At 41.6% G+C, this 144,179-nt stretch overlaps 1 protein-coding gene across 2 annotated transcripts; it reads right to left on the reverse strand.

Moving 5' to 3' along the window:
- Positions 1-13,008: 13,008 nt before the first annotated feature.
- On the reverse strand, positions 13,009-111,806 carry SPRED2 (sprouty related EVH1 domain containing 2). 2 transcript variants are annotated; one of them, XM_081333313.1, is made up of 7 exons: positions 111,200-111,806; positions 59,358-59,472; positions 43,854-44,031; positions 40,221-40,389; positions 39,365-39,429; positions 15,907-16,056; positions 13,009-14,289 (listed from the first exon to the last, which is right to left on the reverse strand). In XM_081333313.1, exons 3-7 carry the CDS (start codon positions 43,995-43,997, stop codon positions 13,636-13,638), a joined length of 1,182 nt encoding a protein of 393 aa, XP_081189439.1. In that variant the 5' UTR covers positions 43,998-44,031; positions 59,358-59,472; positions 111,200-111,806; the 3' UTR covers positions 13,009-13,635. The 2 variants fall into 2 exon arrangements, with proteins under 2 accessions (XP_081189439.1, XP_081189438.1); XM_081333312.1 differs by lacking the exon at positions 59,358-59,472.
- Positions 111,807-144,179: the final 32,373 nt, after the last annotated feature.

Raw genomic sequence — 144,179 nt, forward strand, 5'->3', positions numbered from 1 at the left:
TGTTTCCCTGCCTGCAGCTAGGATAACCTTTGATTGAACATAGCATATTGTTTCTCCAGTGATAGGTGTAAACATGGACAGACTGGTGTTCAGTTCATCGTTCATAGGAGTACAGGTAATCCTCGACTTACAACAGTTTGCTTAGTGACTGTTCAAAGTTACAACGGCACTGAAAAAGTGACTTATAGACCATATTTCACACTTATGACCATTGCAGCGTCCCCAGGGTCACGTGATTTACAATTGGATGCTTGACAACTGATAACGTTTGCAGCATCCCGGGGTCACACGATCACTTTTTGCAACCTTCTAACAAGCAAAGCCAATGGGGAAGCCAGATTCACTTAACAACTAACTTAACAACTGCAGTGATTCACTTAACAAATGTGGGAAGAAAATTCATAAAATGGGGCAAAGCTCACTTAACAAATTTCTCACTTAACAACACAATTTTTGTGCTAAGTTGTGGTCATAAGTGGACTGCCTGTATAATAATTTTGTTTACATTAGCCAGGTAGTATTCATAGAAAGATAAAATAGAATATGATATCCTGAATTACAGGTAGTTATAAACTCTTATAAATACATTCCAGTTGCCAAGTGCCCAAATGTTGATCGTGTGACGGTCATGTGAAAAATGGTGATAAGTAATTTTTTTCAGCAACATTGTAATTTTGAATGTTCACTAAACAAATAATTGTAAGATGAGGACTACCTACAGGTGAAACTCGAAAAATTAGAATATCGTGCAAAGGTTCATTTATTTCAGTAATGCAACTTAAAAGGGGAAACTAATATATGAGATAGACTCATTACATGCAAAGCAAGATAGTTCAAGCCGTGATTTGTCATAATTGTGATGATTATGGCGTACAGCTCATGAAAACCCCAAATCCACAATCTCAGAAAATTAGAATATTACATGCAATCAATAAAACAAGAAGTGTACATAAAACAATATCGGACCTCTGAAAAGTATAAGCATGCATATGTACTCAGTACTTGGTTTGGGCCCCTTTTGCAGCAATTACTGCCTCAATGCGGCGTGGCATGGAAGCTATCAGCCTGTGGCACTGCTGAGGTGTTATGGAAGACCAGGATGCTTCAATAGCGGCCTTCAGCTCTTCTGTATTGTTCGGTCTCATGTCTCTCATCTTTCTCTTGGCAATGCCCCATAGATTCTCTATGGGGTTCAGGTCAGGCGAGTTTGCTGGCCAATCAAGCACAGTAATCCCACGGTCATTGAACCAGGTTTTGGTGCTTTTGGCAGTGTGGGCAGGTGCCAGGTCCTGCTCGTCTGCGGAAGGAAGCATGAAGTGCTCCAAAATCTCCTGGTAGACGGCTGCGTTGACCCTGGACTTAATGAAGCACAGTGGACCAACACCAGCAGATGACATGGCTCCCCAAATCAACACAGACTGTGGAAACTTCACACTGGACTTCAAGCATCTTGCAGTGTGTGCCTCTCCATTCTTCCTCCAGACTCTGGGTCCTTGGTTTCCAAATGAGATGCAAAAGTTGCTCTCATCAGAAAAGAGGACTTTGGACCACTGAGCAACAGACCAGGTCTGTTTTTCTTTAGCCCAGGTAAGACGCTTCTGACGTTTGTTGTTCAGGAGCGGCTTGACAAGAGGAATACGACCTTTGAAGCCCATGTCCAGGATCCGTCTGTGTGTGGTGGCTCTTGATGCACTGACTCCAGCCTCAGTCCACTCCTTGTGAAAGTCCCCAACACTTTTGAATGGCCTTTTCCTGACAATCCTCTCCAGGCTGCGGTCATCCCTGCTGCTTGTGCACCTTTTTCTTCCACACTTTTCCCTTCCACATAACTTTCTATTAATGTGCTTTGATACGGCACTTTGGGAACATCCAACTTCTTTTGCAATTACCTTTTGAGGCTTTCCCTCCTTATGGAGGGTGTCAATGATGGTTTTCTGCACAACTGTCAGGTCAGCAGTCTTCCCCATGACTGTGATTCCTACTGAACCAGACAGAGACCATTTAAAGGCTCAGGAACCCTTTGCAGGTGTTATGGCTTAATTAGCTGATTAGAGTGGGACACTTTGAGCCTAGAATATTGCACCTTTTCACAATATTCTAATTTTCTGAGATTGTGGATTTGAGGTTTTCATGAGCTGTACGCCATAATCATCACAATTATGACAAATCATGGCTTGAACTATCTTGCTTTGCATGTAATGAGTCTATCTCATATATTAGTTTCCCCTTTTAAGTTGCATTACTGAAATAAATGAACTTTTGCACGATATTCTAATTTTTCGAGTTTCACCTGTATACTTAGATCTAAGTAATAGCTTGGAATACAACTTTTGCTCAGTTGGAAGCAGTGATAAAAACCTAGTGTTGTGATTCAGGGTCAGCCTGTGGGTTCGGCAGTTGGGTCGGACGATTCAGAGGAGGAGGAGGAGGGGGGTGTTGAAGAGCTTGCTGAGAATAATATTGAGGCTCCACAGAGCCCTCAGCCAGGCCCCTCCCATCTGGTCACGACGCAGACCCAGCTGTGTGAGCCTGACAGCGTGGATGAAGATGACCCACAGCTGGCCCTGTTCAAGGACGCTCGACGCAGGAGGCAGTCAATCAGGAGTAAACAGAGGAAGGCAATGGGACACCTCAGAAGGAGGCAGAGAGAAGCCACGCCCTGAACTGTTTAAAAGGGGAATGTGTGGGAGGGCTGGTTTGCTGAAGGCAACAATTTGAATAGCTCCTGTTTCATGGTTCGTGTTTGCTCTCTTTGCTCTGTTTGCTCTGTTTATGTTTTTATGTTAATAAATTTGGCAGGCTTAGTTCCAGCCTCTTGCCTTCTTGTAAAAGGGGTTGTCCCTGCCTTTTCTGCAGGGCCGGTAGCAGGCTGGTACAGAACACCTAGATGGCTTAGACTAGTACTCTGATTTCAAGATAGAATTTCATGACAAGTAACTAAATAAAAGACATTCACGTGCCAGCTTTTTTCTTCTTCAAAATTGTCAATAAAAACTAAACGTTTATTGGTTACTCCGAATGTAGCAGAGCCAAATGGATTCCACCTTATAGGAAGGAGACAAAGCATGAGGCTATGTCTGCAGAACAGTTCTGCTGCAAGGTGAGCTACATGCAGCCAAGGGCAGAAGACAGGACAGTTTTGACTTATTTTGACAAGTGGCTCTTTTGTGGGCAGAAGATGCAACCAGACACCCAAAGCAAGATGCACGCTGCAACACTGGATGAAAGAAGAACACAGCTCATGGGGCCCTTTCAAAGGCCTAATTCTTCAGAGATATATTTGCTGGTTTCTGATTTGGCACTAGTACGAAGGGGTACAGTAAGTAAGTAAGGCATACAATGATAGTCTTTCAAGGCAGTCTTGCTATTCTTTTCTCTCAAGTTTGCACTTAAATGAAATCAGGAAGAAAGGGCGGGCAAGCTCTAGCAATCTATTAATCTTTATGGTGAAAAGCTATTCTGGGTATGAGTCACAGCATATTGAGGATCCATTCAAATTATATTTTGCCATTTGCACCGAATGCATTCTACTGTGGGTGGCTAAAGTGTTTAGTTTCCTATATGAGATTAATAGGAAGGAATTGGATAAAATATTTCCTTCAATTGGAGTGGAACAGGGAGTTGATTTGCAGTTTCCCTTACTTTTATTTATTTTACGTATTTACTTACTTATTATTTATAACTCAAGGTGGCGAACATACAATATCTAATACTCCTTCCTCCTCCTATTTTCCTTAGTGGCTTTCATGGCTAAGCCAGGATTTGAAGTCATGGTCTTCCAGTTTCTAGTTTGCTGCCTTAACTACTAGACCAAACATGACTGGCCTCTGCATCTTAAAGCTGAATTCCAAAGATAGCAGGCTGAAAGATCTGGTTTTGCTCATCTCTATTTATTATAGATCAGAAATAGCAGCATTCAGAAAATCTTCCCTCTTTCTTTATGGTAAAATTTGGTAGACTTCAGATTCATGGGATCCACCAACCAGAGATCTACCAACCACAGACTCATTAAAAAAAATGCTCAGATTGTAATGTTACGCATTGCATAAAGTCATAAATTATGAATCGGAAAGGACAGTTCCTGGGTCCACACATTATGTTAAGCCCGAAGCAAACAACCCACCTGATGGATTAATCTGTGTGAAACCAAGCCATGAGAGATTCCCAAAAACTGAAGGCTTCCACATTCTCACTAGAAGAAGTGAAGAGCAGAGAAAGTTTTGCGAATTCTTTCTTCCCCAGATGCTTTGTGTCACTTCTCTATACACTTTGTAAATATGTATTGTTCAAACATTTTTTTTATCTTTCTGGATCAGTTGTCTATTTACTATGTAATTTACAAATAGTAATTTACAAATTACATCAGTTTTATTTAACAATATGTCTGATTCCTTACCAACAGAAGGAAATAATGATGCCACAGAGATAAACAATTTTTTCATACGTAGATAAGAAATGCTTGGGAGGTGCCCAGAGTTTGCTGAAAGAGGGATGGCTATATAAATGCTATATATTTATGCCAAACAAACAAACAAACAAATAAGGAAACACCAGAGGTTCAATTGGTTAGGAAGTTCTTTAGATCTTAGTAATACTTCAATTTTATATTTTCTTGTAATAGTAATAGTTCATTAAGTTTTCACCTATTTACTTCAGAATTCTTCTATTTAGTCTTACAATTATTGGATTATAAACCATGTAAGAGCTGCTGCCTCATTTGTTAGGGTGGATTTTAAAATTTGATAAATAAATAAAAAATAAATAAGAGACTGGTTAACAATGAATTAGAAACTGAACATGTCTAGACTTGAATATGTTTTATAAACTAAGGAATAGAATGTATATTTTCTTTCTGCAGGATGCACCCAAGAGAGATAGCAGTGACATATAAACTGAATTTTTAGGGAGTTTCTCAGGATTTCTTTTACAGAAAATCATTCTGAAAGCCAGTTTGGTCCAGCAGTTAAGACACCAAGCTAGAAACCAGGAGACTGTGAGTTCTAATCCTACTTTAGGCATTGAAACTGCCTGGGTGACTTTGGAGTCACTATCAGTCAGTTCTAGGAACAAGGCAATGGCAAGCTACTTCTAAAAATCTTGCCAAGAAAATTGCAGGCACTAATCCAGGCAATTGCTAAGAATCAAGGCTGACCTGAAGGAAAAAGAAAACCATTTTATCCACACACATGGGAAAAAAGTTTTATATCTCTTGGGAAATCAGAATGTCTTCCTCTGCAATTTCCAGAAATACTTCAAAAAATAATAGAACTTTACTTTTTTTTTCATTCAGAGCAAAAACAAGCAATTGTTATTTTTCCAGATGGAATCTGAAAATATAATATCTTCCTTCTTCCTCTTGGAATTGTATCTCTTGAGGTTACATGACTTGCCCATGGTGTTTAACAACCTACAACTTATCTGGGTTTTAGAATCAGCATCAGCAAAAGCAGCCAAGCTTGTCATATTGCTCAAACTTCATAGCAACCAAGATTGACAAAATTTGATGAGCGTTGGTGCCTTCATGTCCAGAAATGCAGGCCATGGGAAGACTAAAAATTCTGAGGCAAAGCTGCTGCACCAAAAATACATACAGTTTCCATCCTTTGAACTATCCTTCTTTGGTTAAAAGCCAAGTAGTTTATTTTCACTAGTGCCGTTAGAACTGTGAAGAAAAAAAATGCATCCCTGCACTTGCTGCATAATACAGGAATGGGCAACTCAGTGATTTCCAGATGTCTTGGACTACATTCTCAGAATACTATGCAAATATCATTATTAAACTTATTTATATGTCACTGTGTAATTCAAAACAACTGGTGGCTTACGTAGCAAAACATAAAACAAACCCCAAGCAAAAATAAAAATGCAACAGTACAATAGAAAACAAAAGATGTACGCCACAACTCAAATCAGGGGAAAGCTTGTGGAAAACCGCACTGAGGGCATCAGTCTGATCTCCATAGGGAGGCATTCCAATAAAAAAGCAGCATTAGCTTTCCTTAGTTCCTTGAACCTCCCAGAAAGGTTAGGCCAAAACCTGCTGGAGAAGTCAGGTCTGAAAGCATCCATTCAGGCTGTGAGGACAAAGAAAGACTGACGTTGGAGGCTACTGGAACAGTACCAGGCATATAGACTAGTAGTTAGTACATGAAGTACTGTATTATCCTTTCATCTTTTATTTATTTATTTATTTATTTATTTATTTATTTATTTATTTATTTATTTATTTATTTATTTATTCAATTTATATACCGCCCTTCTCCCGTAGGACTCAGGGCGGTTCACATGGTTTTTTTTAAAAAAACAATACAACAATTACAAAACTTAAAATCAATTAAAAAGATTATATAGACCTTGCAATAAAACCCCAGTTAAAAAACAGTTAAAATCCCAATTAATATGCTCAGACCAGGCCAGAGAGCTCAAAGAGCCAGGTCTTCAGGTCCCGGCGGAATGAACGAAGGTCAGGGGCAGTCCTAAGCTCTACAGGCAGCCGATTCCAAAGGGCAGGCGCACCCACAGAGAAGGCCCTCTCCCTGGATATTGTCCGCCGGCAATCTTTTACCGGCGGTATCCTGAGAAGACCCTCCCTGTGGGAGCGCACAGGACAAAGGGAGCTTGATGCCGGCAGCAGGTGTTCCCTCAGATATCCCGGACCCAAGCCATTTAGGGCTTTATAGGTCATCACCAGCACCTTGAAACATTTTGTCTATGTTAGAATGCTTTCAAACTGAGTATGGTTATCCGCAACTGAATTCTTCTACCAGAAAAGCTCAAACTGTCAGTAAGAAACATGTGAAATGGTATCTAAATAAATTCAGATACTGCAGCTATGGTCTAGCTATCATTTATCTACCTATCATCCATGTCTCTCCCTCCCTCCCTCCCTCCCTCTCATCTAATCTATCATCTACATCAAATTTATATGATACCCATTTCACTGTCCCAATCTATTTATCATTCATCCTCACTGGAAAGGCATCTTACATAGGGATCCCTCTAATGGCATCGCTGCTTTTTCCTCAAATGCATATTATTCACTTTGTTTACCCATTGCCATCTTCATGAAAAATGGACTCCTATAACCAAGTAGAAAAATACAGGATGTTTAATTTTCCAAACTGACTTGTTTATCATGTGTCCAGTTTCCATTCTTCCGTCTCTGGAAGAAACCCAGATTTGAGGGGAAATGATACTTGTCACTCCACTGGAAACCCTGGAAATAGAGTTTCCAACAGGTTAGCAAGCAGTTCCACACCTCTTGATTGTCTAATAATTTATATTTTGATACCATCAAACACAGTATAAACCACTCTGCTAGAGTGGTTTCAGCAGTCCTATTTTAATGGACGAATAGTGAAAGATTACTGTACTATCCCCAAATAGAGAAATTTTTTTTAAAAAACAATGCACAACCTATTCTGGACATGAAGACAGACGACGTAGGTAAGATGATTATGGAGGCTGAAATTCTAGGCATACATATTTGGAGAAAAGTCTTATGAAATTTAGTGAGTTTTACTTCTGAGGACCAAGAAATCTGACAGAATAAAACATATTCTTGAATATGTATTTTTTTCAAATCTGTTTAAAATTGTGAGGCTCTTTGTAGCTGCGAAAGCTTCCTGTTATCTGGGCAGCCTGATTAAAAAGCATTTGTAACACTAATTCCAAGTGAGATTATGAAGTCCGTGCCTCTAACCCCTTTGAATGTTACACTTTTTTATAAGCCCTGTTACTACATTTTGACACTGCTAATTAATTACTCCTGGGGAAATTGCACCCATTATCAAAATATTTTAGATGACAGAAATCAGTCCTCCAACTAAACGTGTTGATAGTTTGGTACGTTTTGGAATTTCAGAAGTTTCAAGGACATGCTTTCACCAAAAAGAAAACAGGAAACCATTACGACTTATGTACAAATAGCAGACATAGTGGCTCCTGGGCCACACATCCAGATCATCCATTAGACTGCACTTGCAAGCTCTTCCTAACAAGAACATATTTACTACTATTGAACTTCTCATAATTGCAATCTCACTCTTGATTTGGTTAACTTGGGAAACTGAATACTTATTTGTGGGAAGGGAGCCCGGTAAGAACGGAAGGAATTCTCAGAACCCCAAATGCAAGAATAGAATAGGAAATTGATTTTTATCTGCCTAAGTGGAGATTGAGAATTCTGATATTACTTCAAGGAATAACTTGTAACCATAACCCACTCTCAAAATGGTTTTTAACACTTAATGAAGTTTCAGAAAACATCGTAAAATCATTCAAGTTTGACAGCATCTCTTCCCAGCAACAATGCCAAGCATTGAGAAACGCTAAGTGTTAAAATAATCACAGGCAGTACAATGAGGCTTATTCGCAGATATAAATACCTACAATCCTTATAGTTGAATAGCCTATCCTAAATAAGTTTATTCAGTGGGCTGTCCAAAATAACTGCACAAAATTACAACACAAAACATCCATCACATGCCTGTGAGGTATTATGTAGACACTACCATGTCACCCAGCACTGAAGCCAGAAATTAGCATCTTCTCAGAGGCATATTGTCTGAATGCCAGGAAAGCCTGTCATACCCTCACCTACAGTCAGGCTTTTAATTAAAGACCGGCTTGTTTATCTGAATTTTGCCATAAAAAGCCTGGAATACAAGTCTAGACATTTACTGCAATGATAAGGACTGACCTGGAATATATCATGCATCAATTTTACACTAAAATTTATTGTGTATTAACAAACTGTTTTGTGAAAACAAATAAATAAAAACAAAAGTAAAAAAAAGGAATGCTGGTGTATATATTTTAGAAATAAGAAACACACCAGAGGTTTGTCTTGAATCTCATCAATTACCCAAAGTGTCCAGTTTGTCAAAACATGAAAAACACTTACTTGTTTTTATATGATGTATTTATATTTACATGGTACATTTTTAAAGCAATAGCTACAATGATCATACTTATTAGAAACAATAAAAAAGAAGTTAAGAACTAAAATGTACATCATACACTTGTATATATATTTTTTACACAGAGGTAAAAAGGCTTATAAAAATCAATACAACTGAGTTTTTAACTTTTAGTATACAGATACATAATGGAAGGTTGCTTCAGGCACTTAAATCTGTTAACGTGAGCAATAGCTTAAAAAAAAAATCACAACTGAGGGAGAAAAACCCACCTTTTCGTTAATGGATTGTTACCACAGATACAAAAATAAAATCTGAATCATTTCTCAGATGATTAATGTCAGTACTGAAAAGCTGAGAGGAGGAGAAAACCACACACTGATCAGCTGCAGTGTGGAAATCAATGGGAAATATTTACACACCCCCAGTTCCCCCCCTCGTTCTGCTCATGCCCCTCTGAAGCCTCCTTCCCAAAGCAAACCTCTTGTTCCAACGCACAGAGAGAAAGAAGGAATGTGAAACAAAGTGCCAAAGATTCAAAGAAAGCCAAGGTAGAGATGAGGAGAAGGAATTTACAGGAGGCAGATAGGAAGGTGGAAAATTTTAGCTGCTTTAACGAAATAAATAGGGGCGTCTGAATGGGGAACCTTGACAATCCTTAAGTTATTGTCTGTAGTGTTGTGCTTCATAGAGGAGAAAGACCTTACAGAAATTCAGGAAATTGGGACAACTTTCAACAATCGCTAGGATAATAAAGTTGTTCCATTATTTTATTTTTGAGGCTGGCTTGATGTTTGTTAGTCACCCTTTAGAGGGATGTCATTTGCTGTCAGGCACATAAATATGCATTTATCCCATGAATTTCTCCTCAATTAAAAAATAATAATACTAAAGTGAAGAGCTTCTTTTACCATTTAGCACTTTTCCAAAAAAGGATATTTAACAGCAGTATTTTCATTTTTGCTATGTATGTTGCCTCTATATGTTACAGACAAATCTCAAATTTGGAATTTGAAACACAAACAATGGAGATTTTAGAGCTAACTGACTCACAAGTGAATTGAAGGTTGCAATTGAGGAACTGTTTTAAATAGTTGATGTAAACTAGCCTGTTAAGGAGGTTATACGAATTCTTACTGATCTGCTAAACAAAGAAAAAATATTACTTGGTTCTCTATGTACGTGAAAGATGAAGTTATCCAGTTCAGATTTTTTACTTTCTATTAAGGATGAAAGAACTGTTGAATTTCAATTCCTCATTTTTCCAAGCTTTTAACCCTGGCTTATCCCATTTTTGTATTTATCTTTTTGAATACAAACTTTAGGCAACAATTGTACTATTTTTGTGCTGAATGGCAAGCATATTTCCCAGCAGAAGGCAATTCTACACTCTAATTATTTTTGCTCACCTTTCTCCTGACACCTGATACTGTTTTTTTTATTTTTTGGTTCGGAGAACTGCAAGCCAACATTCTCACATAAGTGCACATTCCAAAAGGTAATTTAATTTCAATTCGGGTGTGGGTCCAAAAATGAAAAATTAGGTAGATTCGCAATAAAATACAGAAAACTAATTGACCCAATCCCAATGATGTCAAAGATCTGAGTTTACACGGTCCTTACTTTAATCTTCATGATAGGAGAGTTTACAGCCAAGTACTCACAGTTCAGCTACCAGAAGAAACCCCAGGGGCTCTGGAAGGGGAAAAAGCAGATTCCTCCCCTCCAAAAGAGGGCGACATTGACAGGGGGAGGAGCTTTAGCATCAAATCACCTCAATACAGCTAGGAGGAAATGCAGGCCCAGCCAGCATGGGAGCAGGATATGTTTCATCAGCTCCTGCCTGTAAAGGCAATGCAAGGAGGAGCAGACTCCAGATCTTCTTCGGCTGGTTTCCACACTGACACCTGCAAGCCAGTGTGGCCTCTCCTTAGAGACTTCTCCTGAGGTGCCCTGAGTTTAAGAGTAGATTGTTATGGCAAAAGGTTGGGGCGGAGGTTGTGTTCAGGAGGGCTGCTCATTGTGAGGGTGCTGGATCCCAGCCCATGTCTTTCTGGATTGGTTCAATACGAAGTGCCCAAAGCAGAGAGCAGCAAAAAACGGGGGGGGGGGGGGAAAGTCCTCTGATCGTGAAATCAATGCCTGATTATAACCAGGGGTGCTCTGGCTGCAGGATTTGGCCACAACATCACAGATTGTTGCATATGCAATGAAACGAGATCAGAGCAACAACATTCCTGGAAGGAGCTGCTGGCCTGTTTTCGCATGGAACAATGCAAGCGTGTTCACTCTTGGTTGTTGCTATTTGGCAAAAAACGAAAAGCCATTTCCTTTTCTTTTAATTAAGACTTCTTTCAATGTGCAACAGAAGAGGTGGGAGAGGGGCAAGGTCACGCATGCCCCGACAGTCAGTTGCCCAAAGCAGGAACAACAGTGCCTGTTCTCACAAGCCAGCGCCTAGCTGCCTCAGAATATTCAGATTGTACTATGCTATATTATAGCTAAACTGTTCTACACTTTATTCCTTTGAATAAAACCTTTGCTATTTCCACATCATATATTAGAAAAATATCATTTCCCCAGTTAATTACAAGCCTTGTACACAAGACATGACTTTAAAAAGAAAATAAGAACCTCACAAAATTAAGGTTATCGCTTCACCCTGCTGTATACTCCGAAATCAAAGAAGTGGGTTTGATACAGGTTTTGCAATGCATGCACGCTTTATACACTACCAAGTTATATTGAAATTCACTGCTTGCCAGTGTCAGGATGCCTAGTGATTCCAGCAGGGCCCACCTTAAGGGCTACTAAATATTTGAAGGGTCCTAGTATCTTTCATGGCAAGATGATAAGAAGGGCCTGGGATTTGTTTTGAACTATTCACCCTGGTTCTCTGCAGATGCCAAATATGCTGGTTCAGTACATTTGAGAGTGAAGAACAGGGTGGCCTTATGCCAACTGCAGGTCGATCCTTTTGTCTGCATAGCAGATAGCTGAGGGTGGGGGTGGGATGTTGGTTTAGGCCAATAACAGAGAAGCTGAAAACACCCTGATGCAACTTTGCCTCGTTACTTTTTCTTCCTATCTGTGCATTATGTCACTGAACGGGAACAGAGAAAATAGTTAACATTGACCTGACGTCACTAGGAATTATTTATATTCACAGTATAGTTACTGTGCAGATACAGGAACTTGAAAAATAGAAGGTGCATGCTGCCTGAATGGGGAAACTGTTCTCAAGTCAATTTCACATAAGAACAAAGGCATGCAGGTTAGTAAAGAAAAGGGGGAGAGACAAGCTACAGCACACATTGGTACTAAAAGCATGAGTAAATGCTTCTTTTCATTCTCCCCTCCCCATTTCCCCAATATCTCTGGATTCATGATTGGGACAGTATGTGTCAATTCCTCTTAGGCTTTTCTATAAAGAAAGAAAAAAGAAAGAAATGCACTTCCATTGAAAGAAACTGAATGATTAAAACAAACCCATGTTCCTGCCTATATCTAAGTGATTGTCAAGTGCTATAGCGGCGGTGCCCTCTGGCTCTATTAAATCCATATCTAACAAGTAAAGGTGCAGGAAGTCCTATGTCCTACTCTATGATAGAAAATCTTCAAAGCACCCTCATTTTGTCAAAGGCCTTCAAGGCAAAGACACTGGCCAATGATATGCCTTGCAATTGAGGTTTCCCTATATTTCTGGATTAGTCTGGAAAGCATAAGACCTCAGATTAATTCCAGATGCACTCCCACCCTGGATTCCAAAAAGGGGGGATGGAGGATTTTTCCCCTTATCTTTAGCATACTGACAAAGTTTAAAAGCAACATTCCCTCTTTTTGTTTTCAAGGTACACAAGTTCATGAGTGTACAAGTCAATTTTAAACATGCAAACTCCCTGTTTGCCTCAGATAGGAACACCACAGCGTAAAGACTGTTTTTATCAGGAAGAACATTAATGCAAAGCTAATTTTTCCACTGCTATTTGGAAGAGAAAGGCGATGGTGGCTGGGGAAAGAGGAAGAGGAGAAACCTATTTATAAAGATTTCATTTTGTGTATAAAAATTGGTCTGAAATCACAGGACTTCTCAGATTCTCACATATAATATAGGTAATACTAAGGCTCATTTCCCACATTTTAGCTGAACCCACAAAAATCAGAAAATCCCAGAAGACCACCAAAAAAAACATGATGGAACTTTTCAGGAAATGTAGGTTGTGCGATTGTTGGCCCTACATTATCGTGGTGTACAATTATTACCCATAAACATCTTCTGTATACACAAAAATCCATACCCTCAAACTGGCTGCAAGGTGCTCACAATCCAAAGTGGAATTTCACTCCATTGTTATATACTCTCACGGGTGCGACGAGCTTGCTAAATATAGGTTACTCCCGTGAGATGTTCCAAATCCCATCCCATTCAACCATTCCCATCTCAAGCGCTTTCCTTGCAGGAGGGAAGGAATAATCACACAGAAGATCTTCTGCTGGATGACAGATCAATAATACAAACGTCTATGTGGTACATTAGTCTGTTAGATCTCCCAAGAGCAATCAATGCATAGCAGCCAAGTGGGAGGGAAAGAGAAGGAGCCATCTGGTTCCTAGATTCCAACAGGCTCCCAAGGCCGGCTCAGTTGGGCACAAACCGAGAATGCTCCAGACCAAGAATGGGAAGAAAACAGGCCTTCACCAGCTTGGAGCGCTGTCATCCAGCTGCTTTGTGTTTCCCACCACAGCACCTGCACATCACCCCACAGTGGTAGCAAGCCCGGAGGGGCAAGTAACAGCACATACAAGGGGCCAGAAAGGACAAGGCAATTAGGGCCAACCACCGGAGGCAAAACTTCTCATCGCTGGTATCACAGGAGCAAGGGTCTGTATAGTCTCCTTCTGGATCAGACATGCAGTGATAGAGCATACTGTCTGCACACCACATGCAGCTGACTCGGCGGATACAGCTTTGGACTCGGTCTGGAGCATCCTGGCACTGACCCCGCCTGTTTTCCTCGTGGTTGAAGATGTCCCTACAATAGACACATCGTGACCTTTCCCCATCTTCTTTTCGCCGCCGCTGTTTACATCTGGCCGGCTGAGTTTTTATCACGGCACCCTTAATATCATCCCCTCGATCAAAATCAGCGTTACTAACATAAGGGTAATTGTAGTCATGTTTTGAGGCCTCCGTTTTGGCAAACCGCACATAGGAGTCCCCATCATCGGGATCAATGTACTTCCCCCGCACAGGGGTATGACGGTAGTCCTCGTAACCCGTCACCCAGTTCTTTTCCCTTGGATTAATCCGTACAATCTCCTCATCATCATCGGGGAAGCTGACATGCCGGCATGATCGCAAGATTGACTGTAAGTGAGAGAGAAAGAAATTTGAGAAAGTGCAATTTTTTTAAGCAAGCAGGTGGATATGACATTTAGCAGTAGATTTATCAGAGATACAAGCACAGATAATGACACAAGTAAACGCAAAGGCTAAAAATATTCTATGTACCATAAAAGCCAACAACAGAAATTATTGTGGAACACGAAACTGTAATTCCCACAGAAAGGTACCCTTCCTCAACTGTTACTCTCTAGAGTAGGGAAAGATACTGAAAAGGATGCCTTTAAGCTTCCTCTCCACAGGAGGATACAAGCTGGGATTTTGGAGTTTAACTCCCACAGTCACTTACCATGGCCTTAACTGAAGCCCCAAGCACCCCAAGATTGCCTATTCCTTCTGAACCTAGAAAGCTAAGCTAGCTATATGACTAATCATTCTCATGACTGTAGCATTTGGAGAGAATACCAATGCATCATCATCATCATCATCATCATCATCATCATCATCATCATCATCATAAATTGGAAGGAACCTTGGAGGCCATCTAGTCCAACCCCCTTGCTCAGGCAGGAAACCCTATACCATTTTGGACAAATGGCTGTCCAGTCTCTTCTTAAAAACTTCCAGTGTTGGAGCATTCACAGCTTCTGGAGGCTGGTTGTTCCACTGGTTAATTGTTCTAACTGTCAGGAAGTTTCTCCTTAGTTCTAGGTTGCTTCTCTCCTTGATTAGTTTCCATCCATTGCTTCTTGTCCTGCCTTTGGGCGCTTTCAAGAATTGCTTGAGTCCCCCCTCTTTGTGGCAGCCCCTGAGATATTGGAAGACTGCTATCATGTCCCCCCTTGTCCTTCTCTTCATTAAACTAGTACATACCCAATTCCAGCAGCCGTTCCTTATATGTTTTAGCCTCCAGTCTCCTAATCATCTTTGTTGCTCTTCTCTGTACTCTTTCCAGAGACTCAACATCTTTTTTACATCGTGGTGACCAAAACTGGATGCAGTATTCCAAGTGTGGCCTCACCAAGGCATTGTAAAGTGGTATTAATATTTCACGTGATCTTGATTATATCCCTCTGTTAATGCAGCCTAGCACTGTTTTGGCTTTTTTGGCAGCTGCAGCACACTGCTGGCTCATATTGAAGTGATTGTCCACTAGGACTCCGAGATCCCTCTCGCAGTTACTACTATTGAGCAAGGTACCCCCTATACTATACCTGTATATTTGGTTTTTCTTGCCTAAATGTAGAACCTTACTTTTTTCACCATTGAATTTCATTTTGTTAGATTACTGATATAGTCAAAATTGCAATGCTGTTTTTTTTAAATACATATTGGGCAGGGTAGGGTACAAACGGTTTCAAAGATAGCCTCTTTTTAAATAGGCTAAATTTTAATTAAATTTATTTTTTTTTAAAAAAAAAATTAATAGGAAATTTTAAACAGGCAATACACCAGGCCTAATAAATGTTCTGCTATTTCCCAAAAATACAGCTAACCACGACTTGGAAGACAATAGAGCAGAGCTCCTATCACAGAGCTCTATCCATACATGCAGTCACCCAACTTTCTGGCCAACCTAGTATGAAAAAAAATCACCATTCTGGAACAGCAAGGAAAAAAAAAATCTAAAGATCAGCTCACTTGTTCTAGATGGTAATGCTCAGGGCTAAACTGGTCATGAAAGTGGCCACGGGTGCAAATTCGATGATGCTCAAAGGATGGAGAAGATGCTAGTGTTCGTAAAGGCTGCTCTCTTTTCTGAGAAGAATTCGAAGAACTGTCGGTGGCATTCTGTAAAAAACAAACGGGACAATATTAGCTAAGTTATAAACGCAATCTTTCTGCATGTTTGGGTCACAATAGACACCTCCCTCTCCAAATAAAAGCTGCTAGATTTTAAACTGACCCAACTTTTCCAAAATTAGAGGTGGTTATGTCAAACCCTAAAACCTGGGAAAACAACTCACAGATTTTGCATTCATATACAATGTTATAGCTAAAACAGACTGAACCACAGCTTCTTCATTATTTTTAATCTAGTATTGATGTATGAACCCGGGAGGTTTACAAACCAATGTATACAATTTGGTGTTAAAAAGCTAGTTGAACAATCAGTCTAATCTACGTAGACATCACATTGTTTTAACCTCTTATTTCATGAAAAGTAAGGGGACATTGGGAACACACTGTTGTATTGATAACAGCATCCCTGGGTCAGGTCTCACTTTCTTTAGTGTACTGTTTAAGATCATGGCTCTATGTCAAAATACTACAAAAATTTGCCCCTTGCTACTGGCTATTACTGGCAGAGGCCAGAAGAGTCACTATATAGTGATTGCATAGTTCAAAGTATGTGGGTCTTAAAATGTTAATGTTAAAAAGCAGAAATGTACCTAATCTATTTAAGTTGCTGCTATACAAATTATAGCCATAACATCACGTTTCTACCCACACACCTGCCTCCCATTTGACAAATTCAAAGGAATCTCTGTATACTACAATTCAGAGAAAAATAACAAGAACACTTATTTATCTTCATTTATTCATCACATTTCTATATCACCCATCTCACCTAAGTACTCTTGCATTTGCATTTCAAGTCACTCTAAGTCAGGGCTTTTCAACCTTTTCACCCATTGTACCACTTTTAGGATATGGCAACATCCGAGTACCACTAGTAACCTAGCAAGGTGTCAAAAACGTGATGACGAACAAAAAAAAAAAAGAGAAAAAAGTGATGAAGTACAGGTAGTCCTCGACTTACAACAGTTTGCTTAGTGACTGTTTGAAGTTACAATGGCACTGAAAAAATGAATCAGTTGCCAAGCATCTGAATGTAAATCACAAGACCCTGGAGATGCTGCAACATTCCAGCTGATCGGCGCTTCTTCTGGGCTCAGAAGCGCCAGGATCAGCACCGAGCTCCAGCTGGAGCCTGGCGCTGATCCTGGCGCTTCCGCTGAGCCCTGACAGCCCTGCAGCTCCAGCCATCTCTCGCTCAGGCTTGTGCGGTGCCACCACCGGTTCAGCTCATTCCCCTCCCCCGCTACCACTTTTCTAGGATGGTCGCGTACCACCTGCCAGGTGCCAATGTACCACAGGTGGTACTCATACCACTGGTTGAAAAGCCTTGTTCTAAGTTGCTCAGGCTACTTTTTCTGCTTTTCCATAACCAGGAAATATTTGGACACATTTCTGATTTTTCTAGAGCAAATTTGTATTTCACAGCTAAGAAACAGGAATTATTTAATTTCAACCAATGTGCAATTAGAAAAAAAATGTACAGTGAGAATTCTCAGGTCACAAAAGTGGTGTGATACACTGAAATACCCAGAGCTAGGAACCACATGCCAATATTCTGAGTTGGGACTATGCAAAGGATTCCTTTGGAGGTGCTAGAAACATATGAACACAACACACACACACAACACTGATAAAAGAAAATGGGATTTTAGCCCTTTTATAAATAATGTGTACATCTGATATGAGAAGGAGAGTTAAAAACAATTTCTGAGGCACAGTATACACTTTCACTACTCATATGCAGTTTTGGCCCTCCAGACAGGCTTTTAACAAATTCACTAGGATCACCATCCTAACTTGCAAAACTGGGCTGATATCTGCTGCACAAATGTTAGATCTTCATGCTAGTTACCTTCCAGGTAAACCAACATTCTGGCCTGTCTCAGAGCAGAAAATGAACTGTGTAAGCTAACTTCACCTAGGATTATCTACTACATCACAACCTCTTGATCCTGTACATCAGACATGTCAAACTCGCGACATCATGTGACATCGCACGATGTCGGGGTGGGCGCGGTTTCTTCATGACACCCCTGCTGTACATTGTTAAGTCAACCCAATTCTTACGAAACGATCTAAAGCGTTTCACAGATACATTAAATGGCTGCTTAACTTCTGTTTCTTCCCAAAGAGAAACTTTAGAGCAATAAAAGTAACTATGCTTTTATACAAAGCTTCGCATATTTTGAATGAATATTTTCAAAGTTTTAGCTGCATCAGCTGTTGAATTCTATTTTGGCAATGGATTCCAGCTCAAATAATTGTGGATGAACATCATAACTGCAAATAAGTGACCCCATCTGACTTCTTAAAATATCATTCTGTCTGCTCTGAGAAATATCTGCTTGTAATAACTGTCTTTTTAATATATCAGCATAAGCTCACAAATGCGCAGCTGAAGTTCAGAAGGAATTTTTAAAAGCTGTAAATAGCAAAATATGAAGGCAGAGCATGTGAGCAAAATTTAACACAATTTTTTAATTCAAATGCTTCTATTACAGACAAACATGGTATTTCATCTGTCATGCTATTCTTATATTAAATCCTAGATAGAGGCAGGAATGGAAAAAGGTACACATGCTCTAGAGAGCCACATTTAACACAACAGTCCAACCAGGGTACCACTGGTCAGAGAATGTCGACTGGTGACCCCCAGGGGGAGGGCGTTCTCGGTGGGTGCACCAGTCCTTTGGAACCGCTTACCGGCTGAACTCCGGATGGCCCCCAACCTTCGCTCCTTCCGGCGTGATCTAAAAACTTATCTATTCGAACAAGCCGGCCTGGTCTGATGGGTTTGGGGTTTTAACACCGTTTTTAACTAATTTACTGCATCGGGCACAATCACTTAATTTTAAATCTTCTATTCTGTATTCTTATTTTTATTGCCCTGTACACCACCCTGAGTCCTTCGGGAGAAGGGCGGTATATAAATCAAATAAATAAATAAATAAATAAATATGACTCTTCCCCTTTAAAGAAGCAACAGAGGCACTCAAGTTTTGATTCCCATAATTTATTTATTTATTTTATTATATTTATATACCGCCCTTTCCCGAAGGACTCAGGGCGGTTTACAGGGTGATTAAAACAAAAAATACAAAAGTTAAAAACAGTTAAAAAAATTATATCCGTCCCTGAACAAATAAAACCCCAGTTAAAATTAAAATTAAAATTCTCAGCCTGGGCCAGAGAGCTCGAAGAGCCACTATACTGTCTTAGCACAGCATCCATTTAAAGGCCCACAATGTTCATTTAAGATGTCCACAGTTAGCCTTACTTTTCTTGTTGCTTGTTAAGAGCATGTCTGCATAACCTCAATCCAGAGACAGCACACTGGTCCCAACTGACATTTTGTACACCCAAGACTACCCCAAGAACATGCATTTGAACTGCTAGGTTTCAGAATAAAAGAAGTTGTACAAAAATAAAACCCACATTTTAATAAATTGACCAATAAAAAAATAAGCCAGAAATGTTTGTCCTTCTTCCTTCTGGCAATATCATCATCATCATCATCATCATCATCATCATCATCATGTCATGCTCCCCATGGTCCCTAGAGGCCAAAAAAATATATCACTTGGCTAATTAGTGTTGCCTGCTCCATCTTTAAAGCCACAGTTTCCAAGTTCTTCTCTACAGCTGGTCATGGGAAAAAGACAACCCAATGTGTAACAGTGCCTCTGGACAATGAAACAAGCAACCTAGGTACTTCAAGCAGTCTGTGTCTGGGTGGCAGTGGGTGTACACCAAAAAGAAAAACAAGAGATCCATCCAGCATTCAAAACTATCCTTCATATTTACAAGAGGCTATCCTTCCATTTTGCAACCATATTAGTTTGGCTAGCATGCTTTGAGGAGACCGACTCAAGGAAGCAATACCTGTTTTTGAAACACAGTGCCTGTTTCCTACCAGTTGCAATAGAACAGCCTTCTAAAGCAGATCAGAATATCCCAAGATTGCTTAATGACGTTACGGAGCAATAATCTTGCTTTTTTTTCTTTTCTTTTTAACCTTCATTGGTTTGCTTTCTGTTTCCACTAAAATGAATGATACTCATAACACAGGGAAGGCAGAAATCACTTCAGAAACTGGTTGCAGATCCCTTCTTTTAAATATCCTTAACTGCTTTGATAGTCATTTGTTATAGTGTAGCCTAAAAGACCATAGTATTGGAATACTATGAGCTACATCCAGGGAAACAAATGGCATTAATATTTTTAGACGCTCAAAAGGCATTTATTTTATTTATTTATTTTAATCCCATTTATATCCCGCCCTTCTCCGAAGACTCAGGGCGGCTTACACTCTAAGCACAAACCAATGTGCTTAGCAATAGCCTTCATTCTATGTATATGCCTGCTTATTAGGGCTTTCGCCCCCCCCCAAGCGGCATTATTACAAAGTCAGCTTATTGCCCCCAACAATCTGGGTCCTCATTTTACCTACCTCGGAAGGATGGAAGGCTGAGTCAACCTTGAGCCTGGTGGGACTCGAACCTGCACTAATTGCAGGCAGCTGGTGTTACTTAAGGAGGCATTAGCCCACTGCTCCACCAAGGTTAATCTTTCATGGCAATTTATGATTCATCAATTACAAACAATGGACTTTGGACAGAATTTTATAAATATGGTAAAAACAATATATAATAAACAAACAGCCAAAGTGATTGTGAATGGAGATTGTACTGAGAGCTTTGAAATAAGGAAAGGCACAAGGCAAGGATGCCTTCTATCCCCTCTGTTATTCATTTTCAATTTGGAAGTTTTAAATCAAAATGTAAGACAAGATACAGAAATTAGAGGGTTGGGGATAAAGGGTGAAACATATAAGCTACAAGCATTTGCTGATGATTTAGTATTTATTTTGGAAGAACCCTTGGAGATGATCCCAAAATTGTGGGGGAAAATAGAACAATATGGAGAAATAGCGGGACTAAAAATAAATAAAGAAAAAACTAAGATAATAGTTAAGAATCTTACGCATAAGCAAAAAAGCCAATTGTCAGAAGTAACAAGAGGTAAAGGTAAAGGTTCCCCCGCACATGCGTGCTAGTCGTTTCCGACTCTAGGGGCCGGTGCTCATCTCTGTTTCAAAGCCGAAGAGCCAGCGCTTGTCCGAGGACATCTCCGTGGTCATGTGGCCGGCATGACTAGACACCAAAGGCGCACAGATAGTGAAAAAGGTAAAATATTTGGGTCTATATTTATCAGCTAAGTGCTCAACAATAAAAGAAGATAATTATACAAGGTTATTGAAACAAATAAAGCTAGACTTGGAAAAGTGGAAGAATTTAAAACTGTCATTATTAGGAAGAATTGCTACAGTTAAAATGAATATATTACCTAAAATTTTATTTTTATTTCAAACAATTCCGATAAAACTTGGGAATTTTTTTTTGAAGAGTTGAATTCATTAATTTTGAAGTTTGTATGGCAAGGAAAGAAAGCTAGAATAAAGATGAAAACCTTGCAAGATACTAAGGAAAATGGAGGCTTTGGCCTACCTGAGTGGGCTTTGTATTATCAAGCATCTGTATTAACATGGGTGAAAGAATGGATAATGCTTAGGAATAAAAGGCTGTTATATTTGGAGGGACATGACTTACAATTGGGGTGGCATGCTTTTTTGTGGTATGGGAAAAACAAAATCCATAAGTATTTTCAAAATCACTGTATTAGAAATGCTTTGATAACAGTATGGGAAAAAATTAAAACGAAAATATATGTAAAAATTCCAGGGTGGTTATCAACGACTGAAGCTTTCTCACACACAAATTTGTTAGATTTTTGAAAAAACTTGGACATATAGAGGTATTTTGAATACTGATGGGACATTAAAATCGAAACAAGAGCTGGAAAATCAGGGCATCAACATGTCATGGTGGGTACGCTTACAAATACAAAATAGATATGAAAAAGATAGGAACTATGGATTTTATAAAGAACAAACTGATAAGATATTATTAACTTCTGACGAGAAATTAATTAAGAAAATGCATAATTTTTTGTTAATTTTAGAGATGGAAAGTGAACAAACTAAAGAGACAATGATACGGTAGGTCTGTCTCCCAAAAGCCACACAGGCTTTCTTACACAGAATTTACTATTACAGTTTTACCATTCCCCATTCATTTATCTGCCTTGAGAAAATGACAGATCCAGACAAGCTACTTCTTGGCTTAGCAATCAATCCTGACACATGGATGCATACATAGAAGTCAACTGGTTGCATTTGAGATGCCGGTGGCTCTTGAGGAATGTCTGCAGGTCTTGAGGTCAGTTTTGCTACGGATGGAGATTCTCAGTTATACAGGTCATGATTGTCTAAGGTGCTTCTACTAAAAGGCAACTGGACGTCCTTGGTTTTTTTGTTTGAAAATGTTTCACTTCTCATCCAAGAAGCTTCTTCAGTTCTAACTATTTCTCAATTTTGCTATTCAAAATGTCCAGCCATTTCTATGGCTCACACCAGTGCTTTTTTTGTAAAAGAAAAAGGTGCCAGAACTCACACATGTCATACAACCCGCCTTGCCTACCCTACAAGGTTCCATCCAAAAAAGGTGCCGGAACTCCGTTCTGAGAGTTCTATGACAAAAAAAGCCCTGGCTCACACCCTCTACCTTTGCTATTCTACCTTTAAAATCTCAGCAACTAAACAATAGCTTGGAAATGCCATTGTGAATAATTAGTACCAACATATTTAGCAGCCTTTTAATTACAATGTCCATTAAAAGATACTGAGCTTCTCTATAGGTAAGTTCATCTTGCCTGCATTGCTCTTCTCCATAGACACAGGTTGCAATGGATTACCTAGGGTCTAATGTTGCAAAAGCAGTTTATAAAAAGTCACCACTAAATGCCCAGTTTATTTATTTAAAATGTTTATATAGCTCCCCATTAATCAAAAGGAGCATATACCTGACTTTGGGCAGCTTACAGACCCACTTCATTAGTAAGATTAAAACACTATACAAAAATATAACAACAAAAAAAATCAACCCTCAAACCCCAAACAGCTTTGTGTTCAGAAGAATTGGATGGTAGGGGGAATGCGCGTCCAAAGAAGGGAGGCAGCAATACAGGTATTTTGACTCTGGCATGACAGGAGATGGCATTCCTCAAGGAATGGGATCCAGAGAGCTCAATCTTCCAGCTAGAAGTAGATGATCCTGAATATATTCATGAAGGGCTTTAAAAGTAGATGATCCTGATTCATGAAGGGCCTTCAAAGTGATAGACAGCACCTTGAATTGCATGCAGAAGGAGATTGGTAGCAAGTGCAGCTCTCAAGAGTGCTATATAGTCAACTCACAATACATTCATATCTACTCAAGCTACTGCATTCTGGACCAGCTGGAATTTCTGAGTGAACTTCAAGGGCAACAATTAATTTTAATTTAATTTAATTTAATAATATTTATATACCGCCCTTCTCCCTGAGGACTCAGGGCGGTTCACAGGGCAGAATAAAATACTAAATACAAACATTAAAAAGAGATTAAATGATTGCCCAAGTTAAAACAATTGGAATACAATTCTAAAAACCCCAAGATAAAATTAAGACACCAAAGAATAAAACAACCCCACCAATCCCCATCAGGCTAGGCCGGCTTGTACAAACAGAAACGTCTTGAGATCGCGACGAAAGGAGCGAAGATCGGGCGCCATCCGGAGCTCTACCGGTAGCTGATTCCACAGCTCCGGAGCGCCCACAGAGAAGGATCTCCCCCTGGGGGCCACCAATCGACATTCTCTGATCGGTGGCACCCTGAGGAGGCCCTCTCTGTGGGAACGCACAGGGCGCAGGGAGCTTGATGCCGGCAGCAGATGTTCCCTAAGGTACTCCGGCCCCATGCCATGAAGGGCTTTGAACACCGTTACCAGTACCTTGAATCTCACCCGGAAGACAACTGGCAACCAATGCAGCTCACGGAGCAGAGGTGTAACGTGGGAGTATCGGGAGACTCCCAACACAACTCTCGCGGCTGCATTCTGTACCAGTTGGAGCTTCCGGGTGGTCCCCAAGGGCAGCCCCATGTAGAGAGCGTTGCAGTAGTCCAGACGAGAGGACACGAGCGCATGAGTGACCGTGCACAAATCATCCCGGCTAAGATAGGGCCGCAACTGGCGCACCAGGCGAACCTGGGCGAAGGCCCCCCTAGTCACAGCTCCTATATGGTCTTCCAAGGTGAGCCGTGAATCTAGGAGGACTCCCAAGTTGCGAGCCCTATCTACGGGGGGTAATAGTTCACCCCCCATAGCCAGAGGTGGAATGTCCAAATAAACCCGGGATGAAGGTATGCAAAGCCACTTGTCGGGGTTGAGTTGAAGTCTGTTCCTCCCCATCCAGACCCGAACCGCCTCCAGGCAACGGGACATCACGTTGAGGGCATCACTGGGGTGGTTTGGGGTCGAAAGGAAAAGTTGGGTATCATCAGCGTACTGATGATACCCAACTCCAAAGCCACGAATGATCTCACCCAGCGGTTTCATGTAGATGTTGAACAGGAGAGGCGAGAGGACCGACCCCTGAGGAACTCCACAAATGAGAGACCTCGCGGTCGACCTCTGCCCTCCTGCCAACACCGACTGCGAACGTCCCTGGAGATAGGAGGAGAACCACTGTAAAACTGTGCCTCCCACTCCCAGTCCCCTGAGACGCCGCAGCAAGATACCATGGTCGATGGTATCGAAAGCCGCCGAGAGGTCTAATAGGACTAGAACAGAGGAATATCCCCTGTCCCGAGCCCTCCAGAGATCATTCACCAGCGCGACCAATGCCGTCTCCGTGCTGTGCCCGGGCCTGAAACCCGATTGGTACGGGTCTAGATAATCCGCTTCATCCAGGACCAGAGGGAGCTGATGCGCCACCACACTCTCAACAACCTTCGCAAGAAAGCGAAGGTTGGAGACAGGACGAAAGTTGTTCAATACAGCTGGGTCCAAGGCAGGCTTCTTGAGGAGAGGCCTCACCACCGCCTCCTTCAAGACGGCGGGGAAGCTACCCTCACTCAGAGAAGCCGATATAACTGCCTGGAACCAGCTGCGTGTCCTCTCACGGGCTGCATAGACCAGCCAGGAAGGGCACGGGTCCAATAAACATGTGGTGGTGCTCAGCCTCCCCATGATCCTGTCCACTTCCTCCGGAGTCACAGAATCAAACTCCTCCCAGGTGATATCGACAAGACCGCCCGCGTCCTGAACGTCAGACTCTGCCCAGTCAGAGTCCAGACCGGTCCGAATCCGAGCGATTTTGTCCGACAGATGTTGGTTAAACTCCTCGGCACGACCCTGCAAGGGATCCTCCCTCACCTCCTGATTTAGGAGGGAGCGAGTCACCCTAAACAGGGCGGCCGGGCGATTATCTGCGGACGCGATAAGGGTGGCGAAGTGGTTAGACCTCGCCTCCCTTATCGCAGCGAGATAAGACCTAATGTAGGCTCTTAGTCGCAATCGGTCGGATTCGGATCGGCTGGACCTCCAACCGCTCTCTAGGCCCCGTCTCCGACGCTTCATCTCCCGGAGCTCCACAGAGAACCATGGAGCTCGACGGGATCTGCACCGGGTCAGGGGCCGCAGGGGTACAACTCGGTCAAGAGCCTCAGTGGCCGTCCTTTCCCAGGCTTCCACTAAGGCATCTGCCGAGCTGTGAGCAAGGGAGGCAGGTGGGGACCCCAGCGCCGCCTGGAACCTCTGGGGATCCATTAAGCGTCTGGGGCGGTACCATTTAATTGGTTCCAAACACCCACGGCGGGGGGTGGCAAAACGGAAGACCAGCCGCAGGAGATGATGATCGGTCCATGACAGGGGCATAATAATTGGAGAGCCCCCACCAAGATCATCTAACCACCGTCCAGATAAGAAAACTAGGTCAAGGGTGTGGCCTCCCTCATGAGTCGGTCCCGAAATTACTTGCGTCAGGTCCATGGCCGTCATGGAAGCCATGAACTCCCGAGCCAACTCAGATGATCCTCCCAGCGATGGTAGGTTGAAGTCCCCCAAAACTATAAGTTTCGGGAACTCAACCACCAACCCAGAGAGGACATCGAGAAGCTCAGGCAGGGCTGCTGCTGCGTGACTAGGCGAAAGGTACACCAGCAGCAAGCCCAACTGCGCACCAGGACCGCATCTCAAAAAGAGAGACTCACACCCGACTATCTGGGGAACGGTGGCCTCCCGTGGACACAAGGTCTCCCTCATAACAACAGCCACTCCCCCACCCCTACCCTGAGCCCGAGGCCGGTGCAGCACCCGGAAACCTGGTGGGCAAAGATCAACCAGAGGAACGCCGCCCTCTGGGCCCAACCAAGTTTCCGTAATGCAAGCCAGGTCCGCCTGCTCACCCTCGACCAAGTCACGGACGAGAGGAGCTTTGTTGGCGACCGACCTGGCATTCAAGTACACCAGCCGGAGCTCAGGAGGCTGCACATCCTCACTCCCAGGACCTCGGGGCGGAACCAGAGGGTCGGAGTGCCTCACCGCTTGTAAGCAGCGGAGAGGCCTTCCCTGAGATCGATACGGCCCTCTGTTCCTACACCTGCTGCCATTCCCTAACGTCGTGGGAATGGGTAGTCCCACGACTGGCCCTGGAGCCCCGGAAGCAACCGACCCCCGCTCCTCCCCCCCGCGATCCGCCTCGGCACTGGCCTGAACAGAGGTTGTTGGACTGCCCCCCTCGTCCAAACAACCAAAAGAAAAGCCCTCCCTCCTCCCTAACCCCCGAAAAAATTTTGACAAAAAGCAAACCAAGGGCCTCTTGTTAGGTTTACGTCGGAGGCCCGTACCCGTGCCCAGCCATCTCTCAGGGTCCCAATAAATGGGCCCTTCCTCGAGATTGTACTCGGCTGGAAAGGCGGGTCGCCCCCAGGAAGGGGGAGCACCCCTGAGGGCGAGTAAGTCCGTAGAGGAGTACCTAAAACAAGGCATAAGTGCAGTCCAGATACAGGCAGTCCATAGTCAATTAATTAAGGAGGGTCCAAACAGAGAACAAATAGGTGTCACGAGCTTCCACCCAGCCACTGCCACTCAGCTGGGTGCCACCCCAGGACAGGCCAGCCACCGTCCTCTCACGACAGTCGCAAAGCCTATTCCTGGGGGAATGGTCCGTAACACCCATCCTGGGTATAGCCTGTCCCCTAGAGCTCTCACCTCTAGGGGCGGCAGATGTAAGTTCAAGCCACCCTCACACGGTGGCTAGTACCCAGGGAACTCTGCATCCTTTGGGGGCGGTATATGGATGGCAATAAGCAACAGTCCAGAGGCAGAGATATAATAGTATCATTACACCATCAAAGTCTGCACTACTAAATAGCCGAGTCCTCCGCTGCTCTGCCCTTCCAGAAGATTGATCATGGCCACAGCACCCTAGGCCCTCAGTTCTGCAGTCATTGGGGCCTTCCAGATTATAGTCAGCTAAGTCTAACTCTTTTAGGTCCAAAAATCCAATGGCACCGACCAAAGTCACAACAGGTGCCACGGAAAGCATAGATCTTTCGAGGGACCGCTGAGCTCCACTGGGATCCACCGGAATTAACCGGCTAGCCCAGGGACCTTCGAGGCCACCAACAGCAGTGAGGGTACCAGGCCGTCTGGAAAAAGCAAAGCAAACAGAGGAAAAGACAAGTTGAGTGCAGCATCGCCGTTGAGCCGCCAGGTCCGCTGCCACCACCGGAGCGCTGCTACAGACGTCGCCGCCATTGCTGCCGCCGCCAGGACACCGCTGAAACCAAGAATGATCCAGCCCTTCCTGCCACCGATGAAAAACGGGCCGAAAAGGCTCAGGCGGGAGCGGGCGAACGGCAGGGCAAACGACCAAGCAAGCAGTTGATGATAAAGAAGGCCCAGAGCAGCCCGGGAGCAACGCCGCCGCCGCCGTCGCCATCGGAGCAAGCCGAGAACGCCGCCGAGAACGCCGCCGCCGCCACAGCCGAAGGCAGACCAAGCCGACCACAAAAGCGGCCCGAAACGGCCCGAAACGCCTCCACCAAGACCGCCAGCAGCCAGGGGCCATCCGAGGACGCCGGCTCCGCCACCGCCGAAAACGCCGCCGTCGGCCGCCGAAACCGCCAGGTATCGTAAAAACGGCCCGGGAAACGCCCGAAGCAGCTGGGAGGCGCCGCAAACATCCAGTCCGGGAGAGCAGCAGAAGAGCAGCAGAACCGGCAGCAGACCAGCAGTCCAATACCATCCAGCTGCCAAATCATTGCCCTTACTATCCCCCCAACCCAGAGGGTATAACACCCCTGGGGGGCTCCTAGGACGCCTGTTTTCTGAAACCTGCAGAGCTCACCCTAACAGATCCGCCCGCACGTCCGCCATCTTGGAAGTTTGGAACATGATGCAGAGCAGATGCAGTAATACAAAAGGGAAGTGATCAACACATGCGACAATGGTGCCTTCTCAGAAATGTGCCCACCTGGGATTTGATTCTACCAGCAACTTCTTATTCCCGCCCTGCCCCCCACATTGATCTGAACCACTCATTCAGAAAGAACCTTCTTGTTGACAATTAGTTTAGTTTAGTTTAGTTTAGTTTTATTAAATTTTTATACCGCCCTTCTCCCGAAGGACTCAGGGCGGTGAACAGGGCATATCTTAAAACTACAAAAGTACAGAAGTTAAAAAAGAATTAAATTATTGCCCACAATAAAAACAATAAAATATATATATAAATATTAAAACCCTAAGTGATTCCCCATCAGGCCAGGCCAGCTTGTTCAAATAAATGGGTCTTTAACCCGCGCCGGAAGGAGCGGAGATCCGGTGCCATCCGGAGCTCAACCGGCAGCTGGTTCCACAAAGCCGGAGCGCCCACAGAGAAGGCCCTCCCCCTGGGGGCCACCAGCCGACATTCTCTGACTGGAGGCACCCTGAGGAGGCCCTCTCTGTGGGAACGCACGGGGCGGAGGGGAGTCGACGCCGGCAGCAGGTGGTCCCCGAGGTATTCCGGACCCATGCCATGTAAGGACCCATGCCATGTAAGGACCCATGCCATGTAATTAAGGTGGATACTGTAGTAAAGGCCATTAAGGGACAAGCAGGACCAGGACTTACACTTCCCCTATTCTGGCCCCTCTACAAAAGTGACTGATGTGGATTTCCTCTAGAGCACTCTGCAAATGCAGTCATACAACCTCTCAACAACTCTTCTCAGAAAGGGAATGTCACTGATACATGTAACAGGCTGAAAGTTTCCTAACTCTGCTTGGCCAAGCAATGGATTCTTGAAGAAGGATTGCACTATTGCCTCTTTCAGGCAGGTGGCACCATCTTCTCCTTCAAGGAGGCATTCAGTATTGTTTGCACATGGCCGGATTCCCTCTTGAAGGCTTTCACCAACCAAGAAAAGCAGGGATCTAAAGATACAGTATTAACAGAAAATGGAAGTTGGGTTCAAGCATCATGTTAAACCCTACCTGTTTTGTCCATGGCTTACAGAATAAGGCATGGTGATCTAGTTCATATAAAGACCCTGGTTTACGAGTCAGCAGACTCTCATACTACTTGAACAAAATGATACAGCTTTTAATATCAAGAAAATCAAAGTGTTGTACATTCAGTCTTACTAAGCTTCAGTTGGTTCTCCTATCCTTTCTAAACTTCTGACATATTGCAATCAAAAGTTCTTTTAGAAACGAAACTACAAATTTTTAGTTGGGTGGGTGTAGAGAACTGAACTGGCTGTAATTTGTGAAATCAAACTTAGCTTCTCTTGTTCCCTCTCACGCACATTTTAGCAATGTGGTTGTAGCATATTTCACACTCCTCTGGGAGACAAATGTAGGCCAAAGGCTTCAGGAAGGAATCTCTAGAAAGAAACATAGTGCCTTGGTTCTGACTGCGAGAGGGACAAAGAAAATATATTTTTTAAAAAACTTGTAGAAATGGTTTTGCACTTTTTATTATTTATGCTGACAATGCAGACAACGGACCCTTGGTTTAGTAAGCAGGAGCCAGATGTGAAGAACTTACTCACATACTGTATATGATGGGACCTTGCAATTATCTGTACATAAAGCAGCTGGAAAAATCATCATTCTAGCTAGGCCTATGGTCAAACTAAATATACATATGCTAAACAAATCCTGCGTATTGTAAGCAAAAGTAATTTCATATTAGCAAGTTTTGCAATATCTCACATGGATATTTCAGGTCCAGTTTCCTTGCCCCTGGCAACTACTTCATGTTTCTCCATCTCTAAAGTTTTTTGTTTCCTCCATTTCTTGGATCTGTGTATTTATATTGTCTCTTTATGCACAATGTTTCCACACTCGTTTCCAAGGGTTTTTTTTCCTTTTCATTTTTCAGACTGCCTGTAAATGTCCCATAAATAATATGCTTGTTTTCTGAGCAGAATAAGTGAGAATCATAAAGTAATGGGCTCAAAATCCGATACAATCATTGAAGGATTGAGATTAATATAACTGGTCAAACAAACCTGATATATACTACTGAGAATATTTTTAAACCCAGTAGTTTGGTGTTGGCCCAACTTGCCAGAAAGAACACGGCATTTCTGAATGTGTCAACAGAGAAACAGAGGCAAAAAGAGATCAGTCTCTGGTGTGATGTCATAGAAACCCTCACATTCATTGCTCTGTGGTAAAGAGAGAACTTGGTTGTATGGCTTTACCCTTCTAGCCACATTTATTTATTTTATTTATTTTTTATTTATTTTAATTCCATTTATATCCCGCCCTTCTCCGAAGACTCAGGGCGGCTTACAAGCTTAGCAGTAGCCTTCATTCAATGTATATGCCTGCTTATTAGGGCTTTCATACACCACCACCCCAAGCGGCATTATTACAAAGTCAGCTTAATTGCCCCCAACAATCTGGGTCCTCATTTTACCTACCTCGGAAGGATGGAAGGCTGAGTCAACCTTGAGCCTGGTGGGACTCGAACCTGCACTAATTGCAGGCAGCTGGTGTTACTGAAGGAGGCATCAGCCCACTGCTCCACCAAGGCTCTTTGATGGCCACCTTTGCCTTCCTCACTGCTAGTAAAATACAAAACACACACAAACACAAGCAAGCAGTCTCTGGTGTGATGTCATAGAAACCCTCACATTCATTGCTCTGTGGCAAAGAGAGAACTTGGTTGTATGGCTTTACCCTTCTAGCCACATTTGATGGCCACCTTTGCCTTCCTCACTGCTAGTAAAATACAAAACACACACAAACACAAGCAAGCAGTCTCTGGTGTGATGTCATAGAAACCCTCACATTCATTGCTCTGTGGCAAAGAGGGAGAACTTGGTTGTATGGCTTTACCCTTCTAGCCACATTTGATGGCCACCTTTGCCTTCCTCACTGCTAGTAAAATACAAAACACACACAAACACACACACACACACACACCAAAACCCAGCATATTCACTGGCATCTTTTACTACTATACAAAACCCAGGTTGATATGCTGTTACAAATAAAATATATTCAGTAGAGATCTCAAAAGGTACCAAAATACTTATTTTTTGGCTTGAGGCTATAGACTATCCTAACCTTTTCCACAATCTACCCCAAGTAGAAGTATTCTTAGAAATTTTTTGAAGATTTGTATAGTGAAAACTATTGAAGTGCTCTAAAACAAGACTAGGAAAGCAGCAAGCAGCAGGGCTTTGACAATTTTCCACTAACACAACTAAGATTCAAAAAACATTAAACTGCATCCCTGCTGTCAAACAGAAATTCAAGATTATTTTAGCTGTGTATAAAACACTGTCTTACAACCTTCTCAAGTCTAAAACTGGGAGTGCGCCAGTTAAATATATTTGAAGAGGTCCAGTACAATTACTTTTGTTGCTGTGTTTTGACGATCGACTTCTTTAAAAAAACACACCCAAAAACAAATGCATAAACCAAACTAAAGAATAACCAACTTGTCTTCTAGAATTACAATTTGCTGCAGAGTACAAATCAGCTTGAGTTCTTGGAGAAGAGTACAATCTGATTGCCAGAAAAGAAAACTAAGTTAAGTGTTTTAAATTTAAGGTGCAATCCACTTTGGCCAACCACTATCACCTTTCTATCACACCAACTTTCAGAAACCTGTCATCATTCCTAATAGGCATTCTCATCATTTGTTTAAGTATAGCATGTAAACATGTAATTCAAGAAGCATCATCATAATAACCTGAGAACAATTGTGTTGTATCAGCAAATGCAAAACTATGCTAATGCTGCATTCCATTTTTTTGGCTGGCCAGTTGCATGGCTAATATGCCTTAAAAAAACAACCTACAACAAAATATATTTTATTTTAAAAAGTGCAAACGGTATTTATTTATTTATTTTATTTATTTATTACATTTTTATACCGCCCTTCTCCCGAAGGACTCAGGGCGGTGTACAGGGCAATAAATACAAACAGAATATAAAAGTTAAAAACGAATTAAACAAGTGCCCCAAGTTAAAACAGTAAAACAGTAATTAAAATATATTAAAGCCCCAACCCTAACCCATCAGACCAGGTCAGACTGCTCAAATAGATATGTTTTTAGATCGCGCCGGAAGAAGCGAAGGTCGGGGGCCGTCCGGAGCTCAACCGGCAAGCGGTTCCATAGGTCTGGCGCGCCCACAGAGAACGCCCTCCCCCTGGGGGCCACCAATCGACATTCTTTGATCGGAGGCACCCTGAGAAGGCCCTCTCTGTGGGAGCGCACTGGACGGAGGGAAGATGACGCCGGCCGCAGGTGTTGCCGCAGGTAATCCGGACCCATGCCATGTGGGGCTTTGTAAGTCATTACTAACACCTTGTATAAAGGTCAAAGTACATTAAACTACACACATCTAAACAATTCATGAAACAAACAGCAGGGGCAATGTAAATATGATACCACAGTTTTGCAAGTCGTATTCCCTCAGTTCCCAGATTTAGGTAGTGTTCCTCTACCACGTACGCACAGATATCTTCACTCCCCCAACCCACTCCCATCCAGAACAAAGCAGGTTATTTTCAAGCAAGCAACTTAATAATGATACATTTCATTACTTAATTAAACTTCTTTACTCAAACGTAATGCACTCCTAGTATTTTGTCCCTCACTTTTTTTTTTTACCCAATCCCTGAAACTTTAGGAGGGATTCCTATTGATATGTACTGTCCGGGTAGCATACTCACTGTCTTTCTACCTCAGAATTGGACTTCCTATCCTTCATTTTCTCTCTCCTCAAACATAGCAGTCCAAATAATACCTGTGACAGGGGTCCCCAACCCCTGGTCCGTGGTCCTGTACTGGGCCGCAGAATGCCAGCAACCAGTCTGCACAAACAAGCAAAGTCCCACCTGCGGGATGCAGGCAGCACACAAAACTATGCCTCCTCCGGTCCACGGAAAAACCTCTCTCCACTTAACCGGTCCCTGGTGCCCAAAAGGTTGGGGACCTCTGATCTAGTGTCAACAGGAGGAAGACAGAACTACAACCTGGTCTCCTCCATGACAAAACTGTTATTGCAACAGGTGGCCAACTCTCATTCTCCCCTCTTTTCTTAGTAAGTGAATGCCTTCATTCAGTGCTTCTGGGGAGTTTTAGGCTGCATCTGTGCAGGTTTCCAACCCAAAAGGATTGACAAATCCTAAACTAAACCTAAGTGTAGTTCTGTGGTATGACCATTAGCAGCTCAAGAGCATGCCAGAGAAAGAGAGCAGGGTTGGCATGGGAAACAGTAATTCAAGGCATTGATATCCCCAGGTTCTCTCTGTCTCGGTGCTGTGTGGGCTGAGAGCAAGTGACTGGTCCAAGGTCTCCAGCTAGCTTCATGCCCAAAGTGGGACTAGAACTCACAGTCTTCTGATTTCAAGCCTGACACTAGAAGATAGATGCTAGACAGTTAGAAAGTAACTATCTGTTACTTTCTGCACATCTTGATGTTTATCTTCCTTTTAAAATTTGTATTTTTACTCTGTGAGCCTATATGCAGTATATGCAGATTCTGCTGATTTTCTATCCAGATGACAGACAGAAGTACCACCCTAATTTTCATTTAACAAAATGAACAAGCCCCTGCATCTTTTAAATCAGGGGTTGTGAAGGAAGCAGTGATTGCAATCATAAAAGCTCTGAGAACAGGAGGCCACACTCATTGAATGAAGTCTTCCTTCTCCCCAGTCCATATAGCCTGTGTATATGCTTGCATGTGTGTCTAGGTTGAGCTAATGTACATGATTAGCCTTATATTCAGGAAGTGCCAAAGAAAACATTTCAGCATACAGTAAATAATTCATGGAATTTACTGAAGGCCACTGTCTAAAAAAAGCTTTAAAGGGAAATTAAATACATTGATGGAGTATGGTCATGTAGGAATTCTTCGCTCAGAAGCAACAAGCATCTCAGTACAACAGGTAGAAAAAATGTTATTGGCTTCATGGTGGGGCTTCTTGGATCCTTGCAAAGCAGAATGTAGGGCAAAATGTAACATAGTCTAATCAGCATTCTTACTAGAACACTTAAATTCAGGAAGATATCTGAAATTATATACAATCTGGCATGTGTTTACACTACTCCCTTCTACCCCCATTGACTCCCAACATGATGCTTCTTCCAAGTGACCATTCATGCTCTGAGCAGAAGTGGCCTGACTACCAATGCAAACAAATTCCCTGGAAAAAGCCTGTCAAAACCAATGGGGAGTACATAGCTTTAGCCATAGATTCCAAGACAGGCAGTAATAGAAACCGCTTTGTGTTTTCCTTGGTCTGGCTTCTCTTCTGTATTAAAGGAGAAACAGTCAATGTATATGCTATGCTACTATATAAAAAGGCTGAATGGTTCTTCGTTCAGATAAAGCTAGTCCATTCTGTGGCTCATTAGTAACAGTATAGCCAGTGCTTTTTTTGTAAAAGAAAAAGGTGCCCGAACTCACACGTCCTACAACCCACCTTGCCTACCCTACAAGGTTCCATCCAAAAAAGGTGCCGGAACTCCGTTCTGAGCGTTCTATGACAAAAAAAGCCCTGAGTATAGCCATCAAGCAATCAGATTGGCATATAACTATTCACAATTAACTAGACCTAACTCAAAAGTGTTAACAAATCAAGAAGACCTACCTTAGTGAGTAAATATTGCAAATAAAAGAATTCTTGAATGCCACAAAAGATGGGGGTGTTCTTTCAGTCAAGAGAGAAACTATGGGCAACCTCTGATTGCATTCCTAAGCCCTTTATAAGTATTCAGCTCAAATCTCTGTTCTTGAGAGAGAAGAAAAAAACAAACAAACCAAGGTGCCAGAAGGAGAGAATATGTGGAGAAGAGGCACCCATTTTGGTTCTACTCTTATCTGGAATTTGCTTCAGCCCTGCTTTAACACAAGATACACTTCAACAAAAGGGGGAAAAATGTAACTGCCAAATTCTGCCTTAGGAACTGGGCTCTAATATTGTTGGTAATTTCTTAAGAGTATTGCTGGTCTATGACCATACTAAATTGATGATGATTTCTTAGACTAATTTTTAAATGCACACTCTGGAACCTATGTGCAGGTCTGTGGCTTGGCCATCATTTTGTTAGCCGTTACTTCCAGTACGGCTGCAGCATAAACAAATGGGTTGCTAAGTGAAATGGCAGCATGTCTGTAGAAAGAAAAGATTATGGAACAAGAGCTTTTTAGAACCAAAGAACCCTATCTTCAAGTAACAATTATTATATTCGGATAGTAAAATGTCCCAACTTTAGTGATGCTCCAAAATTCGATGTAACAATCCCAGAAGTTTATTTTAAAGCCCTTTCATTTTATCATGGAGTCTCTATTCAAATGGGTTTTTAAAGAAGAAATAGTTCATCCTTTGTGCTAATTTTATGATCTAACATTTTATCCATTCAACATAGTTTCAGCCTTCCAGAGTGCCACTCTCAACCTGCCAAAATCAACATCTCTACATTATGTACAGTATGACTTGACAAACCTTTTAACTTTTCCAGATGGTTATCTTGGCAGGAATCGTTTTGACAAAATGTGCTATCCAGTGCTATGCTGCAATAACTATTAGTTACGTACAACATTAAGTGGTTAATTCCTGAAATACTCTGTTCTTCACCAGAATCTTGCATTCCCCCCCCCCACCAAGGATAAGCTGAACCAAGCCATTCAGAATGGCTCAACCCATTTCAGAAATAAATGCAGATGGGGGGGGGGAGATATCATCCAGTTCATCTAAAGTACCCAGCTGCCTTATTATGGGGAAAGCCATAATGCTGAGAAAGATTGAAGGAAAAGGAGGGCAAGAAGCAGCAAGTTGGATGGACTCAAAATGCACTGGCAATAGGTGCCCCATCAGAAAATTTGAAGGAGAGCCAGATCATTCTGGAGAGATCTACCTATGTAGTTGCTAAAAGGTGACACTACCTTGAAGGCACACCATCAATAAGTGTGTTAGCAATTATGGCAGTTCCTTGGATTGTCTAGTGCTTTGCACTAAAAGATAAAAAGATGCAATGCTTTCCACATGACACTGTTTGCAATTCCTTGAAAGAAAATCTGCCCCCCCACCCAATCTTGCACAGGAGAAAAGGTGCAGCCACTCTGAGAAGTTGTAACCTGGGGTTAATAAGTATCTTTAAATCTGAAGCATTGAAGAGTCTGAATATTTATCACCTCACATCAGATGCTTCTCTATCAGTTGCACAGAAAGAGGCTGTGTACTACAAGAAAGCAAAACATCAAGGCTCAGTAGTGCTTCTCTGCATGTGAATGTTTTCTAAAAGGTGGGTTGCTTAAATGGACTCAAAGCAGAAAATTCGTTGTTGGCAATCCAGTATTGTTTCACAAAAGACAAACTGAAGAAGTGACTTTACTCAGGTTGCCTCTAGAGAAGAGCAAGGGTTGAGGATGAGGAGGATGGAGAAATTTATTTTCAAGTATATGGGAAAAAAGCCTAGAGGCTTAAGAGTTAAGAAAACATTACCCAGAAGAAGAGTCCCCTAAAGAGATGCGTCATCTTAGGAAACAAGCACATATTTCAGCCACGTTTGTTCATTTTTTGCTCCTTTCATTGCAAGCTGGGGGAGAAGACAAAATTTAAGCTCTTGGAATCCAAAAGTTATTGAAGGTTATCTTCCAAAGGAGCAATAGAGATCTTTTTAGGGGGAAGAGATGGAGTGGAGTTTCAAAGTCTGATGGGCTAAAGAAGAGAACACATACCTGCTTCTTTCAAGGGATATATAAGGAACAATATATACCGGTATTTTGAAGCAATGTAGGTATGAGTAAGCATTTGCGGGACGTGTATCTATCTATTGGGATGCTCTCTCCCTTTGTGCTCCTGTCTAATTGTGTAGAAGAGGAAACCATTCCAGCTTTGCTGCGCTCTCCCTTCCTGCCTTTCTTCCCTCCCTTATCCACCATGGAATCTATAAATCACTTCTGGCAGGTAGCTGGGAAGCAGCGGATAATGATACTTTTGCTCTAGAGGAAAGGAAGTCACCTTTTAACCCTGCCTGCTGTTGTTTCTCTTACAATAAGACTAGAGAACAGATAAAAACAACATGCCAACTGTCACAGATCTGGTGACAACTGCAGCAGGAAACCTTACGCCAGACCCACAACATGTTCAGACTGAGGACGTCTGTCCCTCAGTCGAGTGTTTTGATGGGATGCCTTTTACCCTTCACTCATTCAAATGCTCCCTAAGTTCAATCAGTGAAGAATCACAACAACCAATTTTCTGAATGGAAAAAATCAAAAATATTGCATGCCTGTTTCAGCCCACGAGAGATGCTCCCATCAACACTTTTGACTTATGAAAAATCAAGGGGGGGGGGGGAGAGGGAAATAAAGAAGCATCGTGCAGTTTAAGTCATGAGAGCTAAGGCTTAATAGCCCAAATTCCAGAGAAAAACCGGTGCCAAAAGTACAACACGAAGTATGAATTAGCTTTAACCGGAAATGGTGAGATGCTGATAGCCTGAATAGCTTTGACAGTAGGCCTAGGCCAATATACTGTATGAATGGAACCCTTTTGTTCCTTCAGTGATAAATAGGTTATAAACATAATAGAAGGTAAGTGCGTCTAAATTTCTTAAAAGCTACTTTTCAAATAATTTCCGAGGGTCTATCTAGCCAGTTTACTTTTCAGTTTGTGAAACTTGAGAAGATGGACAAAATCCTCGGAATGACAAGGTCTACCATGCCTGTCTTGACTTATTAAATTTTCTAGGGCAGAGCTGAGTGATTGGGTCAAGGAGATGATAAATGTTTTCCTGAAAGACAGCAAGGTCCTGATTTATCTTGAAGCTGTAGACCTTTTAAAGACATCAGTCTTTCTTTTGCTACAGCATACTTTAGAAAAACAAAAACAAAAAACAGATGTGGGGAATAAGCTCTGAGCATATGGTTCAGAGTGTCATGGTTTGACTGAAATAGATTGTTTAGATCTGCTCCAGCAGAACTTCTGGAAGCGATCATTTGGAGATTACAGTTGGAATGCCATTAATATGCCCTTTTCTTCCTTTCTTTCCTAATCTTAGGGAAAAAGTGGATTTTCTAAACTAGTGCCACAAAACTTTCTGAAATAGGTAAAAGAACCTAAGCATTAAACAAGATACTAGATTTTTCTATTTACTTATTAAGGTTGGAGAGACTGTTGATCTTGGAAGTTTGACTAAGCTATGGGGGAAGGGAGTGAATCAATAGAGCCATTCCCACTTAGGGATATCCCTGTGGTAGAGCAGCATTTATCAATCCCCATCCAATTTGTTAACTGTTCCCTTTTCCTATGGAAATTGTGAAAATTCAACTTTAGAATGGCTGCTCAGGATAAATTTATCAACTGGATGGCATTTTTAAAGCCAGAGACTGATACCTTTCATTTTGTTATCTTTACTTTTTTTTACTGATAGGATTATGCCATAACATTTATTTTTGTAATTTGCCTTATATTTTTGTTGCAGAAAAGCAAAAAAGATGTTCAGAGTAAACAAATCAATAATATTTCCACATGTACATTTGCATTTAACTGGAAGCGCTTAGCCAAAGTTGGCTGATCTCAAAATATGGTTGGACCTGATAAGTGCTTGGATGGGATGCCACCAGGATATCTATACATGGGAAATCAAAGCAGTATTCTACAAGAATACTAACCTAATCATTTGAATATTCTTGCCAAGAAAGCAACGTGGAGGTGGTCTTCGTGTTGTCACCAAAAGCTCAGTTTGGCTTAAGGGAGATTTTATTATCACTTTTACGAACACGTTCTCTTTGAGCGAACGGCAATCAGTACCCTCATAGGCTCTACTTCTCATGAAAGACAAAAACCATTCAGAGGCCACAAAAACGAATTTGATATGAAAGATACGTACAGTGAAGACGTCGTCATCTCCAACTTCAGTTTCATTATGGATCGTGGAAGATGATGTCGTAGAACCTGCAAAGACATTTTAAAATGTGTGTTGTTCCTTTAGATAAAACATTATATTCCAGCCACCCTATTAAGAAAAATGTACCGGAGGACAAATATTTCTTTTGGGCACAGTCATCTCTCTCATAAACCACCTATTAAGCCCACATTTCCAAAGTCAAACAAGCCAGAGTGTGGTGCTGGAATGAAGAAGAGCACCTGGACTCGTGATTAAAAGCCAGGTCAATATTCTTTAGGACAAAACCATTTTTTCCCGTTTTCACAAAAGCAAAATTCTGTCTGGAATTTTGTTTTTGTGAATTCCTGATCAAGTCTTTTAGAATGGTACAAAAAATTAGGTGAATTAGGACTTGGGCTTTCCTCTTGCCACTCTCCAACTATGTAAAGAATTTAAAAACCTAAGATACAAATTAGTTGGCAAAATAATAAATAATTTACAATTTAACATCAATCTTAAAAAGTCTACTCAAGAGAACAGCAAATATGGAAAACAAAAAGAAAGATCCACAGTGTGAGAAATACATGACACTTGCTCACTCTGGATTAACCTTGCAGTTCCTTCTAACATTAACAGTTCCTAGATAGTAAAGAGGACTGGCTGAATGATGGGATTACATTCTCTGAAAGTCAATATAGAAGGTTAAGACTCTGATTTAAGTAATTAGCAGGGCTTCAGTGAAAGACATACAACCTTCTGTCTTCAAAGTTGGCACCAAAAACAAAGAAATGGGGGGGGGGAAATAGAGAAGACAGCCATTTTGCTACACACATTAAAGTGGTAGGATATTGTATAGTACCTTCTGTGAGATCTTCAATGGCTTTTCTCACCCCTCTGTCAAATGCTCGTGCATCAGCAGGGCTTAGAAAAGTGAGTCCAAATTTTCGGTTGTCAACTTTCCAGTGGTGAAATATAGGATTTGCCTTAGTGTAGATCAAGTCTTTTTTCACATAGCATTCCAGCACCACCTGGGGTGAAAATGCAAAGAGGTGCAATGATGATATTTACAGGCAAAGGACACAAGTTTGTTAGCGTAATTTACTACTTCCTCTTGCATGCATAAAAAACATTAAGTCTGCTTATTTTGCAGTTGTTTGGTATGAGTCTCCTTTCAACACAAGAAATCAGGAAAATTAAATGAGAGAGGACAACATGCTTGAAACATTTCCTGCTTGGCTGATAGAGGAACACAAACCTTTATATTACACACCGTATTTCATATCTCTGTAAAGCCAAGTTTAACTTCCTTAGGAACTTATTTTCAATATGTGTTTGTGTATAAATATTATATCATTTCAGCATTCATGACTTTACTCTTTTTCATGCAAAATGAAATCCAATCCATATAGATATATAGTTAGTACCATGGAGTCATTGCTGCTCCATTTTATAATGAAAACTCCTTAATCTCACAATACATGGACAGACTCAGTTTCAACTGGAAAATTATCTTAAACCAAGCCAAATCCAAAAATGCTAGGGAATTCCTGGAAGCCTAGCATTTAGACAAATAAGCCATCAATAGATAAGGTAAAGGTAAAGGTTCCCCCGCACATGCGTGCTAGTCGTTTCCGACTCTAGGGGCCGGTGCTCATCTCCGTTTCAAAGCCGAAGAGCCAGCGCTTGTCCGAGGACATCTCCGTGGTCATGTGGCCGGCATGACTAGACGCCAAAGGCGCACGGAACGCTGTTACCTTCCCACCGGAGTGGTCCCTATTTTTCTACTTGCATTTTTACGTGCTTTCAAACTGCTAGGTTGGCAGAAGCTGGGACGAGTAACAGGCGCTCACTCTGCTACACGGCACTCGGGATTCGACCCACCAAACTGCCGACCTTCTGATCGACAAGCTCAGCGTCCTAACCCACTGAGCCACCGTGTCCCTTTTCATCAATAGATACATAGAGACAAATCACATTTACATATGGTTCAAAAGAGACAATAAAAAACCTAAAAAGAAAACAAAAAAACTAGAACACATCCTGGCCAGTAGCTTACACCCAGATAAGCAGGGATTAACACATACCAAACAATCAAGCAAAAAACAATACCCTAATCAAGGATCTACCAAGGAGAAAACCATACTCCCACCAACACTGCCAGTGCAAGCTACTGTAGATAAACAGGAAGCAAACCCCACATTCACTAGGACTGATGATGTTGTGTCTACAAGCAAACAACTAAGCTCAGAGAATATCAAGGATTCCACAGTTCAACCCTGAGGTACAAATATTCTTTTCTTTTGGGCAATTAGTACCACACTGATCACTCACATCTCAGAGCCAACCATGTAATCATTATTCTTTTTTTCTTCCTCTGCTACAGTTTTGTCTAATTTAATATTGGACTACAGCTATCATAAAACACTGGTAGAAGCCCAACAGTCATGCTAATTAGAAGATACTAGAGTTTAATTTATTATAGTGTTTTCAAATTGCTTTGACTATAAGCACATCTCCAAACCACTATCTTATCACTGAATCAGTGAAGCCCAGCTCATTCAAAAACATCTGTATGACCAAACCATAATAACTGATTCATCATCTCGTTCCGTATTTATTTTAACAATACCTTCATTTATCAGTGGTTTAACCACTCACGGTAGAACAACCGCATTTTTAACAGCTTCCAAGATTTGTGGGGTTGTGGGAACTACCCACTAACAATTTTGCTATTTTCCCTATTGAACCGGAAACAGCTAAAATCTATATATTGCGTTATTGGTTAAGACTTGGATAGTGAGACCTGCATTATAAATGGTACCGAACATACCAACCTTGTAAGTTAGGTTAAGTTATTCATTTATGATTGAGTTGTAAATTAAGTTATTCATTATAAAGGTTTAAAGGTTTTCTCTGTCCAGCTGAGGGATCATGCATTGCCTGAGAGACGTTTTCATCATCCTGTGGCTAGCATAAAAATACAGAAGACAGTGACCTTTCCCACCAAGGTGGTACCTATTTATCAACTGGGATTTCCATGCTTCTGAACTGTTAGGTTGGCAGAAGCTGGAATAAGTAACAGGCGCTCATCCTATCATGCAACGCTTGGGTCTTGAACCTGGGCTGTCAGCTTTCCTGGTGACAAGCTCAGGGTCTTAACGGTTGAGCCATTGTGCCACCCTTATTCATTATGCTCGCCACCAAATCATCATGAAGTCATGATGGGCAAATGCAATTCAGAACTCTGGAGAAAGGGTAAGCAACTTGGTTGATATGCACCCTTCTTTCTGTAGACAGGATGTGCATATATATATATATACTCACACAAGCTGCAAAAAGCCCTGGCCATACTTTCAGTGACAAACCTGAAGAATCTGGGGTGCAGAGTAAAGGCAAAAGCATACTTAGGTCACCTAGAACCTCAACCAGACCCCACATCTGATGGGACCACTTCATTTTTGAGGGGCCATTACAGAAAGATAGTTTGATTTGAGGAAACAAACTTATTTAAAGAAGGGGAAGAGGCAGATTGATTTCATGAGGAACCCAATTAGGAGTGAAAATGTTCAGTAGCCACAGAGCATCTACAGTGGGGAAAACGAAGGGATGGAATGATTTTCTTTATAAATGAGACTGTCTGCTAAACAGCATTAACTTACTTTATTTAAAGTATCTAAAATATATAAACTGCTTCTAGTTCATAGTAATTCAACAGTAATTCAACCCACAACTAACTTGTTTTATTCTTTACCAATTCTTCTTGCCTTAGAAATACTGTCTCCCCTTTCTTTTATTTTCTGACTAGGATCACATTTCACTTCCAATGGAGTAGAATATTGCTGAGAAAGGCACAGTTGGCTGGGACTCTGAAGACTTCATGCTGCAACATTTTATTGCAGGCCTCATTTGTTATGTCCAAGACATAAAGGTGCACCAAAACGTGTATCTGTTATCTCTTTAGTTTCTTACTCCATTTTTGGATTAGACTAGAATTTGTGGACAGGGACACCTTCTGATTAAAAGTGGGCAAGAACTCCTAAAATCTGAGAGTTATTTGTCCCCCAAAAGCAGGAAGCTGTGGTCACAGCAAAGTCACAGCAAAGAGCTACATTTAAATCATCCTGGCATTTTTGCTCTACTGGACTCTTATCTCAAATGAAATGGTATGAATAATTCAGTTCCATTTCAAAAGCTGGAATTACCTCATACAAAGTGGCTGGCTTTGTTAGTGTTTTTTTTTAATATTTCTAATCTGTTTAGCAAATTTTGGAAAAAAATGGTTGTTTTCCATTCTCATTCTCTTTAAACCTTTAAGGAGTTTAAACATTAATAGGCACCTTGCTCTTTGTGAAAACAATACATAACGTCCTTTTGCACTAAAAGAAGTTTTGTAGATGTATCACACATGAGCTTAGGAAATGTTAAGAAAGATGGGAGGGGGGCATTTTGGAAGAAAAGGGACCAAAGTCCATACCAGATCAATTTAATTTACCAGTTTGTCTTTTTGCCTTTCTCCATGGATGAGAAATCCATTTCTTCCATTAGCCTCTGTGCACTGGATCTTGCAGACACCAACCCTACTAAGGCCACCTCCTTCTTGGGGCAGCCATCCTCCACTGGAGTCATCTCGGGTCATAACCACAGCTTTGACTCGCACAATATAGCTGTCACTGCAACAGACAAAAACAGGAGACAATTAAATCACAGAGTCCATTTTACAGTTTTCAGCATCTGATTATCTAAAGCTACAGAAAAACCAGTAGTCTTCTGGGGATGTAAGACCTCAACTAAAAAATATGATCTGCCATCATAGCTAAAAAGTGATACAACAAAAAGATTCCAGGCGTCATTCATGCTCAGTCCAGCTGAGTGCCTCAAGGAAAATCTTCATATTGAGAAGGTAGATCAGGGGTGTCAAACTCAATTTCATTGAGGGCCACATCAGCATTGTGGTTGCCCTCAGGGGGCCGGGTGGGCGCAGCTGGAGTGCGTAAGGCCTACTGGGTGGGCATGGCTAGCTCCACATCATTGGCATCAAGGGTGCCTATGGGGGCCTGGGCAGGAGTGGGACAGATCTGGGGGTCTCTGGCAGAAGGAGGGTCTCTGGGCCAGGGCCAAGGCAGCGGGGACCGTTCCCTCACTGTTTCCAGGATGGCTTCGGGGCCACATGAAACCACTTCGCGGGCTGGATCTGGCCCCCGGGCCTTGTGTTTGACATGTCTGAGGTAGATCTTTCTTTGCACATGAGCAACCTACATTCGGCACCAAGAAAACTCAAGTAATCCCACATGCTAAGGGATGCAGATGACTTTTTAATGGGGATGGGGGAGGATGAATAGTTAAGCATCTATGGAGTGAGATCAATGTTTATGGTTCATTTTGAAACAAAAAGATTCAATCTGGCCTTATGGGCTCTTGCCTATAAAAGCTGACCTCAGAACAAATGCATTAGACAATGCTGCTGTGTGACTCTTGCTGCATGGAGCTACTGGTACTTGACACAGGAAGGTCAGAACTGTAAATATATAGTTTTTGGAGATGAGGGAGAGGAACAGTAGGACTGAAGGGCGAGTCGAAAGAGTAAAGTGTCCAAGTACAATAGAACAGCATTACTGTAGAAACCCTAGGACTGAGAAAAGAGAAGGATCCTTTAATTTTGCTTTTATTTCCTCCTGTTTCATCATTTTCCGAATCCTACACAACTTATCGCAAGCTTACCCAGAGGAATCTTCATTTCTATTTGTTACGCTACAAACACTCCAGCAGGAATGAAGTGCTGGCCATTCTCGATTCTTTTCTTAAAAGATCAAATCATGTAGGCTTGTCTAAAGAAGTGCCATCTCTTTCTCTCTTTCCAATTATTTTATGTAATATAATATAAAGCATTTTCCTTACAGAAAGAAAACATTGAACAAGATACTCACATACAACTCATGATCAAATCCTTAATGAAGGACTGCATTAGAATAAATGCAACTGAAATTCACAGATGCAGCTTTCAATCTGGACTTTAGTAACAGAAACACTTTGTACTTTGTGGAGATTTGTATGATACAATGTGATTTCAACTACAGCCAATTCTCGACTTACAACAAATCGTTTATTGATCATTCATTCAGAGTTACAATGACACTGAAAAAAGTGACCTACAGTATGACCAGTTTTCACACCTATGATCATGTGACATCTCCATAGTCACATGATCAAAGACACTTGGCTACTGACTTATATTTATGACTGGTTGTAGTGTCCTAGGGTCACGTGATCTCCTTTTGCAAACTTCTGACAAGCAAAGTCGGCAGGGAAGCCAGATTCACTTAACAAGTTTGGCAAGAAAAGTCATAAAATGGGGCAAACTCACTTAATAAATCTTTCACTTAGCAACAGAAATTTCAGGTTCAATTGTAAATTGAGGACTATCTTAAAGCTCTCTCTTCAAGGAAATTTTGAAATTCAATATATCGTGAGAAATTAAGCAATCTCTAGGGAGGGAGGGAGGGAGGGAGGGAGGGAGGGAGAGAGAGAGAGAGAGAGAGAGAGAGAGAGAGAGAGAGCTGATAAGATATGACTCATTTATTGTTTCTCTACCAGAAGCTTGGTGAACAAAAGCAAATGGAAATAAACCAATAGTTCTTATTACTCTGTCCGTCCATCCACTCCTTCAGGGTAGGTCTGCCCAGTAATAAGGATGCCAGCCCAGTACTCTATTGAAAAAGCAGACCCTACCAACCTTTTAAGATATTTACTTCCCACATAGACATTTATATGTCCAAGACTATAAATAACTCCAATAACAACTTCCCTAGCCCAGACGTTCTAAACTCATGCTATTCTGAGGGCAGTGTTATATCTGTACATCTTCTATTAATTGGCTAATATAATTCAACTGATGCCTGTGATGGTGGAAGCTTTAGGAAAATGCATATCTCCAAACTACTAAGCTAATTGGTAAACACCTAGTCCCTTCTACCGCTCCTTTCATAGTCTGTTTATATATTAAATGGAAGCATTTTTTTTAACACTTGGGGTGTAGCTGGATACTGTATTATATGCTATATATTCATGCTGCTGATAGCATGGACTTCCACGCCAACATCCTTCAAGTCTTCAGTATAGTATTTATGAAAAGAATCTGGTTCAAAGACAACTTTAATAAATACTAGATAACTGCTTATCAAGTAAACAGAAAATACTGTAAATGGCTCTAATATTTGGTTTTCAACATCAAACATAATATCTGCATTAGAGGTTATCTGACGAAATAGGACTGGTGTCAATGCCATTTGTATTTCTATTCATGTATACCTGTAATTAATGGGGAAAAAAGATTCATAATATATTTGGATGATGGAAGAATGTTTACGAAGAATAGGACAAAGTGGAAAAAATAAGACAGAAATGCTGGTCATAAAATTGTGGGTAGTATGTAAGGAAAGAATGTTTGCCAAATGGAACAAAACAGATGCATAGAAAGAGTACTTCTGCTTGTTTGGTCACATGGAAATATATGGATACTGGGTATGTCAGGAAAAACAAAAACAATGTGAATGCCGTGGGAATGTACTTATACAGTACATATACTTATACGTGTGATAAGAAAAGCATGATAGGATCAAGAAAAAATAGGTGTCACGTGAATGTGGATTGAATACAAAGTCAGTGACTAGTATGAAAACAATATGGAGTAGTCATATAGAGAGAATGTATGAGGATTAAGGTGGCAAAAGAAATATATGAAAGAGGAATGAACAGATCAAGAAAAGGGGAAAGTTGGGGAAATCCATGGCAATTTATGAGATCCTAAAAGAGCGTAAGAATTTAAAGATCAAAAGACAGACGGACAGTAAAGTATGGCAAGTACATACTAATTGATTAGATTTCTTTTAATGTTTTCTTACCTCCTATTTTTATTTTGCTTTGCTGGCTACTTTCTACTTTTCTACTGAGTCTATACCACGGGTCGGCAACCCGCGGTTCCGGAGCCGCATGCAGCTCTTTGAGCCGTCTCCTGCGACTCCCAGCCGCCCGGTGCGCGCACACCTCTTCGAACAGTCGTTCGGAGGTGCGCACGCACCTCTCGGAATGGGTAGCGGCGCCGTTTCTTGGGAAAGCTGCCGCGGTCCGTCTGCAAAGCTGCCGCTTTTGGAAGCTTTGCAGACGGGCCGCGGCAGCTTTCCCAAGAAGCGGCGCCGCTGCCCGTTCGCGCGCGCACCTCTCCAAAGGTTTGGGGAGGTGCACGCGCACCTACGGTCGTTCGGAGAGGTGCGCGCGCACCTCTCGGAATGGGCAGCGGCGCCGCTCTTTGAGAAAGCTGCCGCGGCCCGTCTGCAAAGCTGCCGCTTTCGGAAGCTTTGCAGACGGGCCGCGGCAGCTTTCCCAAGAAGTGGCGCCGCTGCCCGTTTACGCGCGCACCTCTCCAAAGGTTTGGGGAGGTGCACGCGCACCTACGGTCGTTCGGAGAGGTGCGCGCGCACCTCTCGGAATGGGCAGCGGCGCCGCTCTTTGAGAAAGCTGCCGCGGCACGTTTGCAGGCTGCCGAAAGCGGCAGCTTTGCAGACAGGCCATCGCCGTTGCGCAACCGGGAACCAGTTCCATCACACATAAAAAAAATGGCAACCGCGCGCGTCCGCGCAAGAAAAAACCATTTTGCGCATGCGCAAAACTTTTTTTGCGCATGCACGTGCATGGACGCACGCACGTGGCTCCCACTTTTTTTTATGTGTGATGGAACCGGTTCCCAGTGGCTCTTTTCCTTTTTCAGGTTGCCGACCCCTGGTCTATACAAACATGTTGCTAACTCCAAAAAACAACAACCCCCCCCCCCCGGTGAATCCCTATGTTTGTATCTTCATTAAGAATGGTGTATTACTCTATATAGGCTATATACCCTATAACAAATATATGGAAAGAAATCCATTTGTCTTCAGCTTGGATTAGTTTTCTAACAGATAAATTTCTTTCTGCATGCAAAACAATATATCCATTTTATAATAAAAGCACTGATTTATACTACACTCAATGTTTCTAGAAGGCATTTAGCATTTTCAGCTTGGTGCTCTGTCTAGTCCTGTTTTGATACCTCCCTCCCTCAAGCATGGCCATAATAAGCTGAAATCTAGCCCAACTTGAAGAAAATGGGAGGTATTTTCAAGATTTGAATTGTATTTTCCCTTAATGATGGTTATTGGTAGCATTTTTAGTACTTCAAAATAAGGCTTAGTTTCCAACTGATATCCTTTCATGAAACAAAGAAGCATGTCTGTATTATTCATATTGATTCAAAATAAAACTACATTTCTCTTAATGCAGGATATTTGGAGTATATGAACTTTAAGTCTCTTTTTATATGCTACTTGGTAAATACAGCCTTTACCAAGAAGCACAAATGCTACTATATAAAACATCCTTTTCTAAATTTCTGAAGGTAAAATACTCTAGGCACACAGTTATTGACTGGGAACCTATTCTGCTTACAAAGATTGAAAATGACAATATAGATTGAATATGATTATGCTTCCTTGCTGACATGAAGGAACTATGTATTCATGAGGTTTAACATTATTAATGGTACATATATAGCATTGTTCAGATGCTTAAAGCATTTCTCATACATTATCCTTATGATAAAAGGTAAAGGTAAAGGTTCCCCCGCACATGCATGCTAGTCGTTTCCAACTCTAGGGGCCGGTGCTCATCTCCGTTTCAAAGCTGAAGAGCCAGCGCTTGTCCGAGGACGTCTCCGTGGTCATGTGGCCGGCATGACTAGACGCCAAAGGCGCACGGAACGCTGTTACCTTCCCACCATAGTGGTCCCTATTTTTCTAGTTGCATTTTTACGTGCTTTCGAACTGCTAGGTTGGCAGAAGCTGGGACGAGTAACAGGCGCTCACTCTGTTACGCGGCACTTGGGATTCGACCCGCCAAACTGCCGACCTTCTGACTGACAAGCTCAGCATCCTAACCTACTGAGCCACCGCGTCCCTTTTATCCTTATGATAGCCATGTACAATAATCAGCAGTGTTCACAGCATATTGCAGCTGTGGGGCTTTGAGAATGCGCTAGCCTAAAGTTTTAGACATAGGTACATTGTTCAGTTTATGATAGGTCGGAGTCCTCTTGCAGAGATTCCCACGCACTTTAACTTTAAAATAAGCCCCACCTAGTTCATTGGAATTTCTCTTTATTATATTCTTTTCTTTCTTCCTTTTTCCATGCACTTTTTCCTCCTCTTGTTTCTTTTCTTTAAGTTTAGCTTGTATTATTAGTATGGCTGTCAGACTTATTTATTTCAAAGGGAGATGAAAAATTATTAATTTCAAGCAGTTTTATGTTATTTCAATCTTTCCAAGTGGCTGACAGGAAAAAACAACACAATGAATGCAATAATAGTCAACACCATCTTCAAAACCATAGCTTGAACTTCTCTGTGTATTATAGATCCATCAATCTTCAAAAGATGTCTTAAAGAGCAAAGAATAGGAAAAAAAACTGCCGAGCTGCAACTTGCTGGAAGTTGATATCATGGGGTAGTACAGGGATGTCAAACTGCCGGCCCACGGGCTGGATGTGTCATGCCGAAAACACGCCCACCCCATTGCTGGCAATGGAAAAGAAGTCATGATATGCCGCAACATGTCACGTGACGTTGCGAGTTTGACACCCCTGGGGTAGTAAGATAAGGAGGATCATATCTTCCCCACCTCCGCTGAAGAGACCGATTTATAGTAATGGCAGTATACTGACCTGATCTATAGACTGAAATGAAGACAAAGGAAGAAAGTTGCATGATCAGATGTACCATGGTTTAAACCATTATGGCTAAAGAATTGCAGTTACTTATAACTTAATATCTTCTAGGGGTGATTTTTCCCGCCATTTTTCACAATCTTAGCTGGTATGAATGATGCCAAATTACTTGGAAATTTACAGGAGGCAGAGCAGGTGCAGTTTTTATAATTATGACTTGTGTATTCCTAAGTATAATTATAATATTCTCTAGGAGACAATTAAAGGTTCGTAATTTCTTCAGAAAATCACAATTAGCTTGATATACCATTAGAATGAAATAGCACTGAGGATATTTAAAGCAATCAATTTATTGAGCTGTGCATTTTGAAAACTTCAAAGAATATCCCTATTCAAGACTCTAGGGCAGGGATGTCAAACTCGTCACGTGATGTGATGTATCGCAACTTTTTTCCCATTGCTGGCAATGGGGTGGGCGCAGTTTTGGCATGATGCATCTGGCCCGCGGGCTGGCAGTTTGACACCCCTGCTCTAGGCCATCATTCTATGCGCATCCTGTGTATTTGTAAAAAAATATAATTCGTTATCTTACATTATCCTTTTTTAAAAAGAACTTCATAATAGGGACCCTAGACATAATAATTAAATGATACTGGAAAAGTTGCATTGCTTGAAAATCTGAGAAATAGCTGCTCTTCCCTTCGTAAATCAGACCCTGTGACTGGATTATCAAACCTATGTCAGAATAAGGGCAACAACCCATTCAGCAGAGTTGAAATCTTGACAAGTGAAGTCACTTTCCGATTTTCTCAGCTTAGATACCCCAAATGCAATTGTCTAAAAAAGCACAGTCCAATTATAAATATAAAAAGTCCTAATATTCTAATTAAAGAAATATTAATATACATAAGGATGTGACAAGAGAAAATTGGCAATGAAGCCAAAGGCAGATCTATCACCTTTAACAGATGAGAGGTGAGAGCAGTATAACGGGTTGTGAGAACAACCTTTAGATAGGAGATGAAAGAGTCGCAGCCCGAGACAATGATCTGATAAGAGGAAACTGAGTCCATCACCAGGAATGGGGTGGGAAAAGCATCTAAGAGATAACTGATTCTCTCTTGTCCTCTGGTCAGAGAGCAGGGAAGTGCTTTCAGACGGGCAATATTCTGTTAGTCTAACCTTAGAATAAAGGTAGCATTAGTATTCTTGATTTTGTATTCCGAAGTATCTTGAAGGATTCACAAGCTGGAACTCTCGGATCTCCAAAAACTGGGAAAACTATGAGCAATTGAAATGATCTGGCAGAAAGATGGACGAGTCCTCCCCTGATAATATAATATTGTAATTCAGTCATATGGGCCGTTTAGAAATAAGGGAAAGTGCACTGGTTATGGGATCTGCAATCAGCAAATGTAATGATGCTTGATGATGCTTGAAAGGGGAGACTAAATGGATCTTCAGACTACCTGTAGTTTCTGTGAAAGAACACAACCAATTTCAATGAAGTGATTATTTAAGGGACTTTCTGATCTATCTGGGGAAGTTTCCTGCACTTCTAACTGCTAAGTTTGTAAAGCCGCCCTGAGTCTTCGGAGAAGGGCGAGATATAAATGGAATTTAAATAAATAAATAAATAAATAAATAAATAAATAAATAAATAAATAAATTTTTGAGGCCTTAGGCCACTGCACTCAGGAGGGGGGAATAGATGGGTAACCTAGACATCAGGGTGTTGACTCTCTGTCAGAATCCATTTATATTTCATTTCTAACTATCTCCGAGCTGGAACCAAATCTCACCTTCTCCTGGATTCTGTCATATTCCCAAGGGAGAGAGGGAATAGGCATGCGGTCTTTATTGCTTTCACTTCCTCCATTAAATGTAACCTTTTGTTTATTCGCCTGTCTGCTATCCATTACAGTGTAATAAATTGGTTTCTATACTATGCATCCCTCTGAACTCTTCCTCCCTTACAACTAGGCAACTAGGAAAAGGGGTGGGGAAAGAGACACAAACCTCCGGGATCTGGTTTATTTCTCCAAAGGAGGTGTAAAGAGCTGTGGAATGATTGTACTGCAAATGGTATCGGATTGATGTTATCTTTCCTTTCCCATGATGGGCTTACCACCGGTTTGGAACTGCCCTGATGAACTGTGGGGTGGGGTTATGCTTGGGGACACTTTAAAAATATTGATCTGTAAGGGAATCCCTCAGATCCTGTCTATTATGCCTGCTATCTCCTAATTCTGAGTAAAAGTTCCTGCTTGGAAGAAACTATCTCCAAGAGTTCTGCTTTCTTAAGATGTGGGTTTGAGGTGGGCCCTGACATTCTCCTTCCAATGTGTTTGACCAAAATTACAGTACCAAGTCAGCTCCTTAGAATTCTAAGCTGAACATTAAGAAAAGGTCCAACAGGAAGAGCAGAAATAGTGAACTGCCAATGCGCTTATGAATAAGCATAAGTTAAAACTCATTAGCAGGCATATTTTATCACCATTCTGACTTTGAAATGGCCTATTAATAAGTTGATGGGTATGGGAGATATCTTTTGGAATTATTTCCAGAAAAATATATCACTAGATTTACCTCACCACCTTCCTGAAAGGGAGCTAAAATATAAATATATGAATAGGAAAGACTAATAATAATTTACTAATTGTGATGGATTTAGACTCAGGAGCAATATGTGTCTCAGCTGCAATGCTAGAGGAATCAAGCAAGAGACTGCTATTCATTTCCTATTTTTGGGCTTTTGATAGGCATCTGGTTGACTACTGTGGGATGCTGGATGATATAGGTCTTTAGTCTGAGTCACCTTGACTTTTTTTAGGTCTTCTACTTGACTCAAAGTTTGGTAGCCAAAGCAAGAAACTTGGAATTACCCAGGCTGGTTCTCTTTAGACAGGTGTTTCTTTTCTTTTTTATATTTTATTTTTTAAAGAGATAGTATCAATAAATGAAGGCGATCAAACCGGTCAGTCCTAGAGGAGATCAACCCTGACTGCTCTTTAGAAGGCCAGATCCTGAAGCTAAAACTCAAATACTTTGGCCATCTAATGAGAAGGAAGGACTCACTGGAGAAGAGCCTAATGCTGGGAAAGATTGAGGGCAATAGAAGAAGGGGATGACAGAGAATGAGGTGGCTGGATGGAGTCACTGAAGCAGTAGGCGTGAGCTTAAATGGACTCCAGAAGATGGTAGAGGACAGGAAGGCCTGGAGGAACATTGTCCATAGGGTCGCGATGGGTCGGACACGACTTCGCAACTAACAACAACAAAAATCAATAAATGGATTAGAATTACTGAAGCTACACAATTCAGACACAACCCAACATTAATAAAAGATAATCCATAGCAAAGAATGTTCTTATGATATTAAAATGTTAATATTTTTAGCTTAATGCCAAAATCTATAGTAGCAATCTATAAATGTTAAAAAAGAAAGAAAAAACTCACCCTAAAATATTACAGATTTTAATTTTTAATTTCTGATGTCTCCCTCCTTTCAATCAATTTATAGTACCTATTGGCATAAACATAAGAAACCATACTCGAAGTGTTTCTATCTTGTTCCATAATAAATGATATATATGGATACCATTCTTAATTAAAATTGGTTGAGACAGGAGTCCTGTCTTTAAACAAGTTGCTGTCTCTCCTGCATTCTGAAAAAAAGGATGCTTGTGCTTTGCAAGCTCAGATTGGTCACAATGCATGATATAAGATTATGTGGATTCACAATATAAAGAGATGAAATCTCTCTTCAGTGACAAAACAGTGTTAAGATTCACAAATTGGATCGTTACTTTTTCATTTAAACAGCTTAGGTTGTGACCTTATATGCATTTTTCATGTGAAAAAAATAGAATATAACATTTCTAAATTTCCTTTGAATTTTGAAGCCAAATTTCTACCATTCTGATACATGATATTGTCCAAATGTGCTTGCATATGGATCTATGAATTTGTGAATTCACATAATCTTATATCATGCCTTGTGACCAATGTGAACTTGTAAAGCCCAAGCATCTTTATTCCCCTACAAAAGCACCAAATCTCTTTGACACAGCAATGCACTTTAAGAATAGAGTGCTCTTAATGACTTCACAATTTACAATGAAATAATCATCTGGCTCTGAAGCACCCATTCAGCAAAAGAACATTATAGTGTCAGAGGTCAAAGGCAGGCATTGTTAAATCGAAGCAGACAAAGGGGAAGGGTGGAATTCAATAATGAAGCAAATTAATGGCTGAAACTCCATTCAGAATCTGCACTAATTCCATTCAGCTTCACATTCTGGGTCTCCATTCACATGAGGTGTTCATCAAAAGGAGCAAAACAGATTGATCCAATTATGTCTAAAGAAGACATTTAATTGGATAACTGGAAGGTGTATATATTTTTTAAAGCTTTAGACTTTTTGGAGTGGGGAGAAAGACTGATACTGTCTTGAAATACTGTCAAGCATTTCTTAACAATTCTATTTTCACTTAAGGGCATCACTTTATTTCAGAAATTAATATAACACATTACACAGATTAAGGAGGTAATATTGTGGAGTGAATGGCCTCAGGCTACTGGTATTATATTTTTGGATATATTAATATTTATGGTATTCCCAGAATTACAGTAACTTTGCAAACTAGATAACATTTTAGAATACTTTGTTGTTTTACTACTTCCAAGCTATCATTTCAATTTTTTTGTTTGTCAAATTCTGTCAGAAATTTAGAAATGCTAGTGGTCGCCTAGGCTTTTACTTTAAACCCCAGCTGAATTTGCATTGACTCTTAATAACCGCCAGGCATATTTGAAAAAAGAAACCCAAACAATTCTACAAAAATTGTGGGAAAAGATCACCTTCACTGCTCCTAGCAGAAAACTAATATTTTGTGGGAAAGTCCTGCAGGTGTGACTCTGAAACACACCAACATGGGCAACTGAAAGATTAGATTCTTGCTCACTGTGAATAAACTTTACACAATAAAACAAATGCTCTCTTATCCATGTTATCCATTAATTAGAACCATCAATTAACTATCTTTAAGGTTTTATACCAGGAGAAACATTTGCTGATGAGGACATATTTGGAATATTCAGTATCTTAAGATGGGCACAGATGTGAAATGACTGCCATGCAAGATTTGCTTCTCTGCAAAATGGACACCACAGCAGGTATGGTAGTTTCAAAACCATCATTTACAGAAGGCAAACTAGTTGTCAAGGATACTCTCATCCCAGTAGAAATCTGAAGGGCCAAAGGCATTTCTGCCAATAAATAAGTTAGGGACAATGTTTTGCTTTACAGCATATCTATCACTTGTTTAGTTTCATTTTTAATTAAAGGAATATTTTTAAAATGAAAATTGGGACAAGGAGTCTGGTGAGCACAATGGGAGGTATCTACTGGTATTCTGCTGTTATGTTTAATATATGTTGCCAACCCATGGATAACTGCAATTATTGATCATAGCAGGGGAGAGAAGTGGTTAATTTGCTTTTATAAGCAAACAGGATTCAAATTTACTCAGTACGGTGGTGATCTGGAGACTAACATTCTTCAGATGCACTGGACTTTGACTCCCATCGCCCTAAGCCAACAGAGGAAGGTTTTTCATATTCTACAGAGTTGATCTGGAAAATTGCAGCTAATAACCCAGGTGTTGCCACAAAGCAAACTGCTAAAGTTGGTTCTTGCTCTGACTTCATCATAACTGAAGAATTCCCTTCTTAAATGAAAGCAATATATTACTGAACATCAGTTAAGCCAAGAGAGACAGCCTGGAAAACTTCCTGGCGATGTACTTTTTAAGACCATTCTCTGATGGTTGCTTAAAGCCATTAGTCAGGCTTTCTAGGAAATGAGTTCATAATTAGCCTCATGTCAGATAACACAAAAGCACTTCAGTCACAGCAGGTAACATGTCAGTTCTTTTTAAACATGTTCTCATGTTAAAGCATGGCCAGTCCTCATTTATGAGAAAGCAAACTAGTCTTCCCACATCAGCCCTAAAGCATACACCCTCGACCTTGCCAATATATTATTTCACATCGTTTGTCTATTGATGTTTCTAGGAAATAGCTAGAAATATATATTTTATGTTTCTATTTTCTGTTGTTGGGAACATGAACATAGTTAGAGGCAGACTAGTTGCAATTTTGAAAGAATCTACTTCTTATCTCAGATCCTGAAGTTGAAACTCAAATACTTTGGCCACCTAATGAGAAGGAAGGACTCACTGGAGAAGAGCCTAATGCTGGGAAAGATTGAGGGCAATAGAAGAAGGGGATAGAGAATGAGGTGGCTGGATGGAGTCACTGAAGCAGTAGGCGTGAGCTTAAATGGACTCCAGAAGATGGTAGAGGACAGGAAGGCCTGGAGGAACGTTGTCCATAGGGTTGTGATGGGTCGGACACGACTTTGCAGCTAACAACAAGAACAACTTCTTATCTGTTCTTAAATTCAGGACAAGAAACAATGGTTGGAAACTGATCAAAGAGAGAAGCAATCTGGAATTAAGGAGAAACTTCCTGACAGTGAGGACAATTAACCAGTGGAACAGCTTGCCTCCAGAAATCGTGGCCACTCACTCCATCACTGGAGTTTTTTAGGAGGAGGCTAGAGCAGAAGTGTCAAACTCACAACGTCATGTGACATGTCGTGATGTATCGTGACTTTTTTGCCATTGCCGGCAATGGGGTGGGCGCAGTTTTGCTATGATTCATTTGGCCTGCGGACCGGCAGTTTGACACCCCTGGGCTAGAGAGTCACTTGTCTGAGATGGTATAGGTTCTCCTGCTTGAGCAGGGGGCTGGACTAGAAGACCTCCAAAGTCCCCTTCCAGCTCTATTCTATTCAATTCTAAATTTATCTATAGGTAATAGAGCTTATTAGAAATCAGAATGTTCTGTTGTGTGAGTTTCTACAACTCTACATTCCTGGCAAACAAAAGGATATAAGGTAACTGCTGTCCAATACAGTGGAGCCTCCATGGGACGATACTCTAGGTCTCTTACACTTGTCATTTTTATTTCAGCTATTTGAACCTGTAACAGTAAAGATGAAGATTCTCCCAAAACTGTTCTGAAATTCCCAGGTAGTCTCTCTGAACCCGACTCTTTTTCAAAGATCAGCCAAATTCTACAAGGAAATGGTTTTAACCTATGCATATCTGAAAATGCCTGAATTTGCAGAGAATTTCTTTGCAGTCCTACATAACTTAAAGTTGGCATCTGTAAATCTACAGACTATGGGGGACAAAATGGAAAAGAGGCAAGGATTCACAAGTCTTCATAGCGCCCCCCCCCCCAGATATACCACAACAGTCAGTCTGGATTGTTCAGCCTTATTTAGTTGGCTTTTGTTGGCAATGACTTGATCTATCAGTCCAACTTTAGTAGGCATTATTTTTAGATATACGTTATAACCAAGCTTGGGCCCCACCCAAGGGTGGGGACAAGCTAGAAATGAAATGTTTGACAGTCAAAATACAGGGTAGCTTCAAGTAATTAAGTGGAGAAAGCTGAAGTCAGTTTGTCTTAATTATGAGGATTCAAGTTGGTTTGAATAAACTTGCCGAACACACACCTTCTTCCTTACAGTAATTCTCCCTGATAACAGTGTTTTTCTCCTTATAGATATAAAGTATGGGCATATCAAATATTTCACATTTTCTTTCATTGGCATTTATTTGCTCATAGCTCAACTGTTCCTGCAGGAGATAGAAAAAGTAGAGTCTCAGATTTGGAAGGTACCTTAGACGTCATCTGGTCAACTCTCCTCAATGCAGAATCCACTAGAATATCTCCTACGGATGACTATACAGCCTCTGTTTGAAGACCTCCAACAAATTAGAAGTCATTAGTTTATGTGGCAACCTGCTCTATTGACTGACAGCTATATAGTCAAGAAGTTCCTGCAGATATCCAGCCTGACCCTCCTTCCTTGTAGTTTTAACCTATTGGTTTTGGTTCGGTCCTCCTTATGGACTATTGTAACATGCTCTACAAGGAACTACCCTTGAAGAATATCCAGAAGCTGCAACTGGTGCAGAATCTGGTGGCTCAGGCAATCTTGGATGTCCCCAAGGATTGCGCAAATAACACCTCTGCTATAAGGAAGGAAAGAAAACAACAATATGGTAACTGTACAGCCTTGTGCATGAAATTTCTGAATTATGAAACTAGATGCTCAACTGTTGCCAAAGTCAACAATAAATTAACATCTGCTCATGTCTTACTTTTTTTCCCTTTGCGCATTAACTCATAACTTAAATGCTTATTTAAAAAAATAGGCATAAGTTAGGAAAGTGTGAAGACAAAGGAATAAAAACCAGAACATTTTATGCTTGTATTTAGTTTTTTTTAAATATACAATCAGAAATAAAAGCAAAAGGCAGGTTTCTATTAGATCACGCGTGTCAAACTCGCCGTATTGCGACTTTTCCCCCATTGCCGGCAATGGGCATGGTTTTGGTGTGACGCATCCGGCCCATGGGCCGGTAGTTTGACATGCTTGTATTAGATGAGTGGAAAAGTACTGTTCCTATTGAATTGTTCTCTGTATAACACCCAATACGGAAAACTGGGGACTTGGATAAAAGAGACAATGTCATTTTCAGTCAGATCGGAAGCCTCCCTGCTTCGTCCACCACAGGCAGGCAGACCAACAGGGCCCATTTTGTGTGGGTGACATCCATGCATGCACGGGTATGTGTAAGAGAACTACTATTCTTTTCTTTGAATATTAGGTGTAACCTGATACTAAAAGCACCTGCCTTCAGTCTACAACATACTTGAGACTTTGAACTACAGATCTCAGAGCTGAAACACCTGGGTTAATTTAAAACAAAAACAAAGAAACTTTCTTGCCTTTTCCTCACTCCCTGATATTTTTAATACCTACTGAAGAGCGTTGGAGAGCTTTTTGCACATTTTATCACTATTTTGACTGATCCCAAGAAAAGGATTTGTCTTACTGTTAATAATAGGTTTGGATAAGAAAGTAGCTAAGATTTGCAAAGCCTCTAGCTCAGCTTTTGCCAGGATGGTACCATTCAGATGTCTTCTGCCCAAGTCCTATCAACTCAAGCAATTCACCATGGTGGTTTAGGCTAGAGTTATATTCTAGGTAGCCTCATTTTTTTTCTTAAGGTGTCCTCAGGCAAGGAAACTCGTTTGTTCATCTTTATTTTAAAAATCCTCACATAAAACAATTTACACAAGTAAATTATTCATTTCTGTACCTAGCTTCGTCTTCCTGGGACCTTGCCCTTGAACAAGAGCACTGGAAAATTAGTTGATAGCTGCCTTTTTTTCTTTTATTTTCTTGCTGATCAATTCAACAGGAAGGAACAAAACCTGTATAGTTGCACAAATATGGTACCAAGAAATTAGGTGATTCAGTAACATTTACAGGAAAATTGTTTTTTCACCTGTTAGCAAGATTCCAATCAGGTGAAGAACAGAAATTTATTAAAATAAAAGTGGATGTAAACCGTGCAACAGTAGAAGAGTAATTTCAAGTGAGCTTTTGCTATTTTGATCTGTGTGAAGCCAATGTTTCTGGCATGGAACTATGCTTTATCCCCTTTAGATGGCATTATTATTAATATAATTTGCTCATTGACTCAACAACTCAAATGCTGGGCCATTAGCCAAATGCAAATCTGTTACACAATAAATGTATAAATGTACTTTCACCTGTACTTCAGTCTGTCTGCTCCATTCTTTTACTTTAATGCTTCATTTACATATTCTCCATGTAAATGAATATAACATAAAGAAATGAAGTGTGAAACTGGAGCCATTTGCATTTGACCATATGCAGTTTATTTTTTTTAAAAGAAATAATTTTCCCTCGCTAAAGAGAATCTGTCATTACAGCGAACAATTAATTCTACTTCAATCTGGCTCACAATTAAATAACTGAAGGAAAACTCTTAATTTAAAGACTGTTAATCACCTGCAAGATCAAATGGATTAAAAACTTCATTTCCAAAATGGCACGTGTGCACTGCTAAGCCCCAAATTCTCCTCTTTCTCCTTTACTCTGTTCTGGAACTGAGAACATCCATTGCTCTCCACCCACAACACAAGTCAGTGAGAACGGTTCATGCAAACACAAGTTAATTCTTTTTTAACGAAACATTTTCACCTAAAATTAAAATGCACATTCTCTTCCACCATAGACCCCTGCAGCATTCATAGATTCTTTTAAACGGAAAAGAATGAGGCAGAGGAACAAACCCAAGGTATATGAGTACACACAAGTACACACAAGTCTCTAAAAGGGGAAGGCACATACCTGCCACCAGATGCCATTTCCTCTACATTTTATACCCCAGTGTGCACCGTTTTCCCATGATTGCTACAATAAACCATATGCTAAAATGAATTGCCTCGCTGACTTAAGTAGCAGCTGGTTAGCAGAAAAGTGGCTTCTCCAGGCATGATTCAGTCTCCTGACAAATATACTGCGCCATACTAGATGAGTCATCAGAGGACTATTCTGCATTTCATACAGCAGTGGCATAGTTCTTCATATTTCACTGTCCTGATTCTCACAGGGAATTATAATAAAAACTGTCCAAAGGTTCTTCTTCGCTCTTTGGCACCTCAGATTTTGGTAGAATAATGCTGCTCACACCCTGCATTTGTTGTGGAAGAAACTACAAATGTAAACCAAAACACACAGGCCTCTCTAACAGGAAGAAAATGAAACAACAGCTGCAGCATTGGCATTTTATTAGCAGTTGCACAATACAGATTTGCAAGATGTTTGGTTGTGCTTTTGCCTTCAGATAAGTCTTCAATGCGGAACTAAAACTGTATAACTTCTGACCCATGAAGTCAGGCCTGGCCACATTTTGCCAACCACAACATTGCTCCTTGGCTAAGCCAATTAAATTTGATTTTCCAATGAATATCACATGTGTTCAATACGCACTGTGATATTTTTATTACACAATGAGAGGTTCTGTGTGGACTACAGCAGGGGAAGTCCCAACAGTCATTCCCCATCTGAAATTTTGGGTCTGCCAAAATCCTTTCAGCTGTGAGGTCCTTAAAGGATGCGACTGAAGTCTTTGGTCCCTTTTTAGCTTCTGTTGGGTGGGCTTAAGGGTAGGCATGGGTGCAGGAGGCCTCTGGCAGACAAGCTACCATCATACCCATCCATTATCCCTCCAAGCCCAAAAGGCAAACCTCAAACTGTTTTACTGAAGTGTGCTGCTTTTGCTGACAAATTCTGATGTGATCTCAAAGTGCTGGAGTCCTCATGTGGCCCATGGGCTCTCTATCTCAATCTGATTTGTCTCAACCAATTAAGCACACTAGCAAATGCCAAAATCCATATGTGCCATGAAAATTAAAGGAGTAGAAAGCATCTGCACTGGAAAATAGCCTGTGAAAGAGTGCATGCAACTCTTTGGGTATTTGCCAACATGCCTTGCCAATATTACATCCACCCCAAACACATATTTCACTCTTAAATCAGGCTTACTTCTAGTTTATAAGCCAATCTGGAAATAAAAGTTTAACAACAGCTGAGTAAGGCCAACCATGGGGGAAAATGGAACATATAGCTCTTTAATAACTTCTGTAGAAGCATCTTCCTGCGCTTGCCTTATAAAAAAAGACACTTGTGAAGTCTCATGTAATTTCTCCAAACTACAATGTCCAAAAGGAAGAGAACATTTTTTGCTTGCTGGTTCCCCAGAAGTCAGAAACAATGGCTTTCTGTGATGTGTGACAGCTCAACCACTGTCTGCTATAACTATCAAAGGACAAGAGTAGCAGAACTAAGTTCAAGTTGTCTCATAACAAGTCAAAACTGGATATTTGCAATCAGTTTTTTAAAATGGGAATCATGGTTCTGAGTGGAGCAGACAGGTGCGATAAGCAAAAGATTTGACCACATGGGATTTTCTAAGAAAGAGCATGAGAATTCAACACCTGGATTCTGCACCGTCTAGATCTGGGGTAGCAGCATACATAGAGAAAATCTGAACAGACAGGCATCTGAAACAAAACACTTAGTGCTGCGTGCTTATGTAAATAGAGCCCTGTGTGCAGTCTAACTCTGATTAATCCAGCATTAACTGCACAGCTGCCAGAGCATAAAGCTAGGCTGCTGGTGAAAGATGGAAGGTGTCGAAGAAACAGAACAAATGACTCAGACCAAAGGATGAGAGAGCACCGTGATATGGGAGAGAAAGAGAACAGTGTTTATTTATATAATGTGAATATTTTAAAAGCTTTAGTCACAAGTAAGTTATCAAAATAACACGGAGGATGATGTATGGAAGAGATCCAAACTGTCATTTGCAAATGTATAGGATGCTAATGAAAAGGATGCATCAAACGGGTACTATTTTTAAATATAGCTGGCTGTGAGGCTCTAATTGCTTTTAATTCACTTGGAGTTCTCAAAGATGAAAAGTAGGAATTCTGAGGTACTTTTGAAGCAGATTCAAACAGCACCGATTGACAAAAATGAGCAAGGCAAGGTGTTTCAAGGATTTCGTTTTCATCTACCTTACCATAAATGGAAAGATCTCCAATGTTTATTAAAAACATCCTTACATGCTTTCCTAAAAGCTTAAAAATGCTAAACAGGGATGTTTATCTTCCCAAGATGGGGAGGACATATAGTTGAAATCAAAACTAAACAAGGGTAAAATTATTAAGCAAGTATTTAGGCTAATTGCCGCCCCCAACCTTGAAAGAAACAGGGTAATTCAGAATTTGCAGTTAGCTTATGCCATAGTGCTGAGATATTAATCATTCTGTAAACCATGGTTTATGTGAATCACACCACTATAGCTTGCTCCAACAAAGTTCTGCTAAAACTAGCAAATACTTACTGTGTTATCAGTATTAGCCCGAGAGTGGTTTTTTTCAAGTCACAATGCAGCCAAAATGTACAGTAATCCCGCAACAGTTTATGGCATCCATCTGCACATGTACAACTGCAGGTACAATATTGTCATTTTATTCTTTCAACCATCATTTTTTTAATAGCTGATTCTGTCAAAAAAAATCACCCTGAGATTCAAACAAGCTACAAATATGCTAGCCAAAGGTCAAGGAGCCAATTCTTCGTTCTTAATCGTTTAACTAAAAGGAATTTTCTCCCACTGAATGATTTCAACAATTAAGACTTGAAATCAGCTTAATTTCCCATTTCCTCCCCTGAAGTGTACAATTTTGCTAATTCGGAATGTGATCTGGCTTTGGCTCTGTGTCAAGTGTACCCAATTCTTTCCGGATCCTACCGCTACACTTGAAGGGTGACATGGTGGTATTCACCACTGCTGGTTTGGTCAAGTCCTTCCCAGAATGGCTCAAGCTGTAAGTGCTGAGAGAAAAATGAACTGGAAGAAGCTAATCACCTGGCTAACATTTTATGTCTGCTTATAATTTACTTAATCTATATACCACAATGGTTGAATTCATGTAGAAAACTAAGCCAAAAGTTCAACAAATCAACGCATGTACAACTTGACTTTCCTTTTTAAATGCCTACTGTGGTTTTTAGGCCTATTATAATAGAGCTTGTTATGGTTAGTTTGAAAAATGCCAGCCTTCATTGGATAAAAGAACCTGACTTTGCTCTAGACTTCCAGATGGCAGAAGTCGGTAAATGTTGGACAGGGGAGATGCTTGGTATGGTGAGAACGATAAGATTTTTATTCATAATATTTACTTATACGACCTAGTCAGGTCAACTCAAGCAGCCACCTAGTTACATAGTGTTGCATGTGGAAATCTACTATACCCAGTGCAAAAATGAAAACTGAGAGAAATCAAATCCAAAACTTATAACTCCTCTTCCCCCCCAATACCATTTTCCTAAGACTCTGCTTATATCTGCTCATTCCAACCAAGCAAGAGCTAAATGTTGAAAAGGAGACAAACCAAACCAAGCCAAGCTAATACACCAATTATTATAAAGGATCTTATAAAGGAGAGATATATGAAGAGCTCTACGTCCAGCTCCTCAATTTCAGGGTCAGCAGGATGTGAACAATACATTTCCTTAATATTCATCAGATTTGTTGAAAGCTGTTTTAGGGCATCTCAACCTCAAGTTTGTTCCTGCCAGAAGCTTGATTTTTATAGAGCACTTTGGTCAAGTACCTGCATCCTTATTCTTGCTATTTAGTTGGGAAGAGCACCTGCTGTCCCAGTGAACAATTGAACTCCTTTGTCGAGTACACAACTGGATTGACCAATCATACACACCCAACAGTATCAAATGGATTGATAGGTATTCTGAATGAACCTTTATTGTCAAAGTACAACCATACATACATTGACATTGGCTGAGCCTCCCTTCATGCCCCCCCACAACTCACAGTGGCAACAAATCCACCATCTTATTATACCATGTGAGCTAATTGCATACAACACACCGGCCTCACAAGTAAATCATACATAAAGTTATTTCCCGTTCAAGAGCCTGACAGCCCATGGATAAAAGCTGTTCTTCAGCCTGTTGTTACGGCTGGCTATACTCCTGTATCTCCTACCCGATGGTAGGAGAGTAAAGAGGTACCGACCAGGGTGTGAATTGTCCCTGAGAATTTTCCTCACTCTTCCAAGGCAGCGAGCCCTGGCAATGTCATTCAGTGGTGTCAGGGGACAGCCCATGATGTTTTGTGCTGTGCTTACCACCCTCTGTAATATCTTCCTATACACGGCTGTCAGGCCAGCATACCAAACCGCAATACAGTGTGAGAGGATGCTCTCTATAGTAGACTGGTAAAAGAAGGTCATTAGCCGTTGTTCTACCCTGTTCTTCCGCAAGACCCTGAGCAAGTGGAGTCTCTGTTGGGCCTTTCTGGCCACCTAGGTTGTATTGACTTTCCAGGTAAGATCTTCACAGAGGTAGACTCCCAGGAATTTAAAGGAGGAAACTTTCTCCACACAGCTCCCCCCAATGTAAAGTGGGGCAGGTTCCTCTTTTCCTCCAGAAGCCTAGCACCATCTCCTTCGTCTTGCCGATGTTCAGGTGCAAGTTGTTCTCTAAACACCATAGGGATAGTTTTTGTACCTCCCCCCGTACCCTGTTTCATCTCCACCTGTAATAAGACCCACTATGGTGGTATCATCTGCGAAATTAATGATCACAGTGGATGGGTCAGACGATACACAATCATATGTGTACAGTGAGTACAGATAGGGGCTAAGCACCCAGCCCTGTGGTGAGCCCGTGCAAAGCTTCAGGGGGGTGGATGAAACAGACCCGACCCTCATTGTTTGTAGCCGGTCCCTTAGAAAGTCTTTAACCCAATCGCAGATGGAGGGGGGAAAAATTCAAGTCAGTCAGTTTTTCAATAAGGATGCTTGGCAAAATAGTGTTGAATGCCGACCTATAATCAATGAAAAGCATCCTGACAGAGCTTCCAGGTTTCTCCAGATGGCTTGCTACAGAATGTAGAGCAGTAACTATGGCATCGTCTGTCGACCTGTTCCCCCTGTAGGCAAACTGACGTTTGTCAAAGTCCGGTGGGAGGCATGTCCTAAGATGTTGGAGAACCAGTCTTTCGAAGCATTTCATCACTACAGACGTTAATGCAACAGGTCTGTAGTCATTCAGGCACTCAATTGCTGTTTTATTCGGGACTGGGACAATAGTAGCTGCTTTCAAGCATGATGGCCGACTGCAAGGAGATGTTAAAAATCCTTGTCAGGACCCCTGCTAATTGATCGGCACAATTCTTAACCACTATCCCCAGCACCCCATCTAGGCCTGCAGCTTTGCTGGGATTCACAGCCTTCAATTCCTGAACCCATTCTATTCAAAATGATTCTCTTTTTAAAATCAGCATTGCAACCATTTCATTTAATCAATTCTGCCTTCACTGTACATCATGTGATGTGTCAATTCTGCCTTCACTGCCGCGTAATGTGATTTGTCGCGATGTATCATGACTTTTTCCCCCCTTGTCAGAGCTGGGGTGGGCGCAGCTTTCCACGTCACGCATCCGACCCGTGGGCCAGCAGTTTGATACTGCTGTACATGTTTTCATGGTACCAGAAAAATTTATATAGGACCTCAGTGAGAAGCTAATGCCTTAACCAAGCCCCCATGATAAATGGAGCGTTACAACCCTGCAGACATGGTCTACTGATTATAGATCTGCTGATATTCATTAGCTTTTCTTTTATCCACAAGCAAGATCATGGAATAAAAAAGCTTCCTAACAAAGAGCATGTCCCTTTCCACTGGACCTGGACTTCCTACCAATAGCACTACACTCTGACCCCCTTCAATTGAAGGAGATTGTTGGGCTCCAAAGTTGCATGAATTTGCAGCAAGAGGTAGCTCAGTAGACTCTTCAAAGTAGCACACAATAATGTCTTCAGGGGCATAGTTATGCTGAGTTCAGAGCCCTTCATTCCCTCATGCTGCATTATTTTTTATTCAAAACATTCACGTATCACCTCCCATGTTATTTTTAAAATCAAAGTTGGATGCCATAAATCACCATGCAGCAAATGTTTAAGCTGAAATGTATCTGAAGCTGGTCTCAGTGCTGCATCACAGTACAGTTCTGAGAAAGTTTCAGCTCCATAAATCATACTCGTTTCAAGAGTTAATTCCTATTTGCCTAGTGTCTTTTGAAGCAATAGATCTAAATGTCCAGAAACAGTGGCATTTTTTTCTGAGGATCATTAATTCTGAAATGATCACAACCCGCTCCAAAATAAAAAGCTCTATTTAATCTAGGGCAGGGCTTTTCAACCTTTTCACCCATTGTACCACTTTTAGGATAAGGCAATGTCTGAGTACCACCAGTCGCCCAATAAGGTGTCAAAAACTTGACCAAAAAAAAAAGAAAAAGAAAAAAATGATAAAGTACAGGTAGTGATTCTGAGGAGTGCTGTTTGTGCCGTGGAGACCTCCCCCTCTTTCGGAGTTGTAAGATAGTATGGGGATATGGCGGCTAGAAACCAACTCTGCTGCCTCAGAACAGCTGACCGGCGCCCCTCTCTGTCTTGGCTACGGAATGTTAGCTGCAATTTTAAGAACATTGTTGGCCAAGGATGGACCTGATAGACCTGGGACTTGACTGCAGTGAGAGGGCAGAACAATTAACTATCAATCCACCCCCTGATGTGAGAATCAGCTGAGGTGGATTTATCCTGGTTGTCTTTAGCCAAGTTTTGCCCAGATTAATTTGCCATTCGTTGTGAGAGAACTATTATGGCTCTTATATCTGCAGCCAGCTCGGGTGAGAGTAGAGCTGGCTTGGCTTGACTTGGCTTGGATGGGCTTGGCTTAACGGTTTTTGTTTTGCCACCCTGACTTGATAACATCAACAATGTTCCTTAACATCTTTATTTTAACCATCTAGCTGCCTACAAATAGCCCAATGTGGACATTCTGACATATGGCCCGCTTACACTACTCTTTTGCGGACCTATATGCCCTCAGGAGAGTTGCTGTCGCCTGGGCACGACCTGCCGCCTTGTGCTCTATCTCCCTTGAGGACGGGCATAGATAGGGGCTGCTGGTTGAAGCGGATTAAAAAGCCCCTACTATGTTTTTAGCCGGTTGTTTTAGGGGGTTAGGGATGGGGGTGAATGATAGGGGTGGGAGGGATAAGGGTATTTTATCAACCGGCTGTCAGTCCAGGCTGGAGACGGTTCCTGGCGAGACGAGCTTGGGGTTAGGGATTTCTGGTTCCTCCGGTTGTGGGGTGGGGTTTCAAATCCCCACGATTGGGAATGGTAGCAGGTGGTTGCACGGAGGGCCATATCAACATCCGGGATCACGCCCCCGCTGTCTTCAAGCGGTGGCGTGCTCCGACCCTCCGGTTGATACTCGTTTACCCGGGGGTGAGGGAGATCGGGCCCCTGAGCTTAGGCTGGTGTATTTTAATGCCAGATCCGTAGTGAACAAAGCTCCCCTCGTCTGAGATTTGATCGAGGAGGAACGCACGGATCTGGCATGCATTACGGAAACCTGGTTGGGCTCAGAGGGAGGTGTCCCTCTGACTGAGCTCTGGCCTCCAGGTTTCTGTGTGCGATCACCCTCCGGCCCCGAGCAGCCCCTCTGCCAAGGGCATCTGTCCCACTTGTGTGTGCATTCGCCCTCTGCGTTGGTGCCACTGCCAGTGCCCACAATCTGTCCGGCCTCCCTTCCCTTTCCTTCCTTCCTTCCTCTTTGTCCCTTCCTTCCTTCCTTCCCATTGTCCCTACCTTTCTTCTTTCCTTCCTTCCTTTCTTCCTTCCTTCCATCTTTTGCGAGAGGCCAAGCGGGAATGAAGCAGCCCTCGGGTCTGTGCTGCCGCAAGCACCGGTGTCGCCTGGGCTCCTGCCCAGCTCACTTGCTTGCGGGGAAGGCCTCCATTACCGGAAAGAGTCTCAAGAGGAAAAGGGGCAGCTGGGGATGCCCTGAACTATCTCTTGCTGAACTGCCCACTTACCAGAGCTGCGCACCAGGATCGAAAGAATCACAACCTGTAACGGGAGGCGGCAACCATGATGAGGCCACTCGGAAGCATTTTCATCTCTCCCGCCATAACCGCCCCTCCTGTCTCTCTGTCACCCGCCCCCATCGCAAAATAACCCTCCCCTCCGCGGTGGCCCCCGCAGCCTATCGGAGAGCAAGAGCCATGGTGGCACGCCCTCCCGCTCAGTGCAAGAGTTTAACAGCATCACCCAATTACAAGCCACTTCTGGAGTTCAAGTCCCAGAATTCCTCAGTCAGACATGCTGGCCTGAGGATCAGTTTGGAGGCGTGGAGGGGAGGGGAGCGTCCGAGGACAAGCACTGGGAGCCGAAGTTGAAGGCTGAAACGCCTTCAGCTGTAACTGCTCGCAGGTGTTTGGGTGTGTGTGAGCAGGAATCTATTCGGGGCTCAGCAGATGGGCCGGGATCAGTGCTGCTTTCCAGGTGATTGGTGCTTATTTGGGGCTCAGCAGAAGCACCAGGATCAGTGCTGAGCTCCAGCCCTGGCAGCCCTGAAGAAGCGGCACTGATCCCGGCACTTGAGCCCTGGTAGCCCCAGCGCCAGGCCGCCACTTCCCTCCCAGCCCCCTCACCGGCCGGGGCTGCTGCCAGGAAGCCCTCAACCCACCGGAAGCTCTCTGTGGACTGGAGCCTGTCGGTGGAGGTCAGGGCTGGCTGTATGCGCCGATCAGCTGGCAACTCCGTACAGCAGGCTCTGGGGAGGGCGGGGCCTCGCTCTGCACCTGCGCTCTTCACGCGGCCTAGGGTTCCTGCAGGCCGTCGCCAAGGAGCATTTTTTCTGCAACCAAGTGAGCTGGGAAGGAGCGGAGCGGGGGGGGGAGAGGAAGGCGACGCCGGGTACCACCAGCCCGGTGCTCGCGTACCACCAGTGGTACACATACCACTGGTTGAAAAGCCCTGATCTAGGGTTCAGAATGATCTCATTGTTAATAGTGTTCTGAAATAGCATGTTATAGAGGCCAGGCTTCAGAAATCCAGAATATAAAGTTCAGGTACATCAAAAGAAATCCGAAAGTAACATTCTGATAGTCCAACAGCAACAGAATGATAAATAGCTTGGATCAAGGTATAACAGGCTTAAAATTACCTAAATAAGTTTAGGTTCTGAGTGAATGAGTACACAGTCAAGTTCCCCATTCATTCCTTTTCAAAGCTTTTACCATGAAGGTAGATCCCAATAGATTTATTCTCACTGTTTGACTAAAGCATCAGTTTTCCCAACTAATTTAGTGATTTTTTTTGTTACAAAAAAGAGAAAAAAGAGAAGAAGAAAACATCTAGTTAAATGGGAGTAAGAAATAGTGGGCCAGCAATTATTCCTCCTCCACTCTTGCTCAGATTTTGTTGCTACAGAAACCAGATTCTCTTCTAGCCTGACAACTGAAATTAGTAGTTCTAAAGAAGTATATTTGATCTTATAAATGTGTTTGATTGCACCTCCCTCCATCATCAGGCAAGCTGGTAGCCCAAGTCAGACAGAACACTATGATTGTTGCTGGGATTTATTTTTTTTGCCATTTACTTGAATATAGTGAAGTTAACAAATTAATTAAACAGTAAAACTGAATATTTATTTATTTAAAATATTTGCATAGCTGCCCATCTTACAGCCAAACACTGCGCAACTAACAATACAAAAATAAAAGAAAACACAAAAAATAAAAACACAAGAACACAAAACCTTAGCACCACAACCACACTTCCTTACTGTCACTCATTACATTTCTGTTCCACTCAGGGCTTTTTTTTCTAAAAAAAAAAAAAGGTGTCGGAACTCTCATCTTGTTAATCTTTTATTTATATAGTTTTATTTATATATTTATATAATTAAACAATTATATATTCAATTCTCAACATACATTTAATTTATTGTATTTAAGGCAAATGTTCATAGAAAATTCCAAACTTTTGTCCAATTCTCATCTGGCAAATCTTCTCGACTCCTTCCCTTGCTCTTAATATCTATGGCCGAATGTCATCCTCTGAGTAACCACAGATCAACGTACTTGGAAGGATCGAAAAGTCTCAAGAGGTGGTCCAACAAGTTTGATGAACAAAAGTGCTAAAGTTGTCTTAGTCTTTAACAAAGCTCTTGTTGGGGTGGCAATTAGATTCATCTGTGAAAACCCACGTTCACATTCACTTGAAGAAATAGGAATGGTATTCAGAGTCCGTATCAAATGCAACAGTTTTTCTGGATATGTCTTTTCGAGAATGTATTCACGGAATCCACGAATCATTTCTCTTTCATTTAGTTGCAGTGTGATTAGTAAGTTTCTAATTTCCACTTCTCCAAATGTCAGTTGAGTATTAACATCTTCAGGCCAATGTTTTTGATCAAGTACGCGAGACCAATACGCCAACTCATCGTCTTTGCTATCAAGTAATCTTTTTTCAAATGACTCTTTCAATTTTGTATAAAATATACTTGGGTCAATGGGAGGATGCTTTTTTGAATCTCTTTTGTGAAGTAAAACTCCACGAAAGCGAAGATCACTTACAGCAGCAACAGCACATTTATAATAGGGCCCAAAGTTCTGTCTTCTTTCTTCAAAAACTTGTACCAGTACTTTTATTTTCTTATTTGCCTCATACAAGTTGATGTTGCGGTCCTGTAGATCCAAACTTAAATCTGACAATTCCTGGAGAGTGTCACACATCAATCCTAGGTCCAATAAAAATTCTGTAGATGTTATTTTTCTTTTCAAGCCATCATAAGTGCATTTATCATTTTTATCTCTTGTAGGATCATGCATTGCTTGTTCAAAATGATACACAAGGGATTCAAAATTATTCCATACAGCCAAAACTGTACGTAAACTAGATGACACCCATCGGGTACTTAAAATTCTTCCAATTTTCAGCAGCTCAGTCCCCAGTAATTCTGCACATGAATGCAACTCTCTGCTATTCTTTGGTGAAGCATGGTATATGACGTACAATTTATCAATAAATGATTAGAATGCAACTCTCTGCTATTCTTTGGTGAAGCATGGTATATGACGTACAGTTTATCAATAAATGATTAGAATCTATTTATTCCTGAAGTTTCCTTGGCAGCATCACCTACTGATAATTCTAGTCTGTGATTAGCACAATGCCAAACTATAATAGAAGGAAAACGTTCTGACAGCAATTTTTTCACTCCACTTTTACATCCCATCATCACAGCGGCACCATCGCATGCCAGAGAAATCAAATATTTTTTCAAATAATGTTCTGTCATCCCATAAGAGTAAAGACATTGGAGTAAAGAATCAAATATTCCTTCTGCTGTTACTTTTTCAAGTTCTACCAAGTCCAAAAACAAATTTACTGGTGAATTCATTCCCATACCTTTGATACAGCATCGAACAAATACTATGAGGGTAGGTTTTTGGCTTATTGTGGTTGATTCATCAATTATCAATGAAATTTTATTATTGGAAGGAAAACAATTTCTTTAACCACAGTTTTCCTCATTTCTTCACTTATATGATTAACAATATATAATCTTAAAGGGCTTGCCATTGTGATAGAAGATTGCTACCACTGCTCCAGGGTTTGGCTAACTTAAATATGCATAGCATAATTAGATTTATTATTGCTGCTAAAGCTATGGATTACGGATTCACATTTCCCATGGATTGTCTTCTGTCCATGGGAGGGAAGCTTGGTAGATTCTAAATTTCATAATTTTAGTTATTCCTTTGTGGCAGGGTATATATGAGAACACAAAAGAAAAACAGAAAAGATGAGAGAGAAAAAGGGAGAGAAAAATAAGAAAATAATATACTACTTAAAATACATATCCCTCTTGAACTAATACACTTATTTCCATTTTTTCTGTTCTTTTTACCCATAATTAAACCTATGTTTAAATGTTCCATTTAATAAATCCAATCATCTAATCTTTTTAACTCTATTCAAAACATTTTTTTTAGTTATCCATTGGAATTTTCTTACAATTACATTTAAATATCTAAAACATTTCCTTTACATTGATCATCCCAAACATTTTTGTATTTCTCATATCAAAAACCAAGAGGGAAAAAAAGAAAAAATACTGTCTTACTTGGAGGGTTCATCCCTCTTAAACTAAAATTTTTCTATTTCTTCAACCATATTCAAACAAGTGTTTAATTTTTAAATATTCCCTCTGATACACCCCATCAATTCCTCAGTTCTCATTTTAGCCCTCTTTTGCCAAGCATCTTTCCCAAGCAATATATTCTGGTGAATCAAAGAGTCTTTCCATAATCTTGTAAATGTTGTGGATATAGTAGGCAAATCAAACATGTTCTTTGTAAAAAGATTTTGCCCCTTCATATTAATTGAAGAAGGGACGCGGTGGCTCAGTGGGTTAGGACGCTGAGCTTGTCGATCAGAAGGTCGGCAGTTTGGCGGGTCGAATCCCGAGTGCCGCGTAACAGAGTGAGCGCCTGTTACTCGTCCCAGCTTCTGCCAACCTAGCAGTTCGAAAGCACGTAAAAATGCAAGTAGAAATATAGGGACCACTACGGTGGGAAGGTAACAGCGTTCCGTGTGCCTTTGGCATCTAGTCATGCCGGCCACATGACCACGGAGATGTCCTTGGACAAGCGCTGGCTCTTCGGCTTTGAAACGGAGATGAGCACCGGCCCCTAGAGTCGGAAACGACTAGCACGCATGTGCGGGGGAACCTTTACCTTTACCTTACCTATATATGAGAACAAGCTGCAAAGGTCTTTAAAAACATGTTTCTCACATATTTATATTTTTGAATCATAAATATTAAATCTTTTTTCTTTCCAATGATCCAAACTAATGCTTTAGAAATGTAATTTCGTTTTAGCTACAGTAAACAAGCAAATTACACTAAAGCTAAATTTAACGTTACTTGTTAAAGATATTTACTATATTTCAGAATTAGTATTCTTTCAGTCACAATCTTATTCCTATTCAATTTGGCTGATTTTAAAATGTGATGTAAAATCAGAAGCACATAAAAAGAAAACAGCAGAAACAGCTGCAAATTAACTCAACAGTTCTATGCTTAGCAACATTTCCATTTAATCAAAGTCCTTGCTCTTTCCAAATCTATTTCAGGGTTTACTTTCTATATACACAAACAATGCGAAATGAGTTTCTGGGCTGGTTCAAATTTTTTACACATTCCAAAAATTTCACGCAATGTATCTGTTCCATATAAATATAAAAGCATGATAGGCTCTGTATTTGTACAATGGCCAATTATCTCAGTGTGCAGAAACGTGGATAACTACAAACAGAAGTTGCAAGCCCTCTCCTTGACTTCAGAGTCATCCTGGTGAGATAGTCAGCATATAAATTTAATAAATAACATTTTTTTTCTCAAATGCCCCTATAAGGAATTGAATTTGAATGAAGTTTCAGAAAAGCAAATGTTCTGTGCTGGTGGTACTAAGCTCCCAAAGATCTAGCATGGGATAAATGAATTCTTCCTAATAAAAATACCGTATATACTTGAGTATAAGCCGACTCGAGTATAAGCCGAGACCCCCAATTTCACCCCCAAAAACTGGGAAAAGTTGTTGACTCGAGTATAAGCCGATCCGCCGTTCTGCAAGCCTCCGCCGCCGGCGGAGGCTGGATCCGCGCTCTGCAAGCCTCCGCCGCCGGCGGAGGCTGGATCCGCGCTCTGCAAGCCTCTGCCGCCAGCAGAGGCTCGATCCGCCATTTTGCAAGCCTGAATACACAGGAATACCCTGTGTGGCCGCGGCTCTCGGGGAAGCCCTGGCTGTCTGCTTCCTCGCTCCACGCTGCCATTCGGGGCCCGCGCGTTCCCCGGGCAAATCGCGGCGCCCAGCAGGCGAGGAAACACGCCCGCTCCAGTCGCCCCCCCTTCCCTCAGGAGACGCGAAGCAAGTGACCGCCCGGAGCTTACCGAGGACTTGCGCGCGGCCGAGGCTTCGGTGCTTCCAGGATCGCGCGCACCTCTCCCAAGCCGCCGCCATCCGGAGACCTGCCGAAGTTTGGGGAGGTTTGGGGAGGTGCGCGCGCACCTCCCCAAACCTCCCCAAACGTCGGCAGGTCTCCGTTCCTCCGCGCAGACCTGCCGACGTTTGGGGAGGTTTGGGCGCCTCCCCAAACCTCCCCAAACGTCGGCAGGTCTCCGTTCCTCCTGCCGACGTTTGGGGAGGTTTGGGCGCCTCCCCAAACCTCCCCAAACGTCGGCAGGTCTCCGTTCCTCCTGCCGACGTTTGGGGAGGTTTGGGCACCTCCCCAAACCTCCCCAGGTCTCAGTTCCTCCGCGCAGACCTGCCGGCGTTTGGGGAGGTTTGGGCGCCTCCCCAAACCTCCCCAGGTCTCCGTTCCTCCGCACAGACCTGCCGACGTTTGGGGAGGTTTGGGCGCCTCCCCAAACCTCCCCAAACGTCGGCAGGTCTCCGTTCCTCCTGCTGACGTTTGGGGAGGTTTGGGCACCTCCCCAAACCTCCCCAGGTCTCCGTTCCTCCGCGCAGACCTGCCGACGTTTGGGGAGGTTTGGGCGCCTCCCCAAACCTCCCCAGGTCTCCGTTCCTCCTGCCGACGTTTGGGGAGGTTTGGGCGCCTCCCCAAACCTCCCCAGGTCTCCGTTCCTCCGCGCAGACCTGCCGACGTTTGGGAAGGTTTGGGCGCCTCCCCAAACCTCCCCAGGTCTCCGTTCCTCCTGCCGACGTTTGGGGAGGTTTGGGCGCCTCCCCAAACCTCCCCAGGTCTCCGTTCCTCCGCGCAGACCTGCCGACGTTTGGGAAGGTTTGGGCGCCTCCCCAAACCTCCCCAGGTCTCCGTTCCTCCTGCCGACGTTTGGGGAGGTTTGGGCGCCTCCCCAAACCTCCCCAGGTCTCCGTTCCTCCGCGCAGACCTGCCGACGTTTGGGGAGGTTTGGGCGCCTCCCCAAACATCGGCAGGTCTCCGTTCCTCCTGCCGACGTTTGGGGAGGTTTGGGCGCCTCCCCAAACCTCCCCAGGTCTCTGTTCCTCCGCAAACGTCGGCAGGTCTGCGCGGAGGAACGGAGACCTGGGGAGGTTTGGGGAGGCGCCCAAACCTCCCCAAACGTCGGCAGGAGGAACGGAGACCTGGGGAGGTTTGGGGAGGCGCCCAAACCTCCCCAAACGTCGGCAGGAGGAACGGAGACCTGCCGACGTTTGGGGAGGTTTGGGGAGGCGCCCAAACCTCCCCAAACGTCGGCAGGTCTGCGCGGAGGAACGGAGACCTGGGGAGGTTTGGGGAGGCGCCCAAACCTCCCCAAACGTCGGCAGGTCTGCGCGGAGGAACGGAGACCTGGGGAGGTTTGGGGAGGCGCCCAAACCTCCCCAAACATCGGCAGGAGGAACGGAGACCTGCCGACGTTTGGGGAGGTTTGGGGAGGCGCCCAAACCTCCCCAAACGTCGGCAGGTCTCCGTTCCTCCGCGCCCTGCCTGCCTGCTTCTTTCCGCTGCGGAAAGAAGCAGGCAGGCAGGGCGCGGAGGAACGGAGACCTGCCGACGTTTGGGGAGGTTTGGGGAGGTGCGCGCGCACCTCCCCAAACCTCCCCAAACTTCGGCAGGTCTCGGACGGCGGTGGCTTGGGAGAGGTGCGCGCGATCCCGGAAGCACCAAAGCCTCGGCCGCGCACAAGTCCTCGGTAAGTTTTTTTGTTGACTGGAGTATAAGCCGAAGTGGAATTTTTCAGCCCAAAAAGTGGGCTGAAAAATTCGGCTTATACTCAAGTATATACGGTAACTTCCTGCCTTTTTCTAATCATTTCTTCCCTACAGCAATTTGAAATGTAAAACAAACTCCCTCCATGCAGGGAAAATTTTCCTTGAGTCATACTTGGATATCCTATTTGCAAATAATATCTTACTTACCTAGTTGAGATGGTGTAGTTGGGGAGCAGGGAGGAGTGCAATGTTCCTACCTTCGCTGCAACATTTGCCTGCTGGGTCTTTTGGCAAGCTCAGCAGCAATTCCTATTGGCTTCCAAAAGCCAATAGCATAGCTGACTCAGGAATTCTGGGAGTTGAAGTCCATGAGTTATAAAAGAGCAAAGCCTGCAATAGGCTTAAGCCAATAGCAGCACAGCTCGTGTAAAAGCTTCTTTTTTTTTTGCAAAAAAAAGGTGCCGGAACACCATTCTGAGTGTTCTATGAGAAAAAAAGCCCTGGTTCCACTTTGCCTTTATCTAGTTTTTTTTTAGAATTCTATTAGAATACATTTTATTAGATGGCAGCTTGATTCTTTATTTCTAAAAAATTGTTGAGGAGGCTGTTCAAGAAAATTAAAGGATTTAAACTAGAGCAACTCAAAAAGTTATGCTTCTTTTTAAAAAGTGGGAGAGAGAATTTTAAAAATAAAAAGCATAAACTTTATAGGGAAACAGGATAATTGCAATTTATGGGGTTTGGAAAGTAGTCCATTTATATCTTTTTATATTTAGGCAAATATTCAAGGCATTCTAATAACTGAATCTAAAAAAGTATATAAATAACAATGTTGAAGTTAATATTGCCATTAATTCCAAAATCAAGTAAAAATGAAAAAGTTCAGCATACAAAAGTATTTCTCAAAAGCAAAATCTATAATGTGTAAGCAAAAAGGTAAAAAGTGGAAGAAAATAATGGATGGTTAGTTCCATAGGCACACCTGAAAGCTTTTGTTTTATATTGATATATTGACACATTTTGTATTTATATTGACATATTGAGACATCAAAGACTTAAGTCAGAAGCTACCTACACAGAACCCCAACATTCAAAATAGGTTTTTAACTTCCAGGATTGTCCTGTTCAGAAGTATACTGGCACACTGATGGGTATTATAGTTGTAAATATTACCAGTTAAGGACTGGCTCCTATACTGAACAAGCAACCCAAGAAAAAATGTTAACGTCCAAGTCAGTCTTGACTTCTACTTCTGACTGTATTATGTGGACAGGTCCCTTGCAGTTTTCTTGAGAACATTTTCAAAAGTGCTTTGCTGCCACTGTCTTCCTAGGACTGAGAGACACTGACTAACCCAAAGTTATCCAGCTGCCTTTTATGCCTAAAAGAGGACTGTAACTCATTGTCCCTTGGCATTTAGTCCGCCATATTTAACCTCAGCATCAGCCTGGCTTTTAATCAAAAGCCTATTTGCAAAACCCATTTGAATCCCTGTTTGTGGCTAGCAACAAACTGTCATGATTGCTGGGGTGATAAAATAAGAAGTGATGAATCGTATAGAGGTAGTCCCTGACTTAGGACCACAACTGAGTCCAAATGTTCAGTTGTTAAGTGAGTTTTGCCCCATTTTACAACCTATTTTGCCACAGTTGTTAAGTGAATCACTGCTATTGTTAACAACTGGGATGTTAAATGAAACTGGCTCCCCCACTGACTTTGCTTGTCAGAAGGTAGCAAAAGGTGATCACATGACCCCGGGACACTGCAACCGTCATAAATATGAACCAGGTGTCAAGGATCTGAATGATCTGAATGATCATGGGGATGCTGCCATGGTTGTGTGAGAAATAGACATAAGTTACTTTTTTCAGTGCTATCATTAACTTTGAACAGTCACTAAATGAATGGTTGTAAGTGGAGGACTACCTGTACTCTTGTGATTGAAAAAAAATTACAAAACTAATACTTGTATCAAAGTAAACTCCTAAGGCCTGGGCAAGTTTTATTTACATTTGATTTAAAATTGATAACCACGTTCCTTAAAGCTTGAAAACTTCAACTTTTCCATTCCCTTTAAAGTGTAAGATATGACAGCTCTGAAAACCTGTAAGACTTTAAACAGATATGTGACTTGCCAAAGATTAGAGATCTGAGGGCACTCTTTAATGGTGAGCAATTACGGTATTCATCCTAGATTTAGTCCCTTGGTGTTAGGATTTGAAGCAGACACAGTGATTAAACATTTAGTCCCACATTTCCAAACAGACAAAGTTAGAAAAGTAGAGAATTACTGCAGGGAATTAGGAGGCCATATAATAGGAGTGACTGTTGTGAGGTGAATGGCCATATAAATAATGTAATAAATAAAAATAAAATGAAGACGTTCTGCATGCACAGGTAGACCTCAACTGAACAACTGTTTGTTCGGTGAACATTTGAAAGTTACAACAACTGAAAGAAGTGACTTACAACTGGTCCTCACACTTATAACCATTGCAGAATCCTCATGGTCACATGATCAAAATTTGGGCTTTTGGCTACTGTCATGTACTTAAGCACAGTTGCAGCCATTCTGGGACCCTGTAAACACCATGTGCCACCTTCCCAGCTGGATTCTGACAACCTGAGTCAATGGGGGAAACTGGGTTTGCTTAATGATTTAATGATTCATGTAACAACTACTGTGCTTCCTTAACAAGCATGGCTAAAAAGGTCATAAAACTGGGTGTGTGACTCACTTAACATCCATCCTGCTTAATAATGGAAATTCTGGTCTTAATTGTGATTGCAAGTCAAAGAGCACCTGTATCAGCAATCATATTCTTTTACTTTCTCTCCATTCCAAGATTTAAATCCGGAGCCTCTTTTCAAGTCAATGGCTGCTTCACTTGCTTCTTTCTCAGTCTTTTAAGGGTTTCTGCCTTCTCTCCCTTATTTACAAAATGCCTTTTCCTGGCATGACAGTCAGAAAGTCCTCCCCTTCAACTCTTATATTTGGCATTAATACTGCTATTCTTTAGGCACAATGCAAGATCATTCTTGTTCACACTATGCTTGCAATGGCATGCAAGGTTTTTTTTCTTCCCCCCAAAAAAGGCTTTTATCTGCGAGCATTTGATTAGTTATCTGAGCATCTGCTGGGGTTTCTCCCTAATAACCTAATGGTTTTATGATTATGAATTGCCTTAAGAGCCACAGCACAGTATAAGGTGGGATGCAAATTCAGCAACCCAAGAAGCAAAAGACAGTTTTTCATAGAAAATTTACCCAAACAGATCCAACTCCCCTCTGTACTCTGATACACAGCATCAGCCTCCATTTCGCTTTTCCATCCATCACTCTAAGGAAGGCCAGGAAAGGCCATGCCAGGTTAATTGTTATGGAAGGCCTGCTTATACAGCAGGAAAATGGCCAGCCCAGCACTGTTCCCAAGGAAAACCCACTCTGCTCCTTTTTTATTCTTCGTCTTTGCAAATGCCCTCAGGAAGTAGGAGCCAGGAATATGTGCAACAGGCCCAGGAAGCAGCAAGGGAAGACAATTCTTCCAAAACTGTGAAATTTGCTGGCCACCAAAGGGACTGTCACAAACGGTGGTCAGTTGTCCCAGTCAAGAATCAACATAAGAGACATTCAGATGGTTTTAGGTAGCTCCTGGTAATTAATTAAAAAATTAATTCCACGGACATGTTCTTGTATGTGTCCTGGGCTACCTAAAGCCATCTGAATGCCCCAGGACACATGCCAGGACATGACCTTGGAATTAATTTTATTTGAATTGTTCCATTTTAGTTTACTGCGTATTAATCAATCTTGGTGTAATGTATTGGGATTTTACTTGAACTGTGTCTGTTTGAATGCTGTTTAGGGTTGCTCAATTGGTGTGTCACTGACTAGCCAGACTTGCTGTCTCCAAGAAGATCATTGGATGATTTGGGGCGGAAATGGGTTCCTTTAAACCTATTTGCCGCCGCCTAGTGGCCAACCGTATAAGTAGCTGTGCAGAAGCCTCTGTTTCAGTTCTGTTCCTGTTTGCCTTAATAAAGCAATGTTCCTGCTTGCAACCTCTCGTCTGGCTTACTGCCTCCAAAGAACTCACTACACAACACTTGGAGGTACCATCTAACACTTACTAACAAAATCTATCTAAAATCCATTTCTTGGGGGGGGGGAATTAAGTGTGATAGAAAAGATCCACTGTGTCTATTTCTTACTCCCTGCCCTATCCCCAGGTTTTTTAATCCCTAAAGCAGAAGGAAAAAAAGATTTGGAAACATGAATTATACTGTCATTTTCATCATTTTGCTGGTTTGATTTTTAGGTAAACAGGTGCAAAATGTTTTAGGTTTGAAATGGCTGCTTTGAGTTTCCAAGAACATGTAACAAAACCTGGCAGGTTCAACCAGCTCTGTTCTGAGTGTTCCAGGCACTACAACTGGATTGGAATTTATGGTTGGGTTGCTGTTATGAATAAAATGTACTTTTTTCTAGTGTAGCTAGTATAGTACCAGGGAGTAGTCCTGTCCTAGCTACCACTGGTTTAAGCATGTGGTATATGAAAAATGTTGAGAAGGAAGGAGGAGTTAAGCACATTACCAGGCAGAAAACCATGGTTCCCAGAGGAAACCCTTTCAATCCACTGGGGTACATTACTGCTTTTTAAAACAAAACTACTATGGGGAACTGAACAATTTGTGTGGATGGAAGGATACACACACACACACACACACACACACACACATATAGTGTGACTGCACAGACTGCTAATAAAATATTCCTTTTGTCTGCATGTGCCCTTTGGGCTCAAGGTTGAATCTTGTGGATACTGAGCTTCATGGTGCTTTTAAAAATGCATATAATTCTATATTGATTTGTTGTGTTTTAGCATATGTGCACCTCCTTGTGCGTGGTTGCAGTGCTAATGTTATACAACACGCAGCTAGCAAGCATTAGTTGCCCTTTATTTTCAACCAGCAGTGTTCTCCATGTTCAAGGAAGGTAGTCTAGCAAAGAACACCATGGTTGCTTTTGCTAAGCTTGTGCATAGTATGCAGGCTGCTACAAACAACCAGATGAGTTGCTTCAATCTGGGGTTCCAGTATCTAAAGAAAAAATGATAGGAGTGTTATTTTAAAATAATAATAATTGGAAAAGCTTCATAAAGGAGAGGTGCTAAGAAAAAAATGTTAAAGAGATTAAGGTTCTGACTTGTAATGTGTGGACCGAGCAACTAGTTAAATAAAGGGATGCAGTGGCGCAGTGGTTTAAGGATGCTGGAACTGCTAGCCAGAAATTGTCTGCAAATGCTTTTGCCCACCCAGTAGTTTGAAAGCAGGCAATATTACAAACAGATAAATGGTACCACTTCAATGGGAACAACCTAGCTGTGTTTGTGTGTGCAGAGAGCAGAACCTGGGGCAGAACCTGGCCAGATGTGAGGCATTGTGACACAAGGTGAGGCAAGACCAACGGAGGAGCCAGGAAGAGCCAGCAACTTGAGCTCCACTAGCTAATTGGTGTAAAGGTGGTTTGCCCCACCTGGTGCACCAAGGATAGGAGCGCAAGGGCCCAACAGAATAAACTAGCAATCTAGGCTTTCAGGACTGCATTGTGTCTACTTGTGTAGATTTTCCTGACATTGTATGCCATACACTAAATAAATAGTAAAAAAACCTGTATGATCTTTATCAATTGAGAAAGAATATTGAAGATTTTTTTTTAAATTAAGAGATTCTATCCTAAACAGGTTTTTCAGTAGAGAAGATTAGAGCTATATTTTCATTGCAGGATTAAATCTAGGTCGGTCACCAGGACCTGAAGTTTGATTTTCTGAGCTTTCAGACTGGAGCCCACCCTCAGTGAACTTCTCTCTACCAGAATCAACTGGGAGACAAACTCTGCAGCGAGCGAGTGGGAGATCAGATTCCTAACCAACCTAGCTGACAACTTTGTCATCCAAAAGGTAGGAGGGAACTAGACATAAACCCATGCTGGACTTAATTCTAACTAATAGAGAAGAAGAGATAGAGTTGAAGTTGATGGAACCCTGGGCGAAAGTGACCATGTCATATCAGAATATAACACAAACACTAGCAAAGAGAAAACAATCCAACCAGGGTCTTGAACTTCAAAAGAGCTGACTTTAACAAACTCAGAGAGAACCTAGGAAAGAACCTATGAATGAAAATCCTAAAGCAGAAAGCAACCCAAGAAGCATGGGAAACTCTAAAAAATGTGATCATAAAAGCCTAGACCAGCACAATGCCACTGAAAAACCCCCCAAGAAATTCAAGAAGAAACCAGCATGGTTGCACAAAGATCTCTGACAAACTGAAAGACAAACAGGACAAATACAAAAAAATGGAAAGAGGGCACATAACTAAGGCCGATTATCAGCAGACAGCCAGAACATGTAAAGATAAAGTCAGGAAAGCAAAGGCTCAGAACGGAACAAAGACTTGCAACAGAAATCATGGATAATAAAAAGTTTCTTCCAACATATTAACAACAAGAAAAAAGTCAAGGAAACTGTAGGCCCACTAAAGAGAAAAGATGGCAAGGAAATAACAGATATCAGAGAGAAAGCAGAGCTGTTTAACTGATACTTTATATCAGTCTTCAAACAAAAAGAAACCATAGCCCAACATACCAAAAAAAAAACCACTGCAAAAGACAAATTAGAAACAAAAATTAAAATAAGCAAGAAAATGCTAAGAGAACACCTATCCGACCATGATGAATATAAATCACCAGGGCCTGACAGATTACATCCCAGAGTTCTGAAGGAGCTGGCAGATGTTATCTCAGAACCACTGTGCCACATCTTTCAAAAATCCTGGAGCGCAGGGAAAGTACACGAAGATTGGAAAAGGGTTGATGTGGTTCCCATCTTCAAGAAAGGAAAAAAAAAACTGACCCAGGAAACTACAGACCGATCAATTTAACATCAATACCTGGGAAGATCCTAGAAAAAATAATAAAAAAACAGATCTGTGAACAACTAAACTAGAAGCAAACAAAGTTATAACTAGCAGCCAGCATGGGCATGTTAAAAACAAATCATGCCAAACCAATCTTATTTCATTCCTCAACAAAGTGACTAAACTAACAGACCAGTGAAATATTGTGGACGTAGTATACTTAGACTTCAGTAAGGCATTTGATAAAGTAGACCACAACCTACTCTTTGGTAAGCTACAAAAAGGTGGAATAGACAACATCACCACTAGATGGATCTGTAGCTGGCTGGCAAACTGAATTCAACGAGTAGTCCTCAACAGCACTACATCCACATGGAGAGAAGTAGGCAGTGGGGTACTACAAGGTCCCGTCCTAGGCCCAGTACTCTTCAATATCTAACTAAGATGATCAAAGGCCTGGAGACTAAAACATACGAAGAACGGCTGCAGGACTTGGGTTTGGCTAGTCTAAATAAAAGAAGAAATAGGGGAGACATGACGGCAGTATTCCAGTATTTGAGGGGCTGTCACAAAGAAGAGGGGGGGTCATGTTATTCACCAAAGCACCAGAGGGCAGGACAAGAAACAATGGTTGGAAACTGATGAAAGAGAGAAGCAACCTGGAATTCAGGAGAAACTTCCTGACAATGAGGACAATAAAGCAGTGGAATAGCTTGCCCCCAGTAATTGGAGATTTTTAAGAAGAGGCTAGACAGTCACTTGTCTGAGATTCTTGAGCAGGGGGCTGGACTAGAAGACCTCCAAGGTCCCTTCCAGCTCTATTCTATTCTAACGTGTTTGTGGCTATTCTATGCATAGTATTTATGTGGTGTTTGGTTGGCTGTGGCTTCCTACTGGCTGACTGGGATGTTGATGGCCGGCTATTAAGTCATTGGCTGTTGTTTCCTTGTTCTGCCAAGTCCTTGGGTTCCTAAGTATCTGATAAACTACTGGTAGATCAGCACACCTGTTGACTTACAAGGGGCCCATTTCCCAGGATTCAATCATTTCCCAGTCTATTTTTGTACCTGCTCAGCCAACAATCTAAGTAGCTGAGAAATTGAATGTATATGTTTTCACTGTTTCCTATAGGGATTTTGCATCCTGTGGTCACATGACCACAATTTATGACATTCTTGCCAAAAATTGGTTTTTAGAAAAAAAAGCCCCACCACCCACATTAGGTTGACTTAATGACTGCCACAAAAAAGGTCGTAAAATCAGGGATGTATGACCCTAATGGGCTGGCCCCATTATGGTTTTAAGCCGAGAACTACCTGTATTAAATTTTTTTTAAAAAAAAAAAACATTACATCACCAAATTTTATACAATGGGTAGTGGGAAACAATCATATTTCTTATAATTAGAGAACATCTGAAATATCCCCAACATCTAGTTATCTCAATTGGTGCACCATTCCATGGATCCCTCACTAGTATTTGAACAGTGACATGTCATCAAATGCAAGCAAAGTCCAGAATTGACTCAATGCCTGTTTATTTTATTTATCATATTTGTGTAGCCACCCATCTCACAAGAGACTGATTGAGGAAATGGAGGCATTTCCTGGGGAATACAAACAAAAAACCCAGAGTCAGGTTATCTGCTGGCTTCCCCTCCCCTCCCCCAGCAGTGCAGATCCTTCTTCTGGTACTTGCCTGAATTAGGACTGCAATTCTCCCACAGTGAGCTACATGAAAAAGGGGGCCGGAAAGGCTGAAGGAATTTTTAAGTTTTAGAAGGGTTCAGTCAAAGCTCTTTAACTCAGGGAATCTTTCAAAGAATTGAGAGATATATTGTCATAAGAAGCCCTGACAGAAATTTATGAAATACAAAGCACAGCAATAATGCACCTACAGTCCAGACACAGAATAGTTTATGCCAATATCAAAGCCAGGATATTGCACAAGTAACTAAACATAAGAACACAGATTTAGAACCTTTACTAAGTGTGTCAACAGGAGGATTATGTATCATCTATGAACCTGAAACACATGCTCCTTCCTAGACAGCCCTTTGCCATCCAATTCTATACCCTGGAGCAAGTAGCAGACACTCAGAAATTCATTACCTGTCCTCACACTGCTTAAATGGAACTATATATATTATGCATACACCGATCTTGGATGCTAGAAAAGATCATGTCTAGACAAGAATTGCTGGCAACTTGCTCTGTACCAGTAGTTTGCAAAAAAATAAAAATGGTAGTTATTTCCCCAAATGCTGCTTTTGTTTTGTCCATTTGATCTTGCTTCAGGCCAAATAAAACTAATTCTATTCCAAAAAAAATATATCTCAGATTGGCAGGGAAATCTGTACGCTGTTGCAGCCCTTGGATGGGAGTTTCAGAGCCAATCTATGATTTATCACTTCCAACAGGACTAAGAGCTGTTTCCATAAGTGGGAATCCATGGGCTGCATTCCAAAAGCATCTTTGCACATTTCCATTATTACACGGGTGCTTCTGTTCTTCTCTTGCATATCCCTAGTCTGTGCTAGAGATTAGTCCCAACCTCTTAATGCAGTTTTGAGGGCTCAGAAATCTGTTCTGCTATACGTGTTATAACCTCAAAGGAGGGATATTACCGGATATATACCTTGTATTTTCCCACAACTTTACTATATGCAAGGAGGAGTTATGGCCAATCAGCAGGCATCTACATCATAAAAATGTTTCATAACATTAAGCATTTCTGTCAGTGAATATAGTCAACCACATAAACATTAATATGATATTTGTATACAAATCAACCCATTGGGAATAATTGATTCTGCCTTTAATGACCAGATAGAACTCCTCCAATCATTCATTTTCCCCACTAACTGGAGAAGATTATACTCATTTCCATCCTCCTTCTATCACCAAGCTGGCAAGCAGACATTTCTAGGATGAATCACATATTAATTGTAGGCAGGGATTTGAAGAAGAAAACAGGGCACAACTCAAGAGTTCACACTTAGCAATAAAGAGAAAACTAAAATAGAGAATCGTGTGTTTGATGTAGTCCAACTTAGGATAGTCCATTATTTATTTTATTTTTTATTATGTCCTAAAGACTGTGGCACAACAATCCCAATCATTAATGTTTGACTGCTAAGCCAAACTGATAACATATGGATCTCTCATCTCTTAAACAAAGGGTGTCCATACAGCAAACTAACAAAAACAAAATATTGCTGCTTTTAATATGCAAGATATTTTGCAGCTGGTAGATGAAACAACTGAAAATCTTCCATTTCCTAAGCCAAATCCCATTTGATCATCAAGAAGGCTAGAAGTTTTAGTTACAAGTTCAAAGCACTAAGACTCCAGTGGAGGAATAAAAAACATGCACGAATATCACACGTTTTGAAATGCTCTTCTAAAAAATAAATATGTCTTGACTTGACTAGTCACAGACAAGGGCACATGGAAGAAGAATACCAAACAAAGGCACTAATATTCAGTTAATTGTTTATTTACAACATTACCAATGCCACCATGTAACATGTCCTCAATAATCTAAAATAGGCAAAAAAACAACAACAGTTTACAAATGAAATAGAACACAGCCCATCAACAATTACAAACTAGAAGTGTGCATACCTTTGCTTATAAATAAGAGCAGTTTCGAATAAACAAAAATCATCAGGGATTTTATAAGATCAAAAACAAAGGCTCTAGGGGCCATAACAAGTCATGGCACTTGCACATCATAAATACTCAAATTTGTGCTTTTAAATAATAGCAAATGATTGACTCTATTCAATGGAAAAAGCAACAGAGGGAACTATTTAGATTTAGAAGTAAACACGCCATGACCATCCAGAAAAACGGAAAACCAGAAAACCTCTACAGCATTTTGCATAAGTTTACAACTCCTTTTACAATTTTGGAGAACTGCAAATCATCACACAGAAAACATATTTCCTTATACAGCATTTGGTTAACTCCCATACAATCTCTTTTGAAACTGTCAACACAAGCTGGAGCATCTCCTCAGAGCTTGATAAACAGCACTTCTCTCAAATGCTGCAATGTGTTTTTGGCCTCCTTGGGCTATACAAAATTGCTCTCTTCAAGGTGACTAAACCTGAATATTGACTAAGCTGAAACTGATCAGTCCTAAGAGTCAGATTCAAGTCTTGTAGATTAATAGTATGTTCTACTGAAGAATGGCATGATTGGTAATGCAGCTCCACATAGAAGTAGAATGCATAAAAATATATCTAGTATATAAACCAGGGTTCATTTCTTGCCTACTTACATTCAAAACTTGATTTCTCTCCTGTTAATACTGCACCTGGCATTTTGATCACTGGTGGCCTAGTTAACATTCCAGTTTATCCAATTTGAAAAAGCAATAGAAGACATTTTAAACACCGTATGAGTTATGAAAAATAGGTAGAAAGAATTCCCATTTCACTGGCTATTTGAGAAATGAATGATTACAACTGATTCTATAAGTGACAGATACACTATAAAGGAATAATTTGTTCTGATAATGACTTATGCAGTGCTGGATTTGACAGGCCATTGAAAATAATGTTATGTGTTAAGTACTATCATTTTAAACAAATGGGATATGGCTACATTTGTTTGACACATGACCAAACTGATAAAAGGCAAGCACTGAAAAATTGTTATGTAACTACAAATGCAAACTTCATTAAAGAACAACAGGCATACTGTTGGATTCTCCTTTATTCACAGAGGGGGAAATAAACAAATTAAAATTCCTTTGCCAATATTAAGATCAGCTTGTGCTTCATCCGTGAAGCACATGCTTTGTGCAATGTGTATCCAAGGACTGAATACGTGTCTCAAATGTCAGGTACAGATGGCTAGAGAGGCGGGAATGTAAGAGCCAGAACAAGCCTAAACGACACACCGCACTTGCTTTCCAACATTTTCTTTCAAGAAATAACATATCCATATCTCTGCCACTGTTTAAAAGCTGCAATCCTAAAACACACTTACTTCGAAACAGCTTCAGTTTGAGAATAATGTACAGTTCGGGCTTATGATCACAACTCCCATTGTAAAGAAACATGTTTTCTGATTTAAAATACAATCTTCAGTTTATTTTGGCTATCATACAGAAAGACTTTTTAGAAAAATCTCATGAGACAACAATTATAAATGCTACATTTGATTATCTGTAATCCCAGACAACTGCAGTTCAAGATACATAGTTAATCAAACAATGGCTTAAAGTGGAGTGCCCAGGCACAAAGTAAGCTTATAAAGTTGGCTACACATGAATTTAGTCATTTTACAGAAAGAATTCAGAAGACACTGGGATTGAGTACAGACACACAGAAAGTTAAGCCTTTTTCTCATCATATACATCAATGTTAATAAGATTTCTGGGCAACCACAAAATTCTGCAAGTGGTTCAGAAGGCAGAAATCACAATAAGGAATTAAGCCTTATGAAGACTTGGTAAAGTTCCTGGGCATGCTTAACCTTCAAAACAGAAGCCCAATGGGAGATATGATAGTAGTCTACAAATGTCTAAAAGGAAGGCTGTCACATATAAGGGTGGTGGTGAAATTAAGACCAGAACAAGGAAAATTGGGCTAAAGCTAACAAGAAGAGATCCAGGGTGAACATTGGGAAGAGTTTCTTAATGGTAAGAGGTGTTACGCAGTGGGCCAATCTGCCTAGAACAATGGCAGGATAACTTTCAATGTACGTTTTCAAATCTGGGCTTTGAGGAATGGTGTGGTGGATTCTTCCACCAAGATGGAGACTGCATTTGATAAGATCCCTTCTAACTCATGTTATTCTCTATTCTAATCTAAATTCTTGACCAGTTCTGTGGGAAGATAGTGGATAAACAGCAGACTGAGTTGTACAAACCAGTAATCAAGAATGTTCATATGACACATCACCTATTATTATCTACAGTTCAAGCTACAATAAAAAGACATAGAAATATAGATCTGTTAGCAAGCTTTGATCAAAGACACTGGGGCACCAGACACAGCAATGTTACATTCAGGTACCTAAGCATGTATTTTCCCTAATATTGGAGTTTACAGGTGAAACTCGAAAAATTAGAATATCGTGCAAAAGTTCATTTATTTCAGTAATGCAACTTAAAAGGGGAAACTAATATATGAGATAGACTCATTACATGCAAAGCAAGATAGTTCAAGCCGTGATTTGTCATAATTGTGATGATTATGGCTTACAGCTCATGAAAACCCCAAATACACAATCTCAGAAAATTAGAATATTACATGGAATCAATAAAACAAGGAGTGTACATAGAACAATATCGGACCTCTGAAAAGTATAAGCATGCATATGTACTCAGTACTTGGTTTGGGCCCCTTTTGCAGCAATTACTGCCTCAATGTGGCATGGCACGGAAGCTATCAGCCTGTGGCACTGCTGAGGTGTTATGGAAGACCAGGATGCTTCAATAGCAGCCTTCAGCTCTTCTGCATTGTTCGGTCTCATGTCTCTCATCTTTCTCTTGGCAATGCCCCATAGATTTTCTATGGGGTTCAGGTCAGGCGAGTTTGCTGGCCAATCAAGCACAGTAATCCCACGGTCATTGAACCAGGTTTTGGTGCTTTTGGCAGTGTGGGCAGGTGCCAAGTCCTGCTGGAAAATGAAGTCAGCATCTCCATAAAGCTTGTCTGCGGAAGGAAACATGATGTGCTCCAAAATCTCCTGGTACACGGCTGCGTTGACCCTGGACTTAATGAAGCACAGTGGACCAACACCAGCAGATGACATGGCTCCCCAAATCAACACAGACTGTGGAAACTTCACACTGGACTTCAAGCATCTTGCAGTGTGTGCCTCTCCATTCTTCCTCCAGACTCTGGGTCCTTGGTTTCCAAATGAGATGCAAAAGTTGCTCTCATCAGAAAAGAGGACTTTGGACCACTGAGCAACAGACCAGGTCTGTTTTTCTTTAGCCCAGGTAAGGTGCTTCTGAAGTTGTTGTTCAGGAGCGACTTGACAAGAGGAATACGACCTTTGAAGCCCATGTCCAGGATCCATCTGTGATCCGGCTCTTGATGCACTGACTCCAGCCTCAGTCCACTCCTTGTGAAAGTCCCCAACACTTTTGAATGGCCTTTTCCTGACAATCCTCTCCAGGCTGCGGTCATCCCTGCTGCTTGTGCACCTTTTTCTTCCACACTTTTCCCTTCCACATAACTTTCTATTAATGTGCTTTGATACAGCACTTTGGGAACATCCAACTTCTTTTGCAATTACCTTTTGAGGCTTTCCCTCCTTATGGAGGGTGTCAATGATGGTTTTCTGCACAACTGTCAGGTCAGCAGTCTTCCCCATGATTGTGATTCCTACTGAACCAGACTGAGAGACCATTTAAAGGCTCAGGAACCCTTTGCAGGTGTTATGGCTTAATTAGCTGATTAGAGTGGGACACTTTGAGCCTAGAATATTGCACCTTTTCACAATATTCTAATTTTCTGAGATTGTGGATTTGGGGTTTTCATGAGCTATAAGCCATAATCATCACAATTATGACAAATTACAGCTTGAACTTTCTTGCTTTGCATGTAATGAGTCTATCTCATATATTAGTTTCCCCTTTTAAGTTGCATTACTGAAATAAATGAACTTTTGCATGATATTCTAATTTTTTGAGTTTCACCTGTATTGCTGAAACTTTGGATTAATGCTAAATAATTAGTCTCTTACTCAGTGCTTTTTTTGTAAGAAAAAAGGTGCCGGAACTCACATCTTGTTAAACCTTTATTTACCTTTCACTGTACACACACCCACACACGTCAGTTGTGAAATGAAACATAACGGTCATCGCCCGCAGTAAGCACTCAGCACGCGACCACATGACCAATCAATCACAAGCCGAGCAGCCAGACGAAGTACGCATGCACCGGACTCGACACACAAGCAGCCCGCATGCACCATTTTAATGATTTTCCCTCCAACGTGCTAAGCTCGACAGGGAGATTCAAGTCCATGTGGACCAAACATTAAATTTTCAAAAGTTACTTTTAAAACTTGGAAAATCTGTCAAAAAAGGTGCCAAAACTCCATTCCGATGATTTCTACGACAAAAAATGCACTGCTCTTACTGCCTCTAAGTCAAGCTCTGATACTGAACCTTACTGATAAATCATATTAGGCAATGGGGAACATAGAACTTGTCTGGTAAGAGTACCCAATGCTTTAAGAGTAATAAAAAGAGGTAAACTGCTCTCTGTTGGTCTGGCTACCAACTCAAGAGTATATAAAGCAGGTTTTCCCTTGCCACTCAAGGTATGCAAACTGCCAGCCTTCTGGATTGAAGGGCAGAATAAAAAAAAGCAAGCCACAATATCACTCATGTTGGCAGTAGTGTGCCATGGAAACAAGCTACATTGCCATGGAGACTACCTGCTCCACTGGCACATGGTTGGCATTGAAGGAGAGGACAGAAAGAATGAGTTTAGGAGCTTATCATGTTTCTTAATAGGTGCAGGGCTGGACTATGCCATGATATTTACATGCACTAGTAATGTGGAGAAGAACAGGATATAAGGCGGTCAAGCAATGTTTACATTCATCCACCTAGAAGTACAATAAATTCAGGATTGTTTCTTGAATTTAAGTGGTTAAGAATTTTTATTCCTCAATTGTCAGCATGTTGTAAATACTCAAATTTCAGCACACTACAGGTAGTCCTCAACTTACAACAGTTCATTTAGTGACCGTTCAAAGTTACGACAACCTGAAAAAAGTGACTTATGACCATTTTCACAGTTATGACTGCTGCAGCATCCCCATGGTCACGTGATCAAAATTCAGGCACTTGGCAATCGACTCATAGTTATGACGGTTGCAGGGTCCCAGAGTCATGAGATCACTCTTTGCAACCTTCTGACAAGCAAAGTCAGTGGGGGAAGCCAGATTCATTTAACATCTTACTAGCTTAACAACTGCAGTGATTCAACTGTGACAAGAAAGGTTGTAAAATGGGGGCAAAACTCACTTAACAAATGTCATGCTTAGCAACAGAAATTTTGGGCTCAATTGTGGTCGTAAGTCAAGGACTACCTGTACTTGTCTCCCTGCAGACAGCTGCCGTAGTTCCATTAAAAAGACTTGTAAATAAACTACGGGGGCACCATGCCACTGGCATACACAGATTTTCAGCACACACAGAACTACCACTGTGCAAGACTTTTGTTCTCCACTAGGACTGTCCCCACTAAACTCAATCAGAAATAATAACATGCTGCCTTTAAACAATGAAACTTTCACTGTTCCTAACCTACAGGACGGCACTTGTCCAGAGAGATACTAAACTGTCTACTCCAATGCTATTGAAGAGAGGCCACCCTCATACTGAAACAGTAGCTTGCATAGAAATCCTGTACTTCATCACTTGATGGAGGTGAAAAAGGGAAATGGATAAGCGTCTGGATGTTTATGGTCTACTTTAGCAGTAGTGTACACCAGGTAACATCGCTATAAAACTTGCTATCCATCAATAACTTTGGGGTAGTTAGAAATGTTCAGTTACCAAACTACTTCAAATCTGATTAAAAATCTGGTTTGACAATGCTATGAAACGGCGGACGGGAGCCACATTCAAACAAACCGTGAGTCTACGTACAAAACTAGCATGTACATCTCTGAGGATTCAACTGTGGAAGTGAAATTTGTTATACAACTCCCAATGGCTATTCTTGTAGGATCAGCCCAGAGCCTCGGTCTGAAGAAAGTCTGAAAAACCAAATATCCTTAAATGCCCAAAAAAGCAGCTTTGTAGATGTTTACATTTGCGAATCCTGAAACTAAGCAGCAATCTCACCTATTTCCTAATAGTACTAAGCGTTGAGATATTGTGTATCCAGCTGTAAAAATCCCATACTTCATTTCAATAATCAAATGCCTTACTGAAGTCCAAGTAAATTATATCTACAGCATTCCTCTGGTCCACTAGTTTTGTCACTTGGTCAAAGAATGCAATAAGGTTTGTCTGGCATGATCTGTTTTTGACAAACAGGAACCCTGCAAAGTGAGTCAGGAGGTCAGAACAATAGCTTCGGACATTCTGGTATGGGTTGAGGTTAGCCAGGTGATAAATCTGACAAGAGTAACACCATAAACAGCATGTGGCAATACTATAATGTCATCCATCTTTCATACAGAAAAGTTATACATTCACAAAAACATACTCACTGCTGGTATGCAAGATTACAAAAACCTCCATTTTGGAAGTGGTGGGGGAGGGAGTTTTCTCTCAGCAAATCCCTTGACAAAGGTTTCATATTCTTAAAGTGATCAATACATTCAGGCTGTGTTCTTTGTTGTGAGGAAGAATTTGTGGTTACAATATCATGTTATTGTCCTGTCCTATTTTTTTCTTCAGACAGATTGCCAAATGCAGATGTGGCAAGTATAATGATAAAAAGTGTTGCTTAATGCTAATGAACTTTCAGGATGTCAGATTAAAAAAATGTTTTGTTGATGTTTTCAAATAACCTCAATCCAGTAGCCAGAAAAATGCACTTTTTGCTGCTGTTAACAATCTGTATTACTGCAGTGATTCTACATATTTGCTGACCTCAGTTCCATGGCTGTCATGTTGGCAGGCCAAGCTGCCATTGTGTACTAGGAAAAGTTTTTAAAAGTTTTGGAGTTATTCTTTCAGTCTGTTCTTCTGAGGATGTGTTTTAGACAGCATTCTTGACAGGCTACTGTTCCATTGCATTTGTGGCCCTACCACATAAAATAGTTGAGCAAAGACTTATTTCAATTTTTCTGTGGCAGCATACTGAAATTTCTGAATATAACCTGAAATGTTCTAATAAAACAATCCAAGCAGAACCATTTTGTTTCAAGCAGTTTAGTTTTTTAAAAAATAAATAAACAAATAAATACATACATATATACATACATACATACATACATACATACATACTCATTACCTTTCCAATATTCAAAATAGTTCATTCTGAGAAATACACTTTGGGATCTCCCTTATTTGGCATAAACCTCCTACTGAAAGTTATAGGAAAGTGGGAAGGCCACAGAAGAGTGATAGGGGGCTGCAAGGACCATTTTCAAATCTCTCTGACATAGAATATCTGGAATAAAATTATATCTCCAAAAAAGACATCATCAAAACCAAAAAATGTTTAATACTTCCCATTACTATTCAGTAGTATTTTAAATCAATACTGTAATATTCCCTAGTGATAATATCCATGCAGATACTTAGGCTGCACATTTTTAATTTGTTTTTGAAAAACCTGACACAAAAAGCTTACATGGATCTTTGTGTGTTGTATTTCTCCCTTGAAAAACACCACCATCCCCTTCCCCCCATATAAACAGCATTATACAACATGGAGCAATAAGGTTTTTCTTCTTAAACCAATATGGCATTAATTAGAAAAATCCACATTCTCTTCTGGTACTCTTCCAGGCACAAAAAATCAACCAAACAAACCCCCTTCAATACTACACAACATTCAAATGTATAAAGGATATATTACCATCTATTTTTACGGGTCTGAATTGCTGGAAGCAGAGCTGTAATTTGCATTTTGCAATTGAAAACAGATAATTATAGATACAAACTGAAGGGAACATTAAAACCTATCCTCCTTTAAACATCTAGGTTAGCACCTTTCCTATTCTCAGCACAGCTTTCAATTCAAGCTCTACTTAAATAAGCAAGAAGTTCTTTATGTATCTTATACATGTAATAAAGATGTTAAAGCTCGCCATCTTAGCACATGCTCTATAACCCTTTTATTTTTTTCTCTGATGGATGGACAAATGATCTAATATTCTCCTGCAGAATTCTAATAAAATCAGGCTTCATATTCCCTGCAATGATGGCAATTTGTCCAGGTTCTCAAGAAGAAAGGAATCCTAAAGCCACCATCTTACCACCTCCATGTCTAACAACTGGCAGGAGATTATTATTTTGACATGCAATATTTAGCTTTTGACAAACATAAAACACCCAAGAACATAGGCTGAGATCTGGAGGACTACCCAGGGTCTTTTTGGCAAGCCTGAATATGACATTTCTAGTGAAAGGGAAGCAGCTATTTTTCAAAAGGTTTGCAAAACCAGGTTTTGAAGCCTACTATGGATAGTTTGAGTTTTGCACCTTCTAATACTGTAATTTTAAGTTTTTTATTACTATATGCATAATAATAAAATAAGAAATATGTGAAATAATTAAAGACTTTCAGGATTAGATTGAAATAGCCTAGTTTTAGGCTATTTCCACATTACATTTCATGTCTTACTGACAAGGGATTAGACATGAGATAATCAGGAAAAAAAATCTGGGGCACTACTATTCCACAGTCTACTCTATTTGAGGGTTAATGCATTCACCACCTTTATGAGTATTGTTTCAACTTGCAAATCTCTCTCTCACACGCACCTTTATATGTTACAGCTTGAATTCTTAGCAGCCCTAGATCAGCTCTAGGGCATGAACGTTTTATTCATTGCCTATATAAACAGTCAGATTCTTTTCAAGTGTTAAAATACAGACCATGAATCTTACCCATCTTCTTCCCTAAAAGCTCTTAAAATTACACTGTTAAAACTTATTTGTGGAAAACATAAGCTGGCAGGGGGCTTATCTTTATAGCCCCTCCCTCATTTCTGATGATTATTGCCTGAATGCTTTAAAAAACAACAACAAGCAGAAGAACGGTAGAGGAAGAATCTCAATTTAAATAACTGGAGAACACAAGCTGACCTCTTATGACCTGGACAGTTCCCTCAAACTTTTAAACCATACCAAGATATTGGGAGCAAAAGTAATCCACCACAAGAACATAAATTAAAATGGCCAATCATTAATTTCAGATCTGCCCAATGGATACTCTTAGAGGCTGCAATTCAGGCCAAATCACATTGCTACCCTCATTTATCAACTATTTCATGAGGTAAAATAAGCACAAGTCCCTTCCTGTTATTATATTCTCTGCAGTATTTCAGCCTTTTAGTGAGCAAAAAAATATATATCAAAATCACCCTGAATATCTCCCTCAAGAGCCCATCATTCTAACCACTCTCATACCAGCTCTTAATTTCTTTTCCAGTAGAACTACTGTAAAGGATTCATTTAAGGATTTTCTCCTATTCGGTCCTCACCATAATTTTCCATAATCCTCACCATAATTTCATATAATTGTAAGGAGCACCTCCCTAAAATGCAATAATGGCTTTGTGTGTTTGTAATGTTAACCATCCCTGGAGGGATGCTATCCTTCCTTTTCTCTGAAAATGATTTCCCTTCTTTGCAAAAAGGCCACCCTTCACAACCAACTGGAGTGTAAATAGCGAAGTGACATAAGCCACATATTATTTCTAGGGTGGTGCAGTGATCCAGATTCAAAGGGGAAAAGCTGATTCAGAGCATGTAGGGGCATTTAAGTAGCTGCTGACTGCTTCTTAAAGAAGTAGCATCTTTTCCTGGCCTCAATCATATAGTTTCTGGCAGACTCGGGAAATAAGATATTTAAACTGGTTCTGGCAGGTACCTCTCTCTCTCTCTCTCTCTCTCTCTCTCACACACACACACACACACACACACTTTTCCTCTTTGAACTCTTGTCACTACACAGTGCTATTTACCTTTATCTTTAGTTTGAGATAGAAACTAAATTGTATGTTGCAAAAAATACTAGTTACTAAAATCTTTCAAGCATATTTAATTTTTAATTTTTGTATTTTCTATTTATATGTGCCCTGTTCACCGCCCTGAGTCCCTCGGGAGAAGGGCGGTATACAAATTTAATAAATAATAAATAATAATAATAATAATATGTCAAATATGCTATGGCCATGCTGCCTTGATGGCAAAACTGGGCTACGCTGCAGTTTGTTTAATTTTATTTTGTTAAATTTATTTGCTGCCCATCTCACCGTGGGGCTACTCTAGGTGGCTTACAATAATAAAAAGGAAGAATTGAAAAGAAATGCAAACAAAACAGAAGTAAAACAATAGAATGAGCAAATCTTCTAAATATATAAATAAATAATGAAAAAGGAGGTGGAGGTGGCATCTGGCATCAACCCAGCAGCCTCCTCTGGCATGGAGTTCCCCCCCCCCCCAGGATCCTCAGGCAGGCTCGTGTGGAAGGATAGGAGGGTGGGGGCAGATCTTAACCTGGAGGGTAGGATGTTCCAAAGGGCAGGTGCTGTGGCAGAGAAAGCTCTTCCTCTGGATCCTGATAGTCGGAGTTCTTTGACCTATGGGATCCGCAGTAGGATCTCTCTGCCAGCACAAGTAGGATAGCTTGTCCTAGCAGGATGAGGCAGTTCATCAGATATTCTATGTTATTAACAGCTTTAAAAGTCCTAACCAACACCTCTAACTGCACCGGGAAGTACACCAGTAGCCAGTGAAGTTCATGGAGCAGAGGTGGAATATGGGTCCCCAAAGACTGCTTTTGCTGCCCCACTTTGCACCAACTGAAACTTCCAAGTGGATTTCAAGGGTAGCCCCATGTAGAAAGCATTGCAGTAGTCCAGACAAGAAATGACCAGGGCTTGAGTAACTGAGCGTAGGGAGTCATGATCCAGGAAAGGTCACAGGTGGTTATATTTTTACTGTGTCCACTGCAAAAGCCTCTTTCCATGTATTTAATATTTTTTATTTTTTTATTTTTATTACATTTATATCCCGCCCTTCTCCGAAGACTCAGGGTGGCTTACAAGCTTAGCAGTAGCCTTCATTCTATGTATATGCCTGCTTGTTAGGGCTTTCACACACACCCCAAGCGGCATTATTACAAAGTCAGCTTATTGCCCCCAACAATCTGGGTCCTCATTTTACCTACTTCGGAAGGATGGAAGGCTGAGTCAACCTTGAGCCTGGTGGGATGCGAACCTGCACTAATTGCAGGCAGCTGGTGTTACTTAAGGAGGCATCAGCCCACTGCTCCACCAAGGCTCTATAAATATTTGCATGCTCTTTTGTTGCATTTGGTTGTTTCAGGGGTTTAGGACAAATTCAGTTGCCCGGCCTTTACTAAACAAGTAGCAATACAAGTAATCTGTGATTTCGGTCCAGTTGCTTAGCGATCATTCAGTTATGACAAACCCAACAAAGGCTACTTATAACCTGGTTCTGAAATTATGGCAGTCACCTACCTCCCACAGTTGTATGGCTGCATTTTGGATGCTGAGCAACCAGCCTGCATTTATGGCTATTTGCAGCATCCCATGGTCACATAATGGTGATTTGCGACTATTGCTGGAAACAGGCAGCTGCTTCCAGTTTCTGGCAAAAAAGAACAACAGCCATAGTGAACACCACCACGTTCACTTTATGACCACCACCACAAAAGTGTGTAAAATCCACTTGGTCATGTGATGACTTGCTTTACAATTGTCACGACTCACAACCATAATTGCCAGGTTCAATTTTGGTCTTAAATTGAGAACTACATGTATTCTCTTTCTACTAATTTCAAATTGGTCAGTATTCGTTCCATGGTAATATTCAAATCATCACCTAGTTTCTATTTAAAAATTTGCTATGTTCACAGATAATCAAGTTTGTGAGGTAAATGAATATTCACTCAATCCATCATACTACTTTTTCTGACACCATATACAGAAAATATGTACAAGCACAAGTAAGCCATATTCTTAGATCTGTCCTAGCTTAAAATAATGCAGATTAATTAAATCAGGTTCTTGTTTCTATGCATCAACAGTTTTATTTCTCTGGCATGTAAGTTTTATTATCTTAAAGGAGGATAAATAATTCTATTTTCTAAAGATTAAGTAGCCGTGTCTCTTTTAAAACACTTATAAAAGGAGATTATCTAGAATAGGGGTGTCAAACTGCCGGCCTGCGGGCTGGACGTATCATCCGGAAGCCGCCCCCACCCCATTGCCGGCAATGGCAAAACCATCCCGATACGTTGCACATCACGTGATGTTGCGAGTTTGACATGTCTGGTTTAGAACAAGCATGATACCATGTACCTTTATATATACTTACCTATAAACTCACTCTTCTTTTTTTTACAGCACTAGCCACAGGCTATGCTCACATAAATTATTGGCTAGTTTTGATTATCATCTTAAACCAAACAATAACTATGCTTAAGAAACCATGACTTAGTGAAATATGTGAAGCAGTTCAGTGCAACACATTCTACTCCATGCAGCCTTAATTCTTCATTATGGCTGATTTTGCTTATCGCAGTAAGCTTCTTGACTTCATCTTGTCATGGGAATCCACTCATTGTCCTTCATGAGTCATTACATGTGGCTTAGCATGCTATGCAAATCCAGTCTATTGTGCTTATTACATAAGATATGAATAAGCACAAGCAAAGTTTAATAAATGGCATGAACTATGGACAGTAAATTTGCACATGTGAAGAGCGGTTCAGACGCCTCAAATCCCACAAATGAACTATGCTTCCACTACTTAGAAATAGCACAGCTGCATCAACTCTGCAAGCTGCCAAGACAGGTAACCTCTAATTCCAATTAAATTTATATAAGTTTGACTCTTGGTCACCATGTATCTTCTTGGCAATCATACCAAAAGTGGTTTCCCACTGCTTTATTGGCTTCCCAATGTAGACTGTAGGCTCTGGACTTTCCTGGTGTTTTTCAGTGCAAATACTAATCAATAACAACTTTGATTAGTTTTTCTGAAATCACCAATGTTGGCCATGGGCAAAGTTAAAGAATTAAGCTCAGTTCCTGGTGACAATCTTGCTAGACAGCCTGAAATCATGCCTGTCTTGGAATACTGCATCAGGATTTACTTTGTAAGGCTGCTTGGGACTGTTTCTCAGCCCATCATATCTTAAATCTCATCACTGTCAAAAATACACGGTTCCAGCTAGACAAAAACAAAAACTTAGCTGTTCCAAGTCAGGCATATGTAAGCCTACAGGCATTCTTATAACTGCTTGCTTGCTTAGTGACCATTTGAAAGTTATGATAGACGTCCCTCAGGATACGTGCAATGCAGTTCTGAAGTTTTTACATCTGGGGGCCCTACCACAGTAACATGACATTTTGCGTCATGGCAACTGGCCTGCATTTGCAGCATTCTGTGGTCACATTTTACAACTTTTTTTGCACAAAGCCAGCATTTGCTTTCAGTTTTCAGCAAAACCAGCCATAGGAAACACTTTGTTCACCATCGTGTTCGTTTAATAACTGCAGTGGTCACTTAATAAATGCTGCAAAAAAGACAGTAAAATCAGGTTGATTATGGGATGACCTGCTTTATGACCATCATGGCTTATGACCATAATGGGCAGGCTTCATTGTGATCGTAAGTCAAGGACTACCTGTACTATATTTACCAGGTACAATGAGCGTTAAGAACATGAACGTGGCAGTGAGGATGTTGACAATAATTTTAACAGCACTAATTGTAACATAAAAGTGAGTTCTATTTTATTTTGGCTCCTAAATGCAAACCTTTTAGAAGCTGTTTCATTCCTGGACTCCAGGAAACCCATTGCTGATATATTCAATTCTTTTGGCCTGTTGTTGTTAGCTGCGAAGTCGTGTCCGACCCATCGCGACCCTATGGACAACATTCCTCCAGGAATGTTTTGGCCTAAAACATAGCAAAGCTAATTCCCCATATTATTTGAGAAAGGTAGTGAGGTCCTATAAAATGACTATGTTACGGATTCAGGAACATTTTTAAAAAAACATTTTCAACTATCTGAGATATTTTGGGGATCTTCTGGTGAACCATTATGATGAACTGATATTCCTCTAGAATAGGCTGTGGATGAAAATGGCAGCCAACTGCAGGATTAAGGCTGCTGAAATCTCTCTGGATTAAAAAAGAATCATGAGATTACCCACACGTATTCCATACAGGGTTTTTTCCCCTGTAAGTGGCAGTAATTGCATTTTTGTGGTCTGCTTGTGATTAGCGGGGAGTCACAGGATTCCATCATGCTTAGAGCCACTAATGTTGCCCATATGGACTTTATCTTCAGCTGATCAATTTAGATTTAATTTTTCCCCTTTGGGCTGTTTTTCTTAAAAATAAACATTGACAAACTTCCGACTAGTTTTATTGAAATCACCACCTGAGACTTCTTTAATCTTTTTTTTAAAGTTGAAATATAAGTTTTACATTTTGAAATGTACAGCAAAAAATGGTTTTTTCTTCTCTTTTTTCCTTTTTTATACTTTCTTAACTTTTATTTTTAAGATATATTTCTATATTATGTATTTGTATCAGTTTTATTTGTATGATACAATATTTAATAAAATTATTGGGAAAAATGAAATATTTTGGACACTGTGGCATTATGCAATAGGAAAAAAGGGGGAGGGGAGCAGAATAGATATGTAATATTTCTACTGAACATTGAAAATTAGACAATTACAGAATAGCAAGGCCTATTTGGTAGCTTCAATGCATCATAGGAAAACTCTTTATATGTATGGCAAGAAACTCATCATAGGAAAACTCTTTATATGTATGGCAAGCAACTCTTGAGCAAATATACCTTGCAATTATAATGAAACAGGAAGGGTAATTCTGGAATATTTCTTCATACTTTGGCTCTGCTCACACCCTTTCACTAACTCTGTCTTTGTGATGAACATCTTCCCATCAATGAAGGGGGCACTCAAGTTCTGCCCATGTTGGCAAATCTGAACTGCTCAATTATTACACCCACCCCCACCCCCCACCCTGATCTGGAGAGAGAGGAAAAAAACTTAAAAGCTGTCATGAATCATAGTACTGAGTAGTATTAAAACATGCAACTAAACATACTTGAGTGACATTCTTTACTACAAACCTTGGTGGAAACAACCACTAGTCCAAAGAAATAACAGGAGTTCCACCAACTTATCCAAAGTTCAGAGGATCTGAAAGTTAGACATTACGAAATAAAAATAAACACAGAATAAATGTAATCAGTGCCCTCTTGGCACCCTGTAGTTTAAACAGTCAGCAATGAGTTGGATTTCTGTCCTGGAGATAAGGCCATTCAGCAATTGTCACACTTAGGCTTCCCAGGACTGCGTTTCCTGCCTTAAGAGCAGAGACTGATGTCAGGACAGCAGGACACAGCAAGGGTCCAGCTACACAGCCAAAACCCATGATGATAAATAGAGCTGGGTAGCAATCACTACTCCAAAGCCATTCATAACATTTCATAAGGAACTGCTGCTGCCTGTGAATGGGAGATAAAACTGATGCTGCAAAGCAATCGGAAATAACAAGCACAATGCTGGACTCTGGAACCAATGAGGAAAGTGGTGCATGAAAAATCTTCTTGCCAAAGGGAAAAAAAAGTGGTGGAAGGCAGCTGCTGAAGCGCAGGTCCTCCAACTCATGTAACAGAAGCTTCATGCATCAAGGAATATCTTGGTTTTGAAGTATTTTTTTAAGAAGCTGAGATAAAAGCTAACTGGCTAAGAGATACTGAAGTCCCCATTCATGTCTCACTTCAGCCAAGAATTCACTGAGGTGGCCTTAAGAAAGCGCCTTGCCTTTCATCCATGTAGGGCAGTAAGTGTAGCCTCTGCTGTTTAGGGACACAAAAGCGTAACAAAAGCTACACGGAGGAACATGCCAAACTCAGTTGTAGAGCCTTGGTCTTTTTTATATGATTTCAAGCATGTAGTGATTAATCCTATTTCTCTTATCAACCTTTCAGATAATACATTAACAGTAAACAAACAAAAAAAGAGTCTCCTTTTTAATACCCTGCAGCCTTCCAGATAACTGTCTGGAAGTGTCTTGTCACTGCAGATTCCTAAGCAGTTCCCATTTTCCCCATTATCATTTTAGGGATTCTAGATTTACTTGTCAATTCATTATTTATGGTTAGCAATGATACTGTGCTTCCTTTTCCTTCCACTTAAATATTTGTGGAACCGACATCATCTTACCATTCTTGCATCCTCTTGCAAATAGCCTAGTGCAGACATGTCAAACACAAGGCCTGGGGGCCGGATGCGGCCCGCGAAGTGGTTTCATGCGGCCCGTGACGCCATTCTGGAAACAGTGAGGGAACGGCCCCCACTGCCTTGGCCCTGGCCCAGAGACCCTCCTCCTGCCAGAGACCCTCAGATCTGTCCCACTCCTGCCCAGGCCCCCCTTGATGCGAACGATGTAGAGCTGGCCATGCCCACCCAGTAGGCCATACACACTCTAGCCACGCCCACCCAGTAGGCCACGCCCCCCGCCCCCCTGAGGGCAAACGCAATGCTGATGCGGCCCTCAATGAAATTGAGTTCGACACCCCTGGCCTAGTGAGAAGGAGGTATTTCTGCTGGTATACAGAATGAGAAACGAGAGCTAAGGAAGAATAGGAGCACTTGAGTGTTTTTGAAAGGGGAAATGGAATTCTGACCATTCAAATCCAGGTTTTATGAGTTTCTGCGAGGTTAGCATCATAAAAGAAAGCTAAAGCTAGAAATCAAACCACAAGCCTGATTCAGACACAACACTAACCAAGTTTGGCACTTCAAGAACAAACTTTTATATATTCTTGGTGTCTCTTTTGCTATAGTCAAAAAGGCTGAGAAGCATAGTTTGTGAACGTAGATTGTAATATAAAGTTTAATAAGACAGCTAATATCTAGACCTCTCATAGATCACTTTATCTGAAACATGAATATAAAGAACAAATTAAGGTAAAAGAATTGTATGATTTCCTATTAGCAGATTTTTGGATGTTTTCTCTTAGCCAAGAGAACAGTAACTATTGATAGCATGCTCAATCATTTTCTTAATTCACAAGCAAACATATTGGTCTTTACGTTGTTTTAGCACAAATCACTCTAGCTACTTTACTTTTAAAAGAGGCACACAATAAACATTTTCAAACGTTAGAAAAATATAATCATCCTATAGCAGCAACATAGCATTTACAAACTTGTAAAGAGCAACAAACAACTGTTTTGACTAAATTTCATGATTACATTGTTTCTCAGGTACATTCTACACAGTTCAATGACTGACTAGAATTCCCAAACAAGTGCCTATAAAAGCAGCATATCTTCAACCCAAACATCTGAGATTGGGAGTCCATTAAAGGATTCACAGTGAAAAGCTTTTTTTTTCAACTCTTTTCTGAAGCACAGCAGAATCCCATTATACTCTAAGCACGTCAAGTATGTTTGGTTAGGAGAGTTTCTGACATCTACCTTTTATGTCAATAGTTATTACTTATTTTCTCTGCTTTTAGACAAGTTCATCCCATACCCTGCTCCTGCTCAAGTGAGTCTAGTGGAAACAGACTCTCTTCAGGCTATAATTCTCTAAGTAGTTTTGTTGGGATGGCAATAGCAATATAGCACTTAGACTTATATACCCTTTCACAGTGCTTTACAGCCCTCTCTAAGTGGTTTACAGAGTCAGTGTATTGCCCCCAACAATCTGGGTCAGCATTTTACCGACTTCGGAAGGATGGAAGGCTGAGTCAGTGATAATCGAACTGCTGACAGCTGGCAGTCAGCAGAATTAACCTGCACTACTGCATTCTAACCACGGCTCATAAGAGGACAATAGTATTCTTCTGGCTGGCTTCATGGCACTATCAGTTCCAAATCAAAAGTGGGCCTTAGAACATTTTTTTTTCATAATTCAGTTGTTTAGAGAAATTTCCTTCCTCTTTTCTTCCTTGTTTATCGGCAAGGCCAAAGCCAGAGACATGCCTAATTATGACTTAAGTGAAACAGGTTATGGTGAAGGGGAGTTTGGTTGTCCTAACTCAGGGGTAGGCAACCTCCGCTCTTTTATGACTCATGGACTTCAACTCCCAGAATTCCTGAGCCAGCCAAGCTGGCTCAGGAATTCTGGAAGTTGAAGTCCATGAGTCATAAAAGAGCGGAGGTTGCCTACCCCTGTCCTAACTGCTTGCAATATACAATGTAAAACCATAGCTGAGGCTAGGAAAGTAGTTCTTTCAGAGAGAAACCTCACTAAAATTTATTGAAATTTTCCCAAATGCCCTTTAACAAAAACCTTCCCCCCAGCAATTTAGAAACATTGTTTCCATTTTCTCCAACAGAAAACAATTCAAACACTATTAGGTGCAGGTGTTATTCATTAAAAACAATAGAGGTGTCCAGAACATTAAACATTCCATCAGAGACCAGGTTTCTGAGCCTAGAAGAGCTTATATACACCGTAGACAGAACAAGGAAGCACACTTTTTTTTACAGTGGACTTCAGCCAAAAATGTGCATACATACATACACAAAGGAAAGCCTAGATATCTTCTTTTTTTCCCCAAGCAGTTCAAAGTAGCATACATATAGCAAGTTTTGAGACCAAATCTCTACCAATTCAGACACTTTCTACAAACTCTCCCATTTTTTTAATGCTTCTTTCATATCACACAGGAAATTCCCTTGGGCAAGAATGTACTTGCCACATACAGAAACCTTACACTGGGCAGCTTTACAGTCTACAGAAAAAAGAGATCCCTGGTAAATTAGTTGAGTGTATGTTTGTATGGAAAAGAGAATGAGCAGGCAAGAGTTAGACATAAACACTGCTGAGACACATATACAATAACCCTACTGATGATGTTGAATTATACAATTGCTCCACTATCTAAATCAGGCAGGTCAAACTGCCGGCCCACAGGCCGGATGCATCACGCCGAAACCGCACCTACCCCATTGCCGGCAATGGGGGGAAAGTCACGATACGTTGCACAATGTCATGTGACATTGCGAGTTTGACATGCCTGATCTAAAAGCACGCAACTCAATTTTCATTTATATCTTCAACTATAGATTGTAATAATACTACAGCTTATTTTTTCTGTTAAAAATTTGTTATACATTTAACACTAAAGCACAAAACAAGGTTAGCTTGATCATCCAGGACTGATGTTGGTAAGACAATTTTGTTTTGAAGGACTATTCCAAGTCTGAGGTGTCACTCTGAAATAACATGTAGGATTGCAATCTGGCAGTCAATTTTATACTGGAAAGGTGATAGATGAAATGCAAACTACCAAATTGCATGCGAGATGACAATCACAATTTGAGAGTATGAAAGATATCCCACAGAAATATGTACCAGGAAACCTGCATACACTGCAAGGGGTGCAGAAGGGTTAGACTTTTACACTCTGCAATCTGATAGCCATTTATCTGCAAACTATTGAGCTGTATTTTAATAGGACTTTCTACTAAGGCATGCATACATTTCTTTTGTTATACTGTATACTTTCCTCATTGTTGCCTTAGTGATATTAACAAGTTAGACTTCTATATTTTTCCAATTGTAATCTTTTAGGAATATCTGTCATATGTTACTGACTTCAAAATGTTTAAGCGTTTGACACATTTGAATGGTATTATGAAATATAATGCTGAAATATAAATATCAACAGTTTTATTTATCAAATGTATATAGCTGTCCATCTTACCAAAGGCAGCTCCGGATGGTGCACAACATAGTACGTAGCTGTACTGAGTTGTGCTGAGACAATCAACTGAAATTCCTCTCTAAGGTTTATATACTCAGTGCTGTAGAACAAAGATAAGTCAAACTTTTTCAGGCAGTGGAACCATTACTTAATGTATTGATATATTCTCAAAACCTGATTGAAAGGTACAGCTCTTAGTGATAGAAAACCGGCTGATAAAAAGTTCTACCGAACAGTTTAAAATACCCTATTCTAGATGGTAATTTTATGGCCAGTAATGATATAATTAGTTTCTAAAAATTATTTATATTTTTTTCCAGAAAAAGAAATAAAACTGACCAATAATCTCATTTTTTCTAACCTACTATTTAAGTGGCATGTTGGTAATATTAAGCTGTTAAAGAATTAATATTAAAATTCCTCTTTAACCTTAGCTGACATAATACACAAAGAGAAAATATCTTGCACTCTTAAATGTAAGGGGGTAAATGAAACTGCCCAAGTCACATCACATGGTGTCCCTGTAACCTATATAAGCACCAGAGGTTTGCTACGGTCAGTGATAAGGGATCAATAATAATATCAACTAAACGATCAAAATACTTCAGCTAAGCTCGTATGTTTCTTCTTGCCAAGCTGTCCCAATCTCAACATGATGGGATATCCTGGAATAGAAACATTTGGTTTATGAAAGGCAATAAGAAGAGCCACAATGATGTAGCATATATTATAGCAGTCACCTTTTTTCAGTTGTAACTTTGAACAGTCATTAAATGAACTGTTGTAAATCGAGGACTACCTGTATTAAATTTAAACTGTCAAAATCCTCATGTCATTAGAGAGAAACTTGGGAAAATATTGGCAAAAATGGTTGCTTGGAAGCAAAAACATTAAGCAAAAGAAACGGGGATAGCTTAATTTTCAAATATAATCATCATGTTTATGATACCCAAACCACAACTGAAGATAGTTATAGCTTACTTGCAACACAGTTCACTATGCTTTACCAATGATTCTGTGGCTATACATATCTGCTTATCCTAATTTTACATATTCTGGGAGTTGGATATGTATGTTTTTATTACAGCATGTTCTCCATTATAAACAAATGCTAAAAACTGTGGTTTTCAACAGACAAACCTCCTAACTTACTGCTGCCAGGACTAAAATAGTTCTTGCCATAGGTGGAAATGACTAGGCTATTGTTTATATCCACATCTTGTATCTGTGCCAAACAGGTTTGTGTCAAAGTGCCTTTTAGAAAAGGGTCAGGGAGATTTGCAGTTATCCTGGGCCCATAAAATATGCAGCATATGTTGCCCAAACCTGTGTCTTTTGCCAAAATATAAAATATAAGCACCTGAAGGCATTATTCACAGATTTCTGTATTTTATTTGGCTCTTCATTTATGCCCCATTTGCTTACATGCCAAGTAAATGGAATCCTTCGCTCCGAATGAGCACTACTTTCAGTTAAGCCACCAGGGTAAGTAAAAGTATTTAACAACTACTAGACAACCCGTGGTGACCTGTTGGGTTCACGTTTCAGAGATATTTTTTTTACCTCAACAGAGAAACAGAATGACCAGTGGTAAAAAGAGTTGTGGGAATGGGAGCAACTTCCAAGTTCCTGCTGGCTTCCATATGGACCTTCCCTGTGGGAAGCTTGCAGAGGAACCACTGGGAATAAGGGTCATGTAACTGCAGCAGCATCGTGATTGTGAAGTGGCCACAACTTTGCCAAACTTCAATCCCACAGGAGTTCTGGGTCCAGATTTCGGATTCATTCTGTGTAAATTAGCCTCTTGGAGGTTCCCTGGTTCAAATAATGTTGCCCTACGATTTATTTTCAAATCTACATTTATTTATTTTCAAATCTACAACACGCAAGCGCAACACTGAAATATTTAATACAAATTAAAATATATATCGTATTAGCTCATCCCTGCCCAAGAAATACAAGGACTTCACTTCTCAGCTTCATCTTCCACTCATGGGATGGAGCTTTTTTCCCAACTCAGTAGTTCCAGTTGTTCCATATTTCTCACTTTGGTGGTAGGGAGAGGGGAGAGAAAGAGGGAAGTAACAAGGGGAAAACAGCGTGCTGCCAAGCCACTGCAGAGCCAGGATTTTTAAGTTGTCTTCTATGAGGCCTTTTCAGTTTCCCATTCTAAGAAAAACTAGGGCAGCTAGTCTAAAAATGGCTATTCTATGCCTATCCAGACATCATGTACCCAAGTCGCTATGTCCAGAAGGTCTCTGAGAAATGCTGCAAGTTGCAACCTAAACACACTTGCCAAGGAGCAGCTACAAGCCTTGTGAACACTGAACAGTCTATTGACAACACGACCCAATATCATTTCAGGGCCAGAAACCATTCTGTCTCACTTCGGTTGGACACATACACTATAGTACTGATTTTAATTTTCATGTTCATTTAATTTTGTGTTTGTGTGTTGCCTTCAAATCAGTGTTTGTCTCCAGGCAGCTGCCGTAACTACTGTAGTCCCTGCAGTTTGCTTGGCAAGGTTTTTTTTTAGAAGTGGTTTGCCCTTGCCTCCTTTACATTTACATTTAACCACTCTTCACTGAATTAGCCCAGTTGCCCAGAATCATCCAGCCATAAATGCACCAGACACAAGACACAAACTGATGATCTGCATTGTAGCTTAGCAAACTCGGTCTTGCTGTTTTCAGCCATGTTCTTTTTATTTTTATGCTTTTTCTAGGTTGGGCTCACAGCTGTGTGGCAGCTGCGGATTATATACAGATTGCAGGTGGTGCAAGGAATATTGAAACAGTCTAAACTATTCTGAAATAGTCCATCTTTGTCATGCTCGGCCATAAACCGGCAAAGGCGTTTATGTAAGAGTTGCTCTTTCCCTCTGGCTCTGCCCCCGCCCCCACCCCATTTCCACAAAACTGAATTAGCAACAGCTACATCCTCTCCACGGATGTTCATTTTAAACCTTCATCATCAACCCTTACATTAAGAAAAATAAGAAAAAGGGGGGGGGGGAAATGCGTGAGTCACTTCCCATTTCCAGAATGCAAGAGATGCTTTCTTTTCGGCGAGAGAAGCGACTGTTCAGAGAAAATCCATTTCCTAATCTTTCAGAAGTGTTTCCTTATTCTCCCTTCCCTCCCCCCCCCCCCACGTCTCGCCAACAATTCAAGAAAGGTAAAAGGACAGGCCGGCAGCGAGCGAGCGAGCGAGCGAGTGAATGAACGAAGGCTGAAGGTTACCGGATTTATGAATGTCAGGATCATGTGACGACAACGGGAACCTGTCTTATTCACAAAAAAAAAGGGGCTGAAATGAATCCAGCCATACGCAGCCGTAGGGAGCAAAAAGAGCTTCTTCGCCCGAGTCAAGACAGCGAGAGGCAAGTTACAAGCCCTTGCGGGCAAGCCGGGTCACCTTTTACCACCAGCAGCCCGGGAAGCCGCACCCCGCCACCCAGGCAATTTGAAAGAAAGCCGTGCCTCAAAGGAGAGGCGCGGAAAGCAGGCAGATTTCAGTGTAGCCTGGAAGCACGTCGAGAGGGATCTGGTTGGAAGTTTAACAAACTTTTACGGGCGAAGGCGATCGCTAATGGTTTCTCCCGCTGTCTCCTCGGCCGCCCACCTCCATTTCTTCAGTTTACACTCTCACACAAGAGACGGTCCCGACCGGCTGCAAGGCTAACAATGAGCTGAAAGCAGCGAGGCGGCCGTGCCTAAAATGCTATTTCCCCCCCCCCTACTTCTCCCACCCAGGCCAGCTTCAGAGTAGCCAAGGCCCAGGCAGGCAGGCAAACACCGTGGCGATCCGCTCCCCCCCCCCCACACGCCAACGCGCGGGTGTGTGGTGTGTGTGTATCTGACAGCCCGAAGTCGCCTTGCAACAGCGATCAAACCTTTCCTTCCCCCCCTCCTCCTCCCCCCCCCGAGATGGCTCTCTCTCCCACGGTCCGAGCAGACTCCTGGCCTCGAATGGTGTTTTTTTTTATGAATGGAAATGTGGTATGCAAATGAGAGCAAGTCAAGAAGAAAAAAAAAAGAAAGAAAGAAATGGCGGATGTGAATGCTGCAAAAAAAAAAGAAGCCAGGCAGGGCATAAAGTGAAAACGGGGTGGGGGTCGCCGAGAAAGCGAGGGGGGGGGGAAGAGAGACTGGCATCAATAGCGACCCTCAAGCTTTACCAGAGCGAGCAGCACGAAGAGGAACGCAGAGAAGAAAGGAGGGAAAAAGCCCGTCTTAGACGGATTTCCGCCCCCCCCCCAAAAAAAACCCACCCCAGTCCATCCATACTTCTCTACTCCTTCTCGCCCCCTTGGCCAGAAAGGAGCTCGGTAACATTTCCCTCTCCCGACACGGGCGGGCTGCAGAACTGGGGCGCTGCACGCCCTGCGCCAACCTTTCCAGCCACGGCCGAGAGAAGGTGGGCGCTGGGAAGCCCAAGAGCTCCCGGGCAAAGCGACCCAGACGCGGGATAACCGCAAAGCTGGCGCTTCTTTGGCGATCGACCCGGGGACCGGGGCAACACGGCTACAAGAGGAAGAAAAAAAAAAAAAGCTCGCCACGACCACACCGAGCCCCTCCCCTCGCCAGATGTTTACAAGCATGCTCCCCCTTCCCCTCCCTTCTGCTCGTCGGGACACTTACTCGTCTGGATAGGTTTCCTCGGTCATTTTTCTCCTTCTCATGGACTTATCCCCCGCCGCGGGCAGCCGGGCTGCACCTCTTCATTTTTTTTAATTTTTTTTTATTTTTTGGGCCCCCCTCAGTTTCACATCGAGGAGAGAGAGAGAGAGAGAGGGAGGCCGACCGAGCTCGAAGGATGCGGGGAGAGACCGCCTCGGTTCGCTGGAAAGCGGGCGGGCGGGCGGGCGGAGGGGGGGGGAAGGGGGCAGGGATGGGGAGGGAAAAGGAAGGAAGCCAGGCAGTTTGCTAAAGGCCTCGTCGGCTGCCAAGCGCCGGGCTGAGCGCGCGCGCGAGAGAGACGAGACCCGCGGCGGAAGGGCCGCTCAGCGCGCGGGAAAGCAGCGGGGCGCCGCGTCGGCCGAGGCGCCCGGATGGTGCTGCAGCCGGCGGCCGCCGCGTCCGAGCCCCATCGCTGCCTCCTTTACTCCATGTTGGATTCTTAGCGCCACCGCCAACGGGAGGAGGAGGAGGAGGAGGAGGAGGAAGCTGGGCGGAAGCGATGACGTTATCCGAGCAGCCCAGCTGCTTTCGGGGAGGGAGAAAGGCAGGCGGGCAAGGCGCCAGCTAGCTTCCCTCCCTTCAAGATGGTTGGGAGCCAGGAGTCCAGGCGCGGGAGGAAAGCGGGAGACCCGTCGCGGTCCCCGCCAGCTCTTGCCCCGAGGGCCTCACAAACTACCGCTGGGGTCTCTTGCGCCAGGGACGCGTCCGGCGGCAGTCGTTCGGCCCCTTTTCCAGCCCTTCCTCCGGGCGGTCTTGGCGGGAGCGAAGGTTGAAGGAGGCTGGCGTTGAGCTGCAGGGGTCCGCCGGACCCGCGCGACGGGCGGCCCGGAGTCCGAGAAAGCGCTTTTGAGCGCGTGCGGGGAGGGGTGTGTTTGCGTGTTTTGAATGGCAGAAGACGCGTTCCACGTGGCTCTCGAGCAGAAGTCGAGCAAACGTTAGTTAGGCGCTCGGTCACACCTTCCTCCCCTTAATAAGAAAACATGGCTTACTCGCACGCTCTCTAACCAACGTTGCTAGAGATACAGAAGCAGAAATGACTCGACTCAAGTTTAAAATCGGACTCCGGAGACCCGAGCAATCAGGATACCGTTTCTTTCACGTTTGCTAAAACTTCCAACTGGCTTCCTTTTCCTTTTCCTTTCCGTGAGCCCGCTGATATGGGATGCTGTCTTTCGGTGGCAATAATAATAATAAACCTTTATTGTCAAAGTACAACATGTGTACATTGAGATTAGCTGAGCCTCCCCCCCCCGTGCTCTCTCCCCCCCCCAACACACAGTGACAACAAACCCTCCATCCTACCACACCATGTGAACCAACTACACCACACACCGGCCTCCCAAGTCAATTCTGCATACGTTCACAGAGATTATATCCCATTTAAAAGCCAGTCCCAATGACAAAATGGAAAAGTAACCTTCGCTATGATGCCATAGATTTAGTTGAAAATGCTGTCTGACCAGAAATCAAAGTATTCCCCCTAACTTCCTCACCTGGATTTCCCCAAATTGCTGGATCATTCCATCTCCCACAGTCTCAAGCAAACAGGCTAAGGAATAGGGGCATTTTAAGGATGTCAGCAGAACTGTTTATTAGCTTGGGGAATTCCAGAGCTAAAATATTTCCTTTCAAACCCAAGCAAAACTGTACCATTAATATTCTTCATATGCACATATAGATTGTCCTCAATAAAGGCTTTATTCTTCAAGCCAGGATTAATACTCATTGACAATAAGACATGCACATTGTGGAAATCTACATGAATGGCTGATCTAATGTCCGAAACCTGATTTCCCAACTTCAAATGGCTTTGTACAAAGTAGAAAATTATAAAGAAAACAGATCAGTGTAACTTTTCCCCCACACATCTTCAGTTTCACATTTCTTCTGATGTGTTTCTCTTGAAAAGGAGGAGGATTTATGAGGATAATGAGAAGCAAATTGAGTATTTAGCATCAATGAACTTGTGATTTTAAAAAAAAACCTTGGAAGGTGTTAATGACAAGAATTAAAGCAATGCCAGAAATGTCTAGCATTGGATTAAAAAAAACCAAAATGTTACTTCAATATCCAGGTCTTATAGCAGCAATTTTAGTCTCCTCAATTGATGAAAGCAAATAAATGACTTCAATTGAAAAGTTAAAGTGTAAACATACTCCCTAAGTAGGTTCACAAAATTGAGCAAGCTTAGCAAAATCCTCAAGATTGTTTCCTTTACTTTGCAATCGGTGATGCATTCCATCTTTTAAAATTACCAGGATTTTTGTAATTTACATAGTGATTTGGGGAGTGTGTGTGTGTGAGCCATTCTTCCAATGGGGCTAAATAAATGTCATAATGAAACTAAAACAGGCAGTAGGGTCAAGTGTTTCATAATAATCTCTAATGTCATAGAAGCTTTTAATTACCTCCTTCACTACTCAAATGGATGCATTGTTTCTTGTTTCTTTAAGTCAAGCTGACATAAAGAGACTTCCCCCAAGTCTCATACAGACTGGTAAAGCATGATTGCTATGCATTTTAAGTAAATACCACGCATAGATATTATTGTCATATGGTAGACAATTTTCTAAACTTCACATGAATGTAAAAGTAGTCCTCGACTTAGGAACACAATTGGGCTCAACATTTCTGTTACTAAGTGAGACATTTGTTAAGTGAGCTTTGTCCCATTCTATGACATTTCTTGTCACAGTTGTTAAGTGAATTACTGCAGTTGTTAAATTAACTCTATTGTTAAGTGAACCTGGTTTTCCCATTGACTGCTTGTCAGAAGGTTGCAAAAAGTGATGACATGACCCCGGGATACTGCAACGGTCATAAATGTGAATCAGTTGATAAGCGTCTGAATTTTGATCACATGACCATGGGGATGCTTCAACTGGTTGTAAGTGTGAAAAACGGTCATAAGTCACTTTTTTCAGTGCTGCTGTAACTTTGAATGGTCACTATTTTTTTTTAATTTATTTTAATTCCATTTATATCCCGCCCTTCTCCGAAGACTCAGGGCGGCTTACAAGCTTAGCAGTAGCCTTCATTCTATGTATATGCCTGCTTGTTAGGGCTTTCAACCCCCCCCCCCCAAGCGGCATTATTACAAAGTCAGCTTATTGCCCCCAACAATCTGGGTCCTCATTTTACCTACCTCGGAAGGACGGAAGGCTGAGTCAACCTTGAGCCTGGTGGGATACGAACCTGCACTAATTGCAGGCAGCTGGTGTTACTTAAGGAGGCATTAGCCCACTGCTCCACCAAGGCTCTTGAACTAAATGAACTGTTGTAAGTCAAGGGCTAACTGTACAGTGGTGCCTCCTGTAACTAGCACCTTAGGGTTAGCTATGGGCAATGATTTTAAGGCATACCTTGTCTATGTGCTTATAAAAAATGATTAAAAAATATATGATGTGCTTTAATAAGCAGGGGTTTTCCTGATGTAGTTCCTTTATAAGAGCAGAGTTGCTTAATTTGTAAGACAACATTGCTTCAGATTTGTCCTCTGAATCAGATCTGATGGTAGTTAATGAAGTTATTGGGGCTCCAGACACTTTAGTATACAGTAATTTAGGAAAAAAAACCCCGCCTACCGCAATCACAAGGAGTGTCACAGATAGCCCTGCTATGACTCCTAAGTGCTCTGTTTGAAGCCTGATAACCACTTCCTCTTGCTTACTTTGTTTCTCATCACAAGATATGGCTATTCATAGAGGAAAGGCTCCCGACAAAAGGCTATAATTTCCAGATAAAGCTGAAGCCTGACATCTTGCAGGAGAGAAAAAGAAGGACGGAAATACACTACAAAGCAGAACGGGATTTCTCCGATTGCTTACCTCCCCCTTTTCTTTTAACTTGGCTGTTTTGAGAATTTCTCTGGTTAGAGTTACGAAAGATGACTAGCCCCCAATTAATAGTGTTGATGCTATACAAATGCAGTCATTAATAAAACAATAATTTTGCTTATGACAAAAAGCAAAAAGATTCATCTTGTGCTCGGTGCAAAACTGTAACTTATTTTTTGCATTTATTATAATCTGATATATACTGTACTAAGAAGGTTTTTCCTCGACATCCGAGTAGAATAAATATAAGAACAAGTGACAGTTTTACATTGATTACAATATGAATTAAACTTTTTGTTTATTTACTTTAAAATGGTGAGGATGTCTTAGTTTCACAGTGAATATAATAATGGAACAAAGAACATCTATGTAATCTTTTGTGGTGGGTTATGATTTACTCAATATACTAAATACACACACACACACACACACACTATACACACAATAGGTATGAAGTGCAACAAATGTCAGATAAAACATGACATTGGCATAAACTACTATTACATTAAATAGAGCGATGTGTGATGAAAATCTATGGGTGAAACTTAAAGGAAATGGAATCTAGAAAAGTCCTAAACACAAAGTAAAAGTAATGATCAATTTTACAATTTATGTATTCACTTATAACATTTATACAGCTGTCCATCATTACAGCCAGCTCTGGGTGGCCCCTAATTAAAAATTAAAAGACAGATAAAATTATATGGTACATGTAATTTGTCATCTTAATTACCAGATTAACTATTAGGTAAATTAGTAGCTGCAAGCAAATTAATATTAAATTTATTTATTTGAATAATTTATATTCCATCTGGTTCTGGAATTTCTGGGACAGTTTTATAAATGATAAACATAAAAATATGTTGAGATAGATCCAAACTCTGATCCTCCTAGTATACTTTGATATCGTAACTTACATCCCAAGTATATGTCGCTATTCTACATCCAATTCCTAGTTGGTGGGATATGTACATACTGGTGGAGATATTAAGAGCTACAGTATATTAAGAACTGCCCAAATATCGGTATGTTAAGGAAAACTTTATAAATCACAACCTCCCAGAAAGTCAGAGGTGACACTGTGCTTCATAATACAGGTAGTCCTCGACTTATGACCACAACTGAGCCCCAAATTTCTGTTGCTAAGTGAGACATTTGTTAAGTGACTTTTCTCCCATTTTATGACCTTCCTTGCCACAGTTGTTAAGGGAACCACTGCAGTTGTTAAGTTAGTAACGTGGCTGCTGAGTGAATCTGGCTTTGCACTGACTTTGCTCGTCCGAAGGACACAAAAGTTGATCACATGACCTTGCAACCGTCACAGATATGAGTCTGTTGCCGTGCGTTTTAATTTTGATCACATGACCACGGGGATGCTGCAATGGTCGTTAAGTATGAAAACTAGTCACGAGCCAGTTTTTTCCAGTGCCATTGTAACTTCGAATGGTCTCGAAATTAACTGTTGTGAGCCGAGGACTTTTGCCCGTACAAAACAAATCAAAGATGATAAGGGAATATGTGTGATGTGGTGGGATGAAATACTGGCTTACAGAGCAATCTCTAGAGATTGTAGCATGTACAAAACACAACTTTCTGGAGGAAAACTGAACTTCGGTTGCTCTTATGGCACGTGGGAAAAAATATGTCAGAACTGATTGGCACTATACTTAACATTAGCTGGGAATGTTGCAGGTGGATCTATCATGACTCAGGCCAGTATTTTCAACTATCCCAGCGGTGTCAAACTCAGATAGAAACAAAATACATTAAACCATACATAAGAATCCCTACAGGCAGAAAACCACATTTTTATTTTTTAAATAACACATCAACTCATTAAAATCAGAAAGGAACTAGATATGACTTAATACGTAAAAATAAATGTATTGTTATTATGAAATTGACTATTTTCAAAATTTATGTATATTCATATATAAATGCATAGCAATCAAGAAGAAACTAGTTTTAGATAAAAATAATACAAATGTACATTTTAATATGTTTTCAACAGTTTCAAAACCATTGCAAAAGGTATCACTATAACAATATTCAAAATTAATATTCTTTGCTAGAAAGTTGACATCTTTCCCCATAAATTATTTTATCAAAAATTATTTTATCCTCTGGCTGCCCTCTTTTATTTAATCCCCCTATTGTTTTCTTCTTTTCTGGATGAATTCTAAACTTATCTGAAATTTAGCTATTAACTTAAAAATTGAATTTATCATAACATTAGTAACGATCATGGACCTTGTGCAGCAAAAGGTCAACAGATATTAATTAAACCAAGGGTCCCCAACCCCCAGTCTGTGGACCAGTACTAGGCCGCAGCATGCCAGCAACTGGTCTGCACAAACAAGGAAAGCCCCATCCACAGGATGCAGGCAGCACACAAAACCAGCCCTCCCCCTCCCAGTCCATGGAAAAACCTCTCTCCACATAACTAGTCCCTGGTGTCCAAAAGGTGGGGGCCCTCTGAATTAAACCTTTTCTGAAGGAAGGAGGGAAATAAATTCAGCCTGCTTTGGAGGGAAGGACTTTTTTGTTGCACTGGAGATTCTGGGGTCTCAAGCAGGTGGGTTCCCCCTAGAACAGGGGTGTCAAACTCAATTTCATTGAGGGCCGCATCAGCATTGCGGTTGCCCTCAGGGGCCCGGGTGGGTATGGCCTGGGTAGGCGTGGCCCATTGGCTGGGCGTGGCTAGAGTGCGTATGGCCTACTGGGTGGGCGTGGCCAACTCTGCATTGTTGGCATCAAGGGTGCCTATGGGGGCCTGGGCAGGAGTGGGACAGATCTGGGGGTCTCTGGCAGAAGGAGGGTCTCTGGGCCAGGGCCAAGGCAGCGGGGGCCATTCCCTCACTGTTTCCAGGGTAGCTTCACGGGCCACATGAAACCACTTCGCGGGCCGGATCCGGCTCCCAGGCCTTGTGTTTGACATGTCTGCCCTAGAAGGCTGCCTGCCTGCTGAGTGGAAAAAGGTGCAAGTTTTCTGCCTCAGCTTAACTGCAGCACCCTGGGGTGCTTGGGGTAATTGGTGCTGCTGCAGCACAGATTAAGAAGCAGCTCTTCTTACATGATGCTCCTGTTTAGTCTGTAGCTAATAATGCCTGGTGACCTGCCCTGCACTACTGCGGCTAGGGCTAGGGCTAGGCCAAGACAGTTGTTGTGTATTTACTTATTGTTATATATTCACACATTGAGTTAAATGGAAGTTAACAGGGCTGAGGTGAAACCGCGGCAGCTTTTGACAGCTGTCAAAAGCTGCCGGACGGAACTGCGCAAGCGCCAGCGATTGACAGCTCAACACGCGCTACCGATGACAGCTCCGAGCTGTCAAAACCGGACGGCCCCGATTGGCGGAGACAAACGGCGCGGGAACAGACTCACCCCTGATTGGTCAAACTGCCGGCAGCTGTCAGTATAAATAGATGTCTTGTTCTCTTGTTTCTTTGCCTGGTTCAGAATAAAAAGTTAAACTGTTAACTTGCTGTCTCGCCTGCTTCTTAGCTAAAGCACTGGCGACGAAGGTGGGATGCCTGCTTGCCTAGCTGAAGTCACTACCTAAGGGGAGAAGAGATTTTTTCCCTTAGCCGAGCTGGTCACTTGCTGAAGTCACTGGAAGCCGAACTTCCATTCAACGCAAGCAGCGGCACCCACAATTACAGACAGCATGACGAACCACGGCCACATTCGAGAATTCGATACCCGCCACCCAGAAGGCTGGGAATCGCATCTGGGCCAGGTAGAAGGATACCTGGTCGTCAAGAAGATTACGGACGACCGGGCCAAGGCAGCCGCCCTCCTCTGGCTCAGCGGGCCCGCCGTATACGATGCCGCTGTGGGGATCTTCACCCCGGAGCCGATCGCCACTATCTCCTACGCCGACCTTACCGAGGGGCTGAGCAAATACTTCATGCCCATCAAGTCAGAACTCTACTGGAGAGTGAACTTCGCACGAAAACTTCAACTCCCTGACGAGCCTGCAAACGACTTCATAACCCGGGTCAGACACGCCGCACGTCGGTGCCGGTTCCCGGATTTGGAAGACCGAATCTGGGACCAGATCGTCATAGGGCTCAAAGACGAACGGCTGAGGAAGAAGCTGATCGCCAAGCCTGAAATGACAATGACCGATGTGGCGAGAGAAGTCATTGCATACGAGGACTGCCACGGAGACAACCGTCGTGCACCTGACAGCGGACCCAGGGGGTCCGTGCACCAGGAGGACGGCGGGTTCAGCGGTTCCGAGGAGGACGACGGCCCCACAGACATAGATGCGGTACAGCGGCGGTTCGAAAAGCTCAGGCTGCAATGCAACTACAGGGGGGGGCCTACCAACAATCAGAGGGGCGCTAACTCCCAGCCAAACAGAGCAAGGTGTGCCAGCTGCGGCGGGAACCACCCAAGAGCGACGTGCCGGTTCCGCAGTGCCAAATGCCATGAGTGCGGGAAGACAGGTCACCTCAAAGCCGTGTGCCGCAGCCGGAGCCGGGAAAACCTGCACGATCTGGAGGTGACAGCCGAAGGTATGACCCTACACACACTCAGAGCCAGGCACAGTCCCGGAACCCTAGTGCTTAATGTAAGGGGGAGGGCGGAGAAAAATACAGTCCACAGCACTCTTAAGCCCAAAGTCAAAGTGGACGTTCGGATTCAAGGAATTCCCTGTGAGATGGAAGTGGACTCTGGGTCTTCCGTCTCACTCATCTCATGGCAAACGTACAGGGACATTTGCAACAGAAGTAGGAAACAGCCCGCCCTTCGACCCACCAAACTCCGCCTAGCTGACTTCCAGAAAACGCCCATTAAACTCCGGGGAAAAGCTTCCGTCCCCGTAGAGTTCAAGAAATTTAAAGGATCCCTCCCTATTCTTGTGACCCAAGAAAACAGAATCAGCCTACTTGGATTAGACTGGTTTGAGGCACTAGGGATCGCGTTGACAGGTGTCAACGCCATTCAGCTGTCAAACTTGGAATCCGTCTGCCTTCAATTCGCGGACGTCTTTGACAGCTCGCTTGGAAAGTACACGGGACCGCCCGTATCCCTTAAACTAAACCCAAATGTAATGCCTGTCAGAATCAAGGCAAGAAGAGTTCCCTTCGCCTTGAGGGAAAAAATAGAAGCGGAGCTTGACAGATTAACAAACTTAGGGGTCCTCGAACCGGTAGAAGGGGCAGAGTGGGAGACACCCATAGTGACCCCAGTTAAGCCAAACGGCCAAATAAGATTATGTGCCGACTATAAGGCGACCCTCAACCTCGCATTGAATGCACATGCCTACCCGGTTCCGGCTGTCAAAGACATCCTCGCGGCCATTAAGTCAGGCGCCATATTTGCCAAGTTAGATTTGGCGCAGGCGTATTTACAGCTGCCTGTCACCCCTGACACCGCTTTGGCTCAAACAATTGTCACCCACAAGGGACCATTCAAAATTAACCGCCTTCAATTTGGCATCTCTGCAGCCCCGGGAATCTTCCAGGAAATTATGGAGAAAACACTTAAAGGGATTCCCGGGGTCTGCCCATATTTTGACGACGTCCTAATTGCAGGGGAATCAGAAAAAGACCTAGCTGATAAATTAACTAAGGTGCTCCTAAGGTTCAGGAAGGCTGGTCTCAAATTAAAAAGAGACAAATGCTCCATCGGGGTGCCCTCAACAGAGTTCTTAGGTTTTAAAATAGACGCTAAGGGAATTCACCCCACTGACACAAAAATTAAAGCTATTAAAACAGCACCAACCCCTAAAAATAAACAAGAGCTTCAAGCCTTCCTGGGGTTAGTTAACTTTTATCACACCTTCCTGCCTCATAAAGCCTCCATTGCTGAACCCTTACATAGGCTATTAGACAAAGGCAAACCCTGGACTTGGTCCTTTGAGCATGACAAAAGTTTTAATCTATTAAAAAACTTACTCTCCAGCAGCACAACAGTAGCCCTGTTTAATGAACAGCTGCCCTTATGTCTAGCTTGCGATGCCTCCCCCTACGGCATCGGAGCGGTCCTAAGCCATTTAACTAAAGAAGGAATACAGACCCCTGTAGCGTTCTATTCCAGAACGCTGTCAAAACCTGAGCGCAATTACGCTCAAATCGACAAAGAGGCTCTAGCTATAGTAGCTAGCGTAAAAAAATTTCATGATTATCTGTACGGCCGACCCTTTACCATCTTTACAGACCATAAGCCCCTGTTAGGACCTTTTACAGTAAACAAGCTAACACCACAAATATTATCCCCCCGCATCCTGAGATGGTCCACCTTCCTGTCAGCCTATTCATACAAGCTTGAATACAGGCCAGGGAAAGCCATGGGCCATGCTGATGGCCTGAGCAGACTACCCCAACCAATAGTCGACCCAGACCCAGCACCAGCTGGAAGGATACTGGCTATCTCTGAATTGCCTGAATGCCCATTATCCGTTAAAGATATCTCTGCAGCGACCGCTGCAGACAAGATCTTAAGCAGAGTCTTAGGATATGTCACGACGGGCTGGCAATGCACACCCCCAGACCCAGACTTCCAACCTTATATTTTAAAACAAAGGGAATTATCCACCCATCAAGGATGTTTACTTTGGGGCAGCAGGGTAATCATACCCAACAAACACAGACTCAGGGTGTTAGAGAGCCTCCACGAAGGGCACCCTGGTACCGTCAAGATGAAGGCTCTGGCCAGAAGCTATGTCTGGTGGCCAGGTTTAGACAAACAGATTGAGACACACGTAGCCGGCTGCTATTCATGCCAACTGATTAGAGCCGTCCAGCCACAGGCTCCCATACATAGATGGGAAACCACAAAGACACCCTGGTCTCGGATTCATATAGATTACGCAGGTCCATTCCAAGGACAATCATTCTTAATTGTAGTAGACAGCTATTCGAAATGGCTTGAGGTAGCGCCAGTAGCTAGCACAACTTCATCAGCCACAATTCAAGTTTTAAGGGGATTATTCGCAACACATGGGCTCCCTGATGTTATAGTTTCCGATAACGGCCCCCAATTTACCTCCTACGAATTCCAGAGTTTCACCACGGCGAACTCTATTAGGCACACCACCACGGCTCCCTTTCACCCATCGGCGAACGGTTTGGCAGAGGTGATGGTGAAATCAACCAAGGAGGCACTGCGGAAAATAATCTCCGGCAACTGGCACCGAAGACTGGCACAATTTCTCTTATCACAACATACCACACCATGCACAACTACTGGGAAGTCCCCAGCAGAGCTTCGCTGGGGCAAAAGATTAACTACCAAACTAGACCGTCTACACCCAGACAGATCCCCTCCAGACCCAGAACCACCCCTCCAACATAGAACTCTTAACACAGGACAAGCTGTCTGGGCAAGGAATTACGGGGGGGGGCAACAAATGGACACCAGGGGTGGTCATCGAACAAACAGGCCCCCTGTCATACATCATAGACATTGGACAAGATTCACATATCCGCAGACACATAGACCAACTTCGGCGGCGCAGTCCTCAAAACATTGGGGGAAGGGGTAACGACGAATTGCTGACAGAAGCACCGCCACGAAGCCCCGCACGCCAAAATTCCCCCGATCGGAATATACCATTTCAACACCCCGCCCCAAGTAACGCGGAACCTGCAGAGCCAGACCCCCTGCCCCCGGGGCCAAACCTAGAAGCCCCTGGGGAAAGGGAACAACCAACCGAGACAACCCCCCGGCGCTCCGAAAGAATAAAAAGACCTCCTACCTACCTAAAGGATTTTGAATGGGGAAACCCAAAAAAGAAACAGTTGGGGAAAAACCAACTCAATCAGAGGGAGGGGTAAGGGGTGTTGTGTATTTACTTATTGTTATATATTCACACATTGAGTTAAATGGAAGTTAACAGGGCTGAGGTGAAACCGCGGCAGCTTTTGACAGCTGTCAAAAGCTGCCGGACGGAACTGCGCAAGCGCCAGCGATTGACAGCTCAACACGCGCTACCGATGACAGCTCCGAGCTGTCAAAACCGGACGGCCCCGATTGGCGGAGACAAACGGCGCGGGAACAGACTCACCCCTGATTGGTCAAACTGCCGGCAGCTGTCAGTATAAATAGATGTCTTGTTCTCTTGTTTCTTTGCCTGGTTCAGAATAAAAAGTTAAACTGTTAACTTCCTGTCTCGCCTGCTTCTTAGCTAAAGCAACAGCAAACCTGTCCAGAACCCTTTGCGAGTCGCAAGCTCAGGGTTTTTTTTTAAATGATTGGTGGACATTATTCTTTAGTTTAAAAATGTAATATTACCTATTTTTATTTTGTGAAATATTTCCCAATTGCATTTAAATTGCTTCAGGCCACACTTGGGTTATCATGGGTTATATGCAGCCTTGGGCCATGTGTTTGATACCGCTGGTCTACACCTTCTCTGTATTGCTAAATAGTGATGGAAGAGCTTGATTGAGCAAAGCAATGATGGGGTGTAATCTCTATATGAAGAATTATGGATTTAACAGACGGGAGAGGAGTGGTAAAACACTACTATATTACACGGTACAACCCAGATTTATAATTTTGGAATAATAATGTGTGTTTGCTTTCTGAGAAGGCATTTCACTGATATAATAGAAAGAACTGTCAATATTATCTTATAGTCAAGGTATACCAATGAGTTTAAAACTTAAGCTGAATGGTTTCTTATATGTAAAAAAAATACTTGTTTTCTTCCCCCACAACCCCATAGTTGTTTTATTTCTTTAACTTTTTCTCCCCTGCCTCTGTTTAACATATGTTCATATGATTTTTCTTTTAAATTAAGCCATTGGGCTAGAGAGATCAGCAACTATTGGCCCATTGGGTGAGGTCTATGTATTTGGAATATTATAATTTGCAATGTAAGTGGAGTAAAAGATAAAACATTAATTAATGAGAAAATTGAATATATATCTATATCTATATCTCTGTATCTCTATCTATCTATCTATCTATCTATCTATCTATCTATCTATCTATCTATCTATCTATCTATCTATCTATCTATTTCTTCTTCCCATATTTGGGCCGACAGGTGTATCAAAAAACACTGAACACACACACACACACACACACACACACACACACACACACACACACCCCAGTGATGGTGAACCTTTTAGAGACTGAATGCCCAAAATGGGGGAAGGTCATATTATTTCAAAAATGGAAATGAAGTATAGGTTATGAACAGGAAATCACAAATACTGTGAGAATTTTGAAAAATTGTAAAGCTGCAGGTGTAGATGGTGTAGCTGGATCAATGACAGATTACAGAATGTTTCACATGAATATAAAATTGAAGGTTGGTTGCTGAATGAATCAAGAACAGAATGTGATGCAAATAAACCATTGTGAGAAAAAAATGGAGTGATTAATTAATGGTTCAACACTAAGCAGGAAACAAGGCAAGGAAGCGTAAAGTCCCCTTAGTGTTTATTATATTTATGCATAGATGTCTTAGGAATACTTGTGGTTGCATTAGAGACGTGTTATTAGGAATTATGCATCTGCATATAATTTTGTTCATACAAGATACTCTGTTGTTGTTGGCTTAGAACCTGAATTATTTGCAGTAAATGTTAGACAGATGGTATGAGGCAATTGAGAGCATGCATTTGAGTATTAGTGCATGAAAGAGTAAGATAATTGTGTTAACAGGGAAAATAGAATAAACAATTGCAAGTTACACATACACAATGAAATGTTTACAAATAGGTAATTGTGCGTACCTTTGTAGAATCTTTATTAAATGGATTGAAACAGTTTAAGAAATACAAAAGCTTATAGAAGAACATGGGCATTATATGATCTGTTTTGAGAAATGAATGTTTATTGAAAGAAGTGAAAGTGGCTTTTTAAATGGGCGGGGTAGGATTCTACCTACTTTCATATATGGAAGAGAGGAGTACTGTAGGTATGTCACGTAGTGGGAGTGAGACAATTATGAAGTAGGGTAAAACAAGAGGAGATAAGATTTCGAATGAGGAGGTTCCAAATGAATGTGGTTTGAATATTTACCTATTTCAAGTGGTAGTAATTGGAGGAAGAGGTCAGACTCTAGCTATCATGGTTATAGAATGCCACCAAGCTTGGCACACTACCCAACTCCAATATCATACCAATACAGAATTGTTGGCAGAGATGATTCATTGGTATGAGGTCAAGTGTCATCATTATTCCAGTGATCTTGAACTTTGCCTTCCAACACTAAACAATCGAGGTCTTGCCCTTGTCCCAAAGGTGTTTTCCCCCCAAAAAACAACTGGAATATCTTACCAAGAAAGTCCAGTTGCCTTTTGGAAAAGCACCTATGGGACAACCATGACCTCCTAGATGATTGAGACTTCTAGTATTTGAAGCCTGAGAAGATGGAGATAGGGAAGAACAAGCTGCAACTTAATCCCAGCAAGGCTGGGTGGCTTTGCCTTACAAACAATTTGACTCAAGGAAGATTTTCTCTCCATTTCCAGAGAGGGTCGTATTGAGCAAGTTTATATCTAGGAATCTTTTTTTTTTAAAAAAACTCATACTGCCTTGTTCCAATTGTATCTACTCATCCAATAAAATTAGGTAAAAGAGATTCTCTTTGTCTCCCTCTTCACTCAGAAAATGCCACCTTGCAGATTTCAATTGCTGTTCTTCTTCTTTGAAACATCATTTCTCCAGCCATCCGTATGACTTCAACCTCACTGGACTTCTGAAAGACCATTAAATCCTGGCTTTTGAGGAAATTTGGGGGACAGATGTGACATAAAGTGTCCCTTTTTGTAGGGTGGTGATGGAGTGGCATATTAAATCTGTTTATTGGCCAGAGCATGGAACTGTGAGTTAGTAGTTGTTGGTTTGACTTTTATGTATAATTTTAAACCTTATTTCATAAAATAGGTACATACATAAAACTTGCAAAATTAGAACATCATATCAAAAAACCTGTCTGGTTTTTTCCTCTTTTGGGGGGATGGTGGTTTGCACAACACTGCTTACTCCAAGAGGAAATATGTGTGCATGCACAATGTACTCCTTGGGCAAAGATAGGAAACCTCAAGCTTTGCTAGGCTGACTCTGACAGAATTCCTCTTGGACTATATATGAGTGTGGTGGAGCAGTTGCATCTCGAGTCTAGAAGGAAGAATCTTCAGCTGAGATGGATCACCATTTCCCAATGCTGGGAAAGGAGAAATGGGTCATTTATCTGACAGTGCAATTCCACGCATGCTTAGTTGGAAAGGAACACCACTGATTTCCACAGTAAGGATTACGCATACTGTTGTGCCCTTGATGATATTTTCAGTGTCACAAGATCGCATCCCAAGAAGTATTGCTAACAGGATGCAAGAAAGGGCAGTGAAATATACACTTTATCTTTAATTATTCATTTGTGGAGAATCAGCCATTGTATTATTTCAAGGCAGCAGGTTCTGCTTAGTCATCTTCAACATGCTGCAGGACTTCCTCTTTCTCTAGAGGAAAACATCTGCAGTTCAAATATTTTGAAAACATCCATGTACTCCGGTTAAAGGCAGGAGAAATATTTCACTACGTAAAATGGATTTCCTTGGCGGGGATCGTCAGATGTGGTCAGTGCTTTTTTTGTAAAAGAAAAAGGTGCCAGAACTCACACATGTCATACAACCCGCCTTGCCTACCCTACAAGGTTCCATCCAAAAAAGGTGCCGGAACTCCGTTCTGAGCGTTCTATGAGAAAAAAAGCCCTGGATGCGGTTAACTGATTGTTTCATGACAGCCAAATGAAGGTTCTCCCTGAATGCACGACTGACTGCAGGATAAGGGGAATCGCCCGGCCTGACTGGAGGGTGCTTGCCTGATTCAATCAAACAGAAGCTTTCAGGTCTTTTTGTGCAGGCCCTGACAGTCTCTTGAGGGTTTATCATGCTTGCACGTTTCTGTTGTCACTGCTTACAAGAAATCAATGGAAGTGACTAACAGAAATCTCAATGCCAATCCCCAGAAACCACTTACAGGTCATGATGGGCAATTTAGAAATGTGATAGATAGATAGATAGATAGATAGATAGATAGATAGATAGATAGATAGATAGATAGATAGATAGATAGATAGATAGATAGATAGATAGATAGATAGATAGATAGGCAGGCAGGCAGGCAGGCAGGCAGACAGACAAGTCATGTGCTCTGCATAACAACTGGAAACGCGCTATAAGAAATGATGTCTTTTAATTGTGGTTTGTTAGAAAGAAATACAGAGATCTGTTTAATACATAAAATCAAATAAATAAGAAATGGGCCCTCTATGATTAGTATAAATGCCCCCAGTAGCAGGAAGGACCAAGTGGGAAGAAGGTACAAGCGTCACGCAGTACACTGGAAAATTTACACTAAGTCAAACTTCTTGGCAGATCTCTCATATAGATATGTGCAAATATGTTTATAATTAATTCTGTAAAATGGGACTTTGTTGGATCAGGCAGTCCAGCAATAATTGCACGTTTCTAATTGGAAAGAATTTATTTTGCTCAAGATGCATTTTTAGAGGTTGCTTTCTAAAAGAACTGTGCCTGCAGTGTTGTCTTCCGCAGAGTTCATCCAAATCTCTTCTTAAAAACCTTAAATAAGAAATAACGTAATGGACTATGCATTGCAGTTAACACAATGCTTCTCTGTCTTGTATTTGTTTTTTTAATCTGTCTCTTGGGAAGCACTTAAATGAACTTTGCCCAGCCTGAAATCCTTTGAATGCTGAAGGGGAATTGATTGTGGTAATCCAAGGCATATGGGGGACATCAGGCTGGTGAAAACTGACCTATATATTATAGCTGGAGGCCATTGTATGTGGCCATTTGCCTGCATTTCAGTCCATATTCATTTGTTATTTGGAAACAGTGATTTTAGCCAAAGTTTTTCATATATTTGACTACTACCAATACTCTTTCTTTCTTTCTTTCTTTCTTTCTTTCTTTCTTTCTTTCTTTCTTTCTTTCTTTCTTTCTTTCTTTCTTTCTTTCTTTCTTTCTTTCTTTCTTTCTTTTGCTTACTAACTTTGAGCCATATTTCAGTGCTTATTCCATTGACGTTATCCCTGATTTATTCATTTCCTTCCTTCCTTTATTGTATTTCAGCAACACATTTTGTTAAGCAACAGTCAGTTTCTACCCTCTCTTTCCACTATCTCCATTATTAGTTTGTACAGAATTAACTTGCTTCCATTCATGTAGTTGCCTTTAATGTTGGTTTAAGAATGGGAAGGGTAAATCTGATCTAATGTATATTGCTGTAGATATACGCCCACACGCAGACAGATATATGTACATTATATCTATATATATTCAATCAATCATATATCATTATAATTCTATTATATATTACACATGCATACACAACTATACACTCAGACACTGTAATGTAATAATAAACACAACACCACAACATAGTATAACACAGCACAGGACAACACAATATAACATAACATAACATAACACATAACATAACACATAACACATAACATAATATATAATATAAAAGGGACTTCCGGTGGCGGCGCGGCGCCGAAGACAGCCTCCCCTGGCTGCCCGCGGCTCAGCTGTTTGTTTTTTCGCCCGAAACAGCGCCGATCAGCTGTTCGGGCGAAATTGAAGCCCCCTCCTCGGGAGAAGAGGAGGGGGTGAGGCCCCAGGTAGGGGTAGAGTTCTCCGAGGCCGCCTGAGCTTGGAGCTTGGGCGGCTGAAGGATCGAACTCCCCCGAAGCCTGGGTTGCTCCCAGCTGGCCGTCGTCTCTGCTCCGATTTTTTTGGAGCAGAGCCAGGCGTCTGCGAACCATCCCTGCCTGAAGAAAGGACTATGATTTAAAGGAGCAGGCAGAGCGGTGCAAGAGGGAAAAAGGTGAAGAGGATTATTTTATTATACTCTCGAACTTGTTGGACTTTTTAAACTTTAATTAAAAGTGCGTCATAATTGAGGATTAAAAGATGGCGGCTAAACCTCCCTCTAAAACTCTCCGGAGTGGAGGATCCTCGCCGGTGCAACAATCATCACTACAGGCGTTGCACCCTCCTGAAGTGCTGACATCGAAGGATTTGCGAGATGCTCTGGATAAACATGCCCAGGTACTTTTGGAATCAATTAATCAATCAATTGCTGATAAATTTGCACAGATGGAGGAGAAATTGGAGAAATTCGAGGAAAGAATGGAAGAGAGGATGGAACAGAAGTATAGCGTGATGAGGGTAGACATTTTGACTTCAGTGCATAAAGTGGCGGAATGTGTGGAAGATTTAGATGAAAAAGTGGATGATTTGGCTCAAAGGAATGCTATATTAGAAGTAAAAGCACGCGAGAATGAAAATGTGAGAGGCAAATTGGAAAGGGAGTTAAGCCTTACCCAATATTACCAGATGCAGTTTGCTGTCAGAATCAGAGGTTTAAAAGAGAATGTTAAAGAAGATTTAAAGCAGCTGATCTCTGAGGCTCTCGAAGGGGTATTGAACCAGCCAGCATCTGAAATAAGAGCAGCTATGGACAAAGTGTTTCGGGTGAATTCATGGATTGCTAGACAGAGAAAATTGCCTAGAGATGTGGTGGTTTATTTTGCAAAAAGAGAAATTAGAGATCAAGTTATACAAGCTGCCTATGATGCTAAGGTCGTGATTGCTGAACAAGAAGTCTTGGTTTTAAAGGAAATTCCTCCAAGGATTTTAAGGGGAAGAAAGGACTATACATTTCTTGTGCAAGAGCTTAAGCAAAGAGATATAAGGTTCAGATGGGAGATTCCAGATGGGCTGATGGTGATGTATGAAGGTAAAAGGTACAGGCTGATTACTGTGAAGCAAGCGCGTGATTTCTACAATAATGTCTTAAAAACAACCCCATTAACGCTTCTGGAAGCTGGAAAGGGATCTGGAGAAGAAGAACAACAAGAGGAGGAAACAGAGGAAATTGGTGCTGGAGGAGATCAAGCTACAATTTCTTTGGATGATCCTAGAGAGCAAAGAGTGACACGTGCTGCCTTAAAACGAGCAAAGAAAATAAAAGAACAAGATCAGCAAAAGCCTTCAGATTCTTCACAACGCATTCATAGCCAAGCTGTGGGAGGAGCACGGCCTAAGGAAGCTAGTCCTATCAAAGCTGTGGTCCAAGAGCTTTTCGAGGATATACATGGCAACTAAATTTTTAACCTGGAATGTTAATGGACTAAATTCACCGCAGAAGAGGAAGAAAGTTTTTCAATATTTAAAACAATTTAAGATAGATGTTATATGCCTGCAAGAAACGCATATTAGAGTTTTGGATCAAAAGTACTTATTGAACTCGAGGCTGGGTACGCAATTTGTTGCTTCTGCAGAGAATAAGAAAAATGGAGTGGTTGTTTATGTTAAAAGTGCCTTAACAGCGGATCTAATCGAAGCAGATAAGCATGGAAGATATGTTATGATTGAGCTGTTGTTAGCAGGTAAAAAGACGCTTTTAGTTGGATTATATGCACCGAATCAACAACAAGCTGACTTTTTTAGTTTACTTCATACAAAGCTTACCCAGTTGGATTATAAATCCTTTATTTTTATGGGGGACTGGAACGGAGTTATGGATGTACAGTTGGATAAGGCTGGAGCCTTTAAGCGCATTCCAAGTCACGCTAGACTGCCTAAATCTTTTTTTGAAATGAAGGATGACCTGGAATTGCGAGATATTTGGCGTGAGAGACATCTGCAGGAGAAGGATTATACTTTTTATTCTGATAGACACCAATCTTTTTCGAGGATTGACTTTATTTTGTTGACTAATGATTTTCTTTTGAGAACTAAAAAGGTGAAGATCTGCGCAAGAATTATCTCTGATCACAGTCCAGTGTGGTTGGAGATTGATAAGGAAAAAGGAGATAGGCGCTCATGGCGCGTAAATGAGAATCTGTTTAGAAATCAGAGAAATGTGGAAGAATGCAAACAGCGGATGAAGGATTTTTTTGAGATTAATATGAATAAGGGTACCTCTATGGATATGGTTTGGGATGCTAGCAAGGCCTACATGAGAGGAGTGTTGATATATATGAATAATAGACATAGACGTGCAGTGGAAACTAGAAGGAAAGAACTGGAGAATGAAATAAAGGAAAAAGAAAAGGCTTTGATTTTGAACCCAGAGGATGTGAAGATTAAGGAGGCTATTAGACTGTTAAGAGGACAATTTGATAAATTAATGGCTGACCAAGTGGCGACCAATCTGCGGTTTGCTAGGCATAATACTTTCTGCAATGCTAATAAACCAGGCAGATGGTTAGCTTATAGACTGAGGAAAAAACAAAGGGCATCTAATATAGATAAGATTGAGTATAAAGGAAGGGTTGTGTATCAACAGAATCTTATTAAGGATGCCTTTGTGGATTTTTACTCGAAATTATATACTAAAGAGGACATTAATGCAAAAGATATTGATAAGTATTTGGAGAAGGCTAGCATCCCGGTTCTTACGCAAGTACAAAAAGAGGGGATTAATCAACTGATTACAGAAGAAGAAATTTTTAGAGCTATTAAGGAACTGAAGGTGGATAAAGCACCAGGCACGGACGGCTTGACTGCGGCCTATTATAAAAACTTACAATTAGAGATGATAAAACCGTTAAAGGAACTGTTCCAGACAATCCAGAGGGGGGGAAAGGTGCCTCCGTCTTGGAGAACAGCTTTTATCTCTTTGATTCCGAAGGAAGACCAGGATGCTACTTTAGTTAAAAATTACAGACCGATATCGCTTTTAAATACAGATTATAAGATATTTGCTAAGGTTTTGGCTAATAGACTGATGAGGGTTCTGCAACAGGTGATTCATGGGGATCAAACGGGGTTTATTAGTGGTAGGCAAATGAAAAATAATGTGAGACATATAGTTGATGTGTTAGAGTTTTTGGAAAGGCACAACCAGATCTCTGCAGCGCTAATTTTTTTAGATGCTGAAAAGGCTTTTGATCAATTGAATTGGCAATTTTTGTTGAAAGTTCTAGATAAAATGGATTTTGGGGAAAATTTTTTACAGCCGATTAGGGCATTATATCAAAAACAAACTGCCCGAATTATAGTTAACAATAGTCTGACAGTAGCATGTAATATTGAGAAGGGCACAAGGCAAGGCTGTCCGTTATCGCCCTTGTTATTTGTGTTAACATTAGAGATACTATTGGTTAAGATTCGGAACTCGGAAAAAATTAAAGGGATACAAGTTGGGGATCAGGACTATAGATTGAGAGCATTTGCAGATGATCTGGTTGTTACAGTGACCCAGCCAGAGAACTCTGTTGTGGACCTGATGGAGATAATAACACAATATGGGAAGGTTTCTGGATTTAAAGTACATATACAGAAAACTAAAATTTTGGTTAAAAATATGACAGTTTCACAGAAGGCTCTCTTAGAAGGATTAACTGGATTTGAGATTGTTAAAAGGGTTAAATATCTGGGGGTGATTTTGTCGCCCTCCAATACAAAGCTATATAAAAATAATTATGAAAAACTATGGGGGAAAATTCAAAAGGAATTGGAGAGTTGGCAAAAATTGCAATTGTCTTTGCTGGGACGGATTGCAGCAGTGAAAATGAATGTCCTGCCCAAATTTTTATTCTTGTTTCAAATGATACCGATTCTTAAGAAAGATTCTAATTTGGAGGAATGGCAGCGAGGTATCAATAAATTTGTGTGGGCAGGGAAAAAGCCACGAGTTAAACTTAAGATTATGCAGGATACTCGTGAGAGAGGTGGCCTTAAACTGCCTAATCTTAAATTATACTATGAAGCTGCTGCATTAGTAGGAATAAGTGATTGGATTAATTTGACGCAATTGAGGTTATTAAATCTTGAGGGCCATGATTTGTTGTTTGGCTGGCATGCATATTTGTTGTATGATAAGAAGGTAGATACTGTGTTTAGGATGCATATTTTAAGACAGGCATTGCTGAGAGTTTGGAAGAAGTATAGACATAAGCTAAGCAGCAAGATACCATTGTGGGCAATTCCAAAACACGCAATAGAAAATATACATGCTGGTTTCAAACATGATGTGACTACGTACAAGGAAATTTTAAGCCTGGAAAGGAATGTTTGGTGTTTGAAATCATATAGCCTCTTGCGAGAAGAGAAGGTTGTTCAATCTTGGTTTCAATATATTCAATTACAGGCCAGGTGGAAAGAAGACCAGAAAAATGGATTTACAATGACTGATGGAAATTTGATAAAGCAGATTAGAAATCAGGGGTCAGCACATATTAAACGGATATACCTTGCATTGATAGAGATTGACTCGGAAACAGAGCTTGTTAAGGACTGTATGATAAAGTGGGCCCAAAATATCCAGGAAGTTATTACAATGGACATGTGGGAAAAGATTTGGGTGAGGAACGTAAAATTTACACAAGCTCAAAATTTAAGAGAGAACTTTTACAAAATGTTTTATAGATGGCATCTAGATCCTAAAAAGCTTGCAAGTATGTATCCGAATTATCAGCCTAAGTGTTGGAGGTGTGGTGATGAAGACGCAACGTATTTCCACATATGGTGGACTTGTAAAAAGGTTAAGGCTTTTTGGATAAAAGTCTGGTGGAATATGCAGAAGATTTTTAAACAGAGGATAAAGTTTTGTCCGCAACTTTTTTTGTTGGGAATAATTGCAGACGCTACAGTTGTGGACACTAAGCTGATGTTGAACTTAATTACGGCGGCAAGACTTTTGATAGGCCAATATTGGAAGAAAGAGGAACTGCCGACCATAGAAGAGTGGACTTTAAAGGTTTCCGACCTGGCAGAGATGGCGAAGATTTCGGCTTATTTGAAAGATCATTCGCAAGAACGCTATATTATGGAATGGAGAAAATGGATTGAGTTTATCCAGAACAAGTATAGGGTTAAGAAGTTTTACGTAGCATTTGAATAAGTCTTCTTTCGTTTTTTTTTTCTTATTCTAGTTTTTTATATATATTTAATATTGTTAAGGTGTGTCTTTTCCTATATAAGCTAGAGAGTGATGGATTTTAGAACTTATAGTTGTTAGTATATGATTGTTTATGATTGCTTTTTATATATATACCTTGTATTTAGCTCTGGGAAGTCGGGGGGGGGGAGGGGGAGGGTGGAGGGAGGGGGGGAGGGAGGGAGGTTGGGGGGAGGTGGGGGGGAGCAGGGAGGGGGAAGGGGGGTTTTTTAAGGGAAAACTGTATTTTAAAACTTTTCAATAAAAAAAAATATATATAATATAATATAATAAATATAATATAATATAATAAATATAATATAATATAATATAATATAATATAATATAATATAATATAATATAATATAATATAATATAATATAATATAATATAATATAATAATATAATATAATATAATATAATATAATATAATATAATATAATATAATAAATATAATATAATAAATATAATAAATATAATAATATAATATAATATAATATAATATAATAATATAATATAATATAATATAATAAATATAATATAATATAATATAATATAATATAATATAATATAATATAATATAATATAATATAATATAATATAATATAATATAATATAATATAATATAATATAATATAATAAATATAATATAATATAATATAATATAATATAATATAATATAATATAATATAATATAATATAATATAATATAATAAATATAATATAATATAATAATATAATATAATATAATATAATAATATAATATAATATAATATAATATAATATAATAATATAATATAATATAATATAATATAATATAATATAATATAATATAATATAATATAATATAATATAATATAATATAATATAATATAATATAATATAATGTTAATATACCCCTATGTTTGCCACCAACAGTTTGTTTATTCATTTCTTACCTTGCCTGTCTTCCAGGAACTGAAGACATTGCCCAAAAGCTTCCCTCCCCTTATCTTTCTCCCACAACAGCCCTGTGAGGTAGATTGGGTTAAGAAGAAGGCCTGTGATGGGCTTTGGGCTTGCTGAAATAAAGGGAGGGGGACCCTCTTCGCAGGGTTATGTATTCTGCATCAAAATGTACCAAATCAGCCTTGCTGCATCTCAAAGTCCTCCTGATAAACTTTTATGAATGGAGGAATTTGTTCTAAAATCTTGCCTACAGGGAGCAATGCTTAAGTTCTACTAAAGAACTTATGCTCTGCTTCTCAGGAACGGGTCCCTTGTTGGTGTATCAGGAATCCTCTCTCATCTATCTGTCTGTCTATCTGTCACCTGTCATCCATCCATGGGGGCATGCACTTGCGTGCATGCACACGTGCACACACACAGAAAGCTAGATACCTTCTAATGCATATATTTTCAAATTCTCCCTAGTAGATGCTTGCCATGTTGTCATAGCAACGTCTTTCCAAGTTCTGGTATTCACCTCTTTCAGGTTCTTGCAGGCTGCAACCAGCTTCTTGCTGTCAGTAGCAAATCACCTAGCAGTGTTTAGCATTTATTTATTTATTTATTTTGGCCTGCTTGTATCCTAAGCTTTTCCGATTCTAAGGAGACCGGGTCGAAGAGGTTTCTGTCTGTTCTAACTTTGCAGGGAGAAAAAAAAAGGCACTGTGCTTTCTGAGGCCAGAATGTCCGTGCATTTGGATGCTAAGGAGGAATATGTGAAGAACCAGACATGATAGTTTCCAACCTGCTGCTTCTCAGAGGGGTGCTGCCAGTTCTAAATCTGGCTTGGCCTCCTCACCAACCAGCAAGAACTCTTTTTTTAAAGCTCCAACTTCAAAAAGTCTCTTCAAAACAATTAATTCAGGACCGTGCATTAACAGAACAGAGTTGTATTAGCAGAAAAGTGCTTCAGTTGAAGAGGTTGGTCTTTAGGGATCTGTGTTCCTGTGAGAGTTTAAATCTGACTGTATATAATTATATGGAGACAAGTCCTTTCTCTCTGCTCTTGTGAGAACACTTTCACTCAAGAAATGTGTTCCTGGCATCTGTTTTTTTATTTGTTTGTTTAAAAGGTTTTGATAACACACACCAGTTAACCCAGACATGTCAAACACAAGGCCCGGGGGCCGGATCCGGCCCGCAAAGTGGTTTCATGTGGCCCGTAAACCCATCCTGGAAACAATGAGGGAACGGCCCCCGCTGCCTTGGCCCCGGCCCAGGCTGGCCGGGGGCCAATGTACAATTTCTTGGTGGCCATCTATGCTGAAATACATTCAGTCTTAGCTCCACAAGGCCGTCTGGAAACAGCGAGGGACCAGCCCCTGCCGCTTCAGCACTGGCCCCTGGGCGCACGCTGGGGAGGTATCACCCTTTGTGAGGAATGAAGAAATGCACCATTGCCTGGAAGTGGCCAGCACATAGCCCTGCCTACTTCGGGCAGGCTAGGGGCTGGGCAGCATTGCGCTTCTCTTCAGATTCATGCCACCCGGCTCAGCCTCTCGGCCCTGTGTGGAGAGCGCCCCGCTGCCTGCCAAAATTGGGCAGGCTGGGGGCTGGGCAGCATTGTACAAGTAACATCGACTCTCATGCTGTTCATGGCATCCCTTCCCCAAGAGCCCACCAAGCCGGATATGTGAAGTAGGCGAGGGCCATGTGTTGGCCACTTCCAGGCAATGGTGCATTTCTTTATTCCTCACGAAGGATGACACTTCCCCAGCTGCGTTTCTTGTCTGTTTTTCTTCCTCCCTCATCTCAAATATTTCCCCACCACTCTAGGAAGGAAGGAAGGAAGGAAGGAAGGAAGGAAGGAAGGAAGGAAGGAAGGAAGGAGAGGGAGGGTCTGAGGGAAGTCCTGCCTTAGACCTTCCCTGCTGACCTTTCGCCATCCCCTTGCCCCCTCCTCCTGGCCTATCTTGGGGGTCTCCCATCCTATTGCTAAGGAAGCTTTGGATACAAAGCCAGGTCTCCTTACATGGAGAGGGAGTGGGCTTCCCTCTTGACTTTGCCCTCGTACCAATCATGAGCAACCTGGCTAAGGAGAGCAAGGACAGCAGCAGCAGCCTTGAGGAGGTAAGTGCAGCTGGGCACCCCCTTGGGAAAGTGGTGCTGGGCTTAGTGCCACAGGTGCTTGAGGGCTGGGCTGGGCATTTGACCTCAATGCCACCATCCAGCCCCCCACCACCACTATGGCCTGAGAGGAACAGTGAGGCTCCTCCAGTGGACCATGCCTTGGCACTTGCCCCGGTCCCATCTCCTTCTACCAGAGACCCTCAGATCTGTCCCACTCCTGCCCAGGCCCCCACAGGCACCCTTGACACGAATGATGTAGAGCTGGCCATGCCCACCCAGTAGGCCACACCCACTCCAGCCACGCCCACCCAGTAGGCTGTGCCCACCCTGGCCACACACACCCGCCCCCCCACAGGCAACCGCAATGCTGATTTGGCCCTCAATGAAATTGAGTTTGACACCCCTGAGTTAACCTCTTTAGAAACTATGCATGAGTAGATGGAAGCATCTACTATAAATGAGACTATTACTTTTTAATATTTTATTATTATTTATTTTATTTTATTATTATTACTATTTCCTGCCTGATCGAGAGATTGGACTAGATGACCTCCAAAGTCTCTTCCAACTATTATTATTATTATTATTATTATTATTATTATTATTATTATTATTATTATTATTATTATTATTATTATTATTATTATTATTATTATTATTATCCTATATAGCAGAGATTTAAGTAGTCATTGCTACAATATTAGCAGATTCTTAAACAAGTTGCCTTTCTCAGATAAAATATCAACAACCTCTAGATCAGTGATGGTGAACCTTTTAGAGACCAAGTGCCCAAACTGCAACCCAAAACCCACTTACCTATCGTTGGGTGCCAGGGGTGTGTGGCCCATTGGGTGGGTGTGGCTGCAGTGATAATAGCAGACTGGGTGGGACTAAAAAGTTCAATCCATCAATTCCAACTTTGCGAGAACTTTTTTTCCCCCGCGAGAAGTTGAAATTGATTGATTGATTGAACCTTTTTTCTTTTTTTTGCACTCGGAGGAGGCCTAAAGCGAAAAGGTTTTATAAAAGGCCTAGGACTGGGGCGACGGCACACGTGCCCACAGAGAGGGCTCTGCGTGCCACCTGTGGCACCCGTGCCATAGGTTCGCCACCACGGCTCTAGATTATAGAAGTGCAGATTTTTTCAGATTTGTAATACTGTACTAATACTAAAATACTGTAGTCCTTTCAGTATTTCAGGGTTGCACCCCAAGAACAGGACACCTTTGGGACAACAAAGTAGGGGTACAACTAAAGTTGATATAAGTATTTAATCAGAATTAATTAAACCAGCAGTTATTTAAATACATGGATATTCCCCATGTGTTTAATAATCCTCTCCTTTTGTCACATTGAAAAGTATAGTTCAGCAGCATGTTTTAGGGGTCTTTGGAGCTGCAGATTCTGTTTTTCTGTTCCAGACAATGCTGTCAGTATTAACTTGCTTTATCTTATTCTCCAAAGGTTATGGAAGATTCAGACAATACACCTATCAGGCACAGAGGAAACTGCACATCAAATGTAAGAGATGTCCCATATGGTTTCTGTATACTGTAAGTATAGGGCTTCCTGAAAACCTTGGAAAATTTTTGTGTGAGTCAGACATGGATGGAAGCACATTCATGCTTGCTTACATCTGTGATCCTGCTAAGGATGAATAGGGATTATTTGGTCATAGTATGGATTGTGATTTAACAGAAGTTAGGATTGCCTTCTGCTAAACCCTTTCTATAGTTTCTCATCAGGTCTTCTGTTTTTTTTCTTACCAGAAAAAAATAGGCTAAGAAGACAAAGATGGAATAGTTGTATAGTTTTTTTTCATTATTAACAGAGATATCTTTCTCAAAACATTCTCTTACGACCTAAAATTAGTACTTCACGTTCTGTTATACCAAATTTCCTTTTTGGATTTCTGCCAGTAGTCAAAGTGCAGCTTCTACCTTCCTTAAGACAATTGGCCATAATGTTTAGAGGTGGTAGGACTTGGTACAGTCCTAGAGGAGATCAACCCTGACGGCCAGATTCTGAAGCTAAAACTCAAATACTTTGGCCATCTAATGAGAAGGAAGGACTCACTGGAGAAGAGCCTAATGCTGGGAAAGATTGAGGGCAATAGAAGAAGGGGATGACAGAGAATGAGGTGGCTGGATGGAGTCACTGAAGCAGTAGGCATGAGCTTAAATGGACTCCAGAAGATGGTAGAGGACAGGAAGGCCTGGAGGAATGTTGTCCATAGGGTCGCGATGGGTCGGACATGACTTCGCAGCTAACAACAACAACAACAACAAGGACTTGGTATCCAGCAACATCTGGAAGACTCCACCCATCCCTACTAAAGACATTAAAAATTGATTGGGCTATACTGCCAAGATCTGCAAGATAAAGTATCTTCTTCACTATTAAGCGCAAGCATTATATCCAGTTTTTAGTAGGCCAGTTTTCAGTGTCTCTGCTTTAGAGATTTATGCAGTCCTGATCTAAGCCAACAATCAAACAAGGTGGTTCTGTTAAATGAACACCTTATTCAGTGCTGATAGAAAATGTCCATATGTGCAGTTTCTGATCATTGTGATGATAGTTTTGAGAAGTATTTGGACTCTGTGTTTCCTGGAAGTGACAGGTTGAAAGCAACTTTTCCAGCATCCTTGGAGGTGGACACTCTTCTCCATGTTGTTCTCCACGATCTCCCCAGTATTGTTCTTCAATCCTAATTTTATAGCTGAAAACGATGGGAAAGTTCTTCAGTATAAGGACAGCAATCACATCACCACTACTCAATGACGTAAATGTAAATGACATTTGAATTTGATCAATTTTAATTTTTGACATGATCAAAGCTATGCCTTTGTCCTGGACCTTTGGTGTTTGGGAATGTGATCTCTAGACTTCAGTTCAAAGACTTAAGTGCGGTGTTCAATTCAAAATGGCTACCCAGCCCTGTTTTATAGGATCAGAGCATGTTCTAGAACTTTTGGAACATTTGCTGTTTTGCTTTGCTTTTTATATTCCTGGCAATGGTTTTGCTTCAGATCTCATTATCTGAGGTGGCTTTATTGATGTCAAGAGAACATTTGTCCTTTGCCATCCTGAGTATAAGGAAACTAATGTTTAGGTCTATTCTATTTAAGGTGGGCAAGACTTTCTTTTGAGAAGTTAGTTGTGGAATGGATTATTACAAAAAGCAGAATAATTGAAGGAATTTGCATATATTTCTAAAAACGAGTCCTTTAGGCGTATGACTTAATGTCTTCATATAGATTGCAGTTAAATATATCCTTTTAAAAATATATTGAGGAGTGAACTTTGCAAGGTAATGCAAACAGCATTTATTCTATAGAGGGTGATTCTTAGCAATTTCTAAGGAAGGAAAATAAAATTATACAAAATCTCTGACATTTTCTGCATTAAAATAACCATGGTGCATGAATTTAAAGTGTTTTTTTGAGTCTAAGTATATACCTTGTTTATGCTTCAGCTTATTTTTATGAGGGGGAGGAGAATTCCTCAAGAACTGGGTGAGAGCGACATCTTGTGGTCATTTTCTCAACTGCATGTGAATACTATATATTTGAATATCAACAGGAGTGCGAATACATACAGGTGAAACTCGAAAAATTAGAATATCATGCAACAGTTCATTTATTTCAGTAATGCAACTTAAAAGGGGAAACTAATATATGAGATAGACTCATTACATGCAAAGCAAGATAGTTCAAGCCGTGATTTTAGGCAACAATGCAGGAATGCTTTATCAGTACCTTCTTTTCAGAAGATTTTTTAAAATTAATTTTCTCAGTTATAATTTTATTTATTTATAACTATTTCTAAGGCCACTCATCTCACCCAGGGGGCTCTGGGTGGTGAACAAGTTTAGAAATAATAATATAAATAACAGTAACAAAACTAAGCTTTCATGTGCAAAACAAAAAATGGCCACCTAAGGGTTCCAGTAAGTGAAATAGTTGTACTACTAACCCTGAGGCTTTCTGGTGGCCTCCTATCCAGAGGCCCTAGTGGAAGCCTGGGAAAAGGCAGCCACGGAGGCACTCGACCGAGTTGTACCCATGCGGCCCCTGACCCGGTGCAGATCCCAGTGGGCTCCATGGTTCTCTGCGGAGCTCTGGGAGATGAAGTGTCGGAGATGGGGCCTAGAGAGCTGTTGGAGATCCAGCCGGTCTGAATCCGACTGATTGCGACTAAGATCCTCTATGAGGTCTTATCTCGCGGCGATGAGGACAGCAAGGTCTAATTACTTTGCTACCCTCATCGCGTCCGCAGATAATCGCCCGGCCGCCCTGTTTAGGGTGACCCGCTCCCTCCTTAATCAGGAGGTGAGGGAGGAGCTTGCAGGGTCGTGCCGAGGAGTTTAGCCAACATCTGTCGGACAAAATCACTCGGATCCGGACCGGTTTGGACTCCGACTGGGCAGAGTCTGACGGTGAGGACATGGGCGGTCTTGGTGATATTATCTGGGAGGAGTTTGATCCTGTGACTCCGGAAGATGTGGACAGGATCATGGGGAAGCTGAGTTCCACCACGTGTTTATTGGACCCGTGCCCCTCCTGGCTGGTCTATGCGGCTCGGGAGGGGACACGAGGCTGGCTCCAGGCAGTGATAACTGCTTCTTTGAGTGAGGGTATTTTTCCCACCGCCTTGAAGGAGGCGGTGGTGAGACCCCTCCTCAAGAAGCCTGCTCTGGACCCAGCTGTTTTAAACAACTATCATCTGGTCTCCAACCTTCGCTTTCTTGCGAAGGTTGTTGAGAGTGTGGTGGCGCATCAGCTCCCTTTGTTCCTGGAGGAAGCTGATTATCTGGACCCGTACCAATCGGGCTTCAGGCCCGGGTACAGCACGGAGACGGCATTGGTCGCGCTGGTGAATGATCTCTGGCGGGCTCGGGACAGGGGTTGTTCCTCTGTCCTAGTCCTGTTAGACCTCTCAGCGGCTTTTGATACCATCGACCATGGTATCTTACTGCAGCATCTCAGGGGGTTGGGAGTGGGAGGCACTGTCTTGCAGTGGTTCTCCTCCTACCTCCTGGGACGTTCACAATCGGTGTTGGCAGGAGGGCAGAGGTCGGCCTCGAGGCCTCTCATTTGTGGAGTTCCTCAGGGGTCGGTCCTCTCGCCTCTCCTGTTCAACATCTATATGAAGCCACTGGGTGAGATCATTCGTGGTTTTGGGGTTGGGTGTCATCAATATGCTGATGATACCCAGCTCTTCATCTCCACCCCAAACCACCCCAGTGATGCCCTCAACGTGATGTCCCGTTGCCTGGAGGCGGTTAGGGTCTGGATGGGGAGGAACAGGCTTCGGCTCAATCCCGACAAGACTGAGTGGTTGTGCATGTCGGCATCTCGGGAAATTCAGATTATTCCACCTCTAACTATGGGGGGTGAGCTATTACCCCCCCGTAGATAGGGCCCGCAACTTGGGTGTCCTCCTAGATTCACAGCTCTCCTTGGAAGATCATATTGGAGCTATGACTAGGGGGGCCTTTGCCCAGGTTCGCCTGGTGCGCCAGTTGCGGCCCTATCTGGACTGGGATGCCTTGCATACAGTCACTCATGCGCTTGTGACCTCTCGTTTAGACTACTGCAATGCTCTCTACATGGGGCTGCCCTTGAGGACCACGCGGAGGCTTCAGCTGGTGCAGAATGCAGCCGTGCGCGTGGTGTTGGGGGTCTCCCGATACTCCCATGTAACACCTCTACTCCGCGAGCTGCATTGGCTTCCAGTTGCCCTCCGTGTGAGATTCAAGGTTCTGGTGATGACCTATAAAGGCCTAAATGGCATGGGTCCGGTTTACTTACGGGAGCACCTGCTGCCGGCATCAACTTCCCTTCGTCCAGTGCGCTCCCACAGAGAGGGCCTCCTCAGGGTGCCGTCGGTCAGAGAGTGTCGACTGACAACCCCCAGGGGGAGGGCGTTCTCTGTGGGCGCACCAGACCTTTGGAACCGTTTACCGGTTGAGTTCCGGACAGCTCCTGACCTTCGCTCCTTCCGCCGTGATCTAAAAACTTATTTATTTGAATCAGCTGGCCTGGTCTGATGGGTTTGGGAATTTTAATTATTAATTTTAATTAATTTTACTGTAATTGGGCTTAATATTTAATTCTATCTTAACTCTTGTATTTTGTATTTTTATTGTATTTATTGCCCTGTACACCGCCCTGAGTCCTTCGGGAGAAGGGCGGTATAGAAATTAAACTATTATTATTATTATTATTATTATTATTATTATTATTATTATTATTATTATTATTATGATGATGATGATGATGATGATGATGATGATGATGATGATGATGATGGAAGGCCAACCATGTGTAGCTTTTCCAAGATTGACAAAGAACCACTACCTGTTGAGGATGATTTCTAAGTATCCATGTGGAATTATTGATCACAGAATCAGGCTAGGTACACACAACCATCCAGCGTAGCTTGCAAGAATCTTTAGTTAGGCTTTAACAAATACAGGAAGTCCCTAATCCGTTGAGTGTTTGCTCGCGATGAGCTTCAAATAGCCAGAATCCAAAGCAGAAGCAGAAGGGAATTCCCCCCCCCTCTTTTTCTTGTGAGTTTTTCCAGTGCACAAATGACCGTAAGGGAAAAAAAAAGCCTGTGAGAAAGCACACTCAGATGCAGAGTTCAGCAATCTTTACTTTAAGACTACAATCTCCAACTTGCTTTCTGTGGTTGTTTTTTTTTTATTACATAGATGTGAGTTTAAAAATAAGAGATGCGGCTCCTCTTATGCTATGCTGTAATATTTCATGGCAGCCTTGCCCATCCTGGGTAGCTTTCAGAGGTGTGGACCATCTCCCAGAATTCCCTAGCCAGAACGGCCATTGTGGAGAATTCTGACATTGAAAGCCACATCCCTGGAAATGCCCAGGATAGGGGGGAGGACTACTGTGTATAACGTTGATGGACAAGCAGTTTCTCTAAAACGTCTATCAAAGTTCTTAGGGGTGGAATTTGGTATGGATGTATTAAAGCCAAGATGAAAGACTTCATAATACGAAACTAATTTTACATTTTAGCTTAGGAGTAAGTTGGCTCTGTGCTTATTTTTACTTTTTTCCTGTGCAACAAATTGTAAATAAATATCTACGCTCTCCGAGTACCATCTCACTCATATCATA

The sequence above is a fragment of the Vipera berus genome, assembly GCF_964194415.1.
Source record: "Vipera berus genome assembly, chromosome: 1".
In the NCBI taxonomy this organism is placed as follows: domain Eukaryota; kingdom Metazoa; phylum Chordata; class Lepidosauria; order Squamata; family Viperidae; genus Vipera; species Vipera berus.

Coding starts and splice junctions, on each gene's coding strand:
- SPRED2 (XM_081333312.1), bottom strand. CDS start 111,240: ATGAGAAGGAGAAAAATGACCGAGGAAACCTATCCAGACGA. Junction 40,390..43,853: donor AAAGGCAAAAAGACAAACTG/GTAAATTAAATT, acceptor TTTTCACCCCAG/GTGGTGCTGGAATGCTATGT. Junction 16,057..39,364: donor GAGATGACGACGTCTTCACT/GTACGTATCTTT, acceptor TGTTTTTTACAG/AATGCCACCGACAGTTCTTC.